This window comes from Triplophysa dalaica, chromosome 7, assembly GCF_015846415.1.
Source record: "Triplophysa dalaica isolate WHDGS20190420 chromosome 7, ASM1584641v1, whole genome shotgun sequence".
NCBI lineage: Eukaryota > Metazoa > Chordata > Actinopteri > Cypriniformes > Nemacheilidae > Triplophysa > Triplophysa dalaica.
Genome location: NC_079548.1, coordinates 18,493,160 through 18,637,338, shown reverse-complemented (window position 1 = coordinate 18,637,338; position 144,179 = coordinate 18,493,160). Strand labels below are relative to the sequence as shown.

Sequence of the window (144,179 nt, the reverse complement as noted above, 5' to 3'; positions counted from 1 at the left end):
CAACGTACATAGAGGTTTTAACCTGCTGTCACCACTAGCCTCTGAAGGAATTAGACTTCACGAGACATATGGCCGGTTTAACCACTGAAAGTAACTGTTGTCAATGCGACCAAACCCTCACTTGTTAATCTTGTTGAATGTCTCAGGTGATCTGAACTGTGTGTGGTTCCTATGTCTATATCATTACATGTCGATGCCATGCAAACTGAAGCGATTCCGCCATAAGATCCTCCTTGAAACTTTAAATACTAGAAGACCTTGAGAGTACATCCACCTCCCGAGGCGAAACTGACGTTCCTTTGGTATTTCCTGAGAAGAGAGATCAGACATCACTGTGGCCTTTGATGCTCGCCTTGTCATCCTGTTTTAGAAAAGCTGGCATGTTCATTGTGTGAGACTTTCTATTTGTGGACCGGCAAGCATCAAACACATCTTTGAAAGTGTCTTATTTTGTCGCAGTTCTGTCCAGCAACAATGCATCCGATCACTCCTCCCATGTCTGTAAGCTCTTAGGCTCTGTGTTCCTCCGTAAACCCATTACGCCGTGGCACAGATTAGGTCCACGGGCGGCTTGACTCTACTTTACCCCGACACACATGACAAATCACAACCACCCCCTCCGTCCTCCTCCTATTGGATTTTACCAGGCTTTGGTCACGACGCAGTAGAAATTCAGTTCAAGAGTAATCTATCTGGCTGTTTGGTGCTTACAAACACATTGTAAGTGTGTGATTTTTTGACCAATATAAGTGATTCTTGCATGTTCAAATCATCAGCACAGATGGTCCAGCACATCCAAATGTTACTTGGGTCAATTATTGCGTTCAAACACCCAACCTTATGATTGAGTGTTAGTAATTGTGATGTTTACTTAAGCAAGCATCACTACAGACGAGTAAAATATTAAAGAGCGTTTTAACATCAAATCACTTCACCAGTGTCCCTCGTGTGTTTATTTTAGGTTGGCTTCATGCTGAGGCCTGTCACCCTGTCAGACCAGTCAGAGAAGCATCACCCTGAAGGACCCACATGAGGCGGCTTCTGTCTGCCAGTCTCTGACTGCAGGTGTGGCCCGATCTGTGTGACTGCTGCTATTTTTGCATGGCCTGAATACAACGGCTCAAACGTTGATGGGATGGGTTTGTTGTATTGGGGGCTTGTGGTATTAAAATGTGCGTATAGATATCACTGGCGGTAATAACACCAAGGTCATAGGTTCATTTCCACTGTAAGTGCTTTGGATAAAAGTGTATATCTGCCAAGTGCACAAATGTAATATAATCATTATCTGAAATGTCTGGAATTGTACTACCCTTAAGATACTTCTGTTTTTATGATATAAGCATTCACCTTGTTTTTCAGTAGGGGCCAGGAGACTTTTGATTTCCTGTAAATGTGTTATCACTACCGCCAATTCTTTTGGTCCTTTGTTTACCTTTTATGTTTTAGATGAGGCGAACGGCATGCCAGCAGTCTCCCCTAGCTGAATGCATAATCTGAAATCTTGAAAGGACTTTTTGGGCTTATCCTTTATTTGGTCTTCCTGACTCGAGATCTAAAGAATCTTAAAGGGACCCAACATTCTGTGTTTGTTGGTTGACTCTTGTGTAGAATAAAAACAACAGCCACCATAACTTGGCTTTAGTAGTACGTCAAGATGTATGCAGAGTCATGCATCTTAAGCTCTATTTAAATACGCAAATTTAAAAAAATGCACCGATTCCACGTGTGCGTCACACCATGTTGTTCCTCGGAGGCCTGGAGACATTCTTTGTGTTAGCGAACCTTGCCACCACTGGCACGCGTATCCAAATTGAGATCCAGGGGTTGCGGTATCTCTGCCTCATAAGAATTAAGCCGCACACACACGTTGGGAGCTGTGCCTATCTGCTGCTCTTGTTTCCTATCAGAGTCACGGGCTCCCACAGGCCTGCTGTGGATTATGTGCAAGGCTGACCTGAAATCCACCCCGTAACGTAGCCAATCAATAACATCCCCTTCTGCCATCATTCTTTAACTGTGCTTTTTATGGCCCAACTGATATTTTCCTATATTCCCCCACGAGGGTTTCAAATGCACATTCCCTTCCGTCATAAAATAGGTGGAGTTCCAGCACTGAGGTCTAAGAATAACATCCGGATTTTAAGTGCAAGAGATTGCTGTCGCTGCTTTGTTGTGGCCACCTCTGGGCCGGAGCTCTTCCTGTCTGATAAAAGCATTAGGCGGGGCCGCATTGTTCCGCGGTCCACTCCCAGTCTGCTGACCAGTGGCGGACGCCATTACCATTTAATGCATCAGCATCATCTCGTGTGGGTTGATTTCTATAAATCATTCAGAGCACTTTCAGCTGGTCATCATTTGCAGTTTGTGTAAGAGCAGCTTGAGCTTTGCATAGCATGATAATCCACTCTCGCCTAATCCATTTACACATGTATTTGGTTTAGGGCAGTTTTATTCTATCTCCCCGTGGTGCCTTTTCTGTCTGTATAGTTTTCTTTTATGTCACATGTCCAGGCAGTGATACATCCACTTACTGCCTTTACTTTACTGATCACTGAATTATTTAGGCAAGAAAGGTAAGCCTGATGAGTATAACATGAGCATGTTATACATTATATCTTTTGAAATAGGATAGGATATACATTTGAAAACAATACTTGTGTTGTGCACTTAGGTTTATGAATTTGGGAGCCGCTTTTAACCAGTGTTACATTTGAAGTTTTACATTTTATCAATAATCCATGACCCTGGTGTTGAGAGCACAGGAGGTTTGTTATCAACGCAGTAACAGAGGAATTCAGAATGCTTGCAGTGCTTTGACCAAACATTCATGTCTGCATTCCTGCATTCGTGTGTATGTTTGTAGGCCGACTTTCTAAAACTTTGTACAATCCTGTTAGTCCAAACAAGAAAAAAATTACACGATTAAATTGTTTCCATTTGCAGAACAATCATCTTTTTTTCTGTTCCGTTTGCCACACAGAAATTACCTTTAGGGGTAGTGTGCTTCAAGTTATTTTTATCATTTTATATTATTTTATTATTATTTGATTCTCTCTTTGATAAAAGGTCTTCAAACTGAATCGAACCTAACAGAAATACTGTTGCCAGGGAAACTATAACCAAATGTCCTGATTAAAAGGTCAACGTACAACAGAGACACGCCAACAAAACCGGGATCTCACAGATGCAGCCGAAATCTCTTCGCCATTGCAGCTTAACATTTGATTAATATGCCATTAAACATTAATGGTGCCCAAAAACAATTTGTGCGTAATTTCAAACAATTTTTTGTAATTCTGTTTTATTGAGACTTGAAAAAATCCAAGTATGACATTTTGGTTTGTTTGTACAACTTCATATTGAACGTCTATGACATATTATAGACACAACCACAACTCCGTCCCATCCAATGCATGAGAATTACGACCACGAAAGCACTGTGTGCTAAGAGACTGTCAAAAACATGTCATCACGGTTACACATTACATACAATTTCTTTGGATTACGTACGTTTATTTTTTACAGTCATGAATTGCCGTGAATTGCCGTGAATTGAAATCCTGAACAAGACTGTTGCATAAAAACTTGACAATACTCTTTATGTCCTTGGGAAGATAACGGCCTCATGAGTATAAAAGCTGAGGTAACATTTGCTTGAACTTGTAGAAGATGGCACCGTAGGAATGCCAAAGACACTGGTTAAATTCCCAGGTGGATTCTACGCTGTATTGGATAAAAGCATCTGCCGATGGCAAGTAGCTTGATATGTAAACACGTAATTCATATACCGGGTCTCAAACCCTAGCACTGTTGTAAAAAAACAGTGCAACAATAAGGCAGTTCTGTGGTGATTCTCCAAAGCAAATATAAGAATAGGGGAGTGAAGGGAGGGTTTAGAACCAGACCCAAATAGCTCCCATATGTTTATTTGCATGGAAGGTGAGGGAGAGATGAATACAGCAAAGTAGAGTATGAGTGTGTGGTGTGTCTTTACATGCGTGTTCAGAATGCTGGTGATAAAGAAAGGACTTCCTGGAAAAGATTGCTGACTTTCAGTGAATCCATATGGCCTTGGATATGAAATGACTTGTTATAAGTATCATGCTCTGCGAATGATTGCGTACAGCTGTCTCGAAGTGAGGTTTTGCAAATTCACAAATTAATCCATTGTAAGTGCATAACTACAGCCTATAATACAGCATCATACACTTGTGAAAGATCGTTAATGTGCATTAAACGGGTCATAAGACAAGGCTGAAACGAATATTATAGTTTGTTTTAGATGTAATGCAATGTTTGTACCTCCTTGATGCCCCGCCTCTCTGAAACGCGGAGATATTTCACAAAGTTCATCACTCTGAAAAGAGAGGTGTGCTATGATTGGCCAGTTAATCAGTGCGTAGTGAATGGTTTAATACTGCAAGCTTGTGACGGAAATGTAATGCCTCGAACAATATTTGGTACATTAGGTTCCAAAGTAATTGTATTGACAGGTACGCCCAACTTACTTGCGTATACATTTGGGCGGTCTTAGTCAAATCATACCACAAACTGATTTGTGGGGGTGTGGTTACACAAGGCGTTACAGGCAGGTCTGGGTGAGCATTCACTTTTAGATAGAATACATCTTTTGTTCCTTCACTGGAATTTTATAAATTTTCAAATGTCTAATACAGGCATGGGCAACTTATAACACACCAAAGACACAGAAAAACACGTATTCGCGTCATATGACCCCTTTAACTCCTGTGACAGTTCACGCTAGAAGTTTCTATGAGGTAAACAGGGGGTTGGGTTGATAACGTGGGGCCATTGTTAAATTTTTGTCTATCTCATCAGGGCTCCACCCCCTCTCCTGCCCTCCCTAGAGTGAGTCAGGGGCGGTCGTCAGACCCTCTACTGGGCCCCTGACCCGTGCTTCTCGTAGCGCAAGCCAAAATTATTCCACTATTTGGTTCCACCAGATGTGGCTGTACCTCTGGATGGGTTCCGTCTGGCGTGAGCGGCAGATATGTAAGGAGATGTGTGTGTTGCTTTGGCACAACGGTGGGAGACTGTCCAGAAACAGCTGTGCGTGTGTCTCAGTGTTTCATAACGTTCCGAATCAAGCCAGTTCTCCAACTTTGACCCTCCACAGACCTCAGCGGGAACTCCCAAACCCTTGTCTGTATATGGCATGTGGAATGTCAAAGAAACATGATTCTCCCGATGTACCCTCTACCAACGGAGAAACAGAGATTTCATGAAATGCCTGGAAGCAGATGTTGAGGATTGCCCACTGGGCCATCCCAAGCGGCGGCATCTGTTTGTGGCATGTCTGTTAATTAATTCATGACGCAACCAAGCCTCAAATAAAAGCAGTGTGATTTGCAAAATTTGTGTCATTTACAATATCAGCTTTGCGGTGAAGTTACAAAGGGTGCCTCCGACAGTTTTTTTAGAAAATTACAGTGTCTGTATGTTATTGGCATTTGAAATACATAACAGATGTCTGAATGCTATCGTTGCATGGGTGAACAAGCAGCCCTTGTTCTGGGTCCGTCGGCAGGTGAGATCTCATGTCGTGTCACCACCACCAAAGCTTCCGTTGATACCTGGTAACAGCCCCTATTTACTGACAACAAAGGACGTGGACAAAGAGCCTCTCCAACGGAAAATACAACATGGAATTGTGTAAGCAGAGGTTATGTTCTCTGTTTTCAAAAAGTGTTGGGTAAAACATAAAAAATGAAGGGAGGATTTTACATGGGTTTTAGGTATGTAAACGTTTTGTGTATATATTAAGAGATCATACTCATCGACGTATACATACATTTCCTTGGGTGTAAATTGTAAAGTTTAAAGAAATTTGGAGAGCAAAATTTTTTAATTGTTTTATAGTATAGAGACCCATTTAAACAACAGCAAAGATGCCTTACTCCAACACCCCTCCTGTGCTTGTTGGTTGAAAAAATAGTAATAGAAAATCTGCTTTGAGGACATTTACTAGTGTTCCTGAAAGTTTGTTAAATATAAAAGTCTATGAAAAAACCATGATTGTTGTTAAGCATTATGTGATCAAACAAGCTTTACATGGAAAGTAATGGTCATTTAAAAGCTCTTTTTTATTTATCTATTCATCTCATATCTGCATTAATTGATTTTTCCAATTTTTATTTACATTTATTCATATAGCAGCGTTTATTCAAGCGACTTGGGGATGAGGCAAACAATAAAAGCAATCACATCAACAAAAAGGCAATAATGTACATTGAAAGCCTGACTTAGTTTGCGTAACAGTATACATAGAAAAACAAATGTTTATATATTGTAAAAAAAATCCTGTGGCAACTGGGATGGCACAATAAAAATTTCCCTGTAAAATTAAATGTTTTCTAATATAAAAGAGTCTATTTCTTTTTTTTACCGTATTTTCAAAAGTTAACTGTAACAAGAAATTCTCTAAAACAAACAATTTTTTTTCGGCAGGTTGGGTGCCAGAAAAAAACCATTAAATAACAGTATTTCCTTGTAAAAAAATATTTCCCCCGTTTTTCTTGTAAATATGCTGTCTTTTCGGTAATTTTACGGTTAATGGCAGTATTTTAAAATTATGGAATTCAATAAAAACAGTAAAATTCCATAAAATTCTAGTTTTTCGACTTGTGGATAATTTGTAAAAATTCACTTTTTTTCAGTTAAGCTGCAAACTCAGCTGTTTTGTCCTATACTGTGATGTTTTGTGCTCTGGTCTGGGTTTCATTAAAGATATTCAGTATTGTGTGGTTGTGCTGGGCTTCTATGGCTTGAAGCCCACAGCCTGTGGCTCGCACTCTTTAGCAAAGCTTGCCAAAGGGTGTGTGCGCATGTGTTTGTATCTATAATACGCATATAACTGAAGAAAATGAAAGCTGTGCGTTTCAATTTTCAAATAATTACAGTTTATAATACATTGTGGCTTATTTTATCCAAAACACAGCCTGAACTTCATTTAATCAGCTGATAGAAGTGGTGAACAAGAGCGGAGCTGAAAAGCGATTTTCTGAAAGCGTGATCATACATATCGAGTCCTCACAAGACTATCCTGTGGTTAATGGGGTGGTACGGTCACCCCAGGAAGTCCTGTGCACTAAATATGTTCATTGTTTGTTTAATTGGTAGCTTGTGGGCAGCAACATATCTAGGAGATGCTAATGCCGTCTTATGACTACGTTTTTCGCTGTTATTCTTCGGTCAAGCTTTAGTCAGTCAAACTATCGTCATTCTGCAGACCCCCAGTTCACTTGAAGGAGCTTTTAAAAGTGGAGATTGTTAAGTTTCACCACATGACTGAGACTCTTCAGGCGTTTACCCAGCGCTTGTCGTCACTCGGATAAAGCAAAGACAGGGACATTATTCAGTGTTTGTTGTTGGACAAATAAAAAGTTATCCCTCCCTCAACTAAAGTCTAGTGTTTTAAATGAAGTCATGATGTCAGAAACTGACCACATCCTTCTGAGGAAACCATTTATGAATCTTTACATGGACAAAAGGAGCATTGCACATCATAGCTGGTTACTTCAAAAGCAGTCTTGATGCTTTCTTTCCTTGAACAAAGACTCTCGGTGCAGTACACAAGAGACAGTCGATGCCTTTGGCTGCCTGAATGTGGCTTGTAAGAAGAAAAAAGTTAAGTGAATTCGATCCATGAGCTTTGACTAGAGAGCCATTTACTTTCAGTGCTCTTGTGGTGATTTATCTTGGTAAATTGTAGGTTTGGTTGGTTGCTGTGCTGTATCTCAACAGGTGCTCCATATTGATTTTCCCAGCAGCTTCATGATGCTTTGAAATCTAAAAACATGAGCAACAAGTGGACACATATAGCCAGAGAGAAAAACACCAAAAGACCTTGGGTTTTACCGAAGTAAAGCAAGGAAAACTGTAACTTTTGCGGTTCTCACTTCGCCTAGCTTTAATTTATGGGGCTAGCTCGCTAGTTTGTGGCAAGAAGGACACAGCGTCTCATTCCCTCCATCAGGGAACTGAGGTTACTCCTTAACCAAAACGTTCCCTTTCTATCGGTCTCATCGATGTTGTGTCAAACAGACAGATGGGGTTCCTATTATAAACGCCACAGCGCTGTGCCGTATCACAATCTCTCGCGAAGCGACGGTGACTGGCATGGGTTGTGTCAGATGTGAGTGCTTTCGTTAAATTGTAATCTTCCAGTGGACAGGTAGGTAGGGGGTCCCATAGCTTTTTGAAAGGTGGGAAGCCTCTGCGTTCTGTCCTCATGGGCGGTGGCCTTAGTTTCTCTAACAGCGTGAAGCCGCCCGGTGCCGTAAGCCCACTGGGTAAGTGCCACTTCCTCAAATGGGGAACGCACTACAGAGACCACTTCCTACCATCGGGAGGGGAGAGCTCATGGGAAAAATATGCTGATATATATTCTGAAGTAGTTAACCGCAAGGTGGAGGTCCACCTTGGGAAGGTCATGGGTTACCAAGGTGGGAACCAATCATGAGGATACATCAGACGGAACCGCCCGACTGGGGGAGTTACAACGTCCGGTAGTACGAGGTCTGGTTAGAGCTACATGTGGATAACTCGGAAGCTACCTGCTCTGCCCAGCCCTCCCGCAGGGGGTGCTTGCTTAGTGATGGATGGGATGCCTGCTGTTTACCTTGTGGGGGAAGAAGGGAGGCTAAATAGCACACTGACCCACCTATGGAGGGGCTTTCGAAGGTCCTACCGGCTGCCGGTCCTACATGTTGCCATACAAAACTCAGGCTGTGCTGTGGTTCTATGCTGAGGTTTTAAAACCTCCAGAAGGTGTTGGGCGTAGCCCAACCCGCAGCTCTGCTGATGTCTGCTAGAGAGGCGCCCTTAACCGTTGCCCATGAGGAGGCTATACCCTGTGTGGAGTGAGCTCTCACTGATAGTGGGCATGGGCGATCTTGAGATTGGTACGCAGACGTGACGGCTTCCACAATCCAGTGCACTACTCTCTGTTTGGACACAGTACTCCCCTTCTGCTGACTTCCAAAACAGACAAAGAGCTGATCAGAGCTCCTGAAGCTCTGTGTGCGGTCCAAGTAGAGGCTCTGTGCGCGTACTGGACACAACACAGATGGGGTTGGCAATCTGGGGACACGGAGAATGCTTGTAGGTCCCCTACCCTCTTGATGGAAGCGAGCGTTATCAGGAGAACAGTCTTCATCGTTAGGTGAGGAAGAGTGACGTCTCTGAGGGGCATGTTTAAAGGGGTGCTGCAACGATGTGTCATGCATTCTGACTCCTTTACAATGTTAAACTTGCATCTTCTCATGCTTAACATGGTCAACTTGTCAAAAAACGAGTTGGCCGTATTACGTAGTATTTATGTGCTCAATACACATCCATTGTATGGACCCAAAACCACAGAGACATTTCTCAGAATATCTTCGTTTGTGCTCCCCATGACATGAAGGTGAGTAAATAATGCCAACATTTATATTTGAGGGTGAACAATATTGACATCCATTTCATTTAATGTTTTTTAGGCCAATGTATTCTCTGTTTTAGTGAGAGTAGAACCTCTACATAAAAGTATCAAAATGTTTTTTTTTTGTACTTTTTTTAGATGTCATGGCACATACATATGGCAATCATTCTGTATGATGGTAAAAGATACCAGAACTATGGTATACCCATGTTGATTCTCGATGAAATTTCGTTTCATAGTTAGTTGGGCGGAAATCTGGATACAAGGAGTGATGCGACCAGTCAAGTGCAACTAGCTGTACCGGTTGTAAAGGGAACATAAATCTATCGGTTAGTCTGCTGTGGATTTGCTCAATCTTAAGAGGGTTTTCACAGACAGATCAGTGTTATGATTCCACGAACACCTCAGAGCTGCAGTGAACCAACACTGTGAAAACATTCGCAAGCCCTTTTGTTCTTTCGGAAGGTCTGTTGCATAACCCCTTGATCTGCCTGTAAAGTGCTTGTGTTCTGGCTTTACGTAGAAATTGATTTTATTTCCAAGCTCTAACGCTCTACATATCCTGTTTTCGCTGCTATTCACTTTAAATGCACGCTTCTGTTAGGCCTGAACCCATCGACCGGCATTGAAGGAGCCACCCTGGCACAGTATTAAAGACTGAAGGTAACTTTTCTCTCTTTCGTTCCCTCAACTCTGAGTCATTTTCCTTTGTGAAACTATTTTCACCCCCACCAACATCATCCCTTTAGTGTGCTTCCAGCGTCAAGATATTATAGATCGTCATTGTTTTAGTTTGACATTGATCTCAACCGCTTGTCCGCTTGCTGAGTGTACTTAGGTATATGAGTCTCTTCTGCGTGTTTGTGTTTTGAAGGGTGATCACAGATGAAAGGCTCTTGAAAGCAATTTGGTTGAGAAGCCCCCTCACTGCAGAGTGGCATGGGGCCTCTTGCATGCAATCTTAATGGAGCAGAAATTGACCCCCCTCCCCCATTCAGTTGTGCTCACTATACGGGCCCCGTCTGGGCCCCTTGATCAGATAACGGCAACACTGTTCTGTTCACTGCCCTAAAGCGCACCGTAGGGCACCTTTGGCTCCAGCGCAGCACGTCATCAACATTTGCTGGCGCCCACACTGAAGCATCTGTGTGCTTTCAATACAATATCTGACCAAATGTTTAAGAGCGTGATGTTTATCTTTGCACTGAAAAGAAATAGCCAACGCCACCCTCGACACTCATCAGATAAGACAATATAACATGTCTGAGACACACTTTTCAATTCTTAACTGACATGTATATGTTTCAGATTCAATGCAAAAATAAAGAAAATCTTTTAGCTGTCATACACCACCTGGACATGTATTCAGAAGTGTTGACGTCTGGAACACCAACACTTCTTATTTATTATTACAAATTGTAGTGGGAAATAAACAGGTTTCCGAAGAAAACCTTGCTTTATTTTGCAGGAGTGGAACAATTTTGTTTTATACGCTGATTATAATCATAACCGCCCTTTAAGACCCCAAATGAAAACTCCATCATCATTTAATCAACCTTTTTTTCATTTCAAACCTGTGTGACTTTCTTTCTTCTGCAGAACAGAAGATATTTTGAAGAATGTTGGTAATCGAACAATGACGGTACCCATTGACATGCATTGGTTTTGTGTCTATACATTAGAAGTGAATGGGTGCTGCCCTGTTCAGTTATTCATGTTCTTCAAAATATCTTGTTTCGGGTTGAAAAGACAAGAGGGTGAGGTGAGTAAATGATGACAGATTTTACATTTTTGGGTGAACTTACCCTGTAATTTTCCTGCACTTTTAGATCAAATACGTCTAGTATTTTTTGGGGGGCCTGCTTCTGTATTTTCTTGCTCATAGATTGTGGTGCGCAAGCAGTTAAATAACTAACATTTATTACCCATTAGCATGTTACTGAAAGTGGGGAAACTTATGCTTCAGTCTTCTCGCATGTCATGTTTGACTATGAAATGTGTTTATATAGTCAAGCTCAAAGCCATTAGTGCTATATGGGTCAATGCAATGCACAGAGGAAGTAGACTCGGCAGAAAAAACTGCAAACAAGTCCACTCTTGATGTTCCTTCTATCAAGTACTAACACAAGAATCTGTGATTGAAAAAAACTGTAAGAGATTAAATATATTGAGCTTTAAACATGTTTGCGGCAGTAAATAAATCAGTTTTGTTTGATTCTGTATAAACCAGGTACACATCAGAACACAGGTCGCTTTCTGTTTGCCTTTGCTTTGAAGACTTCAAGTCTGAAGTCTGCATGTTCTGGAAAAAATGTCTTTTTTTCTCCCTCATCATAAATTCAGGGGCTTGCAACGGAGATGATGTCTTCCGCTCTCTCGCTCAAAAAGTTGCTCAAAGACTTTTTAAACATTGACATGTACTTCTGTCGTGATGAAAAAGTCGTTTTTCTTCTGGTTTAATGGATTAAAAGACAATATCTGAATGTGCAGGTTATACAAATTAAACAGGATTCCATCGTTTATTTATGTCATTCAGAAGATGTATATGACTCTTGTTGTTCTTTGGAACATATGAAGAAATTTTCAGAAATGACTCATTACAACAGAAGTCAATGGTTGCAAATGTTCTTTGATTACCTGCCTTTTTCAAAATATCTTATTTTGTGTTCTGCAGAAGAAAGTCATATAGGTTTGAAATGACATGAGGGTGAGTAAACGATGACAGAATTTTCATTATTTGGGTGAACTATCGGTTTAAAACAGAAAATCATATTAATCCCTATAAATATATTTTTATCTTATTTATCTAGGTATTTATACAGGTTTATGAAATAAACAACATCCCCAATTTGCATTTGAATTATTATGAACATGAATTTGTGTTTAGCTTTAAGTCTACTTGACTTAAATATATAGCTTTAAGTCTATATATTGTTGAATCCATACATTAATTTATATCGGCCCTGCAACGATGATGCATTCTTACTTCTTTACAATGTTAAACGTGATGTCTTCTCATGCTTAACATGGTCAACTTGTCAAAAAACGAGCTGGACACAATACACTGCATTTCTGTGCTCGATACACTCCCCTAGCTATTGTGCATGTTTCTTAAAGTTTTTTCGAACATATGAACTGTTTTGTAACAATTTTTCTTAGTCCTTTATTTACAAAATCCTCCCGTAAAAAATAAAACACGTCATGGCCAGGCGGCAGCAGGGATAGCAGGAGAAGGAGCATGCGCAGACGTCACTTTCACTTATGCGCAGGAGGAAGAGAGAGAGAGAGCAAACGTTTGCGAAGTTCAAGTATTTGTTTGTTCACTGCATTTGGGTGATGAATGTTATATAAACTGTGGATATAACGCTGTATTTGGAGATTGTTTGAATCTGACATATGAAGCTGTCCCAGCACTAAAAGATGCCGGACATGAACCACATGCGGTGAGTGAAACTGATGTCTGTGTTTTGTTGACAATGGGTGCGCATGTGCTTTAGTTCAGCCTACCCCTCCCCCCGCACGCGCCGACGGTTTTCAGAAACAATCTTAAAACTGTATCTTTTATAAATGTGATCAAACTAACTACTTTTCGAAGATACGAAGTATGCAATACTATTCTATAGATACTAAAGATTTATATGAGATTGGCAGAAATCGCGTGTGTTACACCTCCTTTAACATTGTTATTTCTATTTCATATTGTGTAGTAAGGCAATTATTCTTTAATAACTTAAATCTGTTTCTCATTTCTCAGATTTATTGACTGATGTACACTATTATTTATAGAGTGTGTTTGAGTAATAATGACAGGTTTGGGGTGAACTGTTCCTTTAAGAGTCCTCCATAAGTGCAGTGTAAGAATAGCTCCATTGAACAAAACTTCTTGTGAGTCTGGAGATTGTATCACATTTCAGGCAACTTTAATTTATGACTAATGTGTAGTTTGATCGTGGATTTTAATCTGCCGAACAAAGGCTGATCTCGTCCAAGATTTTCGCTTTAATATTCCAAAATCCTGTAGTGGTTTGGCGTTGTCGCCAGGCGTTTGCATTGTGATCAAGTTGTCCGGTGTATTGTGTCCTCATGCTGTGCGGGCTGTGTTCCGTGCTGAAACCCTTGCTTGGGCCTCCGCTTCTCTGCAGTCATGATAATCTCTATTGTTATTTTGGTGGGTGTGTTCAAAGAGACCTGTCCATATCAGCAGCACTCAGTTCTCCCTCAAACCCTCACACACACACTTAATTTACATAAAAGAGAACATTTGGTTGAATATTAATTATATTTACTTTTGACTAACCAAACCTCATCCCTAAAATAAACCATTTTTAAACATCCTCAAAGAAAACATTTGTAAGATATAGCTCAGTTTTGAGGACAATTTTTCTCCACCTGAAAGTGAACACGCACGCACCGGTTTCCATGTTTTATGGGGACATTCCAAAGACTTCCATTGATTTTATATCAGGCTTATGATATATTCTATCCCTGAACCCTACCCAACACCTAAAATTCATAATCACATAAACCTTTCTGCATTTTTTTTATTATTTTCTATAAATATCATGCTGTATGATTTATAACCTGTTTTCCCTCATGGGGACCAAAAATGTACACACACATATTTTCACACAAACACAAGCTCCTCAAGCACACCGTCGTGATCGCAGCCTGTCACACGCGAACAAACAAAATCCTGTTTAAAGACATTAGACCTGCATAATACACACTCACATGTGTGTGTGCTTTCATATGCTCGACAGCTGAATAATCCACTGTGCTTGTCCTACAGGAACAAAAAAATTACCAGATGGTATAACCTTCATTCAATGAAAAAGAGTTGTAAGCTGCACAGTGTTTGCTGTCTGTAAAATTTAACCAGAAACCTTGTCTTCTTAATGGAAATCGGGTTGATTTGATGTTGCGGTTGTGCAGAACAGGCAGCCGTCCATGTGCATAACATGTTTTATTTAAAGGGTGTTGAAGCTCTGAAATACTCAAGCATATGTTCGTCAAGCTTTTATTCCAAGTCTTTTACTTAATTCTTCTGTGTTAGTTTTGGCTAAAATAAGGTCAGACATAGCTCATAAAGTCTGATATGTGACTACTATGGACTCACATTATGCAGTTGGTCGAGGAGAGATGAGACTTCTTAAAGATATTATCCCAGTTAATATTTGAGAATCCTGTTTACAAGGCCAGCTTTAACCAGAGTAAGATGTGAAATTTACCCGAAACCCCTCTAAAACCAGTTAAAGGAATAGATTACACCAAAATTAAATATTTCCCGTAATATACACAAATTTAATTTATTTAAGAAAAATATGTAATTTATTAAAAATGTCTTCTTTTGAATCTCAGTGATTGATGCGTGTCTCATGACCACAAGAACCAATGAGATTCAAAAGTCGATATTCGGGGAGCCAATGTGCAGCCATTTTGTGTAAGTATAGTTATGTATATTTGCATCCAGTCATTACTAAATAAGCTTAACATATGTATTGTTTTTGCTTACAATTGTTTCGTTTGCTTCATAAGACATTTGTATCCAGTGTGGATACATAATGCATGGATGCGCTTATGTTGAGCTTCAATGGGACAATATAATGCCATAACAAGAGCCAGGGTTTGGATTATTATTACTCCTCTTTGTGTTTGGCTAAGAAAGAACTTTATGTACATCTAAGGCATGAGTAAATGAGTAAATTATGGGTTTTTGGGTGAACTATTCCTTTAAAAGATTGTAGCAAGTTTAGGCTGTGTTTAGAGGGACAGAGAAAAAAAATCTCATAAACTTCCACTGAAGGAGAGACTTAAGCATTATCTATATCCCACAGCAGAGAACTAAGAGTAGGTAGGAGCTCTCAGTTGAGTAGAGTAGGAACTGAGAGTAGTACCTTTTTAAATATAAGCTGGGAAGCAACCATCATTTACTCAAACCACCCTTGTGGTGACGAGTTTTGCATGGTCAAACGCCTCTCACATTTTCTTCATTAAATGTAATAATGTTGTTTCATTAAACTTAATTGCAAGAGAGCAAGAGGGAGGCAGAGAGAGAGAAGAAATGAAGGCTTTCTGTAAACTCCACTAAAGATTAGAAAGAAGGTCTCCAGGACTGTGAGGTCATAGCTTAGGTGGGGCCTTTACAGGGAGAGGATTGTTAAGGGAGTCTGTGTTTCTCCAAAAACCCACCGCTGCCAAGAGCGTGACACAAGAAATGGGGCTCCGCTTTCATGCGACTTCTGCAACAACCCTTGGAACAGCAAGGAAATCCATTGCACAGTTTAAACAGTGTGAATTGCATGCACATTTTTTAATACAATCATCTGTTAATCTAAATAAAAAAAAACACTTATCAATATTTGTCATATTTTTGCTTTTAAGTATTTTCTATAAATATGAAAAATTACTGAAAAAGTCATCAAATGCAAAGATACAAAGATCAAGTATACTAAATCTTAAAGAAACGATGTGGAGATTTTAGCGACATCTAGCGGTGAGACTGTGAATTGCAACCAGTGGCTCAATCCACTACGCCGCCTGACACAGGAATAAGTTGTCTTCACGTTTTCGCTTCTTTGATGAAAATGATAATGTATTTACAATACGCACTTTGTAGAGCAGTTTGTCTATTAAGGGCTACTGTAGAACCAACATGTCAAATTCTATAAGAGGACCCGCGGCGTTTGTAGATAGAAATAGCTCTTAGATAATAAAAACATAACGCTTCATTATGTAAAGTTTTTATACACCTCTGAAGACAAGTTATGTTGTATTTCTGTCAATAAATCCTACATTAAAAGTACACATTGTACCTTTAAATCTACAGTATGAAAAGTAAATATATTCTGCAATGTTGGTAGGTTTACCTTGTTGAAATTTGACAAGAAATGCTTGTTATGAATAACATTTTTATAGAAGAGAACGAAGTACGCACATCCAAAGTAGTTCAGTCAGGTCTCAGGTGCTAGACAAAACGTACATCCGATAATAAAGAGAAGATCTGCACACTATAATTGTCCCTTTATTTACAAAAGAATTGAATTAAAAAAGGCAATTTGTGATCAGAAGATCTTCGTCAGGCATATTTCGAATAAATAATTTTTTGTTAATAAAGGGACAATTACATTTTGCAGATCTTCTCTTTATGAATAGAATCTGATCATGTTATTATATCAATATTAAAGTTTCATAAAATAATATTCAAAAACAATATTTTCCCCCAAAAACTTTGCATTGTTTGTGAAAGGTTCTTGTATAACTAAAATGCATTATTTAACAAATTGTGCATTGCAGACTTTGTCTCCCAGGTTTGTTTTGTGCTCACTCTAAAGCATGGAAATGATGTCACGTGACGTTTGAGGTAATGAAAGACACCTGTGCTCTTGTGAGGTAGGGAGTGAGTTTATATTTTTGTTAGCTTTCTGAAACATTTTCAATTTTGGTCTTGTGGCACTTCTTAATGGTGAAAAATCATATTCAATTTTAATTCCAAAAATAACAATTATTTTCAAACAGGTTTCACTCCCCTGTCTACTATTGGTCAGTCAGAGATCCCCTGGTTCTGTGATTGGTTGGGTAATGATGCTATGTCATGGGCTTAAACTAATAAACATTTCCCATAAACTTCTTTCCCTTTTGCCATTTGTTAAAAAGCCTTCAAGATTTTCTCATTTATTTAGCTCCTCAGTTGGGTTTAGTTTGTTTCCACGAAGGTGCCTCAAGAGCGCTTTGGGACCTGCCATCGGTCTGGTTCTCTGTGATACTGTATCACTGTACAGCAACAATAGTTCACCTTAACCTTTCCTCACTATGCATCAGATAAGAACAAGCTCAGAAAACAGTGTAAGCAGAGCGTTCCTCTACGCCCTGCACAAGTGGGGCTTTGTTTGCCATGCCATATTTGTGGCCTTCATTGGACAGTGTTGCATTGATGCCAGGGTGCAGGATGCATGCTGTTTATTAGATTGCGGAAGGCAGAGATCTCCCGCATTTAATTGAATACTCTCAGGAAAGGGATTTGATTAAAGCACGGATATGCAGTCATTAACAGGAGGAGTTTTTCCCTCTGGGCAGGGAGGACCACCCACCAGGGAAGCACCAGAACGGTGTTCTGGCAGGCACCGGCACTGCTCCCTTTTCCACAATCCCCACATGGGCCGATAGCGAAATTTAAAGACGTTCATAAAAGACAGTGGTTTGAGAGTTTGAGAATGCATGGGTCGTACATTATCACGGCTATTACCCACCGGTTAACTGATTAAGACTGCCATAGAGAAGATTTTTTTCTCTGGTGGAACCTTTGGGGGCATTTATGGGATGATGATGATGACTCATGACCTCAGCCTTAAGGTTGAGGTCTGTTTTGATGTTTTGATCATTGCAACATATGTTCCAGAAATCCTTAGAAAATAACAGCGTCTTTTTGCACAAACCAGAGTCGGGAATACTGTATTGCTCAACACAGGGAGGGACTACATTCCTCTTAAAGAGATGAGAATGAGAGAATGAAAATTCTTTATTAGTTTACTCACCCTCAATTGTTCCAAATCTGTATAAATGACTTAAAACATGAATATATTTGAAAGAATGTTAGCAATTTTCAGTTCTGGGACATCATTGACTACCATAGTAGGAACATTTTAAATGGCAGTCAAAGGTTTTTTTTCTAAATTGTCCAATCTATCAATTTGTTTGGTTAAACGGAACAAAAAACTAAACTTTTTTCTACTATGTTAGTGAATGATGTCCCAGAACTGAATCCTTTTAGGAATGAGCAAGTTGTCATGATCTGGCACACTTCACTGAGATTGTACAGCATCAGTCCAGCAATCTGCTGCAAGCACCTGAATCGGCTCTTTAAAATGCTGAATGTGCTTCTGGACTGCATGCGTTTCTGGATTCATGCCCAATTTACAATCTTCTGTGTCATTTGATCCTCATCTGATAAATTAGAACTCCCAATTATCAAAGGGAACTTTAAACAAACATCTCTTTAATAAATGTACTTTTACCGCCTGCTACTGGCTTCCTAATGATATATTCGCTTCATTGTTTCCAAGGGATACTTCACCCAAAAATATTTGACATCGTTTACTCACCCTCAAGTTTTTTAAAACCTGTTTAAATGCCCTTGTTCTTAAGAGCACAGAGAAAGGTTTTTGGAATAATGTTTGTAACCAAACAGTTCTGGGTCACTATTGACTTTCATAGTAGGGCAACAACTACTATGGGAGTCAATGGTGGCCCAGAACTGTTTAGTTGTTCACATCTTTCCTTATGTCTTTTTTTCAACAGAACTTTTTAATACAGTTTTGGGACAACTTGAGGGTGAGTAAATGATGACAGAATTTTCATTTTTGGGTGAACTATCCCTTAATTCTTGTAAGTTGCTTTGGCTAAGTTGCATCTGCTAAATGCCTAAATGTTTGTATAAAACTAGTGATGTAACTATTCAGTGATAAAATAAAGTTGTCTAACTTTTGGACATCTGTGGAAAACTTGGTTTAACATTCAACACCCTGTTTCCAGTAAAAGGGCATATTGAACAAACTGTACCTCTTCATTTGTGTTGAAATAATTTTGCCAATTCCTCTGACTAGCTGAAATCACTGAGCTAGGTGGGTTATTTCTATCCAAAATTAAAAGTCCTTTCATTGAATTCTTGCAAATCTCACTGAATGATGATAATGATTACTATACACAGTCTTTTTTTTTAAACTATTTTCTCTCTTAAGTTGAAAAAAGCCCTAAGCGTACGTTTCTGTATCTCTGTTTTGTATATAAAATAAGAATGTGGACATCATTATTGTCGATAGCAAGCGAGGGGGAAATTAAATCATTATGTTGAGAGATTCCTCGGCAAGCGATGCGTAACATTTTGGCAGCGTATGCGGCAATGCTTACTGCTGGAACGCGGCCAGAGTTCGCACAAATAACTTTGCGTGATTGCATGTATTGAACACAGACGTATAGCAGCTCTTCTTTGTGCTGGAGTCATGCGTGACCCCCAGTTGATCATTATCCACTTCTCGTGCAAGCTCGGCCTCCGTATTGTTTAAAGGGAAGTCACATAAAACAAACCTCTAAAGGCAACGAAAGAGGGGAAACAGTATCGTCTTATCCTGCACTTGCTTAATCTCATAATGGCTATCCTCAAAAACGCTGCCATGGCTGCATGGTTAGAACAATTCAAAGCGAGCAGATGGGTATCCACCTAGCCAACTCGACAGCCTTTTTGCTTTCTCTTTGTGCCGTTGGCATCAGCCGCTAGCGAGTTTTTCTCTGCCAAGCTGAACTGATTTCTGAGAAATATTGTAGGTCAATGAATTTATCGGCTTATGCGCGTTTGCGTATGAGAGAGTTTGGTCATAATCTACTTACATTTCATGGAGATGTCAATGCACCTCTGCTTTATAAGCAAATGCTCTGTGGTGGCACGCAGCAGACCTTGACACATTTTATTCTTCCCTGGAAAGCTTAAGTCTGCGACATACCTTTTTGTGGAACGTTTCCAAAGAAGTAGGGGCAGTTTTGCATTGAATCGAATGTGTTTTTTCATAACGTTCCCTATTAAATGAATCAGCCCTGCCTGGACTTCCTCTCCTCAAGGACCCATGTTGAGAAATAAAAAGAAGTAATCATATCATACAGATGATTTTCTATGTTTAAACATATGAGTATTGTTTGGAACAGTGGTTCTCAACGGGGGGGCCCAGCTGACTTCCAGGGGGGGCTCAATATGACTATTAATTTAAAATGAGACAAAACAAGCACTGAAATACATAAAAAACAAGCGATTTCTTAATATTTGGCAATTTTATATAATTGTTCCAGTTATATCAAGCTTTTATATATTAGGTGGAAATTTTGAGTTATTATAAATGAAAGGGGGTTTGCATATTGTTGAATACAGTGGGGGGCCTTGGAGTCAAAAAGGTTAAGAACCCTTGGTTTGGAACATTGCGTAAACTAGATTGTCAATATCTGGAAGCACTTTTACATTTTGTGCCGTTTCCCGATTCGTCTAATGCATTTAGTGCATTGGCTGCTAAAATAGATAACGATGCAATTCATCCTTCTTATCAGTATCACTAATCGTTGTTTACCTTGTGCTGTATTGAGGACATGACAGGAAGAGATTCACCACCAGGGAGAAGAGATGCAGAAATAGAGAGAAAACACCAACCTTTTGGAGGGGGGATGTTGATGTGCTGTGGAAGAGAAAAGGGACAGTGCAGGCTGGTGTTGTCAGTTAAAAAGCATCTGGATCCAGTTTCTCTCCCGGCTGGGTTCCATCGTCCGCAGGCAGTGCTCACCAAACAAACATCTCTTCTTTGATTAGAACCAAACCCACACACATATGTAGTCATTTCATGTGTGCATCTCAGAACCTCTAAAGGTTATCTCTGAAATAGCTTCAGCCGCCACAAACCGCCAAGTGTCTGTTCAGAGATTTAAATTGCACTCAATGAATAACACCAGATCAATTTACAAGGTTCAGTCTGAATGGTTGGCTTTATGCAACTTTTGAAGTAAGAGCAGTTTTTTAGATTAGTATAATAAGCACTTTTAATGAAGTCTATTGCTAATGAACATGTCAAAAAAATCTAGATGATTGAGCTATAGACGATGATTTAATGAATAAAGCAGTCTGAGTGAAATCCTATGATTATTGCGGACAAAATTGCAAATGTACATCTTATGGAAAGTTTCCAAAACTACCATGTGTTTCATATTTTTTCTGTTTTCCATGGTTTCTTTATTTTTTCTCGTCTCTACGGTTTGTTCTACAGTTCATAGACAAAAGATGTACATTTAAACCTTTAAAAATAAATATTTTGCCGATTCTTTTCTGTTCTGTTCAAACTTTTGTGTAGTGTTAACAACTGAAACAGGAAGATGTTCAGGACCAGCATTGTTTACATTTTTTGAAGTGGTATATTTTTGTAATCAATGCAAAATTATGTAAAACACTATAGAAATGTATTGAGTGGAATAATGTATTACTGATTTGCCAAGTTTAGCATGGTTAATGTCAACAATCTTTAAAATAAATGTCAAAGTTTTGTTTGAGGTAATAAGAAGGCATAATATTCTCAATCACAATTGTAACTTTTTTCTGTGTTTTCAGAATAAACCACAGTATGTATCAAAAATCTGCACACATGAGATGATCCAAAGGGAAAGTCTAATTTTTAATCTCACCTTAAGCATGTTTGAACATGATGAATGAAGTGAGACGTTAGATTTAAGTCAGACAGCTCATACGTATTTTTATCATTTTTCCCAGTTAAAATGTTCTTATCTACCGTTAATGAAAGACTACTTGCATATGTTGCATTAATTTCATACAGAGCTGTATTTTTGACAGAGCTCTTTTTGTGATAGATGATAGAGTGTAAACAGCTCTATTAAATAAAACTGTTTGCTAATTCTCTTGTCCGCGCGAATGGCTGTCAGCAAAAACGCATAACAGAAGCGAAACAAGATCCCTTTATGCGTGGAATGACAGTAAATGACGGAGGTTTGATGGCCTTAGTTGAATGAGTCATCATTTTCCTTCTGTTTAGCATGTGTGACAGTTTTACAGCATTACCAAAGGCGGTGCCAATGAGATGGGTGGGCTTTGTGTGGGCAGGGGTGGGCTCATTTACCGGCATTGTAAACGCATCAGAATTTGATAGTCACACGATTTAGGAAATAAGAGTAACCCAAAATGCTAATGTGCTGAAAGTTTTGAAGTGATATTGTCTGTGACTTCACAAGGGTCCTTCCATAAAATGATATAGCTCAGGTCCCCGATTTAATGTACCAATATGGCCAAAAGTATGTCCAGGTGGGCATATTTGTAAAGTATTTGCTTTCAATGTTCCATCAGGTTAAATAAGACCATTTAAATATCAGGTTTAGGATGCAAAATAAACAAAACTCCTAACATTTAGGGGCAGTTTCCCAGCCAGTGCTTAAAGTGATAGTTCACCCAAAAATTACAATTCTGTCATTATTTACTCACCCTCTTGTCATGACTTTCTTTATGACTTTCTTTAAACGCAGAACACAAGATATTTTGAAGAGTGTTGGTAACTGGCCCTCATTGCCATTGATTTTGCGTCCACACAATAGAAGTGAATGGGTGCCAGTGCTGATCGGTTACCAACTTTCTTCAAAATAGAATAGAATATAAATTATGAAGGAATATGTATTTTTGAGTGAGCTATCACTTTAAGCACTGGCTGGGAAACTGCACCTAAACATTTCGTTTTTTATTTATCTTGCACCCTAAACACGATATTTTAATGGTTTGATTTAACCTGATGGAACATTAAAAGCAAATGCTGTACAAATATGCCCCACCTGGACATTACTATTGGCCATTACTATATATTAAATGAGCGACCTGAGCTACATCATATTATGGAGGGACCATTGTGATGGCACAAACAATATCACTTCAACACATTCAGCACATTAGCATTTTGGGAAACTCTTATGTTCAAAATATATTCAAAATCTCATGTGATCAAATACTGATGCCTTTACAATGCCGGTAAATGAGCCCCCTGCCCACACAAAGCCCACCCATCTCTCTGACACCGCCTGTTATTGCTGTACAACTTGCATTAAATCCATGCTAAAGAGAAGGAAAATGATTAACTGACTATAATTGACTAAGTGTATTGATCAAAAAAACGTACTATCTTAAAATATATCAATGCGATTGTTATGTCTACAGGAAAACATTAATGTGTGCATCTTGAAAGTATGTTTAAAGAAAGACTTAAATAACCTAATTTAACAAAAGTAGTCCTGGCGTAGACTAATCTCTGTCTGTGAAACTGCTCTGCTTTTGTTGGACAACATCATTTGGGAAAAAAATAGCAATCAGGCATAAATAGTTTTATCATCAATGTTAATTTTCTAAAACATCTTCCCCACAGTTCTTCCTCACCTGGCAAAAGCGTATGAGCATTACACAATGAAGAGAAAAACACATGCTCTCAGTCAAGTTCACAAAATTTGATTTGGGGTTGGGGGGATTGGGACGGCTTGACAGCTGAGACAATGTGCTTTGAATTTTTTTAAGATAACATTTTGACAGCTGCTCCGCACCCATCAAAATGCTCCACTTGTTCACCTCCTGCAGTTTAGTGTTGGCCACATTACCACCCTCTGGCTCTTTGCGGTCCACGGCAATGGTGTGGTACAGAGACCTTTATGTTCGGGTGGCGGGGAGGCCAGATGCCATAAACTGGCCTTTAAGTTCTCTATGAGGTCTTTCACAAACACAGAGGGCATGAGAGAGTTGCTGACTTTTTGACTAGTCTTAGTAAACTGTACATACTGTACCCACAAGCCCAATACCAGCAAGCCTTGAGGAATCTGTGTTTCTCACACTCTTGTGTCCCAAGTGGGAGGGTTCCCGGCAAGCATTCCCACAGTTCCTCAGCAACTGGCCGGGCAGAAGCCATAGAGGTCAGATGGAAAGAAGAAAGATAGCTTCTCTGATCGGTCGTCTCACACCAGGGGATGTTTTATGGCACTTTTAATGAAGTTGTAGGAGAGCTGTTTTACTGGGTTCAAACTTGATATGTTGGGCCTTCTCGACAGATACTTGATATTTACAGCTTTTTCACAGCTTTGATTTGATGGTGAAATTACTTTTGGAACATTTAACATTAGTATCAAGATGCTTATTGTGTTGCTTACATCATGTTTTTGCCAAAGGCTTTTACCATACACTCAAAAAAATAGTGCTTTATGGCACTAAAAGTGGTTCATAGGGCAACAACTTTTCGTTCTATATACCATATTTTGGTACTTTATTCCGCTTAAGGATCATACAGGGGCTTAACAGGTTCTTTACACAGAAGCCGTGCTATAACTCGGTCACCCCAAAGAACCTCTGAAGAACCACCGAGGCGCCAAGATATGATTCTATATATCATTAAAAGTGGTTCCCCTTAAACTACCATTATAAAGAAGCACTTTTAGTGCTTTTAGGTCAGATGTCAATATTGTGTGGTTTAAATATCCATGTTTAGTCACTCTTCAAGTGTTTAAATGATTTTGTTTTATTTTTAAAGCATTTTCCATAGTCAGGTAATGCTGCTTACAGAAACACTTTTCCGAAACAGTCAATATTCCTCATAAATGGACAATATTTTATGTTCTATGAAGTGCCATCCCTTCTCTGTTTGTTCGGTATTATTGCTTCGGGTTTGTCAATTTTAATTCAGAACTCCTACAAAATATGTACAGTATAGTCTCTCAAAAATGTGTGTCCTTTTTTTGTCACATCCATAATACGTGTGTCTTAACGTAAATAGAAAATGTGTGTTGACTGAAATTTTCAGATGTCTAAAAATATAAACGGATGGTTTAATATATTGGTTGTAAATACATTCCCTGAGTAAGTTTTGACTGCTGGAATTGCCCAGTGAAAAACAAAACAAGAAGAAAATATATTCATTTAAAGTCATAGTTCAACCAAAAATTTAAATTCTGTCATCATTTACTCCTAACCCTCTTGTCATTTCAAACCTGTATGACTTTATTTCTTCAGAAGAACACAAAAGAAGATATGACAAATGTTGTTAACAGGACCCCATTGACTTGCATTGGTTTTGGGTCCATAAAATAGAAGTGAATGGTTCACAGGCTGTTTGGTTGCCAACTTTAAAAAAAATATCTTCTTTTGTGTTCTGCAGAATAAAGTCACAACATCACTTAAAGTATCCTTGCATAGTGTTTTAAGCAAAGTTCAAAAACCATTTTAAATAGGCCCATATACCCCATGTAGTAGTAACCTGTAATTGAATTATTTCAATACTACTTAGGACTAAACTATTAAATCTAAACTATTAAATCTAAGGTAAAAAATCTTGGGGTAATTTTAGAGTCTGACCTTAGTTTCAGCAGTCATGTCAAAGCAATAAGGAGATCAGCCTACTACCATCTCAGAAACACCAAGAATCAGATGTTTTGTCTCAAGCCAAGATTTAGAGAAACTAGTTCATGCATTCATCACCAGCAGGGTGGATTACTGTAATGGACTCCTTACAGGTCTTCCCAAAAAGACCATCAGACAGCTGCAGCTCATACAGAACGCTGCTGCCAGGATTCTGACCAGAACCAAAAAATCTGAGCATATCACTCCAATCCTCAGGTCCTTACACTGGTTACCAGTTACTTCTAGAATCAACTTCAAAGTATTATTAATTGTCTATAAATCACTTAATGGTCTAGGACCTAAATACATCTCAGATATGCTCATTGAATATAAACCAATCAGATTTCTCAGATCATCAGGATCAAGTCAGTTAGAGATAACAAGGGTTCACTCAAAACAGGGCGAGTCAGCGTTTAGCCATTACACCACCCGTAGCTGGAATCTGCTTCCAGAAGATATCAGACATTCACCAACAGTAGCTACTTTTAAATCCAGATTAAAAACACACTTGTTTAGCTGTGCATTCACAACCTGAGCACTGTGCTGGTTACCCAGCCGGCATTTCAACGTTGATTCACCGTTGAAACAACGTCAGGTACCATGGTTGAATCAACGGTGAATTACCTTTCGATTTTGCAAAACGGATCAACGTTGATATTGTGACGTCGTTTCACCGCGGAAGAAACAACGTTGATTCAGCGTTGAAATCGCGACGTCGTTTCACTCTTGCCTTTCGGGTTATGGTCTTCTGTCGACGTTGAATCACCTTTCGATTTTGCAAATTGAATCAACGTTGATATTGTAACCCTGTTTCACCGGCGTACTTGTAATTTTGCTTAAACGTCAACACTGAGTTTTAAACTATGATTTTCGGTACACAGTGTTTTCAGCAACTAATAAAACTTGCTGTACATGATTTGCAATTGGACGGCATAAAAAAAAAATTCTCTTTCTAACAATTATCTGTTCATTAATCTGCAGTGCAGGGATGAGATGCTTCATTTTCTAAAGAAAAAGTTTTGAACAATTACACCAAATGGAAAAATAATTATCTTAGAATTTAAATATACATCTATATTCTACATTTACACTTTCACATAATTTATTTAAAATAATTCTCATTCAACAACAAAGCACTTTCTTAAGGGTTTAATGATATCAGAATACAGAGGGAAAAAGCTTTTAATTCTAATTTCATACACACTGCAAATATACACAATAGCCTATATATAAATAATAACAAACATATGTACTCATTTCGTGACCAACATATGTACTCATTTCGTAACATTCTAAAATCTCAACAATTAAGTGAAAAAGAATCCAAGTAAAAGTAAGGAAAGTTTGTAGAACAAGAAGTCTTTCGTAGAACTTAACATTTTACTAGCAACAGTCATTAAAAAAGAAGAAGGAAAAAAAGTGTCTTCAAGGAAGAGTCTTCTTACGGCCACCACCACCCATCCTCTCTGGTGCATATTTTTAAATATTTGGACATGGTCTCCATTACTTTTGTACTGGTTGGGTTGTGTGCATTGACGACTGCATCTAAAGGGAAAAATCAAAACAGCCAAGATCAACAAAACTGCTATAAATTTATGGAAAAGCTTTTAAGGATGTCAAAGTTACTTTACAACGTTACTATTATTTGCTTAGACAACTTGCAAAACAGTAAAACTAACATGAAAAAGAATCGTGATAATATTGTGAATCATATTTAACACATAAAATAAAATAAACTCGATTGGATTGTTTTCCATATCGCCCATCTCTTTCATGCTCTTTCCTTTGGCCAGTCTCGCTTCCAATCTCGCGATATTACCGTGAATGGACAGTAATGACGACGACAAACGGAAAATTTAGCTTATGTAACGTTACACTTTTTTTCCTGAAATTTTGTATCTGTGTGCACACGTATAATGTCTTATCCCTTAAAATCGACGTAGCAACCGCAAAAGCACAAAACGACACTGAAGCGGCACGAGTAACGTTAGGCCTCAATCGACATCTGTAAAAGTAACGTTATCCCTCCGCGACACAAATGTGGAAAAGCATTCCCTGAATATCGAGTTAGTAAATTCATTCAACAAACTGTGCATTTACAATTTTGCAAGAACTGACATAATGCGTTTAACTCATGACCTTGCGTATATTTGTGAAATCAGACTTACCTTTTGAACCCGCGCCCTCGCAGACCACTTTCTATCGTGCTCTTCCCTTGGCCAGACCAGTCTCGCTTCAAATGACGTCCTCGATCAGAAAGACGGTCAGGATAACGGTCATATTTTCAAACATAAAATGGCGCGCACAGTTTCATTGGCCAGTTTCATGAATGACAGACAGATTAACCAATCATAATCAAAGCAAATAAGGTTAAATAACCAATAGGAATTGTTTCAGTGTGGTAAAGCAGCGCAATCTTTTATTGCTAATATATACTTATATGATAATATTTATACCAGAAGGTTCATGATAAAAATGTAAATGGATAATAAATAATAATAATAATGATCTTAATAATTTAAAAGGCAGAAATTATTTATTCTGTGCATACATTAATTGATACAACATATGAATCTTGTAAAAAAAAAAAAGTTGATTAATAAGTGTTTTTATTACCCTTTTTCAACCATTTAGCATTTCAATCAAAATTGAAACAACAGCTGTCATTATTTCAACCATATTTCAACGTTGAAGGTTGGTAATGTACCGGTTGGTTTTCAACCATTTAGCATTAAACGTTATATCAACGTTGTTTCAACGTTGAAACAACAACTGTCATTATTTCAACCATATTTCAACGTTGAAGGTCAGTCATGTACTGGTTGGTTTTCAACCATTTAGCATTAAACGTTATATCAACGTTGTTTCAACGTTGAAACGACAACTGTCATTATTTCAACCATATTTCAACGTTGAAGGTCGGTCATGTGCCGGCTGGGTAACATCAACTGCACTTTTAATTCTAATTTATTTTTATTTTGCTCTTATTCTTTTAACATTTTTTAATCAATTTTATTGCTGTTTTACTGTTTCTTAAAAATCTAAAGTTTTTGTCATCTTAAATCATTTGCACTTTAAAGATACATTTTATTTCTTTCTGTCAATCATTTTATGTAAAGCACTTTGAATTGCACTTGTGTATGAAATGTGCTATATAAATAAACTTGCCTTGCCTTGCCTAAACTGTCTCACTCTTTAGTATACTTTAAATAACAGTAGTAAACTTTGAGTTCCAACTACTTAAAACTTACATTTATCTTAGAAGTATATAAAACATATTTTCTGAGAACTACATAAAAACAGACTGAAAGTAGGCTGATTTTAATTTGAAAGAAAACAAATAGCATACTAATAGCATCTTTATTTATTTATCTTTTTGTAAGGGTAAGCTGGTTTAGGCTGGTTTGGTTGTTCTTACAGCCTGTTAAACCTGATTCTCAGTTTGTGTAGCTTGTCAACCTGCTTGTCTCGAAGTCAGATCTGTATTTACAGTAAGTTCCCAAAACCAGCAAACAGTCAAGCCCAAAGAAATACGGACCTTCAAACTGGAAGACCAGAAAAACTTTTTTTCACTCACTTTGTTTTCCTTTAAAACAGTCAAACATTGCCATTCCACAAACTCATGCCATTAGTTGAGCCAACAGTGTGTATTATAGTTCAATGTATAGCGGAGAATACAACCAGTGCTGGTGCGCAGAACAGTCAGCACCAACAGATGAGTCACATGTCATGATGAACTCCTTGTCCTCTTTTAGTGGATGTTTCACTGCTTCAATGTAGACACTGAACAATCCAGCCATTTTAATAGCGGTTGTGCTTTAATAATGCAAGGCCAAGCTTAATGATTGGTGTAAATGATGAAACATCTCCATCGTGGAGCTCCAGCCTGGTTTGCTATGAAGGAAATGTCCCTGTAGCATGTACTGTAAGCATTTGCTGAATGACAAATCCGCACTCATCCATCCGTCTAGCGTTTTTGTGGAAGAGGAAGATTAATAAACGTTTAACAAGTGCAGTAGAAAGACCTTCAGGTTTTGAAACTGTAATAATGTGTGTTCGTATAATTTTGTGTTAAATGAATGTGTCAAGCTGTGCATTCGCGTCACCTTTTCAAAAACTGTGAAGCTCCAGTGACCTTCAAATGAACCAGGAGAGCCTCCATGGCAACCGGGGTCATTCTTGTTCATTCAGTGCTGGTGGTCATGGAGACCATGGTTCTTGTAACTTCACTGGTCATGAAAGACATCAAAGCGAAAGCGGCGTGGACACTCTGGCTTGGCGACTGACCACTTGACCGGCAAATGGCAGGGAAGCGTGATAGGAAATGAAGTATAGATTACTGCAGTGCAGCGTCGGCGGATCCTGGGGGGCACTGGTGTATTAGTGGAGCCACTGATGGTATTAGTGCGTCACAGGAGAGAGAACAGAGCGAGGGGGCACACAAAGACAAACAAGTGTGGTGGTCTTTCACATTCAATTAAACCTTGTGCTGAGTAAGCCAGCGCTTCTCCTTGTTTACCAATGTACTTAGCTCGGATCGAAAGACGATGAAAAGAGAGAGGTCATGCTTAAAAGGCTTTTAAAGTAGGAGAGACAATTTCAAATGCTGGGGAGAGTCCAAAATACTTCTGAAATAAACTTGATTAATTCTGAGTTACTGGGAATGAAAATGATGCTTAAAATGGATGATTGACTCCAGTTTTCAAGATATGCTGTCAGGTCAGTATATACAACCCTTGGGATTTCATTTAAAGAATGACAATTTCTCAATTTAAACCAGAAATGAATTAAATATATCATAAAATATATATATAAACTGCGGCTTGTGTAGCTTCCTCCATACCATTTTAAACTGTTGATTTGTTTATAGGCAATGTTGGATTTGATGTTAACACTCATGTCACGTCCAGCATCGCTCCGGTTTGGCTCTATGGTGTTTTCAATATCTACACGATTCTAATCAGATTCAGTGGGACATTAATAGAAAAGTTCTGGTCCACTTGCCACGCTTTGAGCCGGGGTAAGAGCGCTGAGGCAGTGATGTGCGTGTGAAGGGACTGCCGAAGAGCCGGGCAGAATGTCTCAGTATGCTGTAGGCATAAACATGGGGCCAAACCTCACCACAATAATAGACACTCTGCGGTTCCCCCTCTGCTCCACCCAGCAGAACAAACATCCACCTCATCAGAGCCCCCTCAAAATGCACATCTCAGGCTTCAAAACACTACCCAAAGTCTCCTCTTTTGTTGTGAAGGCGTCTGTATCTTTCTCCACACCATTGCGAGCCGAGCCCAAATTTGGCTGAGGGCAGGGGAAACAAATCAGATTTTGTTTGATCGCGCTGAAGGAAACGGGCCAACGTTAGCTAATGAATTGCACAAGCTAATGCTCCTGAGACTATGAAACGTATGGGCTGCCTGGCTCCTCTCTAAACCACTGGCTTAAAGCCAATTTGCTTCAGAAACAATATCAACTGCAGAAACATAACTCAGATCAGGCTCATGTGATCCTATGTCTGTGTGTATTTACACAACTGGTCCAGACAAAAAGTCTATATGGATTACAGTGGCCAACATGTGTTTATGTATAAAGTCTTGGTACAGAAATGCCCTGCAGCTTGATGCAGACAAAATAATGTTTATATTCCAGACTGACATGCTCATCAAGCCTGAAGCTATGGAAGCTGTGTCAGCAGCTATTTGTAATTATCATCATGAGCTCTGAACAATATATATCTAGATATGACTGTGAGCTACAATCTTTAAAGCGGCACTAACACACAGCCTTTCTGCCAATCTCATATTGGAGTACCTATAGAGTAGTATTGCATAAGTCGTATCTTCGAAGAGTATTTAGTTTGATCACATTTATAAAAGATAGATACAGCTTTATGATTGTTTCCGAAAACATACAGCGGCTGCAGGGGGGAGGGGTAGGCTGGACTGAAGCACATTGTCAACAAAACACAGACATCAGTTTCACTCACCGCATTCGGTTCATGTCTGGCATCTTTTAGCGCTGGGACGGCTCCATATATCAGTTTCAAACGATCTCAAAATCCAGCGTTATATCCACAGTTTATATAACATTCATCACCCAAATGCAGTGAACAAACAAACACCTGAACTTCGTGAACGTATGCTCTCTCTCGCTCTCTCTCTCTCCTGAACACAAGAGAAAGTGACGTCTGCACATGCTCCTTCTCCTGCTATCCCTGCTGTTGCCTGGACGTGCCCTGTTATTTTTTTTCTGGGAGAATTGTGTAAATAAGGGACTAAGAAAAATTGTTACAAAACAGTTAATTTGTTCGAAGAAAACTTTCCGAAACATGTACGATCGCTGGGGGAGTGTATTGAGCACAGAAATACTATGTAATACGGCCAACTCGTTTTTTGTCAAGTTGATCATGTTAAGCATGAGAAGACGGCATGTTTGACATTGTAAAGAACGACAAGTCAGAATGCATGAAACCTCGTTGCTGCACCCCTTTAATTTGTATTTGTGACAAACATACACTGTGGAAGAAACTCGTTTTAGAAAAAAGCCTGGTATTGTTTGGTATAAAATACTATCTTAATATAGTGCCAAATACAAAGTGTGCTGCGTACTCTTTTTAGAAAAGGCATTTTTTTATGTATAGTCTAGAGTAGTAGAGTAGTGTAGAGTAGTGGTAACTCCAAAGAAAGGAGTTACCAATACGGGGTTAAAAAACAATAAAATCTAGCCATTTTACAATAGGTTTAGGTCGTTTAGGGCTGGATTTGTAATCGGACATACCTGACATTTTTGAAAAAAACAAGAACGCAATCGCACACGGACGGAACTGACGGGCCAATGGGCAAGAAAAGTCAAGGTCTGCTTTTTTTGTCCTATCAAGCCCTGGGCTGCTTATCAGCAATTTGACATTAAAATAACTTTCTGGCAATGCTGATTGGTTAATGGCACCACAATAAACACAGCAGATAGAGTAAATTATTATTTTGTTTCGCTTCTGTAGAGAAATCCAAAATGTAATCTATTGTTACTGTCTATTGTAAAGTGATATGGTTAAATATTTGTTGTCTAAAATGTTCAAAGAAGCTTTACAGACTGTATATTTCCATTGAATAAAATAAAATAAAGAAACAGTTAATAATTGAAAACACTGTCATTGTAAAATATGTAGAATTAAAGAATATATAGAATTTCTCTAGGCCTATAGAAATTTATAGTATGTGTTATTTCCGATCTTTCCTAAAATGTTGAATACATTAAAGTTACAATGTAATGAATAAAAAATAACTAAATAAAAACAAAAATATATATATATATTTGTAAAATAGAATATAATAAAGGCTGTAGATACAAAGTCTACCAACAGGGGCAATTCAACTTGCAGGGGTGGGCCAAGTGGACCACGCTAAACCTAAGACAAAGCTTTAAGGTATGGTTCACCCAAAATTACAATTCTTCAACATTTACAACCCTCAAATTTTTCATAACCTGCATAAATTTCTTTGTTATGCATATCACAAAGAAGATATTTTATATAACAATGCGGTAAACAAACAGTTCTGGGGCACCATTGACTAGAACATTAATTTTATACTATAGTAGTCAATGGTACCCCAAAAGTGTTTGGGTACAAACATTCTTCCAAATATCTTTCTCTGTGTTCATCAGAACAAAGAAATTAATTTTTGGAACAAGTCGAGGGTTAATAAATGATGACAGAATGTTTATTTACATTTACATTACATTTACATTTAGTCATTTAGCCGACGCTTTTATCCAAAGCGACTTACAAGTTGGGTAAACAATTGAAGCAATTGGGTCAAGATTAGGACAACAAAAAGTGCAATAAACACATGTCTCACAAAGCCTACTACAGTGTACAGAGCTAAGTTTTATGTTTTATTTTTGGGTGAACTGTCCCTTTAACACCCTATAACTGTAATGACTTTGTCACACTGGGAATGAAAGGTCAAACTACCCAAACCGCGATTAAATTATTCAGGTATTCAATACATTATGTCCTTTGATATAGCAAGAGACGGATAGTTTTGTATTGTGCATTAGCTTGAGTCATGTAGTGTGCACTTGGCTTTGTCTCAGAATATGTCCTCAGAGGATATGACATGGTTGGATCTGCACTTCAGAAGTCCTCTGAGCCAAGAAGGACATGGACGATAGAAAAGGTTGAGCGAAGCCCCCTAACACAGGCCAAGCTGCATTCCTCAGGGGTGAGCTGTCCAATATCATTCTTCTCCCTTTGACAGCAGCTCTGGCAACCACAAAGGAGTTCCTGTGCTGGCCCATCCTCACCCCAGCACTACCAACCTTCCTTTCTGAAACTCCTAATTATCCCTACGCCATCGCCAACCTGCAGCCCACCTGTGGCCCTCTGCCAACAGGCATTTCAACAGGTGTCTCTGTCCAGCTTTTATCATCTCGCATCTAATTATGTGCCCTCATACAAAGCAAACGCTTTAACGTGACCTTTCTCTTAAAAGTCCCTGCAAAGAACTATATTGCACATATGTGACACTCAGATTCCTGTGGCTTTCACACTTATTTGTTAACCGGCAAACACGTTCGCAATAAAGTGTTTTGTTTAGAAGATCACTTCTGTGTGGCTTTGAAGGAATGTGCGTTGTATTTTTCTCTCACACACGGTTGGAAGTTCCCTGTTAGAGGAGTCCTGTTCCCCAACTACAAGTTTGAACACGAGAGATGTAAAGTGAACCCTGTGGTTAATGACAGCCCAGCATACATACTGTAAATCTCAAATAGAAATGTGTCCCCTGTGATATCATTACTTAACCTGAGGTGTGGCTGTGAGGTGGAATTGTGTGGCTTTGGGGGGGTTCAGTTGGCCTGAGATTGATGAAACTCTTTACTGCTACATATTTGAGGGAGGATTAGGACTGTGTGAGAACAGATAAGGGACAGGGGATCAGAGCGCTGTTAAATGTACCTGCCAGAGCCAGATCCAAAGCTGGGACCCACCCCTGAACCTGGTCCTTTGCCAGCATTCCTCCTCCCCATAACACTCACACTCACATAGAGAGAGAGAGAGAGTTGCAGGAACTGATCATGTTTTACATCACTCTTACAAAATAAATCAAAAAGTATTAAAGAGTATAACGTCTTGGTTACGTATGTAACCTCAGTTCCCTGATGGAGGGAACGAGACGTTGTGTCGAGAACGACAGATGGGGTTCGCCCTTGAGAACCAATCAACTCTGACTACTATAGAAAAGGCCAATGAAATTTGGCGAATGCAATTTGCATGCCGGGCTCCGCCCCCGGAAATCCGGTATAAAAGGAGGCCGGCGTGCAGCATTCACTTACCTTTGTTCTGAAGAGCCTGAGACCTCTCAAACTGCAGCAGAATACGATACGTGTTCGTGGCATAAGGGACACAACGTCTCGTTCCCTCCATCAGGGAACTGAGGTTACATACGTAACCAAGACGTTCCCTTTCTGTCGGTCTCTCGACGTTGTGTCGAGAACGACAGATGGGGTTGCCTATGGAAAACGCCACAACGCTGTATCGCGTCACAATCTCTAGCGAAGCGACGGTAACAAGCCTGGGCGTGTCATCTCGAAGCTTTCGTGAGACTGTAACCTTCCAGTGTGGTGGTCGGGGGGTTCCAGAGCTTTCTTGGAGAAAGATGGGTACAGCCCTGACCGGTAACTTTCACGGACGGGGCCTTAGCTCTCTATAGGCGAGAGGCCGTCCAGATCAGTTTACACCGGGTAAGCGCGACTCTTAATCAGAGAAGCGCTACAGAGGCCACCTCCTACCCGTGGGGAGGAATATGGTGGATATAGGTATGGTCTCGTCCTTGGAGGAGAACGCATGGAACGTGCGGACTGAGTAGTTAACCGCGAGGTGGAGGCCCACCTGGGGAAGCTCATGGGTTACCAGGAGTGGGAACCATTCTCATGAGGATACATCAGACGGAACAGCCCACGGAGGGGGTGTTACAGACGTCCGGTAGCACTAGGTCCGGTTAGAGCTATCTGTGATAGCTCACATGGTATCCCGGCCTAAGGGGGAAGGCTGCTCTGCCCAGCCAGCCCCCAGGGGGTGCTTGTTTGGTGATGGATGGAATGCCTATTCTTAACCAGTGTCTGGGTAAGAAGGGAGGCTGGTGAGGTACCAGTTTCTTAGCGATGTGTTCGGGTAAGAAGAAAAGGTAAATAGCACACTGACCCAACCTGTTAGAGGGTGGAAAGGTGCTTTCGCAGGCATACGCCCCCCCGGATGCCAGTCCTACATGTCGCCACGCAGGACGTGGGCTGACACCGGGTTTACGCGAAGGTTGTTAACCCTTGCGAAGGTGTTTGGGCATAGCCCAACCCGCAGCTCTACAGATGTCTGCTAGAGAGGCGCTTCTGCCAGTGTCCAGGAGGTGGCTAAACTCCGTGTGGAGTGAGCCCTCACTGCCAATGGGCATGGGAGATTCTGAGATCGGAATGCCGTCGTAACGGCGTCCACGACCCAGTGCGCCAGCCTCTGTTTGGAGACAGCCTTCCCCTTCTGCTGTCCTCCAACAGACACGGAGCTGGTCAGAGCTTCAGAGCTCTGCGTGCGGTCCAGTACGTACTGGACACAACACTAATCGGGTTGGGTCTTCCTCCCCTATGGGGAGCGCCTGCAAGTTCACCACTTGGCCCCGGAGGGAGTAGTGGGAACTTCTTGGGCACGCACCCGGGCCTGGGTCTCAAGATAACGTGAGAGTTTCCAGGGCCGAGTTTAAGGCAATCCAGGGACACGGAGGATGCTCTGTGGTCCCCTACCCTCTTGAAGGAAGTGAGCGCCGTCAGGAGGGCCGTCTTACTCTATGAGGAAGATCGGAACCTCCGAGGGGCTCTTTGGGGGGCCCTGAGGCTCCCCAGGACCACTTAGGGTCCCAAGAGGGTATGGAGCGGAGATGAGGCGGATTCCGCCCTCTCGCTGCTTAGGAACCTGGTGACCAGGTCGTGTTGCCCTAGAAACTTTCCACCGACTGAGTCGTGATGAGTGGCAATAGCGACTACATACACTTTCAGTGTGGAAGGGAGATGTTAGTCTCCAGTCTCGTGAGGAGGGGAACACAATCCTGATCAAGCACCTCAGTGGGTCTTTCTCGTTGAGAAAGACACCAGGACGAGAAGAGGCACCGTCTAGAGGCGTGTAACCGCCTAGTAGATGGGGCCCTAGCCTGGGTGATGGTCTCAGCCGTATAGGGGGAGTAGCCATCTTAGGATCTTCTCGTCCCGTCTAGAGACCAGACATGGGTGTTCCAGAGGTCTGATCTGGGATGCCAGAACGTGTCCTTCCCCTGAGAGAGCAGGTCCTCTGTCAGGGGAATGGTTCAGGGGGAGTCGCTGTCCAGAGCATCGGCTCTGAGGCCAAGTGCGGTTAGACCGGTGTGGTGTAACCAATAACACTTGGTGCTCCTGCTCCCTGACCTTGCACAGAGTCTGTACAAGAAGGCTCCGGGGGGGGAAGGTGTGCTTCCGCCCATCCCGCGGCCAGCTGTGCGCAAGGATATCCGTGCCGAGGGCAGGGACTATCAAGCGGGCAAATGGTGGTGTTACGGGAGGTGAACAGGTTTTACCTGGGCCTACCCGAACAGCCTCCAAATGAGCTGGACTGCACGGGGGTGGAGTCGCCACTCTCCACGAGGCATAAACTGGCGAGAAAGCACGTCGGCTGTCTAGTTCAGTTTGCCCGGGGTGTGTGGCCTGCAGGGAACGAGTCACCTGTTGACTCCACCGGAGGAGGCGTCGAGCAAGTTTTGTTTAGCTGCTGTGTGCGAACGCCACCCTGACGATCTGTATTCGCTACAGCTATAGTGCTGTCCTCGGAACAGCACGTGTATGTCTCGCACGAGAGGCCGTAGCCTGCTCAGTGCAAGTAGCATAGCCCACAACTCTTGGCAATTGATATGCCAGCGCAGGCGGGGGTTCGTCCAACACCCCACCTGCGTGCCCGTTGCACACTACACCGCACCCCTGCAGGGAGACTTCAGTCGTCACCACGACCTGCCTCATAACCTGCTCAGAGGGACCTGAGTCCGTCGAAAAAGTCATAAAGACTAGGGGTTATGGTGCGTCGGCAGCAGGGCGGCATCACCATGCGCCTGCTGCCGGTGTGCCACGCTCTCCTCGGAACTCGACTCTGAAACCAGTGTTGGAGCGGTGTCATGTGCATCAACTCGAGGGGTATTAGCCCGCGAGGACGCCATGTGTCCCAGGAGCCTCTGAATTGTTTCAGGGGGACCGCTGTCTGCCTAAAATGTTCATTTCAGACAGTTCAACACTGGTTGGGCACAACTGCGGACAGGTGTGCCGACATGGTGACAGAGTTGAGTTCCATACCGAGAAAGAGGATGCTCTGCACTGGGGAGAGCTTGCCCCTCTCTTGGTTGACCTGGAGTCCCAATCGACCTAGGTGCCGGAGCACCAGGTCCCTTTGTGTACATAACAGATCTCGCGAGTGTGCCAAGATAGGCCAGTCGCTGAGATAGTTTAGTACCCGCTCGCCTTCCTCCTCTCAGGGAGAAAGGGCGGTCAGGGACAGACCGAAAGGGAGGACTCTGTACTGATATGCCCGCCTCTCGCACGCGAACCGTGGGAACGGCCGGTGTCGAGGAGGATCGAGACATGAAAGTAAGCGTCCTTCAGGTCGATTGCCACGAACCAATCCTGACACCTCATAGATGTCAGGACGCGCCTCTGTGAGAGCACCCTGAATGGCAGCTTGTGAAGGTGCTCTGTTCAGGGTACGCAGCCTTTGGGGGCAACCCGCCGTCTTTCTTGGGAACGATGAAGTGCGGGTGGTGACCCACTGAACATCTTGGTTTTGAGGGACGAACTCGATGCCTGTTTTGCCAGAAGGGTGGTGACCTCTACCCGAAGTACGGAGGCGTCCCTGCCTCTGACAGAGGGAGAGATGATGCCCCGAAACTTGGGTGAGTCTCTGGCGAACTGGATCGAGTAACCAAGACGGACCGCCCTCATTAGCCAGCGAGACAGTGTGGGCAGCTCTCGAGCTCCCAGGGACTGTGACAGGGTGACCAAGGGGACGGTCTGCTTCATCATTCCCACGGGGGGTGGTTCGTCGGCTGGCAGAGCTAACCATGTCGCGGGGAGTCCCCGGAGGGAAGGTTTTTGCTCCGCCTGCTTACCTGCCTGGCGGGACAACGGCACGCACTGTCGGTTTGAGAGTGGTGACGGCTGTCGTATGTGTACGACCTCACGCCTCGCCAGGGTGTGAGGTCGGTTCGCCGAGCACAGTCCAGTGGAGTGTGCGATCGGCTGCAAGTAAACCCGGGGAGAACAGAAAACTCAGTGAGTAAGTGGGCGCCAAGCCCTAACAAGGGCCCGGCTTTGGTGACGAGGCAGGAGTCGTCCCGTATCGACCGATCAGAGCCGTGGCTGTGAAGGTTCGGGCCCGATGTTGTTCTCCCTGGGGTCTTCCCGTCAGTGTCCCTTCTCGCGAGGAGGTTGCTGACGGGGTGGAGGTTTCCCCCTCGACCTCTGCTTCCGGGGTGCCGCCTGTGGGGGCACAGGAACCGGAGCCGATGTCGAAAGGGTCCTGGGTTGCAGGGAAGCAGACGTCACGTGAGATCTCGGAGGCCTGTAGGCGGCCGAGTCGCGGCGTGAAAAAAATGTGGTTAATTGCCACTGTCTGCTTCGCCGTCAAAAAACTGCTGAGCGCAGTCCTCGACGGTGTTACCAACAACCCACCCTGCGAGATGAGTGCATCAAGAAAGCGGACTTCCTTGCTGTCACTCTTCTGCACAAGGTATAGCCGGGGGTGTCTCTCCTGGACCACTACCGTGGACATCGTCCGACCCAGGGCCCGTGCCGCCGCCTTAGTCGCCCGTAGAGCGCTGTCAGCGGTGGCACGGAGATCCTGCATTATACCCGGGTCGGCCTTACCCTCGTGGAGCCCTCTCAACGCCCTGGCCTGGCGGACCTGCAGGATGGCCAAGGCATAGAGAGAGGAGGCAGCCTGGCCCGCAACCTCGCAAGCTTTCGACACCAGTGATGCCGAAGTCTTACGTGCTTTGGACGGTAGGAGTGGTCGATCCCCCCCCAGGTGGTAGCCGTCCGCGGCACAGGTGCACCGCAGGCGGACGTTCCACCCGGGGGATCTCGACGCAGTCCTTGGCTGCCTCACCATCGAGGGAAGTAAGGGAGCCGGAGCTGGTTTCACTGGAACGGTCCGTGAGTGGAGCGTTCCAAGTTTTACACAGCTCCTCATGCACCTCCGGGAAAAACATGGCACCCGGGGTGGGCGCGGTTTGCACCGCGCACCGACCTCGGGAACCACGTATCCCCGGGTTAGCACGGATGACATCACTTCTGCTTCCTCCTGAACTCGACCGCTGGGGGTGGAGTTTGGATTCGGCAGAGTCGGATGCCAGTCTCCCTCCGATGCTGCGAGCGACATCTCATCTACGTCACACATCGTTTCCGAGTGTGTGCGTGAGGATCCGGACGGTATGCCACCGCCGGTTGGGGAACGTTCAGAAGAGCGAATCGGGGTGCGATCGGCCCGTGAGCACTTGGCTGGCGGGTTTACGTTCGCAGAGTTCCCCGTATCACTAACGCTGCTAACGTGGGTGGTCATCGGGGCCGTAGCCACAGATGTCACAGCCCGGGTAGCAGACGAAATGGTGGCTGGTTCCCGTAGGAAGACAGCCACCCGTGACCGCAACTTCTGAATGACAATCTGCCCGCAGTGCAGGCAGATGTGTCAACGAACGCTGCTTCAGTGTGCTGGACGCCCAGACACCTAATGCAGCGATCGTGTCCATCCCCCTCCTCGATGAGGGTGCCGCACCCAAGAGAACAGCGGGACATGCCGCGCTGGAGAATGCTCAGTCAGTCCTGAAAAGGACTTTTAGAAAAAATCTCTAACACCTCCGGAACCGCCGAGACGCCCAGGGGAAGGTCGCTGCAGGAAGGGACGATCCGCTGTAACACGTCGTAGCACCAGCGTGTAGTTGTAGAGGATTGAATCCTGAGTTGTACTCATGAGCGATGGCTCTGAAGAACAAAAGGTAAGTGAATGCTGCACGCCGGCCTCCTTTTATACCGGATTTCCGGGGGCGGAGCCCGGCATGCAAATTGCATTCGCCAAATTTCATTGGCCTTTTCTATAGTAGTCAGAGTTGATTGGTTCTCAAGGGCGAACCCCATCTGTCGTTCTCGACACAACGTCGAGAGACCGACAGAAAGGGAACTAGGGATTTTTAGGGCCAAATTTGGTTCATAGAGTTGTGTAAAAACACGATTATTTCGTAACAAAAGGCAGTTATTCTTAACTTACTTCTTGACTGACCCTCAAATGATTCGTTCTGCGATTCATCTTTCTAATCCCCTCCTTTCCGCTAGCCTAGTCTGATGTGATTGGTCAAATGGTCTAATCTGCTGTGATTGGTCTACAGTGAATGAGTCTCACGAGCTACAGTGTTTGGGGAAGAAAAGTGAGTCCTTGCAAACCGTTCGTGGGGACTTTATACAGTGACGTAAATCCACGGCGGTTCGCGAATCGGACTAGGAACGAATCGTTTGTGTGATTCAGAGTCGACTCCCTTTTTTCAATGCCAATAACTTTGTTATTCATTCACCTTCGGCTTTACAACTTGGTAGACTGCTTACTTTCAAACAGGGCAACATTACACGCTGGATGAAGATAATTTTCATGTTGTTATGTACTCTTGAATAAATATACTTTTTATTAATGTCACCTATAGAAATCGAACAGACTCACAATCCTCCATAGATTGGGCCAAATCAACAGGATTTTTAAATGATGTATATTAAACTGTTATGTGTTTCTGCCTCCATGCCTTAAATTGTTGTAACATGCCGCTGGAAGCTGTGGTTTTCCATTGAATTGAACAGTTAAACTGATGTAATTCGGTCACGTATTGTCGCGATCAAGCTAGACTTTCAGAGTGCAATCTTTCACGCAGAGCCTCTGGAAATGCTAACTGAAAAGGTAATGTCATGGCATAGTGCTCTTCCATTGGTCACACGTTTCACGTTATACGAATTCACAGGTCAAAGTTCCCCAGTCTTGACCTCTGAACACAGTGAAATGTGTTTTTTTTCTGCAGGTGCTTGCGTTTCTGCCCTACCGCATTGAATAGAAGTGAATGGAACAAAAAGTCTAGTGAGACTGTGGCAATGGTTCCTAGAATTATTCACAACGGTTTTGCACAGGGCTAAACCAATCAGAATGTAGGACCAGAACCGTTCATTTTATAGACCGTTTGGCCAGACGTTAACAACACTCGTCCAGAAGCAAATCCTGTTTCAAAATATTACAACACATTGAACAAAAGCGGTTTAACAAACATCTTTAACACTAAAAAATGACTAAGAAAACAAAACAGGGAGTGGTTTTGTTTACGTCATGCAAAAGGATCTATAAGCAATTCTAATGTACTCTTGTGAGGTGGTGGTTTTAGTTTCATTTTTCTGGTGCTGCATGCTTGCCGACCGTTTTTCCATTAACAAGTGCCTTACTGTAAATGTGATGTGTTTTCAAACTAATGCACACAAAGTTTTTCTCTGGTAATCATTAACATCTGTGGTAAAAGATCAAGTTGTATTTAACCAGAGTATTCTTGAAAGGGGCGATGTCAAACTTTCTTTTAGTTTCTTTTAATAACATTTAGTCATTTAGCAGATGACTTTATCCAAAGCGACATGGCAAATGAGGAAAACAATGGAAGCAATTGGAACAAGATAAGGACAACAAAAACCATAAGTCCAGTAAAAAGAATTCTAATCACAGAAACATGTGGATGAATGATCGCCTAACTTCCTCCGCAAGCAAACAAACAAAAAGCATACTAATGACAAAGAATACGATCATGTAGAAAATCAACTCCTGTTTCTGAACACAGCACTGCATGTCCATTGCATAATTGAATAAGCTGAGAGTGGCCATTAATATCAGAGCATCCCATTCCAACGGTTCTGAGGACATCCCATTTTATCAAACCCGCTCTCGTCCTGTGCCTCTCGTTCTATATAATATTTATGTAGGAGTGACACATGGGCCAGAACACTCTGTTCTTCATTAGTCCTGCTTTGGAACAGTCTATCATCAGGTTTGCTTCCCCAAGAAGAGAGCATCAAGGACAGCGTCCTCACCGGCCCCTGAACAATTGCGGAAGGGGGTTGACACAGGCCCACAGTTTACTTTACAGCGTTATATCCAGGATGGATGAGTACCATGTGTCCATCACAAGTTATATGTGTGACAAGTGGAATGGAAATGTAATCAGCCCTTCCTCCAACACACTACTACCATGTGGTTCACGGTTAGACCTGTTATGTGTTAGTAATGTAATATAACGGTTCTGAGGACAGGCCAGTTCCTGTATGTGTTATCCAGGAGCTCATTTGTTTCCTCCGTTCAGAACATGTGAATGAGTATGTGAGTGAAGAAATGCATTAGTGAGTGAATGCTCACAATACCAAGAATCATTCATTTTTATGGCAACCATCCACTTACCTGCCTTTTAGCAAGAACGCTATTTCACCTTATTAATATTCATGCACCTTACAGGAAATAATGTGGCATCCATTTGCTTCTAATGTCCCATTTAAATGTAAGAAATCAACTGATTTATGCTGATGTTTTCGATCTTAAAGGAACAGTTCACCCAAAAAATAAAATGAGCCTTTATTTGACTCATCCTCAAGCCGTCCCAGGTACTGTATCTATGTCTTCTTTCAGCCGATGAGAACATTAAAGATACTTTGTTTATTTTTGGGGGGGATCTATTGACAGAAATGAAATACGATATACATAACTATGTCTTCAGTGGTGTATAAAGACCTTACATCCTAAACGGACAAACTGCTCTACAGAACGTGTTATCTCCTTCATCCAAAACACATTTTTCCTGTAGTGCTTCGAAGGGTAGGGGTGGAGAGAGTTGGTTGCAATTACAATCCTGACTCTTTTCAGTTTATTAATGGCAGTGGATAGAGACCCAGTTTTTGAAGCTCCAAAAATCAAGAAGAAAACAATATTATTACACGTCTCACTCAAACGCCAGCATGCAGGCTCAACGAATCTCATCTTTTGAATCTCATTGGTTGTCGGGTCTCTTTGTTAGCACCATGCTAAATGGTTTCACTAGCCTGAAACAAAACCCAAAATCTGTTATTTGGTTACACCCAACACTGAAAATAAGTAAACAGCATGCTAGGCCCATGTGTAATAGATTGCACACATCAGGTGTAATAGTCTATTCAGAGCAAGACCACCAGCAGGAGTCACTTAGCATTTAACAGCCCATAGCTGACTTTATGAGAAACAGTCAGGACTCTTTTGAGCAGTGTTGGGCAAGTTACTGTGAAAAAGTAATGAATTACTAGATACTAATTACATATTCAATAGTGTAATTAGATTACCATACAAATTGATCTCCAAAAAGTTTTTTATTACTTTGACTATATACTATGACTTTCTATATCCTATATCAACTTTGATTAGTTAAGTGATTCAAGGATAGACATGAAACTGCTCTATTAATTCATTCACACAAATAATATAAAACTACATAAAGTCTTATTATTGTCAGACCAATGTAAACCAAATGTGAGAATTATACATTAAAGCTCGGATTTTAAAGTTTGACTTTGAAATTTGATGTCAATTGCACTGTTGAATCTACATATACACACAGTATTTAATTCAACGGAGGGTCTATTTACACTGAGTTCAAATAGCCCGCCTTGTTGACAGATTATTTTTGCACTAGCTCCGCCCACCAATATGTGATTAGAATATAGATCATGTAAGAACAATGCAATGTCAAATAGTGACATTTGAATCTTGAATGTAGTGACTCAAACTGACTTAAAGTGTAAAGGCTATATAGCTTGGCACGGGACACTGGGGTTCTAATCCACTTCATGCTGAAACGCTCTTTATGATCTGTAAGGTAATAAAAAAAGGATAAAGGCATTTATCTTCAATAAAATTGATTTAACGCTTAAAATTCATCTTTATTCATAAGGTTTAGGGGTAGGGCTTTAATATCTCAATAAGTCGACATTATTTTAATAATTAAAAAATATATAATGATTACACTATTATTAGTTTAGCGCAAAAATCGGTCAGGAGTGATTGCAGAGGTTAAGTGCAAAGACAAATATCAGTAAATTCTGCAACACAACATACAATACATGTATGAATCTTATGAAGTTATAGCACTAATCTATAAATATATGTTATAAACAGTGTTGGGTGTAACTAGTTACTAAGTAATTAGTTACTGTATTTTAATTACTTTTCCGTGGAAAAATAAAAAGTAAGGGATTACTCATATGTTTTGTGTAATTTAATTACAGTTACTTTTGATGTACTTAAACTAAATACTTTGTGAAATATATGCGTGTGCAATAGTGTAATTGACATCAAAATTCAAAGTCTTACTTTAAAATCTGTGCTCACATTTGTAATACTTTGGTCAGTTAATAATATTATTTATTTGAATGAATTTAATAAGCAGTTTCATGTCTATCCTTGAATCACTTAACTAATCAAGGTCGATGTAGGATATAGAAAGTAATTAGTAATGAGTAGCTAAATATTTTTTGGACAGAGTAATTTGTACAGTAATCTAATTACACTATTGAATATGTAATGAGTAACTAGTAATTAATTACTTTTTCAGAGTAACTTACCCAACACTGGTTATAAATATATAAAACAAAATAATTTAGTTTGGACATAAATATTTATTCTGTATGTAAATTACATAATGTATACACCTCCATGTATAAATGATAAAGCTATTCAGTAGTAAGGTTTAATGGGTTCATTTTTGCACTACATTAATGATCGGATGCATTGTTATTGGAATATTATCACATATTGTACCAAAATCATTATAGGCTAACATTCCTTATGTAAAATACAGTGTCTTTCATTTTTCATATTGTTTGCTTTGTTTTTGGTCGTGGGGGTGAACTATGACTTGCTTTGTGAGATTTACCCACTTGCTCTTCAAGTGATTGTGTGTTGAAGAAAAGCTACACTTTTTCTTATGATTACAGTAGCTGCACAGCAGTGGTTTCGCAATACACTTCAAAGTCACAGCGGTAAACACACCGTCTAATTTTAACACTGTGTAATTATACATTGCAAACAATATGCAAGACAATGTTTCCTTTTAGTTCCAAACTTTGCGTCAGATGAAAAGTATAATGAGTATGTATTATATCTTGGGTTAATAAGCAGGTGTCTGTTTTGTGTTTTATTGTGTAGTAATATTTATGATGCTGCACCTGACACCTGTTCCAGGGGGCGTTTGGCTCTTGATCTGGGTTACTATGGTGTTATCTGCTATTGAAGAGCTCTTTAGAAACATAGAAATAATGCCATAGGACAAAGGTTTGGAATAATTGATATTTTCATAATGGATGAGAGGGGCATACAATGACCCACATCACCCCTTGTAACGCCATCTAGTGTTAGGTAAAAGGACTTCAGACCGGAATGTTGAAATATATGAGGACATCTGGTGGTGACTCTTTTCTGCATGTATTTTTGACCTGGTAATGCTCACATTTAGAATATACACATCTGTGCAAAAATATAAGAGACCGTTCAAATTTTAATTTCATCACCATTTCTAGATGTTTGTGATCTTTCCAGTCCAGTGTATGTTGAATTTTAAGAAAAATAAACCTCAGGAGTGACAGTCATCTGTGAAAGGCTGACAACATGACAAGACTGATAAAAAGCCAAAAGGTCATCACATATCATTTTTATGTTTATTTTTCCTAAATACATGAATAAATATTACTGTTGAATTGCGTGAAGTGAATATGTTTCTTAAAAAATAATACAGAGCATTATTTCAGTTATTTTGACCTGTTTCTCCAGTTTTTTGTGCAAATTAATTCAAATAGAAAAACTATTTTTACATGAAATTTGGTAGAAATATTGTTAGTAGTTCACAGAATAAAAACAAAATAATAATTTTGCCAAAACACATATCTATAAATATTCAATTCAGAAAATAATCTTGAAATGTTTTTTTTCGTGGCTGTAAATAGTGATTTGTTTTAAGACATGAGAAGATTTTAAGTTTTGATTGATTCTGAAGAGTATGTAATGTGAGACACTGAATATAACATGTTGGGAATTCTGTATTGAACGATAAATTGTGAAATCTGCAATTCATTTTTTTAATAAATTGTACCTAAAATAAGCTGCCAATACTCTCAGCATCCCTGATTGAAATGAGATTTCCACAGGCTCCAACTTTAACCCATAATTGAGAAATGATTGAGAAAAATATGTTAAAAGGAAATCTTAGCTTTCCATCTCCACACTGACCCTGTTCAAATAAAGTTATCACATTTCCTCTCAATAAGCACATTTAACTCATATCGTTTCTTTATTGAAATCAAGGTGCACGCAGCCACACACGTGCATGCACACACACAGCATATACACCATTATTTGAGTCACAAATAGGACAGAGAGCTGTTGTTAATATCACATTCTTCAGTACGTTTCAAGTAGAGCAGTAACATCACTGTTGCTGGGTGTTGCGGTATGTTTCACCATCCTTCGGCCTTCATTTGTGAACAAATGTGGTCTTCAGGCTAATATCACATGGTTTTCACTCACCAGGAGGTGAAGCGCAAGTGTGAAGGTCAAAAGAGGAGAAATGCTGGTGAAGAAATGTACAACACCAAGAGGTGCTATATTACGAGAGAATGTAGAGAAGAGATCAATGCCACAGGGATTCTTACAAGAGTCCAGCTTTTATCACAAAAATACCTAGACATTCAAAAGGTGGTGCTGAAAAGCTTTTGCGATATGTAAAATGTCGTAACATTATAACCTGTTTTACTGTCAATGCAAACGATTAACTTTGGCAGCGAGAAACACAATAGAAGAGAACTATCTGAACACTGACACCCGTAACTCGAAGAACCACTTGGGATTTACAAATACATTCTTCAGGAAAGACAACATCTTACGGAAATGCTACGGTTAAATCTCAACACAATCCATTGTGTGATTCAAGGACAAATACTTCACATTCACAGTTTAGCGACTTTTCTGTAGTATTTTCCTTGATAAGAGTGAACAGAAAATACTTTCATTAACCAAAAAGTCAACATTATCGTATCATTATCTGCTTTATGGTTACGTGAAGAATTCATCACACTTTTCTTGACTTTTTTGCTTAGGCCAGGTATACACATGATTCAGGAGTGAGAACTGAATTTACATTTGAGTGTGAATCCTCTATAGCAGTGGTTCTCAAACTGTGGTACGCGGTTCCTGAAGAGACTTCTGGGATACGTGACATGACAGGGAAATAAAAACTCTAGAAATTGTATTTAAAACACAAAATGTAAATGAATATATAATGTTAAATACATGATTTAGAAATAGGGAATACATCTCGGCCAATGTGCAATTTTTATATACTGTAGTTGTATGAATTATTGTTTATTCATCTTTGGCCGATGTAACTTAAGGCTAAAATACACTACAAGCTCAGATTTTGCCCAGAGTTTCAGACTGGACTTGTTGCAGAAAGTCTGTGCCAGACTGCAGATTTGATCAGTGTGTTTCAGATTAGTGTGTTTCTAGGCTATATGAAACTTTCACAAAGTCTGCAATTGTATGATGTCTAGTTTAAAGATATTCTGTTCAGATTTTAAAAGTCTTGTAGTGTATTCCAGCCATCAGGCTCATGACAGGCAGCTCAAACACAGAAGCAGACAGACGATTGTCAGTCTCTCATTCTCTCTCTTCGTATGTAAGTTTCGTATGTATTTCTGCAATAGAACAGCTGTTTGAAGCTGTTGTTATTATTGTAAAGCACTAATAAAGCGCTAATTCAACACGCGTCTGCATCTACTAAAGGTTAAATCAATGAAGCAAGCGTTACGATTAGTTTTGACGTGCTGCTTCGATAAAAGCCGCTGCAGTAATGTGTGAGTCTCTGTTTTTTATATTCAGCCCTTCTCTTGATGTTTAAGTATACAGATACTATTTTTTCTGTGTTAAATAGGCCTATTCTTTCAACATTGTTTGTCTTTAATATAGGTTTGTAGTCTTTCTCCAAGTCCGCACAAAGTTAATAAATCCCACTTAAAGTCCCGGTGAAATTAAAACTTACAATGCCTATTTTTTCAAGAAATATGCAAGCGTTTATTGTAAATAGTTTAGGAATTTGAGTCAACTTTTTAAAATTTGTATGCTCTGATAATCTTTCGTTTACATCTGAAAATGGACTTCCTTCCTGTAATGACTATCCGTCTTAAATGTCGTATGTTAGACGGCTTGGGCGGAGCATCTGTTAACTCCTCCCTTTGAACTGTTTGAAAGTGGCTGTTTTTATACATCAAATCGCAGAGAAAGACGAAATGCGTCAAAATACGGAAGTAAAAACTTTTAGTTCACAGGGACTTTAATAGTCATTTACGAGCTCTGTTTACAGTGCACTACACAAAAGTGTTTTGAGTCCACTATTGCTGACTAACTTGAAAAACATGGAAAAACAGATGGTAAATGAAAAAGTGTTTGTATCTATATTAATACATTAGATTTGGAGGACAAGGTGTAAAGATAAAGAGTCACTGCTCTCCTTTTAATATGAGTCTTAATTCATGTGTTTTTTATGGCGGTCATGAGGTGGTACTTGGAACAACTCATTTTATTAAAGGTGGTGCTTGATCTGAAAAGTTTGAGAACCAGTGCTCTTTAGCATTATTTTGTGTGTGTACGTAATACAGAAGTCACACCTGAATTAGCAAATTTTTAATGCCATTTGTTCTGTTTTGTCCGCTAATGTAAACTTTTGTAAACCAGAAGTGACAAGTGTGTACATGGCCTCTCAAAACCAACGCATATCCAGAAAGTCTATTAGTGTACTTCTTCCTCAAGTTAACATCTGTGTATATTGTCACCGCGTTGAGTATTTCAAGGCTCCAGGTTTACTGAGTTCAAGTCCTAATCTACGTCTCAGGTAAACGTTAAAATACAAATCAAAAATCTTCCTTTTAAAATAGACAATTCTACTACTAATCATACAGTCTATTAACAACAAGCTCCATCGGGAGGGCTTTAACATTAAAACAGTGATAAAATACTGATCTTCAAACATGATCATTTACCTTTTTTGGACAACAGTGAAAAATACACATTTAAAAGAGTTTGAACTTGAAGAGTAAACATAGTACAACAGGTAAAAAAGACCACCAGCAGAAGTACAGAACAGTACGTGCACTATAGGGGGAATATTACTCTTCCTCCATTGACTTCTCGATCTCCTTCAGCTTCCGCACAAACTCTTGTGCCTCTCGGTCTCCTACTCTAGCCTCCAGCATCTTCATGATGGGCTTCTCTGTATGAAGAGAAACAGCACAGTCTCAAATGAGTCTATCAGGTCAGAGAAAACAAGAAGGTTTGGGTGTCAGACCTTCCAGTGGGGAATGACATGTGTAATTGAAAAAACGTTAAGGGGGACGGCAAAATGACATCGGATAGGCTACTAAGCGATAGATACTATATCAAGGAATATCGGAAAACATTTTTTTTTACCTTTTGATTGTATGCACTGATTTTTCGGTATGTTTGTACACTCAATTTTTTTATTAAATTAAGCAAAACCTTTCAACGAAATTGAATTACATTTCTCCAACTAAATCTAATTTGTTTAAAAAATTCTTTATAATCTTGTTGTATGAACTTAATATTTTTAGAAGTTTTGATTAAATTTATTTGTGTCATACCTAGTGAATAATGTTTTGCAACGCATAATAGAAATAATTATAAAAAGGGGATTGCACATATCTATGTATAAATGTATATCATTTTTATGTACTAAATAACTATTATTACTAATTATTATATGCATATTCACCGTAAAAAAAATGCTATAGTAAAATAACATATATTTATTATTATTTAATTATTATTATTATTATTATTTGTATGTATTTATTTATTTATACCCAAAAAGTTTCAAATTGCAGTTTTAATATAACCACTCGATACAAATTAACCCCATTTCACAATTAAAAAATTGAAGGCAGACATTATCAACACCTTGTATGGACACTGTTTATTCAAAGATGACTGTCTCATTTAAAATACATTTCTGAGTTTCCCTTCCACACAGACAATTAGAAAACCCAGAAGATAATTTCGATTGTTTAAGAAGGAAATGACTTGTTTAGTAGCTGAATAAATCTGACAAACGTACCGCTTGGTTTTTGGCGGGACAGATGCAGGATGACAGGCTGAAGGGTCTTTCCAGCAGGCGTGGCGCTCGGTCTGCCCGGCCAGCAGAAGTCACTCAGTGGAGCCACAGCCTCGCCGGCAAAATCGTTGGTGGACAACCAATCATAGTCCATCACAGTGAAGGTCAGACAGGCACATCTGTGTCTGTACTGCTCTGGGCTGACATGGCTGTCAGTGAAGAAGCAAAAGCTGGATCACTCGGAGGCATTTCGTATCACAGTGTTGATAACAAGCATGTTGCGTCTACTAAAACATAGAAACGAACTGACACTTACAAGTAAAAAAGCTCATCGAAAACTGGATGCAGGGTTTTGAGCTTCACTTGAGTACGCTGACTGCGCGACGTGGGGAAGAGATGGTGAGGACAGAGCTCCACTATGACAAACGGGTCGCTGAGCCCTAAATTCAGAGAGGGGAATTCACATCCAAACCAGACTAAGAGACTCATGTCAGAGGAAAGAGAAAAGCGGAAAGTTTGTAATTCAGACGTACCGTTAGCATCCAGAGCAATGAGATCGGCTGCATGCAGTATCTCAACAGTAAGTCTTTGCTCAGGAGCGTCATAGTAACACTTCACACTGATTCGACCGAACCGACTGTGCTTAAGGATTCTCTGTGAAACAAATGACAAGAGATTATAGCACATAAGTTGTACCTTTAGTTTGACAAGGCACACAAGATCTCACAAGCTAGTACGCTGCCTACCAAGATTCTTTGCCATTATGCAGTATTGCATGTGTGCTCCAATATGAAGGTTGTTTTAAAAGTACACTTTGAAAGTAAAATTCACTTTGGCCAGTTCTTAGTTTGTCCTTGTCCACACAAATACATTTTTGTTTGAAAGTGCATCTTCTTCTCTTAGTTTTGACCTTCTGTCCACATTGCAGTGAAGCTTTTATGTATAATCGATTTGAAAATTACATCTTTGTAGTGTGGACTGTGAAAAAAGAGGCTTTTAAACTGAGGGAATTTAGGCCGAGTTTGCTCAAAAAAAGCTGGTAGTTGTTGGACTTCAGTTTTCAGATGTTTTAGTGTTGATGAGCAGCTATGGAATAACGCAACCTGATCTCACAGGAATTCGTAGCTATTTTACGAGGTGGCCAATTCGTATGAACTCATATGATGTGAATCGCACACAATTGTGCGATTATGAAAAAAACGCAATACTTAAACCCTTCCCTTAACCTCACCCCTAAACCTAACATCGCTGGCGCGAAAGCAAATCCTAAAATTTACGAATTCAAGTGTTTCAGCCACCTAAAAATAGTTATAGTCCAATTCGTGTGGACAAAGAAGTTATTTTTGTCAAATGTATCTGGATTAGTTTAGATGTCGCATTAGCAGCATGTCTTGTATGCCTCAAAGATAAATTATTCAAATAATGCATTGCTATAAATTTAGTTTAATAATTTTATCCCAGATGATATCCAAACGTGGTTTTAAGAACAGTAAATTCCCGCTGGTAGATGCCATGATCTACTTTTCCCTTACAAAAATCATCTTTGGAAAATGACGGCCTTTCAAAAGCAGCTGCCAAATGTTTTTTGTGTTACTGGTTTAGAGAGTCGAAACTTGCCAACATCATATTGACGCAGCATATGTAAATATATGCAAATACAACCAAGAATAATTTAACATAGTTGACAGAAGTTGTTTAATTTCAGACGTGTTTTGGTTTGGATTCTGTTTATGAAGACATCTGCCCATGTAGGCAGCAGACATTGAGTCAGCTCACCAAGATTTGAGACACAGTCGGAGACTTCGCTCGAAATCTTACGCAGTGCAAAGAATGCTTAGTCAAAGCGGAAATGACTGATGTAGACTTTTAATCATCAGAGGAAGGAATAATATCTGTGATGTCTTAGCTCCTAATCAACACCTCCTCTCTCTGCAGGGCAGGAGCTAAAAGCTGTGGCACCCCAGCGGGACTCCCACCCACCTGCTGGGAGATTTTCTCCAGGAAATACTGCTCGATCAGCTCAAAGGACGAGCATTTGTTCAGACGCAGCTCCTCGTCCAGGGCCTGGTGGGAAGAGTGAATGCAAAGCAGATGAAGCCATGCTTGTTTGTTTGGTCATTGGTCAGAGAAGAGAAGAGAGATTCATACCTTATAATCTCCACTTTTAAGATCCTCCAGGAGCATCCCGTCTCCGTCGGCGTGAAAAAAACGCACCAGTGCCTGTGAGAACAAGGACTTGCTATTAATTGGCAACGAGGTGTCATGCTAATTTTTGATTTAAGGTACCAAACTGAATCTCAGCCATTCTTTCTGCATGGAGACCTGTACACATTATCCTAACACACTTGAGATTTGCTATGCTAAAAGACCAATATATTCGACGACATGTTCGTCCCACACACTCGCCCAGCATTTCATTCGTTTTCATCTGTTGTGAGCCAGTTCCTCTGTTGGAATACTGGATCTCACATATTGTGATTCTTAAATGCACCGTTGAGGTTCAGCGGGGTGCATTGATGAAAATCTGCTGTACTCTGATGATTTTTTGGGTGAAACCCATTACTGTAATCTGAGGGAAATCAGGCATGGAGATCACCGCCATTCGCCAACTTTTAATAAATCTTTCATGCTGACCAGCCGTGACTAAACCGATATTCACAAAACAGTTTCAGCACTGTATTGAGGTTATCTTTAGCATGTACACACTTCATTTTTAAGATGCATCATAGTTCCTTAATGCAAGATGCATTAGAAGCGATGCAACGTGACAAAAGACTGTAGAACCAAAGATTTAAAAGAAATTTTGTGTCCACTGGATGTGGCACGATGTAAGAGCAAACAAGTTGTTCTTAATGGTTTCTAATGTTTTTTGTTGAGTTGCATCCCGTCATTTGCGTGCGGTGTAGACGGGGTGCATGTCTGCTTAAAAACCACTCATTTGCATTGTGAATCTAGGACTAAAGGGCTGTTCACACTATGACGTTAACAATAACAATAACAATAACTGTATTAGAATGCACATCAATGGTTGATCTTGTTATGGAACATTTCAAGATAGTTGTTCTTACAGTCACGAAGACAGATGAACAGTAGATGTTCAGTCAGATGCTTAACACTTCACAAAGAAACAAAATGAAAGAATACACTCAAGTATCAAAAAGATGGGAGGCATTGACAGAAGCCTTCACTCTGTTGACAGATATGTTGTGTTTTTAAGACAAATTTCAAATAACTACAACGTCAATATCAGCTTCAAGGCATCCAAGGCATCAGAGTGAGCAAACCACATTCAGGAATCCAATCAGCAACAGAGACCATTTGCCAGAATTTTTTGTCATTCTTGAGTTGGAAAAAATTGCTCTGAAATTGTACATTGTTATAGTTGTGGCATTAACTCTGCTATTCTCTTACATTCAACATATATTTTTAAAACTCTATCTTTATAGTTAGAGTAATCATAAACGGTGTGAATGCCCCTTAAACCAGTACAGACCATGTGTGGAAACCATCAGTGGGCACTATACATTCTTACTGAACTTAGTTGGCATTCGGCACCATTCTCAACGTATCTAAGGAAACTGAAAACAACTGGTCAACAGATCATGCCCTGCTTCATTACTCATCCGCGCTGACCTCTGCTGTGTACTGGAACCGTGTGTAGAATTCCACCTGGACGCCCCTATTTTCTGCCACAGTGTCAAGGATCATCCGCAGGAGCAGCTCCCACAGGCTCTGCAAAACCCTGGGATACACAACAGCCAGAAAGATCACGCTCACGGACACGCTGACCTTCACAGAGTAATTTTCAACTTCGTAGGATTTGGAGAACATGCTACTACGTGTAAATCCCCATTACATTACTGTAATGGCTACAAAGGATGCCTCTTAGGACTGCTCGTGTCACTTTAATGAAGAAAGTACAATAATTACCTTGTGAGATTGTCTTTAACCAGTGACTCATGGAAAATGACTAGAGTGTCATCTAGGTACTTCATCAGGGGAGCAACAGCCTGAATCAGATCATCAGAAAGCACACGGACATAGATTTAAGTACACCTTAAAGCTGAATTAGGCATGACTGAATTATGCTAATATGAAATCATTGCAGTCATCCTTTTACACACCTCATCATTGTTAATGGAGTCTGGAGAAAGGCTGATGTGTTGAATGCATCTTCTTAGTTCAGGAAGCATCTGTGTAAAACAAAGCATGACATTTATCGTACATTCCGGGAACCTCATTGTCACAATTGCCCTCAAATAGGTTCTGTTTGTCTACAACAACCCCAACCCCATCCCGCCCACTCACCCCATTTCCAAACAAAAGATTTCTGGTTGTGTTATTTTAATACTTGTTTTGTTTTATTTAAACTAATTTGAAGTCTTGTTGAGCCCCCTACTGCAGTGGTTCTCAACAGAGGGCCATGGCCCTCATTGGGGCCCCAGCTGACTTCCAAGGAGCCCCGAGATTATTCATATTTTAAAATTATACAACATGAGCATTGAAATACAAAATAAACTAAATCGCAAGATATTTCTTATTATTTGGCCATGTCTTTAATGAATAAACACTTTTTGTGAGTAGAAGGGGGCTTTTGAATATTGTTGAATACAATGGGAGTCAACGGAGAAGAAAAGGTTGAGGACACCAGGTTGATAAAGTTAGTGTGACCATACAACCAAGCGTGACGCAACAAGCACCGAAACATTTGTTGGTCACTTTTGGTTTCTACTTCTGTGCTGTTGCAACAGGTAACCTGGGCAACACCAAAGACAATGGACCTAAATACTGATTCTGATAATAATAAAACAAGGACAAGAATATTGCCAAGAAAAATCAAATATAACTTAAATCTCCTATAGTACAGTTTTATTATGAAACCAATAAATAGAATGCTGTCTAGAAAAGAATTAAATTTGATGTCCAGCGTTGAAAAAAATCACTTGAATCTTAGGGTGTACTCTCAATAGGCAATCTGAACTGCTCCCGTGCACGCTTGACCCCCAAAGCCCGGTTCATAGTGTGATCGCTCCGTATCGTGCCCGGGCATGATTCGTTTAGTGGCCCTAGCTCGCTTGGAAGAGGTGGGCCAAAGCACGGTGCGGTCGGGCTCAGGGGTGGTACACATGCCATGTGAGTGCAAATAGCGCCAGAGCGCAGAACTGAAAGCATTACGTAAATTATGCAACTGCTTAAATTCCTCACTGAGATTCAACTGTCACCATAAAAAACTCACAAACTGTGCACTTACATATGCAGGGGTGTGTCATCGCAGCCAAAACTACTCCAGGGTTGTCAAACACAATCCAACGTGTGTAACGATAGGCTTTAGGATAATAAAGTACGAGAGGGAGTATCGTTCTTTCTGTTCAACAGAACAACAAGCATCTATAGAGGTTTGGAACAAAAAAAACGCCCTAATATTGTGTAACGACCAGACATAACAATTGGCTCTTTTACCGGAAGGCAGAACTTCCCTCGCCAGACCAGCCGTATAGTTTTGCACTTTTCCATATTTATAGTAATAGAACTGTAAAATCGACAATCCTCTTTTGTTAGGGTCGTTCATTCAAATGTGATTATAGAGCTACAGGAGGTTGTCTTTCAGCATAAATTCCGGTTAACTCTGTTGCTCATACTAACCAGAAACACACTTTCTTTGACATGTAAATTAAATGACCACATTTTGGATATAACATAGCATTTACAGTAGCAGTTGTTTGATGTGATGTGTGTGTGTGCCATTACCTTATCAGTAAGGTGCGTGATCAGACGTTTGGCCTCCCTCTGCAGGTCAATGTCAGCATTGTACAGCTGCCCGTTCAAGGACTTGTTGACTTGTTCCTTCCCTTCTGACCCGCAAGACTCCTCCATGGCCTGTTCCACCCCCCGCCAGTCGAACTCCCGCGGCAGACCCCCCAGAAACAGCCGCACATGCTCTGTGCTATTCAATGCGATGCAAACCTGCGCAAGAATAACAGCCGGGAAGAGGAGGAGATGGGGAGATTGGAAAAGAGGTAAAAAGTGCGGTAGAAAGTAGGAAAAAATAAAGAGGTCTAAACGGGGGGAGAGAGAAAACATATGAAGCTAAATGAAAAGGGGAGTGCTGAAGAGGTCAGACACGCAGCGACACAGAAGCGCCGCTGAGACGTCAGTGTTGTCAGGGAGAAGCACTCAACGCTGACATTTACTTCACTCCTAATAAAAGCCAATGCACCCCTCCGCCGCCCACCGTGTACCTGCACGATGAAGCTTTTGTGGTCTTTTCCCAGCTGGTCCCTCTCAATCTTGCGCTTGATCAGCTCGGCGTAACACATTGCCTCGCTGCAGAAATTCTGCCGCGCACCAGAAAGAATTGCGTTATGTGGGTGAAACCATCAATTCTCGTTTCCATTACAAGCATGCTTTTTATTTGCTGTGTTTTTGACCATAGCACCCCAGCTGTGCGAGTTTAAACTGCATGCTTATGAAAGTGGATCTCGGAGGGTAGTGGCACTCACGTCCGTCAGCCGTGTGATGAAAATGAAGGCTCCCGCTGAATCGGGCCACGCCAGCTGGGCCCAGAACTCTCGCACCTGGCTGAAGCATGCTGTAACATCAACTGCCGAGGAGCTGTACTTTGTCTGACTATCGATCGGCTCCAACTGTACATACACATTCAAATACATGCAAGTAAAACATGTTATGTTATGCTGCAGACATACATTCGTACTAGGGAAGGGCATTTTTGATCATATGTTATTTTGAGTACTGGACCGGTTTGAGAAACAAGTAACCGGGGGCTTGACAGTGTCAGTTGTGGTCTAGTGGTTAGAAAGTTGGACTCGTACTCAGAAGGTCGCTGGTTCAATTCTCAGTGCCACCAGGAAATGACTGAAGTGCCCTTGAGCAAGGCACCTTACCCCTGTTTGCTCTGCAGTGATAGCTGCCCACTGCACCCTACTTGTAAGTCACTTTGGAAAAAAGCGTCTGCCAAATGAATACATGTAAATGACCATAATAACATTTTTTTTAATTACAACACTGATACGAAAATGTTGATAAAGCTATGACAAGATTGAGTAAATAATAAAATCAACACTGTTAGGTTATTCAAAATTCACCATCAGTGTTTTTACAAATACGGTAAACTGAGAAATATCAGCGTCATGTCCTGACCTGTCATTTTGAATTGGTCAGGGTTAGTCTTTTTTACTTTTGCTTAGTAACCACTGTCGCTTTTTAATGTAATTTGTCTTATCACTCGAACCTTGCATGCCATTTCATCCCAATCGCATGCCAATGTGTACTTTTCCATATTCCAGTAGTGGAAGTGGCAAGGTTGCCGAACCCCGATATTAAAAGCGTTATTATTGCCACCCTGCTGTCTAGATTTAGCCATCGGTATTGAAAATCCCACATGAGTCAACCCCAATTGGATTTACCTCCTTGGTCTGACCCCCAGCTCACCTGATCCATTTCAACAGCTTTGCGGATTCTTTCAGTAGACTTATCATGCACAATCTGCAGCCATTTGTGAATTGAGGTCTTGAACCAGTTGTGAAATCCAGTCAGAGCCAACATCTTAGTATCTCTGAAATGGCCACATTCAGATGAACACTTAGCAACACTCAGAGTTGAAACCATGCCAATTACACATACAATGATCTAACAACCCCCAACGAAACTGATCGCCCTCGCTCTATAAAAGCCTCTTTCCATAATAACCCAGCGAATGAATAAGCACTCAACCCCCGCAGATGTTGAGAAGAACCCAGAGACTAACTTGAGAGGCAGAAACTCCCTGAAGCGCTTGAGGGTCTTCAAAGACATGAAGAGCTCGAACAGGGTCTCTCCCATCGTCTGCGTGAGCCGGGAACTTTCCTGCTCCAGGTTTCCACAAACCCGCTCCATCGCAACGCTCACGTCATCTGCCACCTGGAGACGCGAGATTAAAGTTTCATTTCCATCGCTCGATCCGTGATTATCCAAGCAGGAGTTATTTTTAACCGAGATCTGTGAGCATCCCCCAGGGCTCTCAAACTTACAAGTTTCTCTAACTGCCGGTAGGAGATACTGAAAAAGTCGACTTTCACAGAGCTGAAAGAGAAGACACAAATACAAGGTGTATTCTGCCTCCATAAAAAATGCTACATTTTAATTTTTTCAAAGATTGTTGTTGTAATTCAGCCCTACATATTCAATGAAGCGTGTTGTTTTATGTTGAAATACGTTGAAATACATTTTTCTATCTCAGCTTAATATGTTGATTTTTTAAGTTTGTAACACGCTGACTTTGGTACATTGACCCAATATCATGAAAAATAAGTTTGCGCAATGCTCTGCATTCAGTCTAGCTCACCATAGCAATTTTGGTGTTTCTCATGATGACACTCAAGATGTCTCTGCGACCTAAGCTACAGGAATACATTTTGCAATTTCATTCCAGGACTCAAGTGTCAACGAATAACCCATTTCAGCGTTAAGCTAACTGCTCCAATTTACCTGTAATATAGTTTGTTGTAAACATTTTGTCCTCTCTGAACATCAGCACATACTGCATCGACCACCAGAACCAAACGCCTCATCTGTTCCTCCAAAGTCTGTGAAGACATGCAGTCACGTGAGCTAGAAAACCCTGGCCTGACCAACACTTGATTGTTTGGTTAAACTAATTATACAACTCCATGAGTCTTTTGCAAATATAACATCCCACACTAAACCCAAATAAAATCTAGACACGCATTACAGAATGCTCGCGTTACAGTACTGTATATTACGTGCTGGGCAATATAACAAGTAATAAGACAGACGTTATAAAAAACTAAATGTGCATCTTCACAGCTTATGGTCTGGAATAGCTACTGTAAATAGTTCATTCAAAATTATATTGAAGACACTTTTGATTGTAAACACTAATGATAAATACTCACCCCTTCATCCGGTTTAATGTTTGATATTATTCCTTCATACCACTCAACTGTGCCTTTCTAAATAGAAGAATAAGAAAACACTATCTTATAAATGATGATAATAGTAATAAACTGCATGCTATATTCACTTTTAAAAATAAAGGTGCTTCAAAAGGTTCTTCGATGCCATTGAAGAACCCTTTTTGACTTAATGGTTCCATAAAGAACCTACTATTATTCTGAAAAGGAAAGAAACAGATGGTTCTACATAGAACCTTTGACTGAATGTTTCTTCGTGGACCAAAAATGATTCTTCTATGGCATCAATGTGAAGAACCTTTTAAGCACCTTTAATTTTAACGTTGTAGTGTAATATTTAATTTTCTGTTTAAAATGATCAATTGTTTCTCACTGCTGGTCTGGATTATCGTACCTTTATAACTGTTGCTATTTCCAAGTGTAGTTCATTGCGGTTTGAACACACTGCTCTAAAAGCTGCCATGGACTGCATGTGACCGACACTCCTAAAACACACACAAAAACTATAGATCAATAACCAAAAAACATACGGTTTGAACTTCAATAAATGTATTGTGCTGTATGTCTCTAGGAATGTGTGTACTTGTAGTAGCAACACGGAAACCCGTCAGGATGTCAATTTTTATGCATCCCGCTACCCAATCCAGATGGGTCGGAAAGGGCATATCACCACGAGCTCCTAGACACAGCTGCTGCAATTGACTGCAGAAATATTTGGATTCAAATGGATTTTGGTCTTTCGGTCGCAAAATCGACCGTGCACAGTATGTGTGCACGTTTATGATTTTTTTCGTAGGGTTGTAAAACAGTGTTGGTACAAATGAGAAACCATCTAACATTTAGTCTAAATGGTTATCATTTCCTAGTCAATATTATTTTTGATCAATATTTCCTAATTACCCATGTTATCTGTGTCATCTAAAGGCATCTGGTGAATGAAATGGGAAAAATCTGTGTGTTTGTCTCTTTCGCCAATATTTAAGTTTAGAAGAAATTGTATTTGATAGTGCGTCTGAATGTGTACGGTATCGTGCATGTTCTCTACATACAGTTTAGCTTCACCAGGGTTTTAAGAAGTGATTGTAAATATAAATTTACCTGAGCATAAGTTCACAGCGTATGATGGCAGCTGAATTGTTGCAGGGGAACACTTGACGCATGCTCTTCATTTGAGACAGACAGTAATCACAGTAAAGCCTGAAGCTTTCTGCCAAGAGACCCTCCTGCACTCGGAAAAACATAAATAGATTAGACCCAAATGAGAAGAATTCACTTCAAACTAGAGCCTTAAATGTTTCAAACTCCACAGCCTCTTTCTTAAGAGTCTTTCAGCAGAGCGCTAGAGTCATCACCTCTCGCTGTGTAACAGCATGTGAATGTGACATCCAGGGTCAGTGAACTACAGTACTTTACTGTAAAAACGGCTACAACAAATACTCATTTTACAATATGTACAGGTATTATATCATTTGGAGTATTGACTACTAGTAGAACTAACAAAAAACCTCATGACAATTTAATATCGTTAATGTCCTGCTCAAACCTTGAAAAACATTTGTTTTATTTATATTATGTATTTACAGTGTTTTATTGTGTTAGTCAGGGGTATTTCTAATCCTACATTGAATAGACATTAATGGAGACATTTGACAATGAAAATATTTAATGTGTGTTTATTGCTGTAAATGACAGATTACTGTATGTGATCGACTTTGAGATATACAGTAATTACGCTTTCGTTTATATGGTAAATAATAATAAAAAATGTTAATAACACTGTTTTATTATTTTGTACAAAATAATACCAAAAGTAGTTCGTAAAAAACACAATAAATCTTATACTTTTGAATGAAAGAAATAACAGCAAGATGAATCAATTATGATACGATCAAAGTCATCACTGACAGCTCTAGTAAAAACCCACCAGCTCGCCCTGCACGCCGGCATCCTCCCACTCCGCCTCCACTGTTTTCAGCAGTCTGAGGAGCAGCGCGTAGCTCATCCGCTGAGAGCGGTGGTGACTGCTGTAACACTGCCAACGGCTGCAAACACACGCACAAACATGCGCTTTACACGCTAGTGTCAGTCTCACTGTTGGCAGGGACATGTAGCTGTGGCATGCAGTGACTATCAGGATGGGTCTCAGTGTTACTGTACCAGCATTTGCTGTTTTCATGCTGTTTTGCTTAAGCTGTTAATAAACACGGCATCAGCCATCTCACTACAGGTTTAACATTTGATACGCACATGATAGCCTGCTGTTGGGGAGAGAGGTCGGCCTGCACTGCGTGATGGGAGAGCACGGTCCACGCGGCCGCGCACACCTGCCCGTTCCAGTTAAAAGGCTCCTTCTGCAAATAAGATGGTTTATGAAGGTCACGATAAAACACAAATGTTAGGCGATCACGGATAAACAAAAAGCGCAACCTTAATTTGATTATGTTCATACTCCAGAATCTGGCTCAGCATCTTCTTGTGAATGGTTACGTTGGAGGCCATTTTATTCAGCGCTGTGTCTCTCTGTTAAGTCAAAGGATGTTTGGTGAATACATACTGATATTGATATGGATATTAACCTTACAGAATACTTGAATTGAAAATGAAAATTCTGCCATTATTTGTATTTTTGAGAGCCTCGTCTCTTTCGGCCTTCCATGAAAGAAATACAGTTTTGGCATAAAGGAGTGTTGAGGTGAGCAGCAGGACCTGAGTGGTAAAGAGTCGAAGAATCAGGTGACATTCTCCTTGAACTTTAGAGGCGCTGGACCTCGGCTCCAACTTGAACCACTTATCATAACCAACAACCGGGATCTCCTGATGAGAGACAGAATGTGATATGAATGCAGATCTCATAAGAAAGAGTCGCCACCGCTGTAGGGATTTAAGCGTGCTGAGCTCACATTCAATGGGATGTTGATGCAGCCCAAGAAGTCGTCAGCATTCTCCTCACTTCCAGACGCAGCTGCTCCATTGGATCGCACTGATTTGGCGATTTGCTTGAAATATCTAATAAAAATGCAAAAGAGTCATTTATAAAACACTTGGCCTACTGCAAAAAAATACTTTCTTACTTAGTATGTTTGCCTTATGTTTTCCAGTACAAATGTCTAAAAATTCTTGAATCAAGATGTGTTTTCTTGATGAGTAGAAGGACCCTAGTCAAGAAAATAAGTGAATTTCAGTTAATTTGTACATAAAACAAGCAAAATATCTGCCAACGGGGTAAGAAAAGTCATTAGTCAATTTAGTGACTAAGAAAAGGAAACCTTATTTCAAGATTATTTTTCTTACCCCATTGGCTGATATTTTGCTTGTTTTAAGTACAAATTCACTGAAATTTCGCAATATTGTTCTAAAAACAAGACTTATTTTCATGGGTCGTTTTGCCCATTTCAAGAGAATGCATCTTGATTCAAGAATTTTTTGTATTTGTACTGGAAAATAAGACAAAAATACTAAGTAAGAAAGTCATTTTTTGCAGTGTTGAACCAGTTCTTAGGATTTTTTTAGGATGAATCTTATTAGCAGTAAGAATTGAGTGGAGCATTATATGTCAAGAATGACTGCGTATACTAAAAAGGAATGTGTTGCCAGTTTGAGACGTTCCAACAGTGCACGTATACACATATATGTGACCCTGGAATACAAGACCAGTCTTCTGGATCAAATTTTCTAAATTTAGATTTTACATCATCTGAGGGCTGATAAATAAGCTTAAAACTGGTTTTGCGATAAAGGCGCTACACTATTGTGCCATACTGAACAAACACAGAAATGTTTTAACATGTCTCAAATTCTACAGCTACCTTCCCATTCCTTTGAATCCGCTGATTTCATTCATTTTCTTACAGGCTTCTGCAACAGAAACATCGTCATCGTGATCCCTAGAGAGAGAAAAAAATCGAAAAACGATTAGACGAGAAAAACAGATTGTAGTGTTAACACCTAAAAAACGTTCTCGATCTGAAGGACACGGTGATTCATCTCACCATATGTCCAAATGCAGAAGGTCATTGTGAACATCGTCAATATCGCTGTGAAAAACAAACACATTTACACACGCTGCCACACTTCCAGTATAATTGGGTGAATTGTCATTTTTACTTGCATGTCATTCAATCAAATCTTTTCTAACTGTTGTCAGCGAGATACTTACAAGACAAAGTGTTCGTTCCACACTGGATTGAGGGTCTCGGGTTTGACGTCGGTCACTTGGATATCCCTTCCCGCAAGAACTTCCTTAACGCTGGAGCGCTTGTCTAACTTTTCCCGTCTCTTACGAAAACTAAACTTCCTCTCTTTCTTCTCCTCTGTGTCTTTGGGCGATTGTCCCAGGAGAATTCCCAGCATGCAGTAGGGGTCACTGTAGCCTAGACAGCACCCGGTTCGCCACAGATAAACATGGTGGTTAATTCAATAAAGGTTACGATAAAGTGTTCTGAGGTACAGAGAAACAAATTGCTTGCTTTATCACCCGAGATTGCTTGGCGGCCCATTCATTACATACCTGCAAAAAAGACTAAAAGCCCTGCAGACAAAATGACGTCTAAAACGAATGCATCATTTCTATCATGCCTCGGATAAAACAAATAAAATGTTCTTTGAAGATTTTGTGAGGGATTTAGATATTACGTATTACGTCGCCATTTAGATATTATGTCTTTGCGTATTTTTGTTTTGTAAACAGCATCAAAAGGACACAATGTTAGAAGGTTAAATAAACATACCGAACAAGTCATAAAAGACAAGAACATCATACCATTGGCATCTTTGGCCATCAGATTCTTGCCTTTCATTACGGAGACCCTGAGAGAGAAGTTGGCTCTCTACAAAAGAACATTTCAGACACAGATTAGAGTGGCACCACAGCAATAACAAAAACTCAGAGAGAACATGTTTTGTTGGTTGTGGGGGCGGCTCCTCAGGTGAGCACACAGTGAAATAAATGCAAGCGTGTCGCGCTATAGCTCCAAGACCTGTCGGGAACAGAGGAATCAATAGAATTCTCTTTCTCGTATGTCAGATCTGAGTATATGGTGCATGACACGGGTGGAAAGAGACCGCTGTGTAAATGAAGGTTCGGCTCATTGTAAAAAACATTGAGATAGCATTTCTCTATTCTCTTCAAGACGTTTCAAAGAAAAAACGGGAACCGCTTTTACAAAGCGATTTCATGGTTTCTCAGACAGAACTAATCTGAAGACTTTTTGTCCTTGATCAAACATTGCAGTATAGAGAGGATGCCTATAGATTACATTCCACTCGTTAAAGAATCCTTTGGACTTGACTTATAAGAAAACAAACAGGAAACCTGTCCATAATGAAATAAGAAAAGGGCACTTGAAGCTGGGAACAGTTGTATGCTGTATGCTGGGATTTTCATGGAAATAGTTTGAGCCGTGGTGCATTGTAAGTATGTTGTATAGCACTAAACCTGTGTGAGACCCTCACCTTTGATTCTCGAACTCTCTGTAGGATGATGTCATGTTCCTCTTGACCCATTTCAAAGACCTGAGGGAGACCGTAGATGGTTTTACATGCGATGGAGAAATTAAATAAAAGACCAGAAAGGGAAGGTGGAGGTAGCCAGGTATAACTGGAACATGTCACATATGAGGAAAAAGGCCTCTTAAACACGCATGTTACTGTATCTGATTGACAGGATAAGATGGCCAAGATCCTACAGATATGTTGTTTGAAAGATTGGTTTTAAAAAATAATAAATCTTCGTTGACATTTTTGTCATCAAAAATGATCTCTATATAGTTTTTTCATAATAGAGATGATTTTTATCATATTTACACAATCAATCACTTCCCCAAAAACCACATGTTATTCAATCCATATATATATTTGTGCATATTTATGTGGGTTCTATAAATATTTTCCAGCTATTCTAACTTATATTTGTACATTTCTTTTTAAATAATTTTTTTTAATTTTAAATACTTTTTATTTACTGTATATATTTATTTCAAAATACCAAATAAGAATTTCAACCAGTACAGTCTAAACAGTTTTTGAGTATGATGAGGCAAAATGTCATGATTCTGTCTCACCTTGACATGCTTTTCTAGTCTTGTGGCAGGGTCATGACAGTCCCACGTGTTTGTTTGGTAGTGCATGGTCGTTTTTTGTTTATGATGGCCATGCGCTCTCCTGCCTCATTTCTTGACGCTTTTTGTATGTAAAACCTTAGAGGTATAAACCTTAGAATTTAGGTTTATGAGCTTATACCTTGTGTGAAATTACAAATATTCACTGTTGTTCTTTGATGTATCCTTGCTCGATGTGGTAATGGCAGTAAAATATCAGTGTCAAAAGCAAAATTTCATCTCGTCTTCAGCAGAATTTTTTTCCACATCACACATTTCAAACAGAAGACCTCCTTATGAGAGGTCTCCGAATGGATTTGTGCTCCTCTGGAGTGACAGGGGTTTCATGGGTGTAATATAAGCACCAAACATCAATCCCCATTGGACATGGGCTTTGATGTTTAATCATGTCTGAGACAAGAGCATCTGCTCCAACTCATAACACCAACTCCAAGTAAACAAAACCCCTCCACCACCACCCAAACGCTACCATCAATTCCTCCACAATCCCTTCAGGCCCAACCCCCCTCCCCTCAAAAAAAACCATGAGTGCTTTGCGAACAAAATATGAACCATATGTTTCTGTCTATTTCATTTATTTTAGAACAGACCGTGTTATTGTCTGAAGTGTAACAGGACATAGGATATGTTACCCAACACCCCTGAAGTATATGTAATCTTTTAAGGAAGGAAAGTGTTTGCACCTTCTGCAGATAGCTGAAAATTTCCCCTTCATTGGTGACATACTCTGGCGACGGCACCCCAACCAGATTGACCACCGTATAGATCGCCTCCTCATATAACAAGTCGAGCTAAAAGACAACAGTTTCTCTCATCACCATGAAACCTCTTTAGAAAGGACATGTAACGTATTTGAAAGTGATGCCACAAGTGATGATTATTTTGGTATAAAAATCTTTTACAAGTTGGAGCTGAGACTCACCTCATCCCTGTTGGCTCTCTCTGGAACAAAAGCCTGATCCTTACACTCTGGGGGTGGAGGAGCACAGCTCTCCTCCTGTAAATTTATGAGGACGGGGAAAAACCAATGGAGACAAAGATGACAGGTGAGGTAATCAATGAAATGAGAGGACATCATTATTTGTGTTTGACAATGAGCTCAGAAGAAGCTCGGTGTGCATGTAGATTTAAGAGCTTCAATGCTATGAGAGAGCAATGAGCCTGGGAAAGAGGAATTCATGAGCCCTTTAGGATGTTACTCAATCAGAGATTTCTAATTCGGCCTATTATCTGAGTTCAAATATGGTGTGAAGAGGATCTGAACAGTTAGAGCAATAAACTCTTTGACAGACTGTTTAAGACATTCATACAACATTGACATTCTTTGGTGGATTGTGGGGTTTTTAAAGCTCATTTGCATCAAATGTACTAATCAATGGCTTGGCTTAAGGTATAGGATTATTGATAAAACTCTGATAAAAAAGAAATTTAAAGAATAATAAGAAATATTTTTTAAAGTACAGTATGACAATAATGAAAGTAAACTGAATATAATTATTGTAGTATCATCACAGTACCATTGTACCACAGTACATTTCTGTAAACTTAAAGGTATAGTTTACCTAAAAATGAAAGTGATGTCATCATTTACTCACATTCTTGTCCTTTCAAACTTGTATGACTTTCTCTCCTACACAGAACACAAAAGAAGACATTTTGAAGAAAGTTGGTAACCACACAGCTCTGGCACCCATTTCCTTCTATTGTATGGACACAAAACTGATTCAAGTCAATGGGTGTTGGTAACCAACATTCTTCAAAATATCTTCTGTTGTGTTCTGCCGAAGAGAGAAAGTCGTACAGGCTTAAAATGATAAGAGTGAGTCAATAATGACTGAATGTTCATTTTGGGGTGGATTATCCCTTTAAAGAGCCTAGAAATGTTGACAAAATTATTGGCAAAGTCAACCGTGTCTTTATTCCAGATTCCAAATGTTTAGAAACAGCGTCAAGAGACATTTTCACTTTAAGCAAGAGATTTTGCCACAATCCCTTTGGCTATGACCAAGAATATTTCAGACTATCTCAAAGAAGCCCAAAATAACAGTGGACAATTTTCTAGCAACGACTCTTGTCAGTGTTCATAAATCCACAGCTGAGAAAACGCTGAGAAATTTATTGAGGTGGGATTCGCAGCTCTCCGAGAACATTGCTGCTCTTCTTTTTCAAAGAAAACTAGAATCATCCAAACAGCTGCTGAAAAAGCGTACCAGAGAAATGAGGTAAAAGATTAACTTTACAGCAGTAATGAGCGACATCATTTTCGCAGACAGCAAAATGGTAAATCCCGACATAGAAACCTCACACCAGACGTGCCATATGGTGGTGGGAGTATCTTGATGCACAGCCTCAGAACTGGATACTGTACCTTGCTGTCATTGTGAGAATAATGAACTGTAATAGTGCTGTGTGTCTCACAATAGAAGCGCTAGACTAACTCTTTTTGTTAATTACTTTACGCATTGTATTTCATTTTGCATGGCATTTACTCTGCTTCACTCCCCCGTTCACATTTATTCTTTATTGTATGCCATCCAGTCTGGGTCAAGTCAGGTTTATTTTTCATATTATGTGACATTTACTCATATCATTTCGGTTGTAGCACCAAGTCCCTAATGGAGTAATATTTTGTTCTTACTGTGATTAATAGCATGACGTTAAATCTAACAGATAAATTTACAGGAGAATGTCAGGTTGCCTTTCCATGTGAAGAACCTTAACTCTTTCCCACAAGCGACAATTTTGATCATTTTCACAAAACTTTGAATATGTTCTACTATATGTGACCTTAAGTCACACAGGTATATTTGTGGCAATGGCCAACAATACATTGTATCGATTTTTCTTTTATTCCCAAATTCATTAGGATATTAAGTAAAGGTCATTAACAAAGATATTTTGTCAATTTCTTACCGTAAATATATAAAAGGCCGATGACGTACTTCCGATAAAATCTCTAGGTCACGTCCGCCCTCATGGCACTAAGGGGATTTTTCTCCAAGTGATAAGGATGTGTTAACTAAGAAAACATTCAAATTCCGGCGAACCGACAGCATGACACATTGTTACGTGCCTCTGTGATCATGCTTCTAGTAAGTGCAAAAGTTCACTTGGCTTTTTTTCATATTTGTTGATGGTCATGATCCTAACCTTTATCTTCTTAACTAAATCCCCGATTTATTTTTTATAATTTATTCAAAGATTGATGTCGCTGATTTCCGTGAGGCTGGTGACTGTAGTGTATAATTTGAGTCAGTGGTAAGAGCATTGCGTTACCAACGCCAGGGTCGTGAGTTCGGTCCCAGGGATTGCACATACTTAGAAGCAAATGTATAGTATAATGCAATGTAAGTCGCTTTGGATAAAAGCATCGGCCGAATGCATAAATGTATGTTAATGTAAATGAACAGATGCTTGTATGTCACCACTTAACAAATGAATAAAGAGCATTAAAACAAACCTGTTTCTTCTAAGCAACTGCCTGCAACAGCGCCTCCGATTAACAACTTTAAATACATTTTTTTATCTGTTTTTGCATCCTCAGATTTCAGATTTTCAAATAGTTGTATTTCGGCCAAATATTGTCCAATCATAACAAACCAAAAATCAATGAAAAGCTTATTCAGCTTATGAGATGATGTATTTAAATCACCCTTATGACTGGTCTTGTGGTTCATGGTCAAATACGAACATTTACATTTACATTTACATTTAGTCATTTGGCAGACGCTTTTATCCAAAGCGACTTACAGTGCACTTATTACAGGGACAATTCCCCTGGAGCAACATGGAGTTAAGTGTCTTGCTCAAGGACACACTGGTGGTGGCTGCTGGGATTGAACCAGCAACCTTTGATTTACCAGTTCAGTGGTTAAACCCACTAGACCACCATCTCCACATACAATATATCAATGTATTAAATATGGAAATCCGGAAAAACCTGTCAATAATGGGCAAGTGTTGTGTCAAAACTGACGTAAAAATCTTTGGGTGTAGGTCATGATCTTGGACATGAAAGAAAATCTATATCAGAATAATGCAACGTGAAACTGTTGTAGTTCCAAATGGCCAAGTCAAAGTCTTGACCTTTATTTGTAATGAAATGTTGTGGCGTTACCTCAGGTTAGTATTTCAAAGAAGGCAACACACACATATTAATGACGTGAAGCTATTTTTAAATAAAAAAATACCTTATAATTATTATGTGGGAGTGATTACCACCCACCCAAAGTCAACGGTGGATGTAATTGCTTCTGAAGGATGCGCCACTGGCCTTTAAATTTCAATGTTTACATCAATTCCTACAAAAAAGATGGATTTACTTGTAGATCTATTGGACTATTGTAGACAATTCTGCAATGTCTTTCAGTGACAGTGAATGTACAATAAGTACAGCTCTTTGCAAGTGGTAATGACATTTTTATCACCAAGAATAAGTCAACATCGATTGCTGCTTTTTTACTGCTAGAACAGTGGGAGAGGAAGCACTTCAATAAACATCTAATTCAAGCACATTAACTATGATGTTGCCTTGATATGACGGAAGCGGACGTGAATTGCTCTGCTCTATTGAAGGACACATGTAATATCTGAACCACCAGCTGTCTATATGTCAGAGAGAATTAGTGATACAGGGGGAGCAGAGAAAAACGTTGATTCTTGATCATTACTTCAGATTCTTTGGCAGTGTGGTGACCCTGGTACCCTGGTTAAAACAGAAATGTTCAGTCGTCTTGTGAAGAATGTGGTTACCTCAGTTTGGGCAGCAGACAGCAGACTATCCTGTTTCTGGAGGATTTTATTCATGCGGTCAAAGAACTCCCCGTTTCCCCTGGCAACCCTGGAAATAGAGATGGATCAGTTCAGTCGTGAAACATCTCGCCCTTGTTTATCTTTAATTATACAATGTGCCTTCAAAAGGAGCTTCCCTGCCGACAAAATCGCAGGGTTTTGGTCCCTAATCTAATACGCTGTATTCAGTATCACACACTAAAATGCTCATCTGGAGGTTGTACTCATTCGCACTATAATAAAATGAGCTGAGCAACACTGGGAGCTCTTTGACAGGCATCTGGCAAATACTTGTTTTGGTTGACATGTAATTACTTGAACATGATAAATGTAGAAGTGGTAATAAACTGTCAAAATGTCAAATTTATGCTGAAACCGAGAGCGGTGTTGACATATACAATCCGATGAGCTCATATTAGCGTGCACATTTTACTTTCAGAAAAATACCAACAGTTAAAAATGTATTTTTATTATTTATTCATATTATTTTTAAGCACTACAGTGACATCTAAGGTACACTTAGATTTATTCATTTGGCAGAGGCTTGTCCTAAGCAACTTACAGTTGAGGAAAACAACAAGCGATTCATCTGAAGAAGGCAATAAACATGAACCAGCAATACAAAGGTACAAAAACAATGCTGAGATAGTAATAAGTATACAGACACAAAAACAAAAATGATAGGTTTAGTCAAAAGTTGTTTGTAATCAATTTAATAATTGTAAAAGTAAACTTTAAAACCCTACACTAACCATAGTAAAAAAAATGAAAATGCATTGTAAAGAAGATGCAGAAAGAGAGAGTGAGATCACAAAGCTGCCTTACCACATCTCTGACATTTTTTATTAAAATTCTTACATTTTGTTGCTATGACATCGGAATTATTTGTTTATTTTTTTCTTTGATATTTGATTCCAACATTGCTGGTTATTTTGTCTCTGTCACTGAAATTGTACCTCGCACAAAAATGAGAAATTAATTTTATTCTTTATATTGTCATATAGGTTGCTAAGAGCCATGTGAATTTAAATGAATTAAAAATAAAACTTTAACTTGCACTTTTCACTAAATTTGAACTTACATTTCCAGTGTGTTTGGAGGATCTATTGAGCGGAGAGGTTTTGAATTGCCACTTCCCCCTCTACTATGTGGGCTGACATCAGGACTAAGATGTCTCCGCTTCTTTGCCGAAGGAGATAACGTATTTACGAAACATACTCTGTAGAGCAGTTTGTCAGTTTAGGGCATCTGTAGAAACAACATGCCCAATTGACCCTATGCAAGCAAGCGGTTTGATTGACAGGCGTTTTGTCCAACAAACAAACCAGGTGTAGTAGAGCTTTGGTGATTAAGATAGCTTTTAATTATTGTAATAGTAAACAGAGAGATATATACCCAGCTTCAATGGACATTCACACTATAACGATAAACAATAACTAAGTTCTAACTTTTTATGCAATGAAGTAGTAAAGCAATAGCTGTACTGTGTTTGTTGAATTCAACAAAAATAAAGATTAAGACACTGCTGGACTGTTATTCTTTTCTGTACTGAACTAATTTTTAAAAGTTTACTTTGATTTTCACAAAGAAGGATCATGGCCGCCCAAAACACTACCCAAAGTTACTCTCTCTCAAAATGTCATTACTACAAATGTCAGAGTAAATATAAACACTTAATTCACCACATTTTAAGTTAGCTATACATCCATTTTTGTGACAGTTGTAGCTACTGCAGCGTGCCAGTTTAGAATTAACGTAATGTTATCGTCTGCTGGTGTGGACGCAAATCTAGCCTATGTATAATTACTCTTACAGTTATCTCAAATGCTGAATGTATCCCTCGAATGCAGACATTTCTGTCTAAAATCAGTGTGTCATTTTCCCAGAAATGCTTCACTATTTCCCCAGGAAGTGTGCAAATTTACAGTGGGAGCGCATGGGTGATACCGAAAGCTTTGTCGGACATAGCAACAGTTACGAAGGGGATGGGGTTTTGCGAAGGTAATAAAACATAACACTTTATTATGTAAGGTCTTCTCTTTATACACCTCTGAAGACATTATGTATATTATATTGGATTTCTGTCAATAGTATTATACAAATAAATTATAAAAATGACACATTAGACCATTAACACATCTTAGTGTAGAGTACAGGTTTATTATTGTCATCGTGTGTGGTGTTCATCATCCAGTTTTACCAACAAGAGCACATTTAATCAGCTAAATTTGACTTGCACCAGCTAAGACCAGCCACAATCCAACATAAACCAAGACGGAAAGCCATGCCGGTCGCCGCTGGTCTTTTCAGCAGGGTGTGTAATCCGTTTCATTACACATCTGAAAGAATGAGCTCAGAAAGCAGATGCCGCTCAGCCGAGCAAAACAAACAAACATGGTGAGGAACATTGACAGCAGATTTCTGAATTTGTTGAGGACCTTGTTGGTTTGAGTTAATCTACAAAACGCCTGTTCTCACTGGGGATTGAGGTGACAGGCCAGCGCGTTCCTCTGACAAGCCCGAAAATCAACAGCTTGAAGCACGTCTGGGAGAAGCAGCCTCCATGTAGATTAGAAAGATGATGGACATTTTCTGTCCTCATTAGAGCGACTGCCACACCGTTAAAATCATCTACAGCGCAACAAGTATACAATCAGGTCCCGCCGCTTCTTATCCAGCCTCATCTTCACTGTCCAACTTCATTTATAGTATTGTGAGGCGGTCCGAGAGAGGGGGCGGGAGACGTTCTTCTCCAGCAGAGCGGGGTGAACTCCTGGACCCCTGCCACTTGCTAATTTTCCAGACCCCGTCGTCATGGTGATGATAGCACGTTCAATGCGGGATTGGTTGGCAGACCGGAGCACCTAGGGAATATCGCCCATCTCCCCCGTTCTGCCCTGCCTGACTTCACTGAGTGTTGAGGAATGAGGGAAGAATGCATTAGTATGGCCATTCAGATGTCAGAGCCCCCGAGGTTCTCAAGCCCCCCGTCTCTCGTTATTTATTCTCCCCAGGGCACTCCAATCCGTTTCCCTATCAGCAGGTGCACATTAGAAACCTGCGCCTCCACTCCCCGCCCGCCCAGAAATCCAGCAGAGCTCTTATGGGATTCCCTCATGAGATGAATCAGGGGTGACACTTAAGAGTCTGCGTAAATATACACTAAAAGAGATCACATATTACATAATTGTCTGAATGGTCTAGGACTGTCTAGACTGATTTATTCAGCGCTGTACAAAATGGTAATGACGAACGAGATCTCTTTAGCATCTTGAATTTTCTCCTAGATAGCAATGTGATTACATAGAGTCCATGGAAATTTTACGGAAAGGTGCGGTAAGCAGATCATTTGCCATTTGGACTTTGGGCACTTCTGTCAGACGGTTTAATGTCAGCAAACCAAATGCCTAAAATGGATCACTAGAGCAATTCTGACTAGTTGTAATTCTGACTAGTTATCTTGGAGAAAAAAAACACAAATTTTGGGGCTGTCGCAGGGATATGTGTGGTTTCTCATAACACCTATTTGAGGGATAGACGCTTACAGCACATTTTCCTGTTTGTCAGATTTTTCTTGTGAGAACAAAGTCTTGACATCTTCAGAGTTTTAGAAGAGGTCACAAGAATAGGGATGGGTATCGTTAAGATTTTATTGATATCGATACTGCTTATCGATACCGGTACTTATCAAAACTGTTATCGATAATTTGATGCAAAAACACATGTTGTGAAAAGATGTTAAACATTTTAAGTTTCTTTATTACAGCTGTGCTTTAGAACTGCAGTTTACAAATGCTTCTGAGCAAACAGAAAATGCCACATAACAAAACGTGTGTGTGTTCCTTAGGAAACCACTGACAGCACTTAGCATGGCATAGGAGCACATCATAATGTAATTCAGCATATTTACTCTACATCAGTATGGTTATTTGACTGGTAGACCATATTTCTTTTTTCCTTTCTGGACTTAGGTCTACATAAATGTAAGAACTATTTTTTAGGCAAGTCATTTTTTTTTTAAATTATATGTAGTATTTTTTATAATTTTACTAGCACATTTACTGCAATTTACTAAAGTAAGTAAATATACTCCGTGGCCGCATTATTAAAAACAATGTTATAACTTGTTCTCAAATAAAGGACTTTTATTTTGATGGGTTGCCGCAAAGGGGTGTTTGATGGAAGCTTCCTCGTTGTGAAACGCGGACGCTGAAAGCTCTACAAGCGCGACCATGCCAACCTTTCACTCATAAACACGCAAAAAAAGCAGCTTACAAATACATCGCGGAAATCATATGGCCCTAGATATCACACATACGTCGAGCAAACTTTGGCCATTCGGACGTCATTCAGGCTTTTATTCGCCTTTTAACATCCGAATATACAGAGATAAAACAACACAAGTATCGATAACAGTATCGTTTGTGATGAAGCTTATCGATACTCTGGTATCGACGGAATTATGTACCGGTCCGAAAAAATACCGGTTCTCGGTACCCATCCCTATTTAAGAATGTTACAAATTTTGCTGTATGGTGCCATTTCAATGTGAATTCAGTTTTAAACGGTCTTACCCTTTCTTTGAGTTTTTGGATGAAAACATTTGAGACATAACTGTGAAGACTCTTAATGGGACAGTTCACCCAAAAATGAAAATTCTGATTTATTCTTTATTCAAACAGTTCTTGGCCACCATTGACTTTGATAGCTGGAAAATGGTTGAATACATTTCTTTGTTTTGTTGAACATAAAAGAAGATATTTTAAGCCACTGAGCGGACTCAAAAAAAATTCCCACATTCGCTGTTTTTCGCGCTCTGTCCGTGTGGTCTCAAAAATGGACAACACACGTATGGGGTGTGTGGACAACCGCTGACCCTCCTGATGACGGAAATAACATCATGCAGGTGGCCGGACTATACTTTTGCCTTAAGGGTGCTTGAAGTCATAACCACTTGGTGCTTGGTTTTAGAGCTCCAATCAAAGGTTATTAAGATTTCTGTGCAATTACTTTTTGAAAAGTGATTGCACGGGAGGCACGGATTATTACAAGTTCTGTGATTCTCACAAGTGCAAGTGACACAAAAATACACAAACATATACATAACCACAAGCAGGCACAAAGCTTATTTGGTCATCCACATTTATGTTGCTAGGAAACAGACTTTCCATGAAGCAAGCTTTTTATTATTTTAGCAATACTGTTTATTTTCATTATTCGGACTTCAAAGCTCATACTGGAGAGCAAGAAAAATGTAATTCTACTAACATCGCACACACATACACTGCAGAGCATGAATGCCCGACTGTGGTCTAAACTTCAGAGACACACGCCTAAAATACAGCTTGGCAATTACGAATCAGATGTATGCCATGGAAAATTAAATGTTAAGTATGCAATAATCATTCTTTGGTTGGCGCGACATTTAAAGAGAAAGGATTCTTCAGAGTTCACTTAGAAAATACAAGTAAATCCTGGTCACGCAGCAGGAAATAAAATCCTGGATGGAGCTCATTACCTTTGATTCTACCCGGGTCCTTCAGGTCATACCGTATGTGATTACGTTAATTTCTATTGCTGCCGCCAATCATTCGCATTCCTCGTATTTCCCCAGTGCATCATAATACGAGATTTTACTCTTAACCAGGTCATTTAAATGTCAGTCACAGTCTTAGTTACACATCAAGGCTTCTACTGTTGTCTGTCTCACAACAATGGGATTTTCACATGGACATAAACCTAAACTGCATCAGCTCCCTTGTGTCTACAAAAGTAAATGTTCATGTTTAAGTGATTAAGGTTGAAAAACTCTTGATCCCAAATTTATCGTTATATTGTTTGGTTTTTGTTGTTTGTCATGTTCTGGGCTGTTTCAATTTATTTGTACAGCTACACAAGACAGCGCAGTATTATCTGGTAATTGCTTTCCTACAGAGGCTATACAGGGCTGTCAATTTACACTAATATGAAAACTTCTATATGAAGTATTACAATATTTACACTATTTATATTCAACTCGGCTACGGTAGCCTTTAAATGCAAAATGTACTGTATGTAACATGGGAAGATTAATTTATGCTTGTGTCTCAAGCACGCAATGTAGATAGAAAATATGAAACCATCTTCTTTATTTGTATTATATACACAATAGGCGTAATTTGCAGGTGGGAAACACGGGACATGTCCCCACCACTTTTTTCGATGAAATTAAGATTTCTTTTAAGAGATATATATGCAATTTCTTTTTTTCTATTTAGGGGTCATTAACATCTAAACCGCGTCGAAAATGCAGGATGTGCCGCTTTCTCACCATCTCCCATTGCTCGCACTCGTGATATATATGTGCGGAAGACAGAGAGCGGCGATTCCAGAAACGTGCTTGCTTGTCCATCCAGTGTCCAAGCACAAGTGCGAAAACCAATAAACAAAGCGACATTTTTAGGAATAAACTGTTTTAAGTGTAATACATGGCAACACCCAAGTGACCTTCCCCAAATGACAGTTTGGAAACCACATACTGTGAGAGCTGGAGTCGAAAAGTGGAGAAGAACGATCCACTACATATGATAAATATTACCTGTTATAGTATATTAAAGTAACATTTTTGTCATCTCTGTCCACACCACTTTTCAAAACAATGTTACGCCACTGCCAAACACTCTTGTATAAGCAACATAAACAATTTTATACCATATTCTGTTTGGATACTTGATTCTGCTGGAAGTTGTGCATCAAAACAGTTTAATGCACAGGTAGTTCCATTCAGTTTGATCAATGTCCGAATTTAACTGACTAAAATAATTTTAATTTTGAAATGTTCAAAAATAAAAAATGACACTTTCAACATCAATAACAGCTTTAACTGGGTAAATGACGGTGGTATAAGTGGGATAATCCACGGCTAGCCGTGCATTAAAGGATTTCAATGCACTTTGGGGAGGCAACCAGTTTATTGGCCTCCACGTTGTGCATTGAAATCCTTTAATCCGCGGCTAGCCGTGGATTATCCCTTACTTAAATTACATTACATTTTATACTGTTTTATGACGTTGAACCTGCATTATGAGTCACACACGGTATCAACTGTTTATAATTTCAAATTTATTTATTGTATACTATTAGTAATACTAATTAGTGATAACCTGTTGGGTTACTGGAGCTGTAGCGGTTTCATAACACTAAAAAGATTGGGAAACACTGCTATAAAGCAATAGTGACAGACAGACCTACCTAGACTCACAAAAAATCACTTATTCAGTTAACACCCCTGTGATAGGCTATATTAAAAGGTTGTGGTGTGGCGCTAGTGATTTAACGCCTCAAACAATCCCCCACCTCCTTTTAAAACGATGACAAATCACCCACTGTGTTTACCCTGAGCCTGGTCTTATCCGCCGTGACGAAATACAAAATCAAATTAGTGTGCGTGATCAGACACTACCGAGACAAAAGCTATTACAACTTGTCTGATCTAATCAATAAATGACAGGAAACCCCGACTTTGCAAACACTATCCCACCTCCTTGTTTCTTGCAAACATCTCCCATAAGCTGAAATCAGAGTCACCTGTGAATACGGTCCACAGGAAAGGGAGGCTCAGCTTTGCTTCATTTGCATAATATTAATGAGTGAGTGTCTGGGTTAGAGGTATTAGTTCTCTTCTGTGCTAATGAAGGAGACAAACAGCTTCCTGCAACCCTAATGATGGCAGTCATACAGCTGGAGGCAACGGTGGTTCACATTAGCTCTCACAGGACTGGGGGGTGGGGGGGGTTGGCTCAGATTCATTGACCACAGCTAGTTACATTTGGTCAGCAATCACTCTTTTATATAAAAAAACAATAATGAAGACGGGTACATCAAATCAAGCACTAAACAATCGCTTAGTTCTGCGCTGCACGTAACAGGTGTTTTTCCCTCCTAGACTGAAGAGGTGCAGTCATTAAAAATAAAGCAGCTCATATTTTAGGAGCAGCTGTGATAAACAGACGTGTTTCGGTTGCTATAGAAACCGCAAGGTTCATATGCCCATCATTACGTTTGGCTTTGAAATCAGTCGAAAAGGATTCAAACGAGAAACGCTGAGAAGACGACTGCAAAACAATCGGCTTTGTTTACCTACGGAGGCGAATCTTGCAAAGCCGTGGCTTCATGGACGTGACTTGCGTTGTGTACCTGTGATGACCGCATGAACTAGGCCAAAAACGTTCTTGATCTAACAATTTTTTTCTAGTTTCGCTTCAGAATGACTGCTCTGCGTGTATTTAAAACATGTAGGTAAACATGTCCAGATGGGGTAAAAACAAGATCGATCTGTGTAGCGGCGGCAGAGGAACACTAAAAAACACTTTGACTGTGCTAAATGTGTAGCCTGTGGTATCTTTCGTAAAGATCAAACTGTCATTCTCAACTAACCACAGAGACCGAATAAAGTCTGTCTGTGGCTCGTGGAAATAGTCTGAAAGCCAATCCTGAATGATAAGGTATAGTCTTGTAAAACTGCATTGAGCGAGAACAGTAATTGTTTCACGATCCACACAAAGGCCACTCTTGTACATCATTCTTAACACAGATAAAATTGAAATGTGATAGAGCAGCGTGTCAAGATTGAGTCATACTCAAAGCGTGAATGTAGTATAGATGTAGTAGGCGTTCGAGAGCATAATGAGTCACTGGCCTGTTCATAGACTGTCATTCCACCATCTGTTAAGATCTGCGGGAAGTTAATAGATCAATATAAAACTTCAAACGTTAAACACGTTGAATCAGAAGGACTTCGCTATTTCGATTGTATCAATATGGGAAAATACAAGCTCGCACAGACACCTTGCAAGGGTTTGATGTGCAAAGGTTTCCTTAATGTGTTGACATTTTCTATTTCAATTGCCTTCACTTTTATACAACCCGGCAACACTTGACAGTTTGACTAAACCATGGACGAAAGCATGACAAAAAGGAAGACAGTTTCAAGATGAATAAATTCAAATTTCTGTCTCCGCATGTTCGGGAAGTGAGTGTTTGTGCAACCCATAAAGTGAAGAATGAGCCCCATGAAGCCTTTTATTATCACTTGTTTTATGCACTTTTCAGAACTACAAGTAGCCTACCTCACGTGTTCATATCAAGAACCATCTTTTCCACTGTAAAGTTCGTAAATTGGGTATTCTTGGCTATATATCTTGGCTATAAAATTGGCTATATAAACTGGTAACGTTTTAGATTACAGCCCGCAATGCGCTGCATGCTTAAAAAGAATATACAGCGTAACTAATTGTAACAATAATGTACCTATACAGTACATAATTGTAGGTAAAGGGTAACAATGTGCAAAGTTTGGGGAAAAAAGGGGGAAATGTCAGGAAAGTGACAGGAATATACAAATAGCTATACTTTATTTTAAAACTTAAAGGTCCAGTGTGTAATTTTTGGGAGGATCTATCAATAAAAATGAAATATAATATACATAGCTATTTCTTCAGGGGTGTATAAAGAGCTTACACAATGAAGTGTTATGTTTTTATTACCTAAAAATTGTTATATTCCTATCTACATATTCCGCAGGGCCCGTGCATGTAATTCGTCATCATGTGACATGTTCTGTCATCCATCGTAGTGTTTTGAAAGGGAGGGGTGGAGTGACCGGTTGTTTGCAATTCGCAACCTTGCTGCTAGATTTCACTGACTGGACCTTTAAGGGCATGCTACAAAATCTTTTTAGCCAAGCTACTGGAGCTTACATGCAGTTGTCTCACACAAAGTTTTAAAACGTGAGAACAAATGTGCGTAATAAAACTGGTGGGTCTTGTAAAGGAAAACGTTTGGGAACCCCTTCTGTCTTGAAGATCGTGGATTGGGTTAAATTACTTTTAAAACACTAAAATGATTAAAATGACAAGCAGCTCTGATCATCCCGTTGCAATACACCTATATTCAGGTAAGGAGGATATTTGGTAAAATTATGAATAAAAAAGCAGAAACTCATAATTCCCTCATATTCCCAGTGTGCTGATAGTAATATCCAAAGTGTGTGCTGTAACAATAAAAGTACCCATAGTTAAATTGTTACACTATTGGAAGTAATTTAAAGCGTCACCAAAAATCCTTTGTGAATCTTAAAAAGATTCCTCCATTCGCACACTTCAGTTGCTTTTCAGTTCCAACCAGAACTTGAAAAGTTTTTGCTCTCAGTCTGTGCCTGACTCACCTGTGTACGATGGTGCCAGAGCGCCGAGCAATCGTTGGGGGACTTCCACCAGCGCTGGCCTCGGCCGGGGGTTCTCTCCTGGTCCTTAGAGACTGGCTCCTCTGCACCTGCCTCAGTACACTGCTCTTCAGATCCAGCAGCGTCGACATGATTGTTCACGACCTGCAGGGGAGACCAATCACTGCATCAAATCCACGGCTGGAGAATGTAAAAAAACATCTCGAAAAGAAGGATGTGGAAATTAAAAACAGAAAAAAATGAACCCAGCGTCCACCTCTCAGGCCGGCCATTGGTTGTGCTTGGGGATGAGTTATAAACACACTTTGCATAGGGCGCACGCTGCTCCTGTCCAGTGTTAATTGACGTGTGTGTCGTGCCCATTTGTCTGCGGCCGCGGTGAGCGGTCACTGGCGTGAGAAGCGAAGCCTGCAATTACTCTCAATGTCACAACAGACAGCCGCCGCGAGCTCTTAATTCCGATTGACTGGAATCGCAGGATTACGCTCTGTGCTCTTAACCTGAGGAGTTTGAGAGCCGTGAACAACAGCCACTTCATTCTGGGTTCGGAGTGAGCGTGACTCACTACGTACAACACTCAGTCACTAAGAGAAAGGCAACTTGACTATGAGGGGAAAAAATAGAAAACGAGCATTGAAAGTCACGAGAGAAAGAGTCAGAACAAGTGGTTGAAAATAATCTTGATTGAGATGCAGATGTGCAAACAGTCCTTTCATCTCATGACAGTAAATGTTCTCCTTTGTCAAATTTCAAAATGTTACGAGGAGGAGTTTTGAAGCCCACTGCTGTATCAGTTGTTATCAATGGATCAACGCCATAAAATACAACAATGGCATGATGTTTTGCTGTGTGATCTAGCATTATTCTGGGGGATTATACTTTACCCTGTAAGTAAGTAATACATTTAACATTTACATTTATGCATTTGGCAGACGCTTTTATCCAAAGCGACTTACATTGCATTATCCTATACATTTGTTTCTAAGACCCCTGGGATTGAACCCACGACCTTGGAGTTGTTAACGCCATGCTCTTACAACTGAACACAGAGAAAGATATTTGGTAGAATGCTTGTCACCAAAACGATCTTGGACACCATTGACTACCATAGTAGGGAAAATGACAATGGTAGTAAAAAGTGCCAGAACTGTTTGCTTTACTACATTCTTCAAAATATCTTCTTTTGTGTTCAACAGAACAAAGACATTTACAAAGTAATAACTATGGTAGTCAATGGTGGCCAAGAACTGTACAAACATTCTTCCCGGTGAGCAAGCCAACACGGCCCTGTGGCAAGGAACCCAAACTCCAATGATAAATAAATGCTGAGAAAAAACCTTGGTAGAAACCAGTCTCAGCCGGGAGGGCCAGGTCCTCTCTGACGTGTCACAGCTTTTAATCAAAGTCACAGAGTAAATGTTGAACTATCCCTTTAACTGGTCATTGATAATCTTGTCACTGACTGGTCTAGAACGTTTACAGGGTTCATGAGGCTCAAGCTCATGTCTGACATCCCTCAGTGAGAATTACTCTGCGGGACAAGAGGAAGAGACATGTTTGCTTTTCACATCCCCCTAATTTGACCAGACATGCATTAAAAGTCAGCGGGGACTAGACAAAGTGAAGTGGTTTTGCAAAACAACAGCGTCTGTCCCCCCACAGCGCACATTCCACTGGTTGCAGTGCTGGAATCGAATGCTGCGCATTGAAAGATGTGCGTTCACCTGAGCTCTCCGCTCTTACCGGTGCAATTAGCACCAGACCGGCGAGCAGCCGCTTCCCACGGGAACCCATTTCAATTACGCACGGCGCCATCTGAATTGGATGTCACTCCGTTTCAGTCATCAGCTTCCATGAAAGGTGAGAACTGACATGCTAACCAACACAATGAACGGCTGCCAAGGGACCACTGGCGTCCCGACTGGTGGTCCCCGCTGAGCTCTCCGTCCCTTGCACAGACTCTTGTGCTATGTGAGTGACACCGCTGCTCAATAGAGAGATGGTAAACCTGGCAGTCAAAGGCTTCTCCGCTGGGGATGCAGGGGTCTCTATGGTAACGGCGGAGAGAGACGAGCCGCCAGCGCAGGTACACAGGATTCGACAAAAGCTGCACAAAGCATGCTCTTGTTTATGGTTCTGTCACCTTTCGTCAGTTAAGCCGGTGATGGTGACCAGGGGATTTTGAGGAAAGAGCTAACATCTTTTGGTTCTGTTGGACACTCCTGAACTCACAAGAAGTAAAAGTTAAAGCTGCTACCATCAGATAAGCAACATAACATTTATGCTTCCATCTTTTGCTCTTCTCAGACATGCAGTGAAGGACCATCATATTAGACTTTATCGATTTCAATACCTCCAGTTGTTACAAAATTGTTTTATTGATTTGATAATGTTCCTGCTCATACATTTTTCACCGTCATTCATATACAGGGACTGAGCGACTGATTTGTCCTATAGATTTTCACTCTCATTCATATAGATGAGTTAACCTGATGATTTTTATAAAGTAAAATGAGGCAGGGATGCTGTAATAATGCTCTCAATGGTCTGCCACACAAACTGCACCAGCGCCCATTCCTCAACTTATTTATTTGTGCCAAATTCGTCCTGCCAAGATATGCTAGTCATGAAAGAAGACCTTTCTGAATACACTGAGACATTCCTTGTATTTATATGTTGTGTGTTAGATGTGTGCCGCACTACTCAAAAGTCACTAAGTAGATCATCTCATATGATTCTTTCATTATTCATTTATATGGAATAAATGTTTATAAAAGTAACAAGTGCATTGAAGCCTTGGATTAAAGTCATTTTATAACAGCTAAGGGGGTCTGATGATTTTAGTTTAATCCCCTCAACTATCAGTCTGCTGTGAGCTCCATCTCTAAATTAAATGCATCTCTACAGCCAGTCAATTTTTCCCGTCCTCTATTTTTCCTCATTTAATATTTCATTTCTCTCAGAAATCTTCTAAAAGTTGATTGTGACTTCCGGTTCACGACTTTAAAGCTCTTATCCAGTATCCTCCCATACATAATGTTTATGATGGACAGTCACGTGACAAGAATCGTGCTACCTTTGGTAGACAGCTCTCCCTTACCTATTCAGTATTTTCTATTTTTCTGGGCGCTCTGAGCTAAGCAGTCCAGTAGGTTTTCATTATAATTTGTGATGGCAAAACCCTGTGATTGTCGTAGATACAATCTCAGCGCTCTTCTCTCACAATGAAGTCTTTCTGGATAAGCACTATGAGAAAGCCCATAACCGTGTCTCCAATATTTTCTAAATTGCAGAAATGTCAAGTGTCCTTCTCATTATGAAGCTCTGAATGGCGGGCTAAAGGTTGCCTGTAAGAGTGCCATTTTCCACATTGGCTATGAAATGATATACACACACATATTCAAATATTTTAACCTGCCAAGCCACGGTGTAATACAATCAATGCAGTTCTTCGGCTTTATCAGACGCACAATTATTTCTCCAAGTGTGCCAGCACCATCGGTTGTGTGGGTGTGGAATAGCCCCAGCTTTTCCCCGGAGTGAGAGCGAGCTGTGAAAGTGTGAGGCAACATCCCGTCAGTTTTTTAACCTGACTGACAGCACACAGACAGGCGCTCGTGAGTTCAGGGGTGATGCTGCAGGTATGTGACACAGGTTTGATCGTGTTGTTTCCGAAACAAAAGGTCTTCCACAGGGAAGTCAGTCAGATGGGGGAGGTGGTACAGGGGCGGAAACGGGGCACATATCATTACGATCTAGGAGATGATAAGGGCCAATAATCCTCCAGGCTCTGATAAAGGTGTAGGGCCATCAGGGGAGATATGCCAGCTTATTTCCCACTAGGCCATTTCCAAAGAGCCAATCTGGAGTGTTGATCAACGTTAACGTCAGGCATAATTCCGCACAGACATTTCGCAATTGCGATCGATCGAACGTGAAGAATAGGGCCGAGTTTTTCGAGGCGACATTTGAGATGTTTACATGAGTTTACGCTCACCATGTGATGGAACAAATTGGATAGACGTTAGATGACACAGTCTGTCCCTGTGAGGTTGTTGTGTAACTGAACACTGACATTGAAGGAAACGTTTGCTTTGTTCCAAAAACTAGTGAGTTTTACCACGTAAAATCAACAACCGAACCCTCGTGGCAACATGAAATTGACGGGATTTGAAATTAGCATCTGCACAGAAGACTCAAATCACTGACTCATTTCAAGAGACAGGTGTTAAAAGAATAGAAAATCCGACTTTTTTTTTATTTTAATACATTTTTCAACTTTTCATTTTTAAATGAAATGTTTTCTACTCGTTTTTGTTCAATGTGCATCAAATCACACTCGGGTCAACAATCTTCATGCTGTGTAGGAAAATTCATATAACTTACTGATAAATAACAAACGTATTTAATAACATCAGTGCAAGTTTTGTTTGGTCTGATGATCTAGTATATGAAAGCTGCTATGAATTTTCATTAAAACATAGAAAGTTGAAAATCTCTTTCTGAAACCTCAGTGCAATACTGAAATCAAGTCAACAGCAACTTTGAGAAATCACTTCTCAAATTAGAGAGTGAAATTTCATTCTCACTAGAGTGCGCTAGTTGATTATTTGGTAAAATAAGGGGAAAAACATGACGGGCCGTCGTGATTTTAAAGAGAAATGAGAAAGTCAACATCTTTAATGGTTGGAGTCAAAGGACCCTTAAACTCAACAACATGGCATGATTTCAGCACATTTAAGTACAAAGAGGTTTTTTTAAGTAATGCGATTCCACATGTTTTTCTATAACTCCAGAAAGGCCTTTACAACCTACAACTGACAGAAAGAGTGCTGTCTTTCACCTGTGGCAGGAATCTCTTCTCACGCGTCTGCTCGAGCCCCCATTAAGCACAGCACAGATTTAAACTGTCAATCACTAAAGGAAAGTCGGCGCTTTCACATTCAATTACTTTCGGACAGGCTGTGGGAGTCCAATTGAAGGACTGTTTTATTCTCTCCAGGGAATGTAAAGAAAAGTAATGCCTCAATAAAATTTAAAGGTTCTTTAGAATTTAAGCAACCATGAATAGGAAAGACAAAGGTGAAATTATTTGCAACTTGCAAGCAAATTTATTTCTCTCAGACAAACAAAGACGCAATTGTTTATTCAATAATGCTTTTGATGAATAATCCCCGGCCCTTTCACCAAACTACTTAAGAAGTGGTAAAATATTACAATATCAGTGTTTCTTTTGCCAACTGTCAAGTTTTTGCACTCTGAGCTGTGTTTAAATACATATACCTCACTTGATATATAATTTGCTTCTTGGATCGTCAACCTTGTCTTGTGTCTATATGTGCCGTTGTCTTGGCAACTAACTCCCTCGTGGACCATTGCGCCATCAAGGCATCTCCCAGGGGTAAAATAAAATACGTGTTAGCATTCAAATAAGTATTTTACCTCTACATTTTTCAACATTCCATATTTTTCACTTCGTTTTGAAAAAATGCAAGGTTTTAAAGAAAACTAAGATATGTTTAGTGCTCTTATACGCATTTCATTACTTTAATAACAATAAGCAAATGCACCTGAAAACAAACAGACCAACAAAACGATGTGTGCTATATTATACCATAATTGACAACTTTCGTCAAATTGTTGTTCTTTGCGTATAGGCGACTTTGTGTTAAATGCAACCTGATGTTTTTGTTTTAATGCGTTGTCAGGCTATTCTAGAAAAAATCGATTCGCTTTTAACTGCGCCCTACGAGCGCTACTTCAGCATCCATAACATCTGTTGCGACAAGACTACAGGTGGCAAACTACTAAAAAACATAAACTATGCACAACCAGTCAGAAACATAAACTTTCAACCATTTTTAAATGTCACTGAAATTGGCATTACAATCCACAAACACAAATAAAAGAATGTAGGCTAGTTAAGAGTAACATAACAATCTTTCAATAGCAAATGTGTAATGCAAGATAAACAACATGTGGTTTTAACTTGCGCACTTAGAAAACAGAATATAGCAAATAACACATCGCATCAATTTGACCGATAATTAACAATGTTAAACAGTGCGTGCGTTATAAATGAAAACACACCCCGAACACATCAAGAGAAATATGAGGCAGCTCACCTGTGGATCTCTCATTCACTGATGCGCGATGCTCGTGCGACTGTTTGTGTGCGCCTCAGACTTTTCTTTGCCCATGGAAATCTACGCGACTGCTCGCTGGTATACCCCTTTAAGATGGGAGATGTCAACTATGCAATGAACGTTAATTTGTCCTCATCTGATGACAGGAAAACGTTTTAATTTCTGAGAGATGCTCTCCTCTCCCGTCGCGCGCACCGGTATAATCCATATATGGTCAAGGGAAGTGTAAGACCACTTTGCATGCCTGGAGCTGTTGCTGAGGGGCTGTCAGCTCTGTTAAGAAAAAAAGAGCTCTGCCACGTGTTAAAAGAAGAGCATATTTGTACATTTGATTATGTGCAGACCCCAAAAGTATACCTGTCTGAGGACATTGTGATGAAACATAACATACTGTATATGCTGGTTTAATTAATATTTGGCTTTTACCATAGGCAAACAGACTTGGTTACATAGTACACAGTATATATTGTGCAGAACGTCTGAATATTTGTAAATTTACGTCACATTTGCATGTATTCAAACAGCAGATGCTGTGACAATTTGAGGTTGCATTCAACATTTGGTCTTAAAAAGCAGTGTGAACAATATGCATGTTTACTTTGGTATTAAAGCTAAAACCGAACAGTATAAAAAAGGTTCGTTGTTTTTTATCATTTGTTCTTTAGCTTAATATGTAGCACAACAGACCCTGTGTGAGCTGCATCCGTATTGCCTGCCAATATCAAAAGCTGGACCGCATACAGTTTTATTAATCATGATATCCTGATGCTCAATAATTGAGCTTCCCTTGCTAGGGGTTTGCCAGCGTCTCACAAAATAGGGCAAATGTATTTGCAGAACCTCCGTGAAACCTCTAGACTATTGTTTCACTGCTGTTCCACTGGAGCCCGTTGAAAAAAAAAAACCCAGCCGAGGCTTGGCATTTATGTAGGTCTCCTCTATTTTGTTCCAATTAGGCAAAACAGTAGGAGGAGGTGCTATCCTGCAGATGGTAGAAGAGAGATTTATTAGCATGAGTTAAACAGAACCATGGACCGAGCTCTCAAAAGTGTGGTGACTCATGCCGTCAGAGCAAACGTGAGAATGCCTTGTTTATAGACACATACGTGTGAGTTTATGATGAAACGTGATGCTCTCAGTCAGCGGGGCCAGAAAAAGGACAGAACATTGGGGAGTCTTTGCAATTTACTATTCTAATATAGAAGAGAGAAATGACAAAGACCATCAGAAAGATCATTTTTCTGGATTCTTTTAATACGGACAAAGATAGAGAGATTCTTTCAAATGTATCCTCCAAGCGTGGTTATTACAGGCTGTTTTAGTTATTGATTATTGATTGAGTTATTGATTAGACTCGCCTAACGTGTGAAATTACACAGACGAATGTCAACAAAGCTATAGGACTTGCCAAAGTCCTTCTCAAGACACAGCTCTGGCAAGTCAATTAAAAATTGTAAGCACATTCATTGGCAAATGTGGGCAGTTAATTGCATTTCATGTCCCACACCGGAGCTTTTGGACTGAAGTTGAGCATCAGGTTGTTTAATTACAGAGCCAATCCTTGGAGCTTGCATGAAGTTCTTTTAAATTTATTGAACTTGATAATATAGAAAGGCAAGAATCAAGTCATCTACAGATGAAGCCTCAGAATTCCTGACTACGAGGCAACGCGAGGTGTCACTGGCCGCCGGATCACTCCTCGCTCCCTGCCACCAACGGCACCCATCACCCATCCACACCACCCACGTCTCCATCGCATTTCCTCGCTACTATAAATAGGCTCGGACACATTAATTACGTAGCTGCTGGGGTGAGGTGCCTCTCAGTACGCTGAAATTATTCTTTACCACAGCCAATAAAACAAAGCACCAGCCAGGCATCTTCTCTCGGCAGAGGATTTCCAAATGGCTGGAAGATGCTGGGAACAGCTTTACCTGGGCAGAAAAAGACGTGTGGTTGTTTACTTTCATTGATTTCACAGCGATGCTTTGAAGCTTAAAGAGTGGAAATGGACGAGGATTGGCATCAAGAATCTATGTTTAGGGGACATATATAAAAATCAGATATATCGAGTAATATTTCTGGTATAACATTTATTTTCTACATGCACAAAAGTAACGTCTGATAAATAGTTTGAAGACAAATACAAGATGTTAAAAGTGGTTGAATAAATGACACCACAAGTTTGCATTTATCATTGACCCATGTTCAAGGGCTTCACATGAAGACACAACTTGGGACTAAAGATCGTGCAAGGTTCATTCTCTCTGAATGCACACTTAAGGGATACTTCACCCTGGAATAATGCTTATAAGCAAACAGATCTTAACACACATTGACTACCATAGTAGAGAAAAAAACAATGGTAGTCCAAAGTGCCCCAGAACTGTTTGCTGACCTACATTCTTCAAAATGTCTTATTTTGTGTTCAACAAAACAATGATAAAGTATTTTTTCCTACTATGGGTCAATGGGTATTGAGATCTGTTTATTACTCTGTGTTCACCTTAGACCGTAACAATCAGAAAATACATTTATACAAATTTGGAACAACTCGAAGGTGAGTAAATGATGACAGAATTTTCATTTTTGGGTGAAGTATCTCTAAATGGCCGGATTGGATAGGGATGTTTTTGTGTTGTGTTCCTGCAAATACTAAGTGCATATAATATGATGAATTAAGGCCTGCACTTTATAAATAGTCGCTGTTGATGGGTCCTTTGAAGCTCTAGAGGTTTCCACTTCCACCAGCCCACTTGTAGAGCTGTGTACTGTTTTGTATTCAAATGCAACCCAGTTTGAAAGGATCAAATAAGCATTTCTTTCAAGCTTTCCACACAGAACGCACTTCAAGCTTTTATTGGAAGAACTGCAATATGCAGACATCATCTCTGTATAATTGCAATCATTCATAAGGTACCAAGGGTTTCTTTAATGTTGTTAAAGCAATCATGACCAGGCTGTACGAATCATTACATTATCAAAACAAATATGGTGTCAGGTGTAAAAATATGTTTTTTAAAAGATGTACACTCTTAAAAATAAAGGTGCCTAAAAGGTTCTTCACAGCGATGGCATTGAAAAACCATCTATTTTTGTTTCCATGAAGAAGCATTCAGTCAATGGTTCTTTAAAGAACGATCTCTCTTCTACCTTTTATAATCTGAAGAACCTTTTATCTCCACAAAGAACCTTTTGTGAAACAGAAAGGTTCCTTCGGATGTTAAAGGTTCTTTATGGAACCATGTAGATGAAACAAGGGTTCTTCTATGGCATCATGCAGCACCTTTATTTTTATGAGTGTAGGATGCTTAAATATAGACATTTGCAAAGTTTTTGAGGTTTGTTTGGTGAATCAAACCTTCCTCATTTTTTAGTTACTAAATAAAAATGTTGACATGTTGACATTGCCTACATGACGTCAATTACTGTGGTTGCGCAAGCCATTTATTTATTAAAAACAGCAGTCAAACGTTCACGTTCTTAATTAATAAGTCTGGATATTTACCTGCATGAAGCTTGAATCACATTTTATCAGTAATTGAAGCAAATATTGAGTTATTTCCAAAGGCTTCACAATCATCAAACATATGAAAGTCGATGAATAACAGAGTGCTCCCTTGTAAACAGCCAAATGACATCATTTTGAAATGACAAATACAGAAATGCAAAACACGCCGGCAATTATTCATTTCGTAACCACAAATTGCAGAATTTTCAAACCCAGCCACATAATATCGGCTATAAATGGTAAGGTGTGCTAGACCCCAGTTGGTTCACAGTTGTTTTTTGATCAGAGGAAAAGGTTCACATTGTCTGTTTCCATGGGCACATCATTAGTGCACCACCCCAGCTGCTTCAGACTATTTGAAGCGTCTGTTGCACAGCATCTTTAAAACAACTACAGCTTTACTTTTAAGACCTGTTGCAGAAAGGACCAAGCAGGGTGTTTTGGTATAAATGTGCTTTGGGAAGTTTGTGCACCAACAACCTCGGGTGAAATTAATCAAAATGTTGGTAATACGTTGAAATAACGTTCTATCGGGTAACAGTATTAGTTTACTTAAAATGACAGTGAACAATACCTCTAGTCCAAAGCATCTATTTATCTTAATTTTAACATTTAGGAATACATATGTAGTTTTTTATTTATTTCTGTTAATGCACAACAAACTAACACGAGTGTTAGTTTAACAAAGGCAAAATTGCAAATGTTAATGAATGAGACATGATGTCAGCTCATGGTTAGGTTTTGTCAAAAGAAAAGACTGCATTCTCTCACCCTTGGTCTGCTGATTGTGATATTTGAACACCTGTGTGATTTTCCATTACATTCAACAAATCCTGAATGGATATTAAATGAAGCAATGCTGGTTACGGAGGAAATATGACATTTATAACTAAACTGACGTCAGGCGGGAAAATGTCCAGGTCTCAAATTGGAAACCACGCAGAGACGAATAACAACTTCCCTTCTCTGAAAACATGTAAAAAAGAAAGAAGCAGGGTTAATCATTTGGATTCTAGAAGCATAATTTGCGTTCTGTGTTAATCTTATTTATCCAGCTACTCAAAGATGGCAATTTTTAAGACCTACTACATAATGGACAAATGACTTCAAAAGGGTCTGGGGATGTTCATGTATGGTATTTATGCAGCTTGCCACAGTTTGTTCCAAAAACCTGTGCAATTTAAAATACACAGAGAATCAGACACATATTTTAGTTTTTCTACGAGATATGAGGTTTGCTTGTCCAAGCAAACTCTCCATCATGATGCAAGGATGTTGTGTATGGTTGCCAAGTCCTTACGGTTCAATTCAATTTATTTATTTAGCGCTTTTCACGATGTGCATTGTTCCAAAGCAGCTATACAGGCGCTAATAAGAAAAACATAGAAAGGTAATAGTGAACATCAGATGTTCATAGTAATGAACATCTGGTTGTTAACAAACAGAACCACTGCATAAAAGATCAACAGAAACTGAAAAATGAAATTTACCCAGAGAAACACAACAACCTGAAATACAACCCAGCTTACAACATTTTGTTATAAGAACGCTCATTATAGGATGTTCATGTTATAAAACATTCAAAATGTCAGTTTTGTATATGTCTAAAGACCAACTGACAAAGTCACCATCAAGGTGATCAGTGTTCCCTTGAGCTGTGTTCTGAACTCTCCCCTTTTTTCAGTGCGTTGCATTTTTGTGGTTTTAAAGTACAATTGTTATGTTAATGCATATGTTAATCTAATCAAAAGTTGTTGACTGGTGTTCATTGAGATAACTACCAAGTTGAAATGTCATTCAGTGATCTCAGCTGGTTTGATTGTTGTGCCGTTGATCCTGGAAGAACATTATAAGATCTGGGAGTTTGATACAGTATGCTGTCTTGAAAGATTTGTGAAAAAAGAAAAAAATAAATATTTAACTACATCAGAATGTAGACACACAGACATGAAGAATCAGTGTATGAATCTCAACAATGATGACAATCAGTAAACCAAAACATCATTCTGCAATGCATGCTGGGTGACAGCATAGTACAAAACGTACATTCATAATTCCCAGCATGCATTGCAGTTGATCTGATTATCTGAATTGGTTTGTTGATCTGATTATCTGAATAAGCTTGTTGATTCTCACCATTGCGGAGATTTATACACAGATTCCTTATGACTGTGTGTGATATATATATATATATATATATATATATATGATAAATAGCTATCACGGAGCTCAGCGGTAAGAGCGTTGCAATTAAATCAAAGAGGCACGTGTAGGTCAGACAAATATAACATAACATTAATAATGAAATAACCACAAATGTCTTTTCTGAGCTCACATCATTATCAGTTTTATTCAACCCCCAAGTGACATTCAATCTTAGTACTTAGTACAACATCCTTTTACAGTTATAACAGCTTTTAAACGTGAAGCATAGCTTGACACAAGTGTCTTGCAGCGATCTACGGGTATCTTCGGCCATTCATCATGGGCAAAAGCCTCCACTTCAGTCACATTCTTAGGCTTGCGCACTGCAACTGCTTTCTTTAAGTCTCACCAGAGGTTCTCAATCGGATTTAAGTCTGGTGACTGCGATGGCCACTTCAAAATGTTCCAGCCTTTAATCTGCAACCATGCTCTAGTGGACTTGGAGGTATGCTTGGGATCATTGTCCTGTTGAAAGGTCCAATGTCTTCCAAGCCTCAGGTTTGTGACGGACTGCATCACATTGTCATCCAATATCTCCTGGTACTGAAGAGAATTCATGGTACCTTGCACACGCTGAAGCTTCCCAGTACCTGCAGAAGCAAAACAGCCCCAAAGCATGATTGACCCCCCGCCATGCTTCACAGTAGGCAAGGTGTTCTTTTCTTCATAGGCCTTGTTCTTCCTCCTCCAAACATAGCGTTGATCCATGGGCCCAAACAGTTCTAATTTTGTTTCATCAGTCCACAGAACACTATCCCAAAACTTCTGTGGTTTGTCCACATGACTTTTGGCATACTGCAGTCGACTCTTCTTATTCTTTGGGGACAGCAAGGGGGTGCGCCTGGGAGTTCTGGCATGGAGGCCTTCATTACGCAGGGTGCGCCGTATTGTCTGAGCAGAAACTTCAGTACCCACATCTGACAAATCTTTTCTCAGTTCCTCAGCAGTCACACGGGGACTTTTCTCCACTCTACGCTTCAGGTAGCGCACAGCAGTCGAAGTCAGCATCTTCTTTCTGGCACGACCAGGTAGCGTTTCAACAGTGCCCTTTGCCTTGAATTTGCGAATGATGCTTCCTATGGTGTCTCTTGGTATGTTTAACATCTTTGCAATCTTCTTATTGCCATTACCCTTCCTGTGAAGAGTAATCACCTGTTCTCTTGTCTTCCTGGACCATTCTCTTGACCTCATCATGTTTGTAACTACACCAGTCTTTAAGGGGTTGAATAATTATGTCAATGAAGAATTCACAAAAGAAACATTTACTACTGTATTACAAAACTAATTGATGTCATTTTAGTTGCATATGGTTCTTTAAGAAGTCCTTGTAGGATTTCATTCTGAATACAATTACAAATGTACACTAAATTCCCTAAAACCATTTACAGCATTGGGGGTTGAATAATTTTGAACACAACTGTACATACATCTTTCTATACATCAAAATACAATCAAACTCCCTGACCTTATAATGTTCTTTCAGGATCAGCATAGCACTCAACCCAAACAAGAGCAGTGAATCAAATTACAACATTATAGTGGTTTCAATGGTTCCCTACAGAGACCATAAGGTAAGGTTCTCAAATGCATTGCCATAAAAAGTGCACTGTAAAGCAGACAATTACAGCAAATCAAATCAGTGAAAGTCAAGGGTATAGAACACAACTCAAGGAAACACTGATCACTATGATGGTAACTTTTGTTGCTGGGAGCGTTATAAAACATTAAAAATGTTTTTAAAACGTATTCAAAAACATGAAATAAAAGGAACGATTTGATAGCTGGGTATAAGTGGATTATTTGGCCCAGATGTAAAATAGAGAACTGTGGGAAATGTATATGTGTGACAAGTCATACATTTATCTGAGATATGGCTATGCCATGGGCTCTATGTGGCATCTATGTGGGTCTATAAGTTCGGCAACCAGACCTAGTCCACTCATGGAGAGTAATTCATTCTTGTATGTGGGCCAAGTGAAGGTGGGTTGTGTGGCCCATCACTGGGCCAAACCAATTTTGCTATGTGTTTTACTGTGCAGTGACTAAGGTGTTTAGAGTTGTTGGTTAAACAGTTCCATGTGGACTGCTTAAAAAAACGAATAGCTTAAAAGTAAACAAGTCAAATACTCGTGTAAAGATTTTAGTAGCATCTAGCAGTGAGGTTGCAAATTGCAACCAATGGCTCACTCAACCACTCCCCCTCCCTTTCAAAGTACTATGGTGACTCTCAAAGGACCAAAATATTGTCATGTTTTCGCAAAATGGGATAACTATTTATGAAACACGCTCTGTAGCGCAGTATGTCTGTTTAGGGCTACTGTTCTGTAACAATATGGTTAATTCCATGTAAGGGGACCCATGGTGTATGTGGATAGAAATAGTTTACATATGTAACAGTGATTCATTATTAAGTAATAAAAAGCTTTACCAATTAAAGATCTCGCATTGAAATCATGTTTAAAATCTAGTGCATACAAATTGGAAAAAAAAAAACTTATTCTTTCAAATAAAGTTCTAAACCAATAATTATTATTGTAGAAACCCTCGATCTGCTCCTGCAATTAGTAGAGTAAAATCTGACATTGGGTCTTTTCTCCTCACACTGACATTATTCCTCGGTAATAGTTTCTAGCTGATTATTGAACCGAAAATCGTGCTGAAAATATTCATAATTGCCAAGACCCCGGCGAGAACAGGAAGCTGCTATTCTCTTGAAAACTAACACTACAAGAACACCTTACAGAGTTGATGTCTGTGCGAGTTAACATTACCTTCCTGAAGAATACATAATTAGCATGGACATTCTCAGGCTTCAGGGAGTGGAAGCTTCTGGCCAAGACATTATTAGACCTTTGATGGAGATGTGGGACATTTTCCCCTGGGCACACGACCTGGTAGTTAGATCCTTTACAGATTAAAAGTAAACCACTGCCCTTTTAGTACGGGTCCTGATCTTTTCCAGAAAGCTCCGGATCCAGTGAACAATTCTTCTAAACCTGATGGGGCTGATTAAATTGCACCATGAAACAGGTGAGATTTAGGTGCTCCCCATTGTCAAACGAAAGTACTGCTTTAAAGAAATTACAAACAGAGTGTCTTCTAATGGAACAAAACCACCTCCAATTTGATCCACCATTAAGCAAATTGATACTTGGCTGAGTGCGAGCTTAAAGACAGTCCAAAATACATATACAGCATGTTGAGAATAAAAGCAATACCCTTGTAGTAAAGATAAATGACACTGTTGCAAGACTCTCATCAGTCACTCAATTCATTTGTCCCGACGGTCTGAAATCACTTGGAATTTATATATCAGACTGATTATCTAATGCACAAAAAAGATGAAGTGTTGTTGTGAATAAGCAGATTGCCTTTTAAAATATTACAGAATATTTAGCATTTTTTGCAATTGCCTTAAACCTACTTTTTGTACAAAAAGATTTAAACTGAAAACTACAGTCAAAGGTCCACTTCTTGCATTGCTGAAGTAATTCAGTAATAGTTTATATCACTGCTTTGTCATCATGATCGTTCATCTTGTATAAAATTGGTAAGACATTCTTTCCTGTGAAAAACAAGAGACGATATTTTGAGAAATGTGATTTTATGTCCATACAATGGGGGCCAATGTTGTTTGGCTAAAAACATTCTTCGAAATATCTTTTTCTGCAGAAGACAAAGGAAACTATTTAGGTTTGTAATGTCACAAGTAAACAAATGCCAAATTTCATTTTTGGGTAACCGGTCCCTTTAGGAATGGGGTAATATGATAAAGTACTACTTACCTTTCAAAGCTGATTGGAAATGGATCCATTCATGATTGGACACTTGCAGCCACACAACTGGCTTTGTATAAACATTTTTATTTACTCTATACACTTACATGAACAAAACACCATATAAACACAAAGAGACTGATGCAGCGCTTAACTAATTTGCCATCCATTTGATTCAGAGGCCTTTTTACTAAAGTCATTTTTTGCGGTACACAGACGGCCGAGGCAGCACAACGCTAGCATACTGAATGGTACATGCTTAGTACACTGCCTGCATCAGGAATGGAAATCTTTTTAAAGACACTAATTTAAAGTAAAGAAAGTATAAAAGTATCATTTTACAGCAGTGGAAATACTGACAATAATAGCAAGTTTTAAACCATTAAAACCATTAAAGAGACTAAGGAGGCCAGTCTGAAAGAAAACAAAAATCAAAGATCTAGTGAAATTGAAGCAGTTTTAGGCTCATATCTCTTTGTCTGTGGAATATAACTTCTGTATGTGGATGTCATTTATTGTGCCTTTTTGTTAAGCACTTTTACCAAGTTACCCCCCGCAAAAAAAAAAAAAACTCCCACGGTCTAACGTGATGCTCAGTTGCTGTGGATTTACACAGTTCATTCTACAAAAGGCCAAATTTAAAACTCCAAAGAGAGTTTGTTAGGATGAGTATCAGTGGATCAACAATGAACGACACATTCATTTCTTTGAGCCCAGCAGGAAATTAGTATGAAGTGAATATGATTTGTAAAGAGGAAGTAACGGGGGTGACCTGGTCAAAACCCATTCCCATTACAGCGGAAAATCTTGATGTTTACGGCGAGAACTTTTTGGCTTGTGCTCGGACCCTTTTTTCGTATTCCACTCTGTTTTGGCTGAAACAAAAGCAAAAAAATTCATAAGATTCATAAAATGCAATAAGCGTAACGGGATATATTGAATAGAAGGTGCATACCAGTAAATTGTGTACGCCTCGGCCTGTGCGGGGTCCTGGATATTTGGTTCGTTAAGGAGTTCTTGAATTCCTAGCAAGATCTTAAAACAACAACAACAACAAGAGAGAGAGATAGATAGATAGATAACGTTCATAAACTGGCACTTTGTGGGATAATACTGCCCTCTTCAGGGATGCATTGTGTCCACCATTCTGGGGTGCGTTTCCCAAAAGCATAGTTAACAAACCATGGTCGCAAGTTCCGTCATTTTAGCATAGTTTAACGATTCAAGTGTTTCTTGAAACCCTTGTTCCAACGATCAAGTCACTAGCAGCTTTGAAAAAGTTGCCTGACTGGAACCACAGGTCTAGAGCTGTTGTTAGAAGCATAGTTCCTTATTTTTATGACATGTAGACTTGAATACATCATGCTTTTGAGGGAAAAAAGCAAGCAACAAACAGCACATTCTAAATATACAAATTCAATTTACATCTTTTAGTTTGTCAAGAAAATGCGTTTTTTTTCTTTGAAGTGGTCCAACGTGCTTCCCCTGGGGAATGCCTGGGTGGAGTTTCGTAGGAAGAAATTTACGAAGGAGTTAAAAATAGGATCACAAAAAGTTTTCAGATGCAGTGTACATTTTACAGCAATAATATGACATTAAATCGATCTAAAGAATCTTATTAGAAGACCACCTATGTGACGTCATCAACTATGTTGTTTAACCAATGTGGTTCATACAACAGATGTGCGACAAAGTTACTATGTTTTCGGGAAACAGTCCCGAGTAGCTTGTTAGTTTCTCAAACAATGCATCATACTATGGTGGTTTACCAGTGAGTTATGTCATTGTTCGGGAAACGCACCCCTGAAAAGCAATCTTGCAGTAAAACAATATAGATCTTTAAAAACTTCCACAATCACATCTTAAAACCTTGGCCACATGCTTAAGACTTTGAGGTAGAATTATGGTTATGAATGTGAAAAATAATTACCATATATAATTCATTTCAAGAGGGGCTACAGCTTAAACACCTGTTTATGAGCGCCGTTAACTCATACTGCATAATTAAGCGAAACATGTTTTAAAGGGGTCAAATGACACCTAAACAAATATCATTTATTTAAGATGTAATGCAATGTTATTCCACGGTTTAAGGTTCAGGAACGCTGTATTTTCCAAATACCATGCATGTATGTATCTCTTTGCTCTGCCTCACTGAAACGCACAGATTCAAACGGCGGCTCATGTAGGTCAGACGCAGAACCATTAATTGGGCATTAGTCAAATCATGCCACGAACTGACGTTGATTGTGGGGGTGTGGTTACACTGGACATTTCAAACCGGTCTGGATGAGCACAACTTTTAGATAGAATGAGTCTTTAGAATTTCATTTTTGTGATTTAACGTGCCTAAAACATGCATGGCAAACTTATAAAACACTAAAGACACATTCTCAAGATATGACCCCTTTAATTCAAATTATAATGTACACTAGTCAGGCTCACAGATTCAAAGACATGGATATTTGAATTATGAAAATAAATCACTGAATGGGCATGTGGGATTTCGTTACAAAGATAAGGATTGCGGTATTCCGATAGTTTTACAGCTCGCCATGAGCTTATATTAGCATTTTTTTGCTCGCCTATAGCATCTTATTGAGCGTTTGGACCCGGAAACAGCATAGGACCTTCGATACATGTTGGTGCGTGACATCAAGCCTATATACGCAACTACACATCACCTAAGTAGCCAAATACATTTGGTGACAACATATAGATAAACAGATATCAGCCACAGAAAAAGTAGGAAAAAACATCTGCACCTAAAACTCACATAATCTGTGCATTGACAGTCATTCTTAAAGCGCTACTATTGCCAAATTGCAAATATCAATATACTGATTGTCCCAAATAAAGTTATTTTGTCAAAAACTAAAATCACTACCTGTTAATGTGGCCCGTCAATTTTCGCATCTTACCTGCTTGATTGTAATGGCAGGCCTCCAGTCTTTGTCTTCCTCTAAAATAGACAGGCATACAGTACCAGACGGATATACATTTGGGTGGAACAAAGGAGGCTCAAATTTACCTAAAGAAACGACAACGATAATCACATAATGAACAGAACAAACTGAATGCCAGTAATGCAGGTACAACTGAACGAGAGATTTACACTTTGGCGGAGAGGAAGGGTAATCGTCCTTGAAGAGCATCCGAAGTTTGAACAAGCCTCCCTCCCACGGCGTCTACGAAAAAACAATGACCTTTTTGATCATGTATGCCAGCCGTCAACGGCACTACAAAACAAGGATAACTGTGTGTGCTCCATAATGTAAACTTTAACTTCACAATCTTAAGGAGTATTTAACACCAGCAATAATTATGCTCCATTTTCCAAAGTGGACCCATACCCCTTTTTTTCCAGGAATGGCACACTCCCAATTCATCAAGTTCATAGTCCCATCTGGGTTTTTTGTTGGTACAGCTACAAAACCCTGAAAAACAAAAACACAATGGGTCGTATGCATGTATGTATGAGTTTTATCCGTTTTATGCGCAAATCACTGATTTGAAAACTCCATATACAAATAAGTTGTAAACTTCAAAAGTGAAATGTGTGTATGTTAATGAATTACAATCATTCGTAAATTCCAATCATTTGTAAATAAGGCGTGCATGCACACCAATTCACGTTTAGCATAATCCCCAACTATGAATTACATCTACGCAAACTACATTTCCAGGAATGCTGCGAATCCTCTGGATTCCAACCTCAGGATTGGCACTATATATTGCATAAATGCATAAGAGAGTAGTAGGGTATATGCCAAACAGTAAATTAACATGCATTCACCAAAGCGCCACCAGCTTGTGGCAAATTGGAATCACTGCGCGTTTTCCAGAGACATGTCCCAGAGACATATTTACGGCAGTAACATCTTACGAGTATCTTCGAAAATTATTAAGGAAAATAAAAATGCAATAACTAGCAATGTTAACTTCATTGTTGTGTTGTACGAGTGGGATGGTTGGTCATGTTTGTCCCACCTCTCCTACACGTTGATTGGAAAGCGGTCTTAAAAGGGACTGCATTTTACCCAAAGTTAAAGAGTGAACACAAATTACATCTGGTAGGAAGCTGGTGTACATTTTTCATACCAAACAACATTTTGAAAATAAAATCATTTTTATGAATCCGAAAATATACATCAAAACGACTTCAAACAATTTACGGTAATCCGTTCTGGCCATGGTTCATGAATGAGGCCCAATGAACTGGAATTGTGAATTGTTTGAATAAAAGTGTGGGAGGCTGCAAGTTTGAAAACACCAGCCATGCTGTATTTTTAAGCTGTACACCCCTACAGTTTCACTAATGATTTCTTGGCTGTTAAAAAAAAAAAAAAGAGGTATATTTATCTATGTCTATATATAGGGCAAAATCATGCAATAATAGTTTCTCCGCTACAGGTGGAAAGTACCCCTACGCGTTTTTCGAAGTTCTACATTGCACCTCCACATCATTCGATCGTAAAAAAAACAACACACAATTCCTTGCCAAGCAAATTCGACAATAAAAACACATTACTTACAAAAGGATGGTCTTTCCGCCAAGCCTTCCGTTCTTGTGCGAGACGACTTAACGCTATACCAGACATGACTTGTGGGCCACTAAAGTGTACAGAAACCTGGAAAACACAGACAGTATTATTCTTATTGAAGCAAGCTGCATTTTAAAGCCATTCGTATAGCACAGGTAGATTTATCAAACATTGTGCTCTCGATAAAACTGAAAACATACCAAAGCAAATTTTTATTAATTCGTCATTCACTACTGTTGTTTATTGAGTGAATTCAGGTTGATTGGGACACTTTTTGCCATTTAGTGTCAAAAAGTGTCCAAATCAACCTGAAGTCACCATAGATTATATTTGTAGCACTGTGATATGTGCAAACACAAAAAAACTAATCATGTTGCATTACATGATTATTTACTAATGCTGAACATGGTTAATTAACTCATAACCAAAGAAATATAAAACGATAACCCTTTAAAATAAGAAATTTGTATTCATCTTTAAAAACGGCTTGTTCAACAAACAAGTCAAAGTGCATAAACAAGTTTGCGGAAATATTTCTGAACTATTTTACAGAACGCATTGCTAAAGATAAAGCGTTGTGTACCAAAATTCTAACCAAAGTGCCCGCAATGTAGCACTATAAATGAATGAAGCAGAAAAAAAAACTAACGTCACCATTTTATGAATGGGTGTCAAGCCAGTCGTTATCAGTACACCAACTAAATAACCGCAAGTATTTGTTTAACAGCTTTTATTAACGTTAGTTCGCACAACGAATAATCGTGCAATTTACCTCAAAAGTTGGCTTTTGAAAATGTCATCGGGGATCTTATTTATGCATGGTGCAAACTTAATAAAGCGAAGTGAATGAATTGGACCTGTCAGATGGAAAGCTGTTAGCGCCGTTTCACAGCGATGCTGAACATCATCTTAACTGATCACATCTGCCGCTAACTGAATTTGTCGCCCGTTTTGCGACAAAGTGCTCGGACCAAACTACCTTGCCTGCATATAAATACCCTAAACTGCACAGAGCTAATCAGCGATACATTTACAAACACCGAAGCTTCGTGGTTTGTCATCCTTATATCACGTTCGATATGTGATAGGGGCTAGCCTAGCATTGCTAACTAGCAAAAGCCGCAAACAAACCAGCGCAAACTTCACGGGGTTTCTACTCGCGTGAATGTTTGGATCTTCGCTGTTTTTATGTGGCTGGACAGACGTACCTCTGATCCGTGAAGATGGGTGCTGATCTCTAAAACCAACGCCGTATAATGGAAAATTCGAGTTAAACTCAACGCAAATATCTAGCGAAGTTTCCCTCCTGGAAAAAAGAAAACATTTACCAGATATAATTAGGACCCAGGAGCACACACGCATCTGCCTGAGTGAAATGTTCAACAAAATGTCAATAAATACGGACTGGCTGAGTGAATTACTTCATATAATTGCAGGTTAATGAATAACAAGCTATTTTCTATGAATACATGCTAATGAACAACACCTGCAATTCTAATTTAAGGTAAACAATAACCAATTAGGTTGTTTAACGAAACATTTAAAATTATCGCTTGATTGAAACATACTGAAATTAATGTATTTTTATGGATTTGTGGAATAGCACGAATCGTACTTTTGATGTGTAATTTATTTGATAAAATCCCACTGGTTTAAAGTTTTTAATCAGGCATTTCTTGGACACCTATACGGTCTCAGGTTTACAGTTTCCCATGGTCCACTTCTTATGGTTTGAATGTTAAAATGTCATCTTTTTATACCTTTATATCATTTCTTTTTCTAATTCTCTTAACATTTCCTTGTTTTTTTACATCTGCCATGTCTTGTCTCAGTTAAAACCCCCTCCTAAGTTAAATCTAATTTTATTATAATAATAATTATAATAACATAATAATATGTCAGATACATCAGATCACAGACTATCCATTATTAATGACTATCGTACTTAACTTAATATAACTATTACAGAACCAAAACAAAAAGAACACCTAATCTCTGCTTTGCATTTTGTATTGACTTATTTATTTTTAGCCATATCAATCTATTTTAACATAGAACACACACAACACATCTATCTGAATCTGATGACATTGCATTTCAATCTGGTCCATCAAGTCAGCACCTACACAGCAGGAAAGCGCCTTAATTGGCATTATGCAGGGTGGAGCGTTTGCAAATAAATTATGTTAAAACCACAACCACATCCTTAATGTCATACTTTCGTCATAAGCACTCTGACTGTGCATGTAGATCACTAGATAGGCACAGAGTTAATGTCAGGACGTGTACAATGTACTGGTTTATGACTGAGAGCTGCATTAATTCATATTTTCATCTGAATCGTATATTTTTGTGAACATTAAATGGAAGTTTTATTACGGTAAGAAAGTTTTAAAATCTCTCTTCTTCTTTTTAGTCACTTTCACCTGTCTACTTCTGTTTTAACTCAGCGCCTCTCAACACAACTTGATTTGCTACAGCTTGTGTTGTTTAAAAATTCTGATTTTGCTTTCGTAAACATTTGTTATTTCATTGTTGTTGAAATAAATAACATTTAGAAACAAATAACATAAAACATTATTTGTAGTAGTTAATGTATTTATTGCTGTTATTTCTTGCTGTTATTCTCAACATTTGTTACACTATAATACATACTGCAACAACTTAAAAAATAACATATTTGTTTTTAATTGCAGTTTGTATGTGAGCTCTGTAAAATGTGTTTGAGCAGAGCTGACCACAGGGTCTTCTATTGTTTCTCCATGATGGCTCTATGGCAAGCCATAACCTTATTTATTGTTTGTGGACTTATTGAATGCGGTAAGTTTTTTGCATCAATTATTACAAACATCTTATGAACTTTCCTACCATATTAATATAATATTTTAGTCACAAAAGTGAAATTCCAAGCATGCATGTTTTCCATTGTGAAGAAATGCTATTCTTTCTGTAGCTCAAATAAATACATTTCCTCTGTCACACATTTTGCAGATGACAGCGTGTGCGATGTGACCTGCACCACAGACTTCATTTCCAAACTGAACTGCTCAAATTCTGACTCGGCAGGAACAACAACGTGTAACATTGTGGCCAACTGCAGGTAGAGATCTAGCACATCATGTTCTTACTTTGAGTCCTACCAATGTGGAATGACGTTCAACTATGAATTTGCTTATACATTTACCCTAGCATTGCCTTCAGTCTATTCATTGTTTTATTATTATTATTGTTGTTATTAAGAAAGCCTCTGTTGTCATGTTTTCAGTGATGAATCTGGAACTGTGGAAGGAAACTGTAGTATGAAATCATCACAATCCTGGTGTACAATAGAATCAGAGGAACTGCAGATGGTTATGGCCTATGATACCACTTGCTCTATAACAGCAACACCGATGACCAAACAAGGGGGTGCAGGGACCCCATTAACTAAAAACATGCTTTTATATAAATCTAGTAAGTAAATCTATTAACAATGATCAGTAGTGTAAAATATAAGGATCATGCACTTGAAGGGCCCGAAAGTCCCAAATGCATCTGTTTACTTTTTTTATCAACACAATTTTTGTTTGCCAATTGTATGATCAAAACAATTTGAGAGGAATTTTAAAAAAGCTGAATTCATTGATGCATTTACAAAGCTTCATATGTGCAAGGAAGTAAACATGAGCAAAGCCACTTTAATTTGCTTTTTTATTTAGCTTGCTTTTCCATTTATCATACCGTATCTTTGTTGGAAATACTTAAACTTTCAGCGTATTCCCAGTTTCAAATAATTTCAATGTGGACTCATACTGTAATCTTATTTGCAGCATTCTCTGACGTGTTTCTTTTGTTACAGTCAAGCTGATACAACCTTACAACCTAAGATTTGAAAATATTGATGGAGATTTCAATCTGACATGGGACGTGGATTATAGGCTTGAAGAGCATGAACTGTATGAAAATTTATACTACAGAGTACGTTTACGTATCAAAGGTGACTCCATCGAAGTAAGCACTGAATTCTTTTGTTCATATGGAGACACAAATATGACACCAATCTGATACACATTAGATAGTCTTTCTGAAAATTTAAATGTGTGCTGATTTTTCAACAGAACGAGAAAATTTTCACTCTAGATCAAACCCAGCAATCAATGGTTATTGCCAGTGACAGACTTCTGCCGGGCCATCGGTATGTGGCCGACGTCCAGGTTGCAGTGAATCCCAATTTGTTTAAATCCATGTGGAGTGAATGGAGCAGCAGTGTAGAATGGACTTGTGACTATCCTGGATCAGAAAAATATTATTTGCCGTTATTGGCACTGTCTGTTGTGGTGGTCCTCGCGGTTCTGGTGGTGGTGGTCTTTTACAAAAGGAAACCGTGAGTATTCAGTACATAATGACACCAGTAAAACCAAATCGGACACTAAGCCCGCTTTTTTGGGCTTTAGGGAAATATACAGCTTTGCACACATACCGATACGTGGCATATGGAGAAGTGAAGAAAACATTCTCATTATGACTGAAAGCTTATTTATGAGTCATGTGAGACTCATAAAATAAGTCATATGTCACCGGGACCTTTATTGACTTTTGCGTTTCTAAGAGGAAACCATCTTGATATCTTCAATTATTCTTAAAAATATAATAGATAGTGTTCTAAGAACTTGATAATCCACAGCAGCAGAAGTAATGAATGCACACAGATACATTGATAGAACCTCCTCTACAATACGTTTTCCAGTAATCGACATGACTCCTTTTACCGTATATGAATAGTCCCTCTCACCTCCCACACTGTCAAAAACCACAAGAGAAGCAGACGTGTTTCTTCAGACTGTCTATTTTCATGTAGGTCAGAGAGCGAAGGAAGTCAAACCTACAAGGTTTGCAAACGCATCGGCAGCTTCTCGGTGCACAACACGGTGCTCATGCTTTTTTCATTTTTGTAGTATGTTAACAACGTGTGATAGTGAATGCAAAATCACCCTGTTTTGAATGCTTCCAACAAACTACCCTTTCTGTCCTATAACTGTTTGTCTTCTTCACACACAGACGGGGAATCAAAAAGATGTCTTTATGGCAACACATCCCAAGTCCCCAAGACTACTTCAAACCACTTTACCATACATATCAGGGAGACTTTAAGGTATGCTTCTTTTCAATTTTGCTTTCAACCAGCTCACTGCGTGCCTTGCAAGGGGACTTTTGTGTGTTACCTCACTTGTGAGCGGGGAATGTGACATTTAGAGATTGAGTCAGTCTGTAGGGGCTTCAAAGAAAAGGGGCTCACTAAAAAACTGTTGGGTGAGACCGCGTGACATGTGCAAAGCGAAAGTAGCAGCTTTCCCCTCGAATGGAAAGTTCTATGAGTTCAAACGCAAAATCTGATATGGTGGGTAGTTATAAATAGTTGTTTTTTAACAAAAGGGGAAATTTAGCGAATATTCCAATGGGTGTAGTGAGTTCTTGCTCAAACTCACAAAACAAAAATTGAGAGTTATTTTTGTGCAAAGAGCTCATAAGTAATTAAGAATGAGATTGTTATAGCCCCAGCCGCCAGCATTGCTGGCATTGTGAAATATGTCCGTTTTGGGAACTAGTTAGATGATAGGATTTTTTTTTTAACGCGGTTGTTACTGAGGAAATTGTCAAAGCTATTTGCCCTGTGAACTTGTTCAACTGTGAAGTCAGATATGTTCCGGCAGGGGACAGTAACATGCTGTATTAGAAACTGCAAGTGCGTGCACACTCAAGTTAATCATCAAGTTTCAAGTTAAAAAAAGTTGCTTAATATTTCTACATAACTCTATTTAAAATATAAATATTTGCATATGAAATTAGTATTGCAAAGGAAAAGAGTATTTCTAATTTTCCTTACTGTGTGATATGCTCCATCACGCCTCACACCATGACACCCTTAATTTTCCAACACCCCTTAATCTAACATAGATTTCTAAGAAAAGGCCATAATATTGATACATGGCTTTTAGCGCTTAAAAATAATTTCCCTATGTGTATTTGTGAAGTTCATCTTTGGTAAGATCACATAGCCAGTTTTCGTTTTGTGTAACACCTGACAAATGTTTTATCATGTCATGTTTTCTCATGTCTAGTACATGTCATGTACTAGTCTTTTATTGAGACCTTCAAACGACAACTAAACTAAGTATCTTTTACAATTTTTTATGAATTAAACCCGTACAGTAATGCGTTACTTTTTAATAAAAAAGTTAAGTTAAGCATTAGGAAGTTTTGCCTATTCACTGAACATTTGCACTGTAGGTGGAGCAGTGTTTCAGTTGAAGTTACTGTATGGGCATTCCATGCTCTAAAGTTACCCTTACTAACAAAAATATATGGGAAAATGTTGTAAATATGATGCAATATATGAAACAATACAATTCCATTTATTAGAACAAATTGCTTGCTTATATTTTTCAATACATGCAAAGCAACAGTTTCTTATCTGTCAGTGAATATTTTGTAATATTAAAATATATTAACAAAGTATTATTTCATATATTAAATTATTTAATGTTGACAATTAATACAGGAACATTTATTTCCTTTGCATAAAGGTGACCCTTCAAACTCAATGTTTTTTTAACCAATAGCTTTACTATGTTTGATATTACAAAATGTACAAGAAAATGCAATGCTCCTAAATGTCAGAAAACATTTACATTTTCATCTGCCTGTATCATAAGTAGATTTTTAATTAACAACAACAACAATAAGAACAACATGGAATTATACAGATATAATTACTCCATGATAGCTATACCTTGGCATCATTGACAAATGTTAAATGTTCTTTTATATGTAAGTCGCTCTAGATGAAAGGATAAATGTGAATTTATAACATCATTAACATAATATTTAATATTGGCATACAATGCAAAACATTACTTAGTTACATATCTAATGACTCAATACAGTACAAAAAGTCAAACTGGTTTTCATGAGATAAAAACAATAATTATTCATTTTTACAAATTTTTCCTCAGAAATGGGTCGGACCAGTCCTAACCTTCAACAAATTTGATGTTCTGGAGAAGAGTGCCAATCTGCTGGTGCTTAGTGACAGGCAGCAGACTGAAAGTTCAGAGGAACCCCCAAACAACAGAAACAGTCAACGGCGAGACTCCGACTTGTTCAATCCCGCCAATCAAAACTCATCTAAACTTTACTTCCTCGGAAGCAACAGTCATGTTTTCACTAACTCCAGTGGCCATATATCAATGGACACCGTTACAGTGTCTGGCCAGGATGCCCTCTTGGCTGAGTGGTCCGGTGAAAGTAACAGACAGAGCATTGATGACTTTCACAATGGCACCGAAGCCGATCAGAGAGCAGTTGAGATGGCCGATGGCCAGCCAAGGGCTTTGTTACACAATGGCAGGGGGAGGATACAGGTTTTAGACTGTGACGATTGGGACATAAAGGACCATGAATTGGAGAACGTTGAACAGGTGTCCCTGTGCTCCTTTGGTTCGAATGAGCACTCTGATGATGGTTACCCTCAGATGGGACTGGATTTAGATACCATAGACAGTGGCTTTCTGGAATCAGACTGTTCCAGCCCGTCGGGATTCGATGGGAAGGAACACACTGATACTGAGTCACTGGATGGAGTGGGAGTCTTCCAGTCAAATTATGTCAAACAGTGGGTTACTTTCACAGCTGTCCAGGTTGATAACAGCAGTGAAAACTAAAGGCTTGCACAAAAACCCATTATTGTTTTTGACTTTTTGTGTTTGAACTGTGTATGGGGCTCAAACAATTTGCAGACACACAACCAGCTTGTGGTCATATCCAGGTCAATGGTTTAAAAACTTTACAAGAACCTAAAGAACAATACTGACGAAAGAGGAATAAAAGTGTCACATATACTAGGCCCATCATATAGTATGCCAAACGTGTCTGGATGAAATCCATGGTGATCTCAAGGTTGGACTACTGCAATGATCTCCTTGCTGGTCTTCCAGCAAAGGCTATCAAACCACTCCAGCTTTTTCAGAACGCATCGTCTTCTAACAGCCCAAAAGGGCTCATGTGACTACCCTTTTCATTTCTCTCCACTGGCTACTGGTTGAAGCCCGTATCAGAGTCACTAATGCTTGCATACAGGAATATCACTGGATCTGCACCGGCATACTATCACACCCTCCTACACTCCTACACCCCTCCAAGAACTCTGCGTTCAGCAAACCAACGGCATCCTGTATTGCCTTCTCATAAGGGCAGTAAGTCGCTTTCCTGCTCATTCTCCTTCACAACTCCTTCCTGGTGGAACATTCTTCCTAACTCAGTCCGGTCAACCACATCTGTCACAACATTCAAAAAACTACTTAAGAGAACCTTAAGGGAAAGAAACTATTCCAGTTATGAATTTAGCTCTACATTAGCATGCATTTGCAATCACAAACAGTATCTGACCAAGTGTTTTGTACTTGTTTTCTGTTAACCTGAATTCTCAAAAGTCTTTTATTTTCCAGAACCAGCAAAGTAGCACTTGTTAGTCCTTGATATTGGGTGAAATAGGATACTGCAAATGCATTTTCAGTGTACTGGCTATTTAATGAGGTTAGACTGATTCATAATGCACTCAAGTGAGATTTTTTTGAGAGAGAAGTACATTTATTAATACATCAGCTTGCGGTTAATGTGCCCATGCACACAATTTTGCAATTGTTATCATTTTTTGCTGGCTTGAGCTCACAGCAGAGCAAGATAAGGTTGTCTGAGAGTCATGCAAAAAATGCCACCATCCTGATAATAACACGGGTAATTCTGCATATCAGATCTTTTGTACAAATGATTAGCTGCACTCAGCCATCCTAATGTCTGTTGTTTTGTCTTGAAGTGTTCTTTCATCTTCGTTGTGTGATAGAAATGTCCTTGTTGTAAACACATCACTTGGATATAATGACATGATTATCAGTATACTTTTATTGCTAAGTATTTGTCTGTTGATGTAAGGGGGGTAAAATCTTTAATGTTCAGATGTGATTACTGACTATGTTGTGAACTAGAAGAGTATGTTTAAGAGCAAACTTTGTATGTTTAAGAGCAAACTTTTTTTAAAGTCACTTAAAAACACAACAGTTAGACGTTTTTTATTGGTTTTATCCTTATATTACAATTCCGTTTATTCAAGGGAAACTTCACCCAAAAATTTACTCACCTTCAAGTTGTTCCAAATGTGTATACATTTCTATGATCTGATGAACACTGAAAAAGATATTTGGAAGAATGTTTATAACCAGACTGATTTCCCCCCCAGTTGACTCCCATAGTAGGATGTTGACGCGTTTTCGCTTCTTTGCCGAAGGAGATAACATGTTTACGACATGCGCTCTGTAAAGCAGTTTGTCCGTTTAGATCTACTGTAAACAACATGACGTAGGCTATTCCATGCAAGGGGACCCGCGGTGTTTGCAGATAGAAATTGCTCATTCTAAGATAATAAAAACACAACACTTCATTTTGTAAGGTCTTTATACACCTCTGAAGACATAGTTATGCATGTTATATTGAATAAATCCTCCTTTATATTATACATTAGACCCTTAAGAGTTTAATCTATTTTTATAATATACTATATTCTGTTCTATAAAATGAAAATCAATAGAATAATTCTCTATCTCTATACACTTTATATGTTTGCATGATTTGTCAATACACATTACTTAAAGTGATAGTTACCCCAAAATAAAAATTCTGTCATCATTTAAAATGTATGACTTTCTTACTTCTGAAAAACCCAAAAGTAGATATTCTGAACAATGTTAGGAACTGAACAATGCCGGTACCCCTTCACTTCTAGTGTATGAACCAAAACCAAGACATAAGTACCACCGTGTGAAGCAACGATATGGACACAGTACCAGTACAGAACGAGCCCCGGAGGGTGATTTACTGACATACACAACAAACAGAGTGCAAACAGGAGATGAAGCCGTTGGGAATCAGGGTCCGTCCTCTTTGTGCTCGTGAGCCTTCCCTGTGTAACGGTACAAACCGGGACGTTCACCCTGACCACTTCCTCTACAGACCAGACCATTTTTGCCTTGGGCGGCCCCGGCCCGATGTACCAACCGAAAGTGGAAGTCCTGGAGCGCTAGGAACCACCTGGCCACTCAGGCGTTTGTTTACTTCACTTTGGACATCCACTATAAAGGGGCATGATCAGTAACCAGGGAAGGTTCCATCCTAGCAGGTAGTATCCTAGCTCTAGTACTGCCCACTTTATGGCCAGTGCCTCCTTTTCCACCGTGGCGTATCTCGACTCTTCTGGGGTGAGCTAATAAAGACAACCAGGTGCTCCTCTCCCTCCTTTGTCTGGGAGAGCACTGCACCCAGGCCGGTGTCGAGGCTTCGGTCTGGAGGATGAAGGGGCAGCCGAAGTCAGGTGCGTGTAACACCAGGGAAGACGACAGTGCCAGTTTCAGCCTCTGAGTGGATGACCAGATCGTCAATGTAGGCCATTGCATATTCCTGGTTTGTCCTTAGCAGGATATCCATCATCCTTTGATAAGTGGCATGCACCCCGTGTAGCCCGAATGGTAGCACACGGTACTGTCAATTTCCCGATGGAGTGCTAAAGGCCGTTTTCTCTTGGAACTCCGGGGGGGAACCTGCCAGTATCCTTTCGTCAGGTCCAGTGTGGACATGAAGCAGGCTCTTCCGAGTCTATCCAAGACCTCATCCACTCTGGGCATGGGGTACCCTCCGAAGCTTCCAAAAGTCGTTGTCGTTGTTGTTGTGTGCAGTGTTGGCCGCTTCCATATGTCCGGCCATTGGGTGAGTGTGAGCCCGTTCCAAAATGGTAGCAGTCTTGGACTTTGGAACCACCAGTAGGAGCTTTTCCTCCCCCCGCCTCTGGGCAGAACAGTAAAGCAGACCATTTTTGATCACAAAGTATGGGGTGGGGTGCGGGGCAGGCTTGCGCATATCGTCTTCCACAATTCTCACTTGGCCCCAGCAATTCCGCAACCGCTCATGCTCTCTCTGCTCTCTTCCAAAGGATCCTCCCGATGTTACCTGTCGGAACAAATCAGCGAAGAGATTAGAGGAAGACAACTGTCACTCCCCCTCGCTCTCGGTGGCCATCATGACGGGCCGCGGTTTCCATGGTGTCATCGGTCGATGGCATCGGGGTCCATTCCCTCTCTCTGGGCCGGCTACATCGCAGAGGACAACAGTTGGTCAAAACCTGGCCAGTCTCTACCTAGCAGCACTGATATGGGGAGGTCTTCAATAATCCCCACCTCCAGGGGCCAAGCTCCCGGTCCCGCTGATATGGTAACTCATCGGGCCGGCACGTTGCGGGTATCTTCGTGGACGCAGGTGATAGGGATCAGGGTTTTCCCCTGGGGTCAGACCACTGAAGTTTGGACAAGGGTCACTGAACTCCCCAAGTCCAGTACTGCTACCACCGGCTGGCCGGTGATCTTTATAATCCGCTCTGGGGCGACGGATGGGATCCTGCGCTGTACGACAAAGCCAGCCAGTCAAGCCCGGGGACCTGTAGAGGCGGGTTCCATCGGCATTAGCTCATCCTGGCGAGGGGGAATGGCAGGTCAGCTTACTGGCTGCGAGGTGCCCCCAGCGTTGGTCACCATGGCGGGTTCAACCTCCAGGGCTGTGCCATCGCTCTGTCTGCTGCAAAAACTGCCACGACGCTTCTGAGGGCAAACGATGCCTCCGCCAGCTCGATGGACTCGATGAGCGCTCGGAGGGCGGAAGGGTCACGCATGCTCACCAGTCCTCAGAAGCATCATTGCAGCGCTCGCAGCAGACGGTCTATCATCACCTTCTCACCTTCAGTCAGCAGCCAGATGTGCGTCAAACGATTCAACTGTGCGGGTTGGGCCCTAATGGGTACAGCATCACGGTATGCCCACTCGTGGAACTGTTGTGCCGCAGTGATTGGAGACAGTCCAACTCTGGCGAGGATTTCCTTTTCAGAGCCTCATAATCCTCGCTGACCGGGGGATGGAGGGAGAAATAGGCCCGTTGTGCCTCTCCCGTAAGGAAGGAAGCCAGGATGCGAGCCCATTCGGTCTTGTTCCAGGTGGCAATGACCTCAAAGGTATAGAGGTATGCCTCGATGTCATCTTGGTCATTGAGTTTTGTGAGGTGATGATGAGCCATCAATAGAGCATCTGGTAAATGTACCTACGCTGCTTCGGTTGTTGCTCTACCCAGGGCATGCTCCGTGGCCCTCTGTCTCCTGGCGAGCTGCTCAGAGAACTGCATCTGGCGAGCTGTTATCTCCTCCATTTTGCTCGTCCAGGCAGGAGGGACAGAGAGCGAAATTTCCAATCAAGAAACAAGGACAAACACAGGGGTAAGTAATACTGACACAGTACCGGTTCAGAACGAGTACATAAATGATGACAGAATTTTCACTTTATTATTTTAACACTTCTCTCTGCCCCCTTGTGTTCTCAGCAAGTTTCCCCGTGTTTTTACCCTTTGGACTCCCTTTCATTGTACATTTTTTCCCCATGGACTTCTTCCAATAATGGATTGCACCCCATCACCACCCTTGATTTCTCCCGCAACTACACACATTACCGGACCCTATATATGTTTGCGCTTTTCTGTTGTTCTTTGTCAAGTCTTACTGTCGATTATCATTGAGTATTGTTGTTAACTTATTATTGTTACCTGTCTTCTAAGGAACACTAACCTGTGTCTGGAATGACCGTTTTTTAAACGTATGTGAATATCCTGTTTTACTTGTTACTTTTTTTTTACTTTGACTCATTCGAAAACTTTTTTTCCCCGGAATTCCGTGGTGGGCTCCTCTTTCAACCCTTCCTACGTGACAATTATCCCTCACTTTTTTAAGGCAAATTGTTTCTAAGTTAACTTATCTTATCCAGGTTTTCACTTTACTTCATTTTGGCAATAATGTATACATGTACATTACATTGAAAAGCAACCTCTTAAACCGAATCATCTGAGAAAAAAGTTCACACACCAGATTTAGTGACGTATGAAGCCACCAATGGAACACACTGTGTGTGTGAAACTTTTAACAGTCTGTCGCTGACACCATTCAAAGAATACAACTTTGATGGAATGATTAATGAAGAATATAATTTCTGATTTAACATATGTTTGATTGTTCCGTCAGCCAAATTTCATGTAAATTTTCATGATGTGAACAGATACATTCTTTGACATGTTGCTGTAGTTATACGTGAACCTATAAATACTTTTGAAATGTGACTGCTGCATTACATTAGTGTTAATATTTTTGAAAAGTTATGTTATTTTATTAATGATGTTGGTGAACCTGAGAACTGTGTAGAGTCACCTTAACTGATCATAGATTTTAGATAACTTTGAGGTTAAAATCTCCTACGTAAACAGGAACTGCCATGTACATAAAGCCTTGGTTTCTGCGTAATGCTCATCACTGACTCAGATGTCACCATTCAAGATAATGTCATATTTCTCTAATACTTCAGAGTAAGCTTGGTTACAGTCGGCACAAGACTGTCTATTCTGTTTTAAATCAAACTTTAAGGTTTAAACTAATTCTTGATCTAAAAAAGAAGATTTGAAGATTCAGATAAAAGATTCAAATATAAAGTTTTAGATTTAATAAAAGATCTTGTCATTAATTGTGAACATGATAGTTAGTCAGTTTCAGACTTAGCTATGTTAATGTATAGTCACTGAGAGAACCTGAGAGATTGTTGTTCAGGCTGTACAGAACCAGAACAATGATCCGCACTGGAATTCTTTGGATTTTCTGGACGTTATCGCTGCAATCTAAAGCGGATTCACATGGTAAGTGATATTTGTTGATTCCGCACAATTTATACAATCCATCTATTTTAGACTTTCATTTCCAAAGATAACTGTTTATCTGGTTTTGCGTTTCAGCTTTCACAAATCAGCACACCTGTGATACAGATTACTGGCATACTATCACCTGCTCTATCCAATTACCAGTCACATCCTCCGGAAATAAAAACATTTCATACTGGCTGAAATTGCTGAACGATGATAACGAGTAAACACACTGATTCAGTAATCCATAGCAGCTTTCATGAAGTGCAATGATGCAGAGACTGAATGCTAAATGTGTTTCTTTTCAACAGGATATTTACATGCCCACTTCAGACAGAAAATGAAGTTCACCTCTGTGTTTTAGATAGAGATGATACATTCATGGATATTGAATATTTTACTGTTACACTTTATCATTCGGAAAATAGCCAGAATGATTCACATTTGTTGGATTCTCATTTCGTTCCAGCTAAAAGTAGTAAGTACATTTTTAGAACATGGTGCATATTTGCAATATGTTTGCTTTTATCGATATGTTAAACAGAACCATTTTCATCTACATCACATTTCATAACGTTTCTCTCTTTTCTTAGTCAAACCAAATGCCCCATATAATCTGACATTTCAGTATACAAATGGATCCTATTATTTCAGTTGGGAAAATGGATATGAAAAGCACCGATACCAAACAGCTCTTCCGTTTACATATGACTTCCTGTACTACAAGGATGGGGATCATGGCAATGTAAGATTTGTAAAATGATTTTTCTGGAGGTGTAAATGTCATTTAAAGACTCATTCTTCTAAGAGAACTTACTCTGTCACAGACCACATCAAAGAAACACCACCTGTCTGTTTTTTTTATTGACTTGTCTTCTGTGAATTGCTTCATTTTAATGTTATTTTTTCAAGCAGACCAGTGTTCACCCAGATTATATAACAATTAAGATTGATGAAACAGTTTTTGATCCTGAGTCTGCGTACACTGCTATGGTAAGGACTAGGATAGGGGAAAGTACAACGTATAAAGGACAATGGAGTGAATGGAGCGATGCGACTAAATGGATGACAAGACATAGAGGTAAATAATATAGTGTATCGTATATAGATAAAAGGAATTATCATATTCTGTCTCAGAAGCCTTAATAAAATTGAATTATTTATTTGTTTCTGTTTCTGTATTTTTCAAGATAAACCCTACCAGTCAACGATCAGCCAAATTAATAGCATTATTGCTGTTGGAACATGTGTGATGCTTGGACTTATTTTTATGTTTTTATCTCTTCTTGCTGCAAGGTAACTGTTTTTTATTGATGGGGTTGATATAGGGAGGAGAACCTAAATAAACCCATAAACATATTTTATTATTTATAGAATGAAGATAAAAGAAATTTTGTGGGTGCCAACACCAGCAACATACTTTCAGCCCTTGTACACACATTACCAAGGCAATTTTCAGGTAAGCTAATAATGCACAAAAATATAGCGCATGTATTTTTTGACACTTTTATTGTCAGGTTAAAAACAGAAAAACAAGTTCCTAGTCTTCTTATCAGTATTATTTGGATTCAAAATATACATATTTTTTCCCCTTAGGGTTGGGTTTTGGCAAAAAGTCCTATGCAAGATGTTCATGTTCCAGAAGAATGTTCAACAATTGACAAGATCGCAGAGGTCATAACAATATATAAGGATCAGGCAGAGAAATCGAACATGCATCCCATGGAGCAATGCCACACACCTTATGTGGGTCCCTCAACTGAGCTCTGGGCACCATGCCAAACGTTCGATACGTGCAGCGTGACAAGTATACCGTGTGAGGATTTTTCTTTGTTCTGTGAAGCATTGCCTAATGAAACGGACAACCTCATGCAGAGCCTAACCACAGCATGCTTCACTGAAGATGAACTCTCTTCGAAAGCTTGTAGTCTCAAGAGTCTTGAGAGCCTTGGGAATGGTGGGCCGTCTGAAGTACCAGTCATTTTTTTTCCAACATCTTTGTGCTTCAAGCAGGATTACTGCACTCTCACGGACACTCCCACAGGCCCTGTCCCCACCTTCACCGGAGACGTAGAGCTGAATGGAAACCTGTACAGTGATTAACCCCATACTCAATACAGGATATTTCCATTTAAACGGTGTGGATGATAGACATCTGTACATAATCTGTACATCTGCTTCAATTGGTTTTCCAACAAATACTGTTGACAGAGAAAAATAAGTGTGGTGTTTTGTTTTTTTTCTTGTGGGATTTCTCTATTCCAAGAAGTGGAGAAATGTTGCTTGTATATAGAAATGCATATAAAACACATGAGGTGATTCGAATGATCTTTAAGTGGCTATTGCCTAGTAGTGAACGCTTTTCAAAACTCTGGCCTTCTGCCCCCTGATGGACAGTAGAGGAACTGCTGGGTGGACATGGCCTAGGATAAATTATGGTGTACAATATCCAATTCAAATTTCTGTAACACTCTTTGCTGTCAGTTGTAAATAGTATGCAGTGTCCTTCACATTATGATACACGGTGATCCTTTTCGGAAATGACATTCTTATAATATAATTTATATACATTTATATATGTTCTTTTTAATATTATACTCCCAAAAATGGGGGTCTTAGAGCTCTTGGTATATTTTCGGGGGTCTATACGTTCAAAAGTCGTGTGAAGTGATTTAAATACGATTTCCATAAACGTTAGGCTTATTTAAACCATGCGTCACGCAAAGCATCAGCAGGGTCAAATATTGTGTGCATCTTGTGTTTAAATCATGTTTTATTTCATCTTAGATAAATGTTGGGGCTAATTTAAGCAGGAAAGCACAGAAAGATTGGACTCTCTTTTAGTCCCCCCGGAATGGTTGAAACCCCTTTTTGTGGGTATCAAAACGTGTTAAACTTGAACTAACGATTTAAAAAGAAAAAAGATAGAAAGTGAAGAAAAGAAAAGAAATGGCGCCTTTGTATTTGAGTCACACGTGATTCCCGGTGCTGTACATCCCTCTGCTGTCAATAGTATGTACTGCACGCGCTATCAAAACACTGCATGAGAGGTTGTTGTTGTGTGACGTCAGAGCTGGCAGGAGCGAGGCAGCAACGGCCATCTACTACAGCTCTGTAATGACAACATTACTGACACATCTGCCTATAGACGTCCATGGCAAAGACCCAGAGTCAAGCAGTGAGTACTGTATATGATGACTTATATCACGTTTATCCCGACTAACAGTAAACGGTGAGGTGTTCACCGGAAGCGCACCTTTATTTACTGTTTTTAAATTAGCCAGCTCGCTATGTCCTTCGAGCTAAGCAGTTTGTTGTTTTGGGGAGTGGTTTCAACATTTCTTTAGTTTGATTCTTTTGCAAATTGAATGTAATTTATTTATATTGACTTTGGGTTTCATTGGAGTGTGGATGATACGCATTTTTATGCTTATGCATTAAACGCATTTATTTTTACGTTAAAGTCGCCGTTAATACGTTTCAACGTTGTTCGTTATGCTGTCTGTTGTGATTTGATTATGTAATTCATCTTTTAATTGGCCGGTGTTGTTTTGACATGTACTGTAGTTTGTCAGCTGACAGGCTAAAAAAACAAACAGTAGCCCTCGCGAACATGCCAGAGGAAGTGACGCAGCAGCGCGGAGACGGTTTGTGATGGACAGTCACCTAATGAAAGTGATTTCACTTAACAACAATGTAAATACTTTTAACACGAGCTTGTACAACCCAAACAAATACATTCATAATATTTATTACAATAAAGTATATGTTGCTGCGCTTCAAAATAATTCTGCTGCCTTAAGTTTTTAAGTACAGTAAGAATTAATTTCAACCTACTATTTTACATATCTCTCACAATACAATATTTTTCGATTTTTTAATCAACTGAACAACTTATTTACAACGATTTAAAATAGTAAAAAAATCTCATTATTTACTTGTGAGTCATCAGTTAAAAAACCTGAATTTTGAATGTCATTTATGTAAATATACCTTTACAAAAATGAACCTTACTACCAATGAAAAAATGGTAATCATAGTTAAAAATAATACTATGGTAAAACCATGGTTAGGTAATGTGTATCGTTTTAGTTTGTCATGTACAATTTAAATGTGAGTTATTCTAAGGTGATTATTGTCTGATGCTCAAATGCAAAGATATTCCTAGTAAAGTATTTTATAAAAATGGCATGAGAATTCATTATTCAATATAAGATGGGGACCTGTAAATATTAAATCATTTATCTGATCTCAAACTAAGTTCACATGACAAATGCAACTGACAAGGAGCATTGTAATAAAACACCTGCATCAGGATGTTGTTTGTGTGGCTACAGATTTTGATAATCAACCACAAGTACCTGCAGGAAATTTGTCACAGTGCTTATACCTGCAGACAGCTACAGAATGAAACATTTTACTGAAAGCCAATGTGACTTCAAAACTCCTTGCCCGCTAAACTCTCTTCACTATGTTTACAGTCTAAAAGATATGATCCAATATGGTTCTTAGCTTGTTTGTCTTGTCACATATTAGGCGTCAGCAAAGCAACTGTGTGTCCTATGTTTATTAATAAAAGTTAGACATTGTGACAAGTAGAGTCTCATCTATGTTCCTCTATCTTTAAACAAAAACTTGTATAACATACAGCTTAGTAGCTTTCTTGCGAATCTGATCCCAAGTCCAATGCATTCATATTTAAACTGCCACCCTGTCAACCTTTAGTATACCACTCTGCCATGCAGGGGCAATATTTGCTTTAAAGCAGCTGTTAAATATCTTATGTTTACTGTTTTAGTATTGGATTTGTTTATGCAATTAAAACATCACTTATTAATATCATTTTAATTACGACTACCAGGAAAAACTGGTCTTGTGCAATAGATTACAACATGATACTGTATATGTTAAAGCCATTTATCTAGGTTTCATATAGAGCAGCTTGTATATTTGTTATTGTTGGTTGACATGCTCTGTTTGTGGCGCACCCATTTGTAATATTAATATGTCTTAAAGGAAATGATGAGATTATTATTTTAAGTACATTCCCCTGTGACTCATATTGGGCGTCCTTATTCATATACACACACTGCACATATTTAAAATCATGATCTTAAAAACCTTTTTAAAGGCTTTAATAAGTTTGGTTGCCACAATTAATGTGGGACAATGAACGTGCCTATTTATGCATTAACGAAAATATTATTAATACGATTTATTTAATAAAAATAGAACATTATTAAGTATTTTGAAATGAATAAGAAAGAAGAGCAGACAACTAGTGCAGCATACACTTCACATCCGTGAATATTTACAGATTCACTGCATAATCGAATACTCCTTTTGTGTTCTTTTTATGACGTTTAATGATTATTATTTTCAAGTGTTTAAATACAAATAGTTTGCATCATGTTTTTTGTGTCTTGTTGATCACAGTTAGAGTTGACATTACTTTACTAGATAATCGACTGATTTCTATTTCGTTCTTAAAGCTTTTATAAAGTATAACATCCACTCCATGTGGTCTGCGTCAGTTACGGGAAAGGGGGACGGTCCTCTTTAGTTTCTGTGGTTATGTTTGTTTGGCAAAGTAGTGTTGGAGAAGTGCCCTGTGCGGCAGGTGTCTGGAAAGTACCAGGTTTTATACACTAATAACAGAACCTTTTAGAATATGTTTTTTTTTCCTTCGCAAGTCGCAACACCTTTCATAGTAAACAAATAAAAAGTAATGATCTCACTGTGGGGAAGTAGATCTTCCTGTATTTGAATTTGCTTTGTGTGTTATCTCAGAATTAAAGCTAAAGCTGTCTCTTACTGATATACACAGTAGTCATCCTGGATGTACTATATATATATATGTGTGTGTGTGTGTGCGATCGTTCGTCAGTGTTTAGTTGAAAAATAATATAGCAGAATTTTGTGATGTCTAAACCAGCTCAGATCTTCATTCTGTTACATGTGGTCAGATAATCTTGCAGTGATATGATAAAATTCTGTTACACTTCAACTATATGTTTTGGTGGATTAGTGTCCCCAGCGTAAACAAAGGCAGGTCTGAGTGAATGAACGCTAGCACTCGTAATCCAGGGTGTAAACAAACGCAGCCCTCCCCTCTGCGGAAGCTCTACTGTACTTTATCAGCTGCTTGTCGCCTCCAAGGTGGTTTTGTTCCTTATTGCACGTGCACCTGCGCGTCTCTGTCTGTGTCATGTTTGCTCTCTGTGCATGTTTTGCTTGTTTAGCACGATGCTGCTTCCATCCAGCCTAGCTTGATGTTGTGTTCCTGTGCTTCCTCATCAATGGTAAGGACCCAGCTGAACTCCAGCCTTCGTCACCGTCTCAGTATGGAGGTCAACAGGGGAGAGACAAGCCGGCCGAAGACACCTTCGCTCACGTCTCCCCAATCGCGCAAGAAGGAGAACTTCACATTCGGCAAAATTTTGGGAGAGGGGTCCTTCTCCACGGTGGGTATATTTTTTAATCAATATACCAGCTCATACAGTATAGTGAGAGATGTTTTTAGCAAGTTACATAGAATAGCATTGAATTTTAGGAAGGCTTTTACATTTCTGGTATTGCTGACCATATTGAATTTTTGCAGGTCGTGCTTGCTAAAGAACTGGCCACAGGAAGGGAATATGCAAGTAATGGGCATCCTTTGTTATTATACATATTATATCATTTAGAATGTACATGCAAAAAATACAAGCTCTCCTCACAGTGTATGTATTAGTAATGGTAAAAGCACTACAAAGATAAAGTCAACATTTGAATTTTGTTTTTCAGTGAAGATACTGGAGAAGAACCACATAAGGAAAGAGAACAAAGCACACTATGTTATGCGGGAGAAAGATATATTGTCAAGCATTAATCATCCCTTTTTCGTAAAGCTGTACTTCACATTTCAAGATTCACATAAGTTATGTATCCTTTGTACACGATTGTTAAAAGATTCTGCTTTGGAAATGTGACAAATTACTCGGATAAAACATCCTTAACCTTGAATCTGTCAGATTTTGCTCTCAGTTACGCAAAGAACGGAGAGCTTCTTCGGTACATTCGTAAGATAGGCTCATTTGATGAGACTTGCACAAGATTCTACACTGCTGAGATAGTTTGTGCACTTGAATATTTGCACTCAATAGGAATTATTCATAGGTATGTATTAAGCATCTATATGACTTAAATTGTAATAAGTGCAGAAGTTGACATTTTTGACTCTAATTTTTTTGATTTAGGGACCTTAAACCAGAGAACCTTTTACTGAATGAAGAGATGCACATTCAAATTACAGATTTTGGGACTGCAAAACAGTTGCTGTCGGACAGCACTCAAAGTAAAGTAGAAATGATTTTCCTTGTTTTTCTTCTTGTTGTTGTTGCTGTTGTTAACTTCCTTAACCCCTTTTGTTATCTATAGATACACTTTTAACTGTCCTCCAGTAGCATAAATATGGGACGTCTACATTTTATGTTGACATAGCCATTGATGCACAGATATGAACAATGTTTTTACTCGACTGTAATGTCAAGATTATTGTCTTTACAGAAAGAGCAAATTCTTTTGTTGGGACTGCACAGTATGTTTCTCCAGAGCTGCTGACCGAAAAATCTGCTTGCAAAAGGTAGCCCGCTTTCTGATTTCTTTACTCATACTTTTGAACAATATAATGCATTTAGTTCATGTTTATTTTTTGTGGAACTCTATAAGCTCGGACCTCTGGGCACTTGGTTGCATAATCTACCAGCTGGTGGCCGGATTACCTCCGTTTAGAGCCGGGTAAGTCACAGATCAGTGCACCTTCGGCTCCTAATAATGTAGCGGTGCATGTTTCAGCCTTGCGCTTCAACTGATGTGCTGGTGGTTGATCACTGTTGTAATCACAGTTTTAAAAACATGGTTTGAAATAACAGGAAGTGTTGGCTGTGCTGTTTATGACTTGTTTGTGTAAACAGTAGAGAGGACTTCTGAGGAAACCCCAACCACTGGGTCACATGACCAACTTGCCTTTTGGTTACATTACAACCAGTAAATTGGCTTGGACAGCCGTTTAAAACAAAACAATGTACTGCATAACCTTGTGAATGTAAATGAACGCTTCTCTCTGTCGATAAGAGTTCTTAATAGCGAGACTGCAATGATATCTCCAGATGATACTGATTTAGCTCAACCGCTTGTTTGCTGTTGTGTTTTAATAGGAACGAGTACTTGATTTTCCAGAAAATTTTAAAGCTGGAGTACGCATTTCCTGAGAAGTTCTTCCCCAAAGCTAAAGATCTGGTGGAGCGGCTGTTGGTAATATTTTTGGTTTTCATCTTGGATCATCAAAAGGGAAGAAAGCGTTCCAGTCTGTTAAATCATATTGTTTTGTCTGTGGTTCAAAGTGTTCGGACCACACAAAGCGACTGGGATGTGAGGAAATGGGTGGGTTCAATCCTCTGAAAAGCCACATGTTCTTCGAGACAGTCTCATGGGAGAACCTGCATGTTCAGACTCCACCCAAGCTGACTCCTTATTTGCCGGCCATGGCTGAAGATGATGAAGATTACTACGGAAATGTTAGTTTGCCGTTTATTTCGGATTACCCCTCCCTACAACGTTGAAATATTATTTATAAGATTATTATAGCTCTAAGCAGGGCTAAGCTATGACCCTTTGGCATTTTCCAAAACATGTCAACATTTGCTTTTCTGCAAGTTTATTGGTTATACAAAAAGGCCTATTCTGTCTTTATTGACTCTTACTCAAGTTGTTCCAAATCTGTAGAAATGTCTTTGTTCTGATGAACACAGAGAAAGACATTTGGAAGAATGCTTGTAACCAAAAAGATCTTGGCCAGAAGGAAAGTGTATTTGTTCTGTTGAACACAATAGAAGATATTTTGAAGAATGTAGGACAGCAAACAGTTCTGGGGCACTTTTGACTACCATTGTCATTTTTCCAGTCAACAGTGGCCAAGAACTGTTTGGTTACAAATATCTTTTTTTTTTATAGAGATTTGGGTGAACAACTTGAGGGTGATTAAACGATGTCAGAAATAAAAATTGTATGTACTTTGTTAACATAGATGAGGTTTTATCAAAATCTGTAGTGTTTAGCTTCATATTTGTTTCTTGCAAAAAGATTGTTTATGAATTTATTGCTGTCAAGAACTTAAATCACTTAAGCTTTATTGCTTCCACCCAGGAAATACGTTGTGTAATTCACGTGTGTTTCATATTGTGTTTAAACTTGTAGTCCAAATGGTTTTGAAATCTAATGCTGTGTTTGTTCAATAAGACAAACACTTAAAGTCTGCTGCTTGGTTTTAATCCCACAGTATGAGGATCTTCTCAGCCAGTTTAGCAGCCTTCAGGTTGTTCCATCCAGGTCTTCCCAGGCCCTCTCAGTCCCGACAACTGTTCTCCCCCAGAGATCCTGCAGCAATATTGAGCAATACATCCACGACCTGGACTCCAACTCATTTGAGCTGGACCTACAGTTCTCCAGGGAGGAGAAACAACTGCTCCTGAAGAAGCAAACAAGTGGCAACCCTTGGTATGTTTTATCATACAAAAATTTGGTTTTGTTTTCATAAACATCTATTTTGGTTAAATAATGAATTGTGCATGTCATAGCAGTAGGGATATAAGAGATGCATGAATGCTATCTGTTATAACATGGATTTATTGCTGTGCAGGTGTGCGTGTGCTAATAATTATCCATTTTTATCTCCTTCTGCATTTCCTGTGGGATTTTTATTGCATGCTGTAAAAGAAACTCAAGATCATTATGGTCGTGTGGTTTCAGTTAGTCAACAACACAAGTAGCATTAACAGCCTGCTTGTTGTTCATCTGCATATTGTTTTTTCTTTTAAAGGCACCAGTTTGTTGAAAATAATTTGATATATAAAATGGGACCAGTTGACAAAAGAAAGGTAACATTTTCCTATCTATTTCTTTTCTATTTTTTTATGGTTTCATGGGTAAACGCAGGTGCATGTTTATTGAAAAGTGAGAAAGATTGAGGCGTCCTCTGCTGGCGGCTGTTGATAATGACAACAGTCAGATTTTGTTTCTCTTTTTCACAGGGTCTGTTTGCTAGACGCAGACAGCTTTTGCTGACTGAAGGACCACATCTATATTATGTGGACCCTGTGAATAAAGTACTAAAGGGGGAAATCCCATGGTCGCCAGAGTTGCGTCCTGAGGCCAAGAACTTTAAGACATTTTTCGTGCACACGGTAAAAATCCAAACATCCTAAAATACCCACTTGACAAGTCTAGTAGGGAGTTAGTTTGTAGGCCATTCTTTTATAGATATTTGCATATTTCATTCCATTATTTACCCTGGTGATAAAATATTCATATACTGTACCATAGTATTTATATGGTATTCCAACGTCACGTGTCAATAATAACATAATAGTGTCCTAATAAAATCATGTCTTTGTCTGCTTAATGCTGCTGAATTTTATCTCATTGTTTTGCTTGTGTGCAGCCAAACAGGACATATTATCTAATGGATCCTAGTGGTAATGCAGACAAATGGTGTAAGAAGATCCAAGAGGTGTGGGGAACAATATACCACTAACATCAGACTCAAGGTATCACACAGTCAAGTCTTCACGGTCAGAGCCCTTCAGGTCAAGAACCAGAGAGAAACTTCTTTGTGTGCTTGTACAATTCCTAAGTCTATTGCACCAGTGTTCCTTTGTGAAAAAGGATGTTTTGCTCACTTGCTGTGTTTCTCTTATTGCTGTTATTTAAAATCAATCGATACAGCAAATCTGTAAGTGGTATATTTTGTATGTGTATGTTTATACATAGGAAATACCCCTTCAAAGCTTGGAAAAAGAGAAACACTCACAAATATGTTGCCTTGTAAAATAATTCCAAATGCTTTTGGCTGCTTCCCCGGTTGCTGTCATAGCTTTAGTGGACCAGAGACACTCAGATTATCCTGCAGGTCAAGTATATATTTAAAAGATAATGAAAACATGAAAATAGTATATTTATTCTTTTAGACATCATATTTACATGTGTAAGATCCACTGGTAGTTTAACAATGACTGCGCTTCTCTGCAGTTTTACCATTCTTAATCATTATGAAGCTGCATACTGTATTGAAAACTGCTGTAAAATGGGATTTATTTATATTGGTGAAGAGCAAGTGTTGAGTCATCATCGTACTTAAAATTTTGTAAAATTGCTTAAATCTACTGTTTATATTTGTTATTATATTTTCCTTAAAACATTTGTTTGAAAGTCTCAATAAGGTACCTTGCATCACATACACTGCAAGAAAGCGACATGACACAATCTAACAAACGTAGACCGTTCTCATATTCAACAAAACAGCGACAGTTGATTGTAACGAGAGCGGTCTCATCTTGTGGTGTTGTGTAGAGTCGCTCACCAGAGGTGTAAACATGGTGTTATTCCTACAGGGACTGTGCTGTGAAGAGAATCGTAACTGTAAATAAGGGTCATGTTTAGAAATGCAGCTATTGTGTATACTAAAGGATGTTTGGTTCAAAACAGATCACGTGAGAGCTGTGTGTTTGTTCAATTTTCTGTTTAAAAATCTACTAGGTTTGTCACCGAACACAACTGTGATGTACAGATGATGCATTATTCAGAGAGTAACACAGTGTTACTAGATTTGCACCTTGTATAATTTTATTCTTATATGAAGTTATTTGCTGGCAGTGGCTCAGCCTGTAGTATCTTGTATTATTTAAATTCTAATATTCAGAGATTTTAATTGAACCACATTCAGGGGCCATGTTTTGTAAATATTGACATGTAAAGCCTTTGAATGTGAATAATTGCTGAATAAAGGGTCCAGTGTTTATGCTGTTGGGTATCTAAAATTCTACTGAAGAATGTCCTGTAGAAGTTCGAGTCTCATAATAAAAGCATATTTGAAGAGTAATATATTTCTTGTCAATAGCTTTTGGTAGCATGTGCAGGGCTTCAGTGCTAAGACAACAGTTCCCAATAGACTTCCCTGTCTTAAACATTTCAGTTGGGTCTCTCATGCATGCAGGCTGTTTACGTTTCTCAACGTCTTGCAGAGCAGAATGACGTCATGCTGACTAAACTCACTTTTGAGCTTTCCAGGTCTAAAGATGTACAGTGATGTTATACCCACAGGGTATCCAAGACAGCAAAGTAACATCATTCCTGTTGCTAAGTGTAGTAGGATATACATTTCACTTTAACAAAAGCAGGTGTGTCATGTGTATAGATGTGATTTACTGTATCAACACTTTTGTTATGTTCACATCGTCTGGAGTAAACCTGAACGTGTCCCATATGACAAGGCAGATTATTTTACAATATGCTGTATTATTTTTCTAATCTAAATGTTATCTTAAAAGACGTCAAATTAATCATAAAATAAAAAGTGTAAATCAACTGAGGTAGTCCACAACAGTCTTATTTTTATTAATAGAGAGAACATGCACCACTTGAATTACTTTTAACTAAAGAATTCCACTTTACGCGTATATATGTTCAGCCTATGCATTTTATCACAAGTGTTTTAGAAACAAAGTTTTTACTTTTGCAATTTTTCCCCAAGCGAACTGACTTTCTCAGAAACTGCCTATCTTGGAAGCATTTCTGGTCATAACAAGCTCGTGCAGCATTTTTGCGTGTCATATGCGCACTAAGTAGGCGGCTGATGAGGTTTTGAGACGCGGCCGTTGTTGTGATGTGGGAGGGCACAACAGCAGCTGAAACTCCGCACACTTCCTGCCCTCGATCAGTTCAGTTAGTCAGCGGGAGATCGTAGGAGGGATGGCGGAGAAGAGCCCTGACCCGAGCGGTGCGAACGGTCGGAGGTGTCCCGCCCTTTCTCCCGGAGAGGAGATGCAGTCGCCTGGAAGCGGTTCCTCTAAATGGGTTCGGCTGAACGTCGGCGGAACGTACTTTCTTACGACGAGACAAACGCTGTGCAGAGACCCGAAATCTTTCCTTTACCGACTGTGCCAGGCCGACCCCGACCTCGACTCTGACAAGGTAACGTAACGTTATTTCTACCGCGAGCTTATGCGTAGCTTCACTCTGAAATAACCGTGTATTCGTTTGTTTTGAGTCTAACTAATTTATCCAGGCACCACAGACCGGGATTAATGTATCGGTTGTGTGTTACGGTATATCGAAACATTTTTTTTAATAGTTTAGCTATTCGGCTAACGTTAAATTAGCTGGTAAAGTTACAGTGTGTAAATGGAGCTTTGCTCACTAGCTTAGCCTAAATAATAACACTCAATGTAGAGTGTTGACTAATAAAGCGTAGCTGTTGATGGTAATTTGCGGTTAAAAGGGCTTTTTTCAGGTTTTTAGAGAAGTCTCGCGGTTATTCTCGAGCTATTCATGTTGAAATGTGACATCACCTCGTCTGTAGTTTCCAGCGGTACAAACTTGCGTGCTACATGTCAACCGCTAACTGGGGAATTTAGCAAATATTTCTCTGTCTAAATTGTTGAAATAGTAACTTTCCACGCAGTTTCCCGGCTTACGTCTAAAACATGTTAAATAATAATTTTGTTTAATCTGCCTTTTGTTTATTAATATTTTGTTTAAGCATTAAATGTTATCACTGCACTAGATACATGATGATTAGTTCATCTGACCAAACACAAACTGAAAAAGTGATTACATAATTTGACTGTATTTTGCATTACAAATATTAAGAATTATTTGCTAACTTTGTGTCCATCCTAAAATAAAATAAAATATCACAATCGTGTCGTTCAAGACCTGTGTAATGTGGAACACAAAATAAGATATTTAGAGAAATTACTTTTGTTTCCATACACTGACATTTGATGGGTGTCAGTGTTGTTTTGTTTCTGAAATTCTTCAACAGATCTTATTTTGTGTTTTGCTCAAAAAAGTCTGTTTATCCACCTGAACTAGTGAACTAGAAACTGCTGCGTTGCATGTCAATTTCATTTTTGATTACAAATTCCCCAAATGAATATGCATTTGTATTTATTTATTTTAGTATTTTTGTTCATTTCATCTTTTCAAGGTATTAATAGTCCCATTATTCTTATCAGGGAATAAACAAACGAATGTATTGCTACCAAAATGTTATAATTTCCATCTATTGATTCAGAATAAATCATTTAAATGTATCTATCGGATTCTCGTCATGTGACATATGAAGAAATGCGGTTGCATTGATGCTTTTAAACTTTTAAAGGTCACTATGCATCATTTATTAGGGTAACGATAGTTGAAAGCTGGTTAAACAACAAATAATTTCGTATATCCCTAATCTTTATTAAAAGATGAAAATTCATTTCAGTGTCTGAATCTAATTGTGCAACTGTAAAACTGTGCTTTGCTAAATGCTTTCCTTTGTGTATAACCATTGTGAATAAAGGCCACTTTCTGACCCCACTATTGATCTGTGGTAATGATGATGTGCTGGAGATAGATCACGGTCCCTAAGGGCTCTCCAGCTTAAATGTTAAATGTCAGCCACATTTTGTCCTACAAGAGACTAGGTGACACATGCCGTTTATAATTATGCACAGATTTTCTTGTAAATAAGATGTAATAATCCAAGTGATGTGTATTATTAAGAAATGTCATTGGAGATTAGTATTGACGGCACTGACTATCTAAATATTTTTTTTTGTGTGTGAAGGATGAAACGGGTGCATATTTGATAGACAGAGATCCTACTTATTTTGGTCCGGTGCTCAACTATCTGAGACACGGGAAGCTGGTGCTGAACCGAGGCCTGGCAGAGGAAGGTATGATGGGAATGCAATAAGAAAGTTGAAATTCTGTCTGAACATGCTGTTAGATGTGTTGTGTGCCCTGCTTAGCAGTTTAAATGTTCTCATATGTGATGGTGTTGTCATTAAAATGTTATAACCTTGATTCATAGATTTTTGCTAAATGTTAAATGTCATTTAGGTGTGCTGGAAGAAGCTGAATTCTACAATATCACTTCATTGATTAAACTTGTAAAAGACAAGATCAGAGAGAGGGATTGTAAGACCGCACAGGTACGTTTTTCTCAGTTTATCAGACGTCTAAAATTTTTCTGTCGGTTTTACTCGACTGATGTCTGTAAGTCAACTGGACACCCGGAAGTGCTGTGCAAGGCAAACATATGCAAAAGATAGGCCCTCTAAACCTGTCTTCTGCATGGGTTTGTCTCACAAAGGACATCATTGTCCTATCAAACTGCATTTGCCGTATCATATGACAAATGGACTCTCTGAAATCTGGCCTCTCAGCACCCTTGTCTAACCACATGTGTGGGTCTGCAGAAAAGACAGAATCATTTGGAAATTGAATCAGAGCACTGATAGCACTCTTCATGTTTTTTTCCTCAGCTTCCTGTAAAGCATGTCTACAGAGTCCTGCAGTGTCAAGAGGAGGAGTTGACACAGATGGTCTCTACCATGTCAGATGGCTGGAAGTTTGAACAGGTAATTATAGGAACACAAGGGATTATGTTAGGGATGCTCCGATCTATCGGACACATATCGGCAACGGCCGATAATCACTTTTTATGACACGATCGTTACTTACTAACTTTGCCGATCTCACGAACCGATCGCAATTTGATGATGTCCAAAATGCGTGAAGATGTCTAAATGATTTGGCGCCGAGTCATGTCATCGCCTGTGTGGAACCGAGAAACGATGAAAAATTAGCAATTTGCCGTGTATGTTCCAAAGAAATTTCACTTGGAGGTGCCTTGTCGAAAGTAGAAAGGGCTCATGTTTCCCATTCATTAGTCATAAACGCCTCGCCTATTCAGGAAACCCATGTGGGATCAGTGGAGACTCACGGTGCGGAGTCAGGCGCGTGTATAAACAAGGCATTAGACTATGACGGCTCACCACCGGCTAATTTGTTTCGCCATAGTTTCAAAAACAACTGAGAAACGTTGTTTGAGGCGTTGTTTCTGGATCTGATTCTGCAATGCATGCATCCGTCACTTAATCAGACCCCCACGTCGCGTGCTCACACATACACACAGGCACGCACAGTGGTGCGGTGTTTACAGACGTTTTTTCTTGAGAGCGATAGCGACGAGCGTCATCTTGGATAAACCGTAAATTTAAGTAAGTGGAAAATGTCTTTTCCGTTCAGTGAGTGGCAAAAGCAGCACATTCATAACCAAACAACAGCTTAAATTTACTTGTAAGTGAATAAATGAATGATTACCTAACAGCGTTTACAAGCACTTGTTATTGTTACTGACTGGGCATATGATTATAAACATTTGTTTGTAATTATGATTTTATGTCGGACAACAGAAAGATTGAATATGTAAGTAGCTTCAACTTTATTGGGTAATCTGTTCAGTGATTTCAGAGAGTAAACTCATGAACATAACGATGATGTCACGAACATGATAATTAGCATGTATCATCTGCTTGCACCGTAGTGACGGGTAAAATAGATTATGATGGATTTTTTACTAGCCTGTACAATAAAAAAATAAGTCTAGCGCAACCACTGTGCCGAATACAAAAACCTGGCAACTGCAAAGGCAACGGTTTGTGTGACTCTCACTCAGCCATCTATTACGTCACATTTTTTATAAATTAATTTTGTCCACCTCAAACTTGTATTGGACAATGTTTAAGTTACATCAGACTTCTCCATTTTAGGAGATTAAATGTTTATTTTTCTTTCACAGTTTAATTTTGGACGATGTTTAAATAAACCTTGTCGGTTGCCTCAGACTGGTCCATTTTGTTTTTGTTTATTTTTATCTTTGTTGAGTTACCAGATATACATATTGTTTTTCCATAAGTCTAATTTTAAAGGCATATTAAAATGTTCACTGTATAGTAAATATCTTTTGTGCTTATTTAGTACTCTGTTCAAACAATAGTTATATAACATTAATATAGATTATATAATTACTGTAAAATAAATGAAAACTCTACAAATTTTAGAAAAGCAAACATCTATAGTATAAATTGAACTGAAAAAAGGTTAAATCGGCCGTAGCGCATGTGGTTTCTGCCAATCTCATGTTAATCTTGAGTACCTATAGAGTAGTTTTGCATACTTTGTATCTTAGAAGAGTATTTAGTTTGATCAGATTTATAAAAGATAGATACAGTTTTACGATTGTTTCCGAAACATACGGCGCTTGCGGGAGGAGGGGTAGGCTGAACTAAAGCATGTGAGCGCCCATTACCAACAAAACACAGACATCAGTTTCCCTCACGCGTCATGTCCGGCATCTTTTAGCATTGGGACGGCTCCATATCAGTTTCCAAATCCAGCGTTTTATCCACCGTTTATATAACGTTTATCACCCAAATGCTTTCACACAAACAACTGAAATACGTGAACACATCACTCACTCTCTCTCTCTCCTGAACACGCGTGAAAGCGACGTCTGCGCATGCTCCTTCTCCTGCTTTCCATGGCTGACACGTGCGGGTGCCGCGTGCTTTACCGGGAGAATTCTCCAATAAGGGACTAAGAAAAATTGTTACAAAACAGTTTAATATGTTCGAAAAAAAATTTCCGAAACCTGTTCGATCGCTGGGGAAGTGTATCGAGCACAGAAATCCTAAGTTATATATCCAACTCGTTTTTTGACAAGTTGACCATGTTAAGCATGAGAAGACCAAACGTATAACATTGTAAAGTGTCAGATCTACGAATCTTGTGGAAATCTTGTCATTTATTTAAATGAATAGGCTTTTTTATTTTTCTTAAAGACGTGAGCCAGACCCAACAATTTACTCCAACTAGATCAAAATGCATGTTAGTTAATGGGGTTGATTGGTCTATACGTGGTGGAGAAGGGCCAGTGTATGAACTGGTTCACTTGTGACCTGCTTTTGGCTCATCCTGAACTCTTTCCTTGTATGGGCAGCAGTAAGGTCACAGAATGCCAGGCATTCTGTTTAATGTATGTTTGCCTTTCAAAACCGATTGTAGAAACTGCCATGGACTCGCTGTGTTTATGTGTGTTTATACACTGCAGGACTGCACATCATATTGAAATATGCTATTGCAATGGTTTGCTATAGAATTGTTAAATTATGTACAGCAGCATTAAAACATGGCTGTTCACTGTCAGAAGTCATGATCTTTCTTTTCCAAAAAAGAATGTGAAACGTATAGTTATGTAATTTCAAAAGTTTAAAACATGGTTTAATATAATTTAAATTGGATTTTTAGAAACTCAAATCATTATTGTTTCTCATATCATATATATTGCATTATTTAGAACGTTATTGTATATTACATTTTTGCTTCAATATTGTGAAGCTGTATCCACTCTTGTCAGTTATTGGATGTTATAACACGTTATATTAATATTAACACATAAAATACCTCCAAAGTTCTTTACCTGCATTTCCATTTTGCATTTGTTCTTTTTTGTACAATTCAAAGAACAATGTTATGTGCAATAGATTTGAGAGCTGGATGGTGTGACAGTACAGTGAGAAGGTACAAGCGTGTCAAGAGGTTGACATTCTGTTATAGGAATTATAGACAAATCTTTAAACTGTGTTTCAGACGTGAACGGTTAGTTCAGACCGCTTTTCTGTTTATAATGGGAGTGATCTTGACATGTAACAGTATGTTTATGTTTATGGCTGCCAAGCAACTCATCTTTATTATTGTGTAGTTCAACTGCCGCTGACGTAGTTGCGTTTACAGATGCAGTTTTGCAACAATAGTGAGTGACAGAAACAATTGTTTTCATTATGTAGGCTATTACTGTTTCCAATTTGCATGTTAAAAAATAAATGAGAGTGCAGTATTTACACATTAACATTGGGCTAATTCATTCAGAAATTAGCAATTATTATATGATGACACGTTTTCCTACAATAGGAAGAGAGTAAACATGTTTTGGAAAGTTTTAATAGCTTGGACATTGTTCGGTTTGTTGCACATTAATACTTTCTCAAGGGTAAGATGCAGAAACAAAGCGCAGTTTTAAGGGTGTGATGGTTAAAGGGTAAGATGACATTTGTGGCACAGAACTGTTTAGTGTTGTAGTTGTAGGTGTGTATATAAGGAGCATCTGGTGTTTGTCTAATCACTACCCGGAAGGAAGTAAAGAGAGGGACAGAGCCATACATATTCATATGACGTCAATGCTCACCTTTCAGAGATGTTAACTCTCAAATGTTTATGGTTGTTGTTTCAGAAATAAGAATTTTGTGTATTTTGTAAGTATTTAATTAAAATCATTTAGATTTGGAAATATTGTCATCACATGTTTTCCTTTCCTCTTCCCTGACAGCTGGTTAGTATTGGTTCTTCGTACAACTACGGAAATGAGGATCAAGCCGAGTTCCTCTGCGTGGTCTCCAAGGAGCTGCACAATCAGTCGTACGGCACAAACAGCGAGCCCAGTGAAAAGGCCAAGGTGAGGCTGACAGAACCACAATGGTCTCTTGTGCTTTCTTCCCCCGTGCGCGGACTGAAATAGTCACTTACGCACAGATCGTAAGCAAATGTCCCACAGCGCTACTCTTCAGATGGTCACATGGCATAACAATAGTCAGAGTTGATTAACCAGATCAAATATATTCATGCTTGAAGTGATTTGTTTTTTGCATGGCTTGCGCAATGAGGACGTGGAAATCACTTTTTTTCTGTTTCTTGGTGAGGCATCATTTACATATCACTTAAGCTGATAATTAGGTCTCTGCTGAATGCAATGCTTCTCTCTCTCTTTCTTTTACTCTCTCTCTCTCTCTCTCTCTCTCTCTCTCACTCTCTCTAATGCTCAATTTGACGCATGCTGTCTGGCCATACTCGTGCCTCTATTAGCCAGCCCTAGAAATATGTCCTCAGCTCATCTATTCTGCTTGCTTCTCCCGGATACTGATGTAAATCCTGCTCAATATTTAATGCTTCTCGGTCAGCTGCTACTCCCAGATTCATCCTGAAAATCTTCTATGGCTTCATCTCACTTACTTGATGGTTTTGTGATGGAGAATCGGGTCAAAGTTCAGAACATGCCATACGTTTTTGCACCACAGAGAGGAGCATGTTCAGTGAAAAAAAGAACAAACATGCGATGAGATCACCAGGCCATTGTTTGAACATTTCCTGTGAGGTCCATACAACACATTTTTTTTCAGCCATTTGATGATCTCTCGATATTTACACATTTGCTCTGACATAACTTCAAAGGGTGCATTTTGATTCAGTCATGATAAATTTCTTTATTTAGATAAATGTTTTTCATTAATTGAATACAAAAATGATCTATCATTCATCCATCACGTATACAGTTCATTTAACATTCATTACTCTATTGCAGATTCTTCAAGAACAAGGCTCTCGAATGTGAAACGGCTGCGTTTTACATTCCCCGATCCTGCCGTCGCTGGGCAAAACAAAACGCACCATATCACACAAAGAGAGAAAATTGTCAAGCGGGAAGACAAGCTATTTGGACCGGATGCTCTATATTGTTTTAGATTAATTGACACTTGTTTGTGCCTGCACAGTAATACCGGACTGTTTTTTTTTTTTTGGTGGATATATCGGAGTCTTTGCCTGAACGGTAGGAATATGCATGTCATTAGTAATCTGAGCAAAAAGGGCCTCAATCATGTCTGGTCCAATGATGTTTACTCAGGGTCTCTTATTGACTTTCACAATATGTTAATCATATCATATATGTGGTCCAGTGAGAAATTTTGTCAAAACATATTTAAAACTGTATATAATGCCATAGAGAAAGTTGTGAAAATTAAAAAAAACTCATGAAGATTATAATTAAGAGAGTGTAGCTAGTATTTTTTGGGATTGAGATTACTTTATTAGTGGTTTACGTTTAATGTTGACCGGTGAGGGTATTTTTATAGCAAGGATTTCTTTTTAGCATGTTTGTCGGAACAATGGTGTATTTTTCTTTGACTTGCATAGTGTTAGTTGTTCCAGGAGGGTGAAAGAACATCCGTAACAGCCTCAAAAGTTACCTTACATGTTGTGAGGTTTTACCGTTGCTGCATTGAGTTGGTTAACAAGAGAATAGAAAATATGTGTCTTCCATTCCTGGATTCATTCCAAGTGGTTTTTGGGTAAACTGGAATTCTTTTTGAAGTTTTTGGAGGGTGACATAAACACCCAACACTTTTGTGATCAATTACTAGTTGTGACGTCCGGATCTGTTTTGATTCAGTTGCAGAATGAAGGCAAGGCTACAAAAGCATTTGGTCTAGTTTGTTTTGGCGATACCATTGAGAACAACACTTTACTTTCATGACACTGACTGTTCATTTGTTGTTTATTTTTGTTTCACACAGATGGAATTAGAAAGGATGCTACTAAAAGAGTGCGTATATTGGCTTATTAACATCCACACAGTTTAACACCGTTGACTCGCTTCAGTTCAACTTTTCTAAAGTTGAACGTTGATTCCAAATATATATATATATGTCATCCCATAGTTTGTTTCAAGAACACTTCGACAATGTTGCCTTTATAGAACCTACACAAGATCTGAATTTCTTTTGGAATTGTGGTCAGGGAATTAACCCATCACTTTGCTAGGCTACAAGCATATCTATCTGACATTGTATATAGACCAAGGAGCGTAATATTCAGTGCATGTTGTTGTTTTTCCTAATTCTCTCACACACACAAAGGGCTTTTAATAGTGGAATACAAGCTATACTTTTTTGCAGAGATTCATCCAATCTCTCTTAATATTGCCTGATCGAGGCGAAGTTTACATGGCTAGTGTTTTATAAAGGACAATACTACACGTTTACTTACCTTAACTATGTGACACCACACTCTAGTTTGGTTCCAAGACCTGTATGTTTACATATCCTCTGGATGACCTAGTTTAATACCTGTCAACCTTGTGTCTTAGCAACTATAGAGGAGGTTTCAGTTCTTTTCAGTGGAGTGTTAAGTTGCTTGCTCACGGAGTCGGTGTCTCGTGGTGAAATGTGCCTCTGAGGCTCCACAGTGCATGCTGTCCAGATAGTGCACTGAACATGCCCATCACTCACCGCTGACGCGCAGGCCGAGTATCAAGGCGATGCTGGAGAGTGATAGTCAGCACTGTGTAGGGCGCTGCAGTGCTACCCCTAAATATGTTTTTTCCAGATCTAAGCTGAGGATGTCTATCACACTTCTCCATTATGTCTGCTGGACGCATTCAGCCACAGTCTGCATTTCAGTTGCCTTTTTACGTTTACTTATTTTTAACGGGCACTGGTTTTCCTTCTGCGGCAGCTGTTGGTGTCTGAGATGATGTTATTCTGCCTCGGTTACTTTTCTTTCTCGTTTTAAAGCGTGCAATCTGCAAACTGTATTTTGAAAACAGGCAGAAGCTGGCTGAAATGTCTTTTGCCTCATTTTGTCACTGCTGTTCCTATATACTTATTATCCTATAACATGTTTTTGTATTTTTTTTAAGCTTACAATTTGTGTATTCACATAGTATAATATATATATGTACTTGCAAGTTACGACTAGGGAAAATGTATATGATGGTAATGCTAGGACCTGGTCAATCTAAATAATAAACACTTTTGAATTCTGAAAGGGTGTTTTTTTTCTATTTAGGTGAAATATACTGATTTACATTTAAATTTCAGGATTTTGTAGATGTTAAAAGACATACAACACCGTCGTCGTCCTTCCAAACCTCGGGTTTCCAAATCTGCTCTCTTGTAGGAAACGGGGAAAAATGCTGTACTTCTTGTGTTACCAAAGTTGATGAGTGCTTTTAATACTTTTTATTATTTAGATTTGCAAAACTATGAGGTTTCAGAAGGACAGCAAGGACATTTAGCCAATAGCACCTCTGTGGGTTGGGCAAGCAAAGGCATAAAAACATGTGCAAGATAATACATTGCAGTGACATGGTTATCACAGCAGAGGGCATTTTTAGATATTCTGAACAAAATACCACACCAACAATAGATTCACTCAGTCCAAAGGTGTGTGTTAAGAAATCCATACACTAGAGTATCAAATGTATAAGAAGACTGTAGCTCAGCACTTTTGAGAACACCCATCTCAACAGCCTTAATTTCCTTCATTAATGGCAAATATTATCGCCATTCTATTGCTCATACTTGGGGTTATGGGATTGCTCGAATTGTAATTTTTTGTGTGTTTGACATGAATGATATGCTAATGTTTGGTTTAATGAGGAGAAGATAATTATTTTCCAACAAACGGATTCAGTTTTTATCTAGTGGACTACATAACCCCCTATAATACAAATGGACCCATAAAGTTTTGGGGTATAGGCCATTTTGGCTTAGCCAGTACATTGAATACCCCACAAACATCTAAGACCACTGGAAGGCAACATCCTGACATTGAGCTTGTAAGGCATAATGTACAGGCAGCCGGTTATCGAACAAATAAGCTCTGCTAAGCGGAGGGTCTTGTATCAGACTGAAGGGCCTTATTTTGCGATAACAACTGGCTGCTTGTACATTATGCTGCTTTTTACACGGCTAGTTACCACATGAGAAAAAAACTGGACATGAAATGTGAATTTGAAATATTTGATTTGCTTGTTCTTACCGAAGGCTGACCTTAACCTATGAGGAAAACCCGTTTACTTTCGGTATTAAGGTAAGAAAAGGCAATCTTGTCAGGCAATTGGGTTTAATGATTGTAAATATAATGTAATTCATATGATTAAAAAAATATTTATACTTAATTTGTAAAGAAATGTCAAAATGATTTGCTACATCCGGGTTGTGTGTTATAAATTTCAAGTGTTTGTAATCTGGGAATAACGAACCCGCAAATGTCGCGACTGGCCAATCAGAATCAAGCATTCCAACGAGCCGTGTATTAAGCATAGACATACACAATTCCCTTAAAAATATTTAAGAAAATGTAATTTCAATTCGTCAGAATATATTTACCTAACTAATGGCTCACAAACATTCAAAGACGATTTCTCAATTTAATTTGAACCAATGTGCCCTTTTGTATGTTTTGAATGTGCACTTATGTATAGCTGTGTGTTTGGTACATGTACAGGTACACTGATGCAATTTCCCATGACATTTCAACAAGCTGCGACATGCTTTTCCGACTTGTGTATATTTCTCATCTTAACAGGGTGCATGCTGTATTCAGCAGTGTGGGAATGCCCAGTCCCTCAGATGAGTTACTGCATTTCAACTCTTAGCAACAAGCCAGCCAATCCCTCGGTGCAACCTGCTTGGAGCTTTCTATTGGCCTAAAAAGTCAGATGTGATAGATTTGTTAATAGTGACAGTGAAGCTAAGAGGAGAAAAACAAAACAGTGCTTTAATGCAGCCACCTTGTCTTTGATCTGATGAACACAGAGAAAGATATTTAGAAGAATGCTTATAACCAAACAGATCTTGCCCCCCATTGACTCCCATAGTAGGGTACTTTATCTTTCTTTATGATCTGTTGAACAAGAAAGAAGACATTTTGAAGAATGTAGGACAGCAAACAGTTCTGGGGCACTTTAGACAACCATTGTATTTTTCCCTACTATGGGAGTCAATGGGGGCAAAATCTGTCTGAATAAATATTCTTCCAAATATGTTTCTATGTTATCAGAACAAAGAAATGTATACAGATTGGAACAACTGGAAGGGGAGTAAATGATGACAGAATTTTCATTTTAGGGTGAACTGTCTCTTTAATGAGCAGATACTTTTATCTAAAACGACTTACACATGAGAGACCATTTAACTTTTTATGTCTAAGGAGTGTACAACAAAGCTATTCCATAACAGAGAAAGGTAGGGAAAGATGAACACAACAGATGATAGAGATGTTAACATTATATATGACTGTGCTTATAATGACGTTGCATGATTTTAGATCTTTGCAATAGATGAAATATTCCACCTAGTGCTTTAAGAATAAAACAGATGCAGAATTTACAAGACAAAGGGATAATGAAGAAGATCTCTGGTTGTCTGTTAATATGAATGAACAGTCATTACAGCTCATAAATATTTCATATGAGTTATGCCGAGTCGCATATTGAGCATCCCGGCTATTATCATGCAAAGAGAACAGTTTTAAGTGAGGATGTGGGTTTACGCTGAATAGACGTATAAAGCGGTCCGCGGGTGAAGCACATTGAGGTTTCTGGCTGCTGGAGATGATGCTGGTTTCATGTTTCAGTTGACCACAGTCAAATGACCTTGACAACTGTCCCATCTGTGGGGCAAGGCCAAAACTCACGTCTGACTCTTCCTGTAAATGTAACACTCTTAGCATGTTCTTAATAAATATCATCCTTTTTTGATGATTTAAAAAAAATTGTATGCTAATTTTGACTCGCATCCACATGGCCATAAGGAACATAACGGTACCTTACTATAAATGACATCCTGCAATCTTAACCTCAAAAATAATTTAACATGTTATAAAGACTGTGGAAAGATTACTCAGAAAATACTCTATTTGAAAAAACTTTGGGTATTTTTACTGGTTATGCAAAACCATTTTAAGTTAAATTTCAGTTGCACCGAAATCCGGTCTGACGAGATTTTCAAATGACTTTAAAACAGGTTTATGTGCCGTCTTTGTGACTAATCTAACTGACAGAGCTTCAATAGCACTTTATCTCACTTGCTATGTGGTGTCCATTAGAACAAGTCTACACACATTGGAGAGCCTCAGTTGCCTTTGTCTAGTCCAGTCCTTGCTGCAAGCAAAGCAAAAATTGTCTTTGAGTTTAATCGTTCATGATGAGCTTCTATGATTTTTTTCGTCTGTTTGTTTGGACAAATAATGGGGCATTTTGGTTCTGTATAACATTTTCAATTGTGGCACTTATATAATTTCCCAAGACAAACAGAGCATAAATATACCATTTTCAGAGCGGGGAAGTAACGGATTACATGTAATCTGGATTACGTAATCCGATTCCGAAATCAAGTACTTTTAATTGGAGTCAACTACATTTTAAAATGCTTGTAATCAGATTACTGTTATGTTTTTATGGATTACATGATTACATATTATTCACAGAATAGCAGTAAATTGTTTTCAGTTCTGTGATTTTCCCTACATTTTTTATAATAAACATACCTACCACTTATATATGTTTGTGTCACTGATGTTTGTGAACGAAACAAGATTTTTACACTATTTTTAAGTAATCCTCAATGATGAAATACATGCATATTATAGTCTTTTATTCAAATGAAAATCACAAAATGCTTAATAAGTGCATTTAGAAAATGTATCTTAAATTAATGTAATTTTACGTCTATTTTTATGAATTATAATATGATTTAAATGTGGCAGGTTATCTTCAATAGTAATTTCACCATCAAACTCCATCATGCTGATATCACAAGACCTTTTAATCTTGTGGCATGAGATCTTGTCACACCCCTAATAGACACCAAGTTTGTGTAAGTATTTTGTCTGTGCTTTAAAAAGATGTTTATGTTCCTGTTGATGACAAAATAATGAATCAGTAAAATAGTACAAAATTATCCTGCTTCAATATGTGTAACATCAAATAAAATATAAATCAAAAGTAATATAAATGTAATCCAAAAGTAGTCAGACTACATTACAAAAAATCTGTAATCTAAGAGATTACTTTACACATTTTGTCATGTCATCTGTAATAAGTAACGGACTACAATGCTTAAGTAATCTATTTTAATAATATTCATTATAATTTACTTTATGAGGCACATGTCTGGTGTGTGGTCGAACTGTGTACTTGACCCTATACTGATAATGCATCTGTATTGATGGACGGGACAAAAGGCTTTTTTTAAACACCCTGTTATACTACTCTATAGATTGTCATACAATGTGTAATACGTCACAAGTAGCCTGACTAGCCAAAATCCAAGTATTGTTACTGAGTTGAGGAAGAGGACACCCCCGATCCATAAACACCGGTACAGCGCCTGCTAGAAACTACCTGCACGAGACTGCTGCCGGCCAGTGACGTCACGGCGCACCGCCGCCCTGCAGTGTCAGTGATTTTAGAAAAGAGCGAGAGGACGAGGCGGCCCACCAACACACTGATGTCACATTTGGGTCCGTCAGAAGCCATCGGATATATCGCATCCGCACGGGCTTTGAGAAACCTCGAGAACATATGACGGGTTTGTTTTCGGAGATGCGGTTACGGGGACTCGCGCGGTGAACTCTTCGGTCGGTCGCGCGCCTCTCTGCTGCTTCTCCTCCCGTAGCGTAGCGTCGGGCTCGCGCTGGACAACCGTCGGTGCCATTGCTGGATACATCCTCAAAACAGACAAACAAACTAAAGTATTTCGCGTTCCCATACATAGTGAGCTCCCGTGCTCGCTATTTAGCTGTTGGAACGAAGCGTCAACTGGGTGGAGTTGCAGTGCGTCGTATAATTATGCATGCACTCATTGGGAATTGAAGCAACTAGCGCGCTAGCAGCGCAAGCTAACCGCTGTCCCGTGTTATGACAGTGATCTGCATGCCTGTAGCGTTTCATCATGGGTTTGAGTTTGATGCTGGTCCCGGTCGGGCACCCTTTACTCCCGAGATCCCCGTCAGAAATTAACTTCCCCCTCGTTTTATGGGCAAACGGTTTGCCCGGACAGGCCTATCCTAGCCAGTGCGTTGGCTAATATGAAATCAGTTCACTAGACGGCATAATCCCGCGACCATAATAATGGCTTGTTTTTATACTACACGGGAAGTAACACCGGGGTCAGTGAGCTTATAATAAAATATCTTCCAGATATGGAGACACTAGCTGGGTTGTAATAACTTAATAGCGGGCCAATTGATAACAGTCAACTTGACATAACAGGTTTTTAACATCCTACTAAAGTGTCAGGCGCGCGCATGTTCCATCATGCATTTTTTCAAAGGACAACCGGGTTATGTCACTGTAGCAATCGGTCGGATAATGAAGGCACTGCCTCCAGCCAGCTAGCTAAGTTGGTCGCCTGACGTTAAAAAAATGCCCGTTTTCGAGTCATGTTATGCTCTCAATAAGTAGCCGTTCACACATCTCACGTTTAATCTCAGCTGACGTCGTAGCCCGAAGTTGACACAGTTGACAGTCTGTCAGTGAGAGAGGGGGATGCCCTAAACGACTGAACCATGTCGAGCAAAGCTTCGAGCAAAGAGAAAAAGTCCGGCTTCAGTAAGAAGCTCTTCCGCCGGGGCTCGGTGCGGTCCGTGGGAAGTTTTATGAGCAGAGTCCTGAAGACTCTCTCGACGCTTTCTCACTTCAGCTCGGAGTTGCACGCACCGGAGGGCGACAAGGACGACGGGGGATTCAACGCCTTCAAGAGCGAGGGCAAAGGATCCGTCGTGTCGGATGAGAGCGACTGCGGGGGATTTCTACCCAGTGACAAAATACCCGGCGTGTCCGGACTGAAAAACCACGGCAATACGTGTTTCATGAACGCTATTTTGCAATGCCTGAGCAACACGGAGCTCTTCGCGGAGTATTTGGCTTTGGAGCAGTACCGAGGGGATGAGACCGACGACGAGAAGCCCAAAACCAACGGCGTGGTGCTGATGAAGAGCTGCCAGGCCCGGGGAGAGGTGACCGAGCAGCTGTCTGGACTGGTCCGAGCCCTGTGGACTTTTGAGTACACGCCACAACACAGTCGAGACTTCAAAGTAAGTTGTTTCGTCCGGGTTGCAGTTCACCATTAAAAAACAACAGAAACCATCACAAAGTTTAGTGGTCAATACTGCATATACTTTTTCATAGATCCTTTCAGAAGCTGTATTGTATTGCAAACAAAGAATATTGACTATAATGGGTGTGCATTTGTGCAGAATGCTGTGGCAAGGAGTGCCATGCAGTACCGGGGAAATGCGCAGCACGATGCCCAAGAGTTCCTCCTCTGGCTTCTCGATCGTGTCCATGAAGACCTGAACCATATTGTGAATCCCAACAGCAGACCCTCTGTAAAGGTATGACATAATAGGTCCTAAAGACCACTTCAGGAGACGTAAACGACGCCGGTCCATGAACTTCCCGTCTCAGTTTTTTAACTCCGCACAAACATTTAAACAGAATATAACAAACACACCGTTTTATCATATCGAATCAAAATGTTAAACGCATATCTTTAAGGTGTGATTATATATGTAAGATTAAACAAAATAAACGAAGCCGGGCCGGCACTGACATATAGTGCCACTGCACCACCGACGACCCATCTTTAAATCCAGACTCAAGGTCCTTTGCTGATTCTACTCCTCTACCAAATAATTAAACCGAAAATGCTGCCGTACCTTTGTTTACATCTTACTAATGGATAGAATACACTACAAGACTTTTGCTCAGATGTTTGCCCAGAGTTTCACTCAGGAGTTGTTGCAGAAAGTCTGCGCCAGTCTACAGATTTTATCATGTATTGATTTTCATGCACACGTTCAAAAAGAATCCGTGTATCATTCGTTCTTTTCATATTCAATTGAGATTCCAAAATCTGAAAATTAAAAAACGGTTTGTTATTTCGTTATTCGTTTATAAATGTGATACCAAAAAACAAATAACGGGTCATTTTTCGTA

General features: G+C 39.4%; 6 protein-coding genes across 9 annotated transcripts in view; 4 read left to right on the top strand and 2 right to left on the bottom strand.

Moving 5' to 3' along the window:
* Window positions 1–46,892: 46,892 nt before the first annotated feature.
* Window positions 46,893–86,980, bottom strand: baiap3 (BAI1 associated protein 3). The gene is made up of 34 exons (XM_056751710.1): window positions 86,835–86,980; window positions 80,692–80,853; window positions 70,449–70,536; window positions 66,619–66,693; window positions 66,380–66,487; window positions 65,032–65,091; window positions 64,340–64,406; window positions 63,737–63,950; window positions 63,570–63,614; window positions 63,387–63,464; window positions 62,481–62,586; window positions 62,287–62,394; window positions 62,008–62,100; window positions 61,828–61,931; window positions 61,505–61,622; window positions 60,679–60,803; window positions 59,975–60,065; window positions 59,563–59,619; window positions 59,135–59,232; window positions 58,678–58,729; window positions 58,416–58,567; window positions 58,100–58,223; window positions 57,151–57,294; window positions 56,890–56,985; window positions 56,399–56,614; window positions 54,775–54,843; window positions 54,581–54,660; window positions 54,284–54,392; window positions 52,799–52,870; window positions 52,631–52,714; window positions 51,184–51,304; window positions 50,967–51,090; window positions 50,654–50,859; window positions 46,893–49,792 (listed from the first exon to the last, which is right to left on the bottom strand). The coding sequence occupies exons 2-34, from the start codon at window positions 80,838–80,840 to the stop codon at window positions 49,689–49,691; spliced, it is 3,537 nt and encodes a 1,178-aa protein (XP_056607688.1). The 5' UTR covers window positions 80,841–80,853; window positions 86,835–86,980; the 3' UTR covers window positions 46,893–49,688.
* Window positions 86,981–96,417: 9,437 nt separating this feature from the next.
* On the bottom strand, window positions 96,418–102,222 carry ube2ia (ubiquitin-conjugating enzyme E2Ia). Its single transcript, XM_056753755.1, has 7 exons — window positions 102,100–102,222; window positions 100,883–100,978; window positions 99,701–99,784; window positions 99,463–99,535; window positions 99,269–99,378; window positions 97,303–97,382; window positions 96,418–97,222 (listed from the first exon to the last, which is right to left on the bottom strand). Exons 2-7 carry the CDS (start codon window positions 100,946–100,948, stop codon window positions 97,162–97,164), a joined length of 474 nt encoding a protein of 157 aa, XP_056609733.1. The 5' UTR covers window positions 100,949–100,978; window positions 102,100–102,222; the 3' UTR covers window positions 96,418–97,161.
* A 907-nt stretch (window positions 102,223–103,129) lies between these two features.
* il21r.1 (interleukin 21 receptor, tandem duplicate 1) lies at window positions 103,130–110,363 on the top strand. The gene is made up of 8 exons (XM_056751734.1): window positions 103,130–103,271; window positions 103,588–103,711; window positions 103,883–103,991; window positions 104,157–104,344; window positions 104,730–104,881; window positions 104,989–105,254; window positions 105,929–106,022; window positions 107,884–110,363. The coding sequence occupies exons 2-8, from the start codon at window positions 103,609–103,611 to the stop codon at window positions 108,589–108,591; spliced, it is 1,620 nt and encodes a 539-aa protein (XP_056607712.1). The 5' UTR covers window positions 103,130–103,271; window positions 103,588–103,608; the 3' UTR covers window positions 108,592–110,363.
* Window positions 110,364–114,345: 3,982 nt separating this feature from the next.
* Window positions 114,346–127,093, top strand: pdpk1a (3-phosphoinositide dependent protein kinase 1a). 3 transcript variants are annotated; one of them, XM_056753518.1, is made up of 14 exons: window positions 116,847–117,869; window positions 120,934–121,155; window positions 121,293–121,335; window positions 121,478–121,615; window positions 121,705–121,849; window positions 121,930–122,027; window positions 122,240–122,315; window positions 122,402–122,470; window positions 122,890–122,986; window positions 123,076–123,249; window positions 124,011–124,228; window positions 124,551–124,608; window positions 124,762–124,914; window positions 125,172–127,093. In XM_056753518.1, exons 1-14 carry the CDS (start codon window positions 117,846–117,848, stop codon window positions 125,262–125,264), a joined length of 1,608 nt encoding a protein of 535 aa, XP_056609496.1. In that variant the 5' UTR covers window positions 116,847–117,845; the 3' UTR covers window positions 125,265–127,093. The 3 variants fall into 3 exon arrangements, 1 of the variants encoding a protein (XP_056609496.1); XR_008907210.1 differs by lacking the exons at window positions 121,293–121,335; window positions 121,478–121,615; window positions 121,705–121,849; ... (7 more) ...; window positions 124,762–124,914; window positions 125,172–127,093 and adding exons at window positions 114,346–114,688; window positions 114,785–114,914; window positions 115,003–115,169; ... (2 more) ...; window positions 115,882–115,987; window positions 116,066–116,150 and having other exon boundaries at window positions 116,288–117,869; window positions 120,999–121,135; XR_008907209.1 differs by lacking the exons at window positions 121,293–121,335; window positions 121,478–121,615; window positions 121,705–121,849; ... (7 more) ...; window positions 124,762–124,914; window positions 125,172–127,093 and adding exons at window positions 114,346–114,688; window positions 114,785–114,914; window positions 115,003–115,169; ... (2 more) ...; window positions 115,882–115,987; window positions 116,066–116,150 and having other exon boundaries at window positions 116,288–117,869; window positions 120,999–121,135.
* Window positions 127,094–127,404: 311 nt separating this feature from the next.
* Window positions 127,405–135,436, top strand: kctd5a (potassium channel tetramerization domain containing 5a). Its single transcript, XM_056753611.1, has 6 exons — window positions 127,405–127,699; window positions 129,342–129,450; window positions 129,617–129,708; window positions 130,042–130,137; window positions 133,947–134,072; window positions 134,976–135,436. The coding sequence occupies exons 1-6, from the start codon at window positions 127,478–127,480 to the stop codon at window positions 135,003–135,005; spliced, it is 675 nt and encodes a 224-aa protein (XP_056609589.1). The 5' UTR covers window positions 127,405–127,477; the 3' UTR covers window positions 135,006–135,436.
* A 5,912-nt stretch (window positions 135,437–141,348) lies between these two features.
* The window catches only part of usp31 (ubiquitin specific peptidase 31), a 20,084-nt gene continuing 17,253 nt past the window's right edge, over window positions 141,349–144,179 (top strand). For both annotated transcript variants that reach the window (XM_056752504.1, XM_056752503.1), the window contains exons 1-2: window positions 141,349–143,275; window positions 143,438–143,575. In XM_056752504.1, coding sequence (XP_056608482.1) covers window positions 142,748–143,275; window positions 143,438–143,575 — 666 coding nt within the window. In that variant the 5' untranslated portion in view covers window positions 141,349–142,747. The remainder of the gene's footprint in view (window positions 143,276–143,437; window positions 143,576–144,179) is intronic.

Excerpts from the sequence above, each read along its gene's own strand:
- baiap3 (XM_056751710.1), bottom strand. The coding sequence starts at position 80,840 with ATGTCGACGCTGCTGGATCTGAAGAGCAGTGTACTGAGGCAGGTGCAG. Across the intron at positions 63,615-63,736 it reads TGGAACGAACACTTTGTCTT|CGATATTGACGATGTTCACA; the intron begins GTAAGTATCTCG and ends TGTTTTTCACAG. Across the intron at positions 51,305-52,630 it reads TGGAGAAAATCTCCCAGCAG|AGAATCCTTAAGCACAGTCG; the intron begins GTGGGTGGGAGT and ends TTTGTTTCACAG.
- ube2ia (XM_056753755.1), bottom strand. The coding sequence starts at position 100,948 with ATGTCTGGTATAGCGTTAAGTCGTCTCGCACAAGAACGGAAGGCTTGG. Across the intron at positions 99,785-100,882 it reads GGCGGAAAGACCATCCTTTT|GGTTTTGTAGCTGTACCAAC; the intron begins GTAAGTAATGTG and ends TTTGTTTTTCAG. Across the intron at positions 99,379-99,462 it reads CCCTTCCTCTCCGCCAAAGT|GTAAATTTGAGCCTCCTTTG; the intron begins GTAAATCTCTCG and ends TCGTTTCTTTAG.
- il21r.1 (XM_056751734.1), top strand. The coding sequence starts at position 103,609 with ATGTGTTTGAGCAGAGCTGACCACAGGGTCTTCTATTGTTTCTCCATG. Across the intron at positions 103,992-104,156 it reads AACATTGTGGCCAACTGCAG|TGATGAATCTGGAACTGTGG; the intron begins GTAGAGATCTAG and ends TCATGTTTTCAG. Across the intron at positions 105,255-105,928 it reads GTCTTTTACAAAAGGAAACC|ACGGGGAATCAAAAAGATGT; the intron begins GTGAGTATTCAG and ends CTTCACACACAG.
- pdpk1a (XM_056753518.1), top strand. The coding sequence starts at position 117,846 with ATGGCAAAGACCCAGAGTCAAGCA. Across the intron at positions 121,156-121,292 it reads GAGAGGGGTCCTTCTCCACG|GTCGTGCTTGCTAAAGAACT; the intron begins GTGGGTATATTT and ends GAATTTTTGCAG. Across the intron at positions 122,316-122,401 it reads GAAAAATCTGCTTGCAAAAG|CTCGGACCTCTGGGCACTTG; the intron begins GTAGCCCGCTTT and ends GAACTCTATAAG.
- kctd5a (XM_056753611.1), top strand. The coding sequence starts at position 127,478 with ATGGCGGAGAAGAGCCCTGACCCGAGCGGTGCGAACGGTCGGAGGTGT. Across the intron at positions 129,709-130,041 it reads GGGATTGTAAGACCGCACAG|CTTCCTGTAAAGCATGTCTA; the intron begins GTACGTTTTTCT and ends TTTTTTCCTCAG. Across the intron at positions 130,138-133,946 it reads ATGGCTGGAAGTTTGAACAG|CTGGTTAGTATTGGTTCTTC; the intron begins GTAATTATAGGA and ends CTTCCCTGACAG.